The sequence below is a fragment of the Girardinichthys multiradiatus genome, chromosome 4 (assembly GCF_021462225.1).
Source record: "Girardinichthys multiradiatus isolate DD_20200921_A chromosome 4, DD_fGirMul_XY1, whole genome shotgun sequence".
Taxonomy (NCBI): Eukaryota; Metazoa; Chordata; class Actinopteri; order Cyprinodontiformes; family Goodeidae; genus Girardinichthys; species Girardinichthys multiradiatus.
This window is the reverse complement of record NC_061797.1, coordinates 40,847,495-40,991,673: the sequence shown is the minus strand read 5'-3', so window position 1 is coordinate 40,991,673 and position 144,179 is coordinate 40,847,495. Positions and strand designations below refer to the sequence as shown.

The 144,179-nt window shown below is 38.7% G+C and overlaps 1 protein-coding gene across 3 annotated transcripts; it reads right to left on the bottom strand.

Moving 5' to 3' along the window:
* Positions 1-38,048: 38,048 nt before the first annotated feature.
* Positions 38,049-100,850, bottom strand: irx6a (iroquois homeobox 6a). Of its 3 annotated transcripts, XM_047362609.1 has the most exons (9): positions 100,756-100,850; positions 43,635-43,727; positions 42,432-42,637; positions 41,160-41,423; positions 40,416-40,525; positions 39,924-40,219; positions 39,140-39,814; positions 38,873-38,984; positions 38,049-38,603 (listed from the first exon to the last, which is right to left on the bottom strand). In XM_047362609.1, exons 3-8 carry the CDS (start codon positions 42,495-42,497, stop codon positions 38,878-38,880), a joined length of 1,518 nt encoding a protein of 505 aa, XP_047218565.1. In that variant the 5' UTR covers positions 42,498-42,637; positions 43,635-43,727; positions 100,756-100,850; the 3' UTR covers positions 38,049-38,603; positions 38,873-38,877. The 3 variants fall into 3 exon arrangements, with proteins under 3 accessions (XP_047218565.1, XP_047218564.1, XP_047218566.1); XM_047362608.1 differs by lacking the exons at positions 43,635-43,727; positions 100,756-100,850 and having other exon boundaries at positions 42,432-43,588; XM_047362610.1 differs by lacking the exons at positions 41,160-41,423; positions 43,635-43,727; positions 100,756-100,850 and having other exon boundaries at positions 42,432-43,584.
* Between the last annotated feature and the right edge of the window lie 43,329 nt (positions 100,851-144,179).

Sequence of the window (144,179 nt, the reverse complement as noted above, 5' to 3'; positions counted from 1 at the left end):
TTATTGTTTTCTCTGTTTGCATTGTACTCTTATAAACGATTTAACCGGGTTGAATAGCTGGCTGACACAGACAGGAGTTCTGCAGCCTTTTCCAACAAAGACACTAAAAAGAGCTTGCATTGGTGACTGAAACTCAGAGTGGAGCACAATAAGAAAATGATAAGCAGCATTACAGAATAAATTACTATTTGTTCCAACTCAAGAGATTACACTGGCATGGAACAGTTTGACAAATTTTCAACCAATATCATGATTTCAATTAAAAATGCCTGTTAAGAAAGCTTTTAAACTTATAAATATCGGAGGCAAATTAGGTCTGTGTTAATTATTTTAATGTCTATAACTTGATAAGTCTCTTCATCTGTTAAAATCAATCTAAAGAGTGAATAGGTAGTCTTTTTATTGAGATATTTTTTGCATACTAAGTAAAGCGAGAGAAGATTCCTGTATATTGGCCAGAATTCAGAATTGATCTACACACTGCTTATTAATGAAAGTCACTGACACTCAAAACTACAACTATTTAAATGAACAAATTAGAAATATAAGCATTAACAGGAGATTATCGACTTTGATGGTGCATTTTTTTTAACCTAATTTTAATCTAAGAGGAAAAAGTGAGAAAAGAATGACCAATAAAAAAGTCTTGAGGCCACCATCAGTCAGCTTAATCAGAACCAGACCGCAGCTTTAGTAGAATGACATAAATGCGTTATCAGCCTGGTTTCTGTGGATATGCGGTTCTGACATCATCTCACAGTCTCAGTACAAGCAGCTGTCCAATCAGCCTGGAGGTCGCTCCAGCAGGTGATCAACTAGGGAGTTTTTAAACTCAGGGATGTCATCAATCGGATAAGGATTCACTTTCAATTAATCTATGACATATTAGTGTGACCTACAGACATAGATAGATAGATAGATAGATAGATAGATAGATAGATAGATAGATAGATAGATAGATAGATAGATAGATAGATAGATAGATAGATAGATAGATAGATAGATAGATAGATAGATAGATAGATAGATAGATAGATAGATAGATAGATAGATAGATAGATAGATAGATAGATAGATAGATAGATAGATAGATAGATAGATAGATAGATAGATAGATAGATAGATAGATAGATAGATAGATAGATAGATAGATAGATAGATAGATAGATAGATAGATAGATAGATAGATAGATAGATAGATAGATAGATAGATAGATAGATAGATAGATAGATAGATAGATAGATAGATAGATAGATAGATAGATAGATAGATAGATAGATAGATAGATAGATAGATAGATAGATAGATAGATAGATAGATAGATTCATTTATATTTTATCTGACAGTGCTTTGCATATGAAGTCCTTTTCTTCTGTAAAAGCAACAATGTCAGTGGTGTCATTTCAAATTTTATGCCATAAAATGATTGAGCTGCATAAACAACCTGCAGTGGAAGTTGGATTCACTGTCAGATCCAGATGCTTTAGTTTGAGAAACAAAGAGAGCGGAAAAAGGGATTGTGATCGCTGTTTCATGGCATATTGGAACAAAAGTCTGAGCTGAATGATTTATCTTTTTCCCCTTCTTTGAAGCTAAGAAACACTGTCTCCCCACTGCCTGCGTTTGAGCTGCGCTAGCAGAGTACCTGGGGAGGGCAGCGGCATGTAAGACAGTAGGCTATGAAGCTCGTGTCCCCATATTTAGGCTGCACAGAGAGAATGTGAATAGAAAAGGGAAAGCGAGTACAGCAGTTTTGGCCTGAGGCTATCTTGTGTAGGGCTCCCTGGGCTTGAACAAAGTGCGTCAGACATTTTTCGAAACACAGATGCATTTTGTTACAGTAGAAAAGAATAGTTGGGAGGAAATGGCAATTCATGAAAATTAAAAAAAAGAACGAAAGGCTCTGCAGCATACCATGTTTTACCAAGCTCCCTGGATGGTTACATTCCACTATGCTTGTTTTTGGTTTGCTAGTATTAAAACTGAAAGGCAGTGTTAAATAAGGCCATTTGATAAAAATCTTTCACTTGACACTCCCTCTGATACCCTACAATGCATGATGCTTTAGATGAGCTCTTCAACGCTTAGGTGTCATCTCTGTTAGACTTTTTATTAATTCATTTTATTTTGAATAAAAAACCTGATTTCCCTTATTTATTCTGGAGATGCCATATTCAGATGACATCTGTTATGTTATAAATTTCACATAAATCTTAAGCTTCTCCATGCTTAAAATGAAGCTTCATTCAAGCTGAATTAATGAAACATGATTGTAATTCCCTCACGTGGAAAAGTCTGTCATACAAAATTGAGGTGCTTAAAGTCACTGTGTAATCTCATTGTCTGCCAGGGGAGGGCAGCGAGAAATCCCAACGTAAAACAATATGTTGAGATCAGAAGCCTTTGCAGGATCTGGCAGGTTAAGAAGACAGGGAAAGTGTAAAAAAAAAAAAAATAGAAAAAAAGAATCACTTCTCCTCAGCAGAGAAAAGCTACAGATTTATGTTGTGTACATAATTAATGTAGTTTACATTAATTAGGAATCAAAATGACCATGTTTGCCAGGTTTTTGATGACAGTGTATGTGTCACAATGTGTGGCATTGTATAAACAACACAGCTGACAACATCACTAAATGTGGTTTAAGAATGAAGAATGAATAAAAAATCTGTAGCTTGTACTCACTTTTACAATTTGCTATTTGTATTGCCATGTCACATTAGCTGGTTTCCGTTTTGAAAGTGAAAATGACAGTCTCAGTGTTCCAAACTGAAAATCCATTGACCTAAAACAGACTTTTGACTCAGAGTACTTAACTCTGTTTAATAAGACTTGCAGCTAATTTTATTGCTGATTCAGTTACTCATATTTTTAATATGGAGGCACCAGACCCAACAATGCCGATGACATGAAGGTCAATATCAAAGCTACATGGGGCTTCCGTTGCATCTTAGCAGTTCCACAGGCTAATCGCCTCCATGCCACACCACATTAATGCACTAATTCATGGAAAAGGAGCCCAAACCAAAAAATATATATCTTTCAGAAGCATAACATTTAACTTTAAAATATCCTTTTTATTGACCTTATGTAACATTAAAATTTTCTGAAAACACTGAATTTTAGGTTTTAATTATTTGTAAGCCATAATCATCAAAATTAAGAGAAATAAAGGTTTGAAATATTTCACTCTACATAATGAATCTGTCTAATATATGAATTTTACTTTTTGAAATTGGTGGCAAAACATATTTTATTTTTTACTATATTCAATTTTATTTTAGATGTACCTGTATGTATAAGTCTAAGAGTTCAAGACTCATGTTGCTAAAGAGGCCAACTGCTATTCTAAAGCAAGACCTTGTATCTGTTTTATGGTTCTTATGTTTTCATTTGTTCATGTATTTTGAGCTTAAAATCAAACTTTCAGTTTGTCCCTAGTAACTTGTATAGGTGTGCCTTCTTGGTTAGGTCTCCGTTAAAAAAAGAGATCCTAATCTCAAAGGATTTCCTAGATCAATAAAGGTTAAATTGTATAAAATTAAGCATTTCAGTCATTGCAATGAAAGCTCCAGGTTCCATGGCTTGCCAGCCACTGCACACTGAAGGCTTTTGCTATATTCGGTAATTTATTTTTCTATACCTCCACAACAGTGTCATCCCATCACCTGGCTGGATTTGTTACACACCTGCCCTGTGACTGACAAGTCTCCAAAATAAAGTAATTTTGTAAAATCGTTTTGTTGTGCCAAAGCCACGCAGAGCTTTCGCTCTGAGGTATTGCTCAGTGACAAGCAATGAACTTCATCATCACATCAGTTTTGATTATTTGGGCTGCTGGAGTTTATCTGCAAAGCTCCATCCACCAGTGCTGCTCCAACCCAGCCTAATTATTTCTTCTTGCTGAGCATCACAAGAGGAGTGAATGACACAAAAACACAACTAAAAACTGGGATAGACCTCATCATTGCTGGCTGCGCCCATGACTTAATTAATATTCGCTTGGAGCCTGGCTCCTTTGTTCCCTCTGTATTGCAGCAATGTTCATCAGAAGTGAGCAAGAGTATAGATAATGGAGTGCAAACACTTCCTCTGGTGAAGCTTGCCCTTTCTCTAGAGGTTTACCCTACTTTACTTTTCAAACTGACAGAAATGGGTTCTATCAAGTCTGCCACAGCATCACTTCATTAGAAAGGAAGCCCGCTTTAAAAACAAACAAACAATGAACCCACCCCTCCTTAGTCCCACTCCCACCCTCGTAAAATCAGGCACACACACTTGCCACCCCACCCTATCAAAATGTGTCACATCCCAGGCAATCTGTAATTTTGGACTCCAGGGGTTAATTGCCTGCCATGGCATCAAAGGAAAGTTTTGATGTGCTTTTTGAGGGCTGTCTTTAACCAACCTAGGGAGTAAAAGAGAGATGGGAGTGAAAAGATATGGTGAGAGCAGAAGGAGAGGAGGGCACATGAGATTTGACTCGCGGCGTAGCAGCGCAGGCGTCTCCTCAGGTAATCCTGTCTCTCAAAGGCATTATTGAATTTTCTTGTTTTTCTTCTTCTCTTTGTCAAGGCAGTGAGGAGAGAGTGTGTGCACAGGGAGAAGAGGGTAAAGGGGGGGTTAAACAGAGTGAGCCTGACTTCTGAAGGGTCTGCAGCGGGTGCTTGATTCTCATTCACCTCTGCAGATCCACGTCAAAACACAGCCAGACCTTTTAAGGCGCCTGGCTTTGAAGTGAGAGGAGAGCCTCAAATCCATGCTCTCTGCCACATATGCCCAGTTTGAAAAATTAGCAGCCATGTGCGTCTCCCTGTTTCTTTGAAGTTCCGCGGACCTCTCGTCTATCCATGTTCTAACAGAGAAATCACAAGGTATGCAGCCTGACTCCAAGATTAAGGCTAATGATTGTGCTGAATTGTAGGGCAGGGAAAGTGCCTCATCTCTGGCTTTTTGTTCAGTCAGACCATGAAAAACATCTGCCTTGTTAACACTGTTTACCTAACTCTTCAGAAAATCTCTGTTCTGTTTTAAGGCTGAAACAACCACTTGAAGAACCAGGTGTGACAAAACCCTTCTGTGATCTGCCTGACATCAGTCTAAAAAGGGGCAAGTGGCTTGCACCAGCAGCTGTACAAGGCTAAGATGTTAACTTATTTTCCTCTTTTATTAATAAAATCTATCTTGAGCTGATCCTACCCAGTACCCAGATGTTGTTTATGATCAGCAAATAAGAAATTAGCTGTGTCTAACTTGTTGGAAATAAAGTTACTTCATATTTGTGGACCAAGGGCAGCATTAAAAGGCAGAGCAGTTGCCCTGAAGGACAGTTACATAAAAAGAGCAACATGAATTTAGGGTGTAAAGGGTCTCAAGAAATCTCCTGTAAGCTCTTAAGAAAAAGGATTTAATGAATTACTACTTACAGATCAAGAAGCATGTGGACAATGACTATAAAACAAGTGTAATTAATAATGATGATGATTCAGACCTTTTGTTACTGGAGTGGTAAATTTAGGGAGATCCTTAAAGAGAGTATTAACCAAACAATGTTCCGATTCTGCTTATCCTGTTGTAATCTGACCTGATTGGAAGGGTTTGATTAAAAGTGAAGGGGGCCACACGCCACCTAATCCCTGCAGAGCAACGCATTATGACCCCATCTAACCTCGTCAATTGCCATATGTATCCCTCCTGTCAAGATAGCGCACAGTACCAGACGGTTGTGCATGCTGTGAAGGAGTTCAGGGCCGCTAATCCCCAAGCTTGTCTAGTCCCCTTTCCCTCTTATCCTCATCAATGGGACTTTTTCTCCTCACAAGAAGATTTGGGAGATGACTGCTATTTTGGTGCTCAAAAGTGAAATAGCCCAGAGGGGCTGTGTAAACATTGTGGCTTAGCACTAACTGTCATAAGTGAGGCTTGGAGACAAGTCTCCTTACTTCTAAGGTAAGCAAATCCGCATGTTGTTACGAGGGAATCGACTGCGCTAAAGCCTTGCTTAGTGACACATCCTGTTGTCAGAGGGTTTGTCTAAACAGGTATCACAGCTGTAAGCTGTCGTATCACTGCACATCATCAACATCCTCTGAACTTACTGTCAGCACATCATCCACCCAGTTTATGAAGGAAACATTAGTATCCAGGTTTTTAGTGGAAGAAAAAAAATCATTTTAGTGTCAGTAACACAGGAATAACTTCAGGGATCCACTACACATAGGTGCCTTCAAATAAACATGCATTTAAGTAAACCCCCCATCCTCAAGAGCGTCTTTAAGTTGTTTCGTTTACTGAGAGCTTCAGAAGACAGCTGTAAAACCTGCCTAACTCCCTGCCATTTGGCATATGACTACAACAATCTACATCTTCAGGTAGAAATGTTTTTTTGTGCGTTTTTGGGGTGCGGTGACACTTGCTTGTCAAAGTGGCTCCCAAACAGTTTCATGTTTATGAGCAAAGTAGTGTATGTTTGTATGAGTTTGTACGGTATTTTTTACATGGCACATGGCACAGGTCCTATTGCAGGAACTCTGCAGGCGGCCTGCCACGTGTCTCTGTTCGGATGTCATTGAAGCCAGAGAGGAAGCTGTTGTGAGCAACTGGGTGCTGGGTGTGTCTGGTTCGGGTGTCAGAAAGAGAAGGGTAGAAAGATTAATGGCTTCCCTGAAATGAATGCCTCTTTCCAGATACTTTAACCCTGCCTATCAGGGAGGGGTCAGCTAACTAACCAGGGATTGCCTGGGACAGGTAGGGTGACTTTTTCAAAAGGCCTCTTTACTGATTGGTTTGTTGTGCCCTGTTGAGGGGTCAATGAGTGATGGAGTGGCAAGGACAGCTACCTTCTTTTAGCTGGCCTCTTGGAACAGATCCCTCATTCATAGCTGTGTCTCTAGTAAACCTCTGGAGGTTTGCTGCATATTGAAAGACCTGAATATATTGTCAATGGGTCCTAACATTCAGATACTCTTCTTATCTAAAAAGGATATGTAAGAAGGCTGAAACAGAAGCTTGAGAAGAGCCAAACTCAAATCTCTGGAAGGTGTTTTGGTTGCTAAGTTGAGTATTTTATAGACAATAATGACACATAACTCATGCCTTGAAGATTTAAAAAAAAAGCCTACATTCTTTAAAAAATATGTTTTCATTATATTCTATTGACCTTTTAGGAATTATTCTTTTGGTTGTATTTTAATGGTGGAGATTCAAGTGCTATTCAGATTTATTACACAAGATAAGGTCTAGGTCGTGTTTCAATATAAATGTTTATATGTCCAATCAAAACATAATTCAGAGATTCATTCCATTTGCTGCAATTTCTTATGTTAACACAGGTAAAAGTACACTAGATTACATTAACCTTCATTATTCGATTACTGTTATAACTAATCCAAATCAGTCGGAGTGATTACATTTTCTTTCCCAGGAGCTGGTTACATTACAGTAAAACAAAGCAGAAGGAAATTTCATTATTTTTCTCAATACCCAACAAATAATGTAAAAACTCATGAGAAAAAAAACAACAAAAAACCCCCCAAAAAACAACAAGAATCAGTTTTTGTACAAAAAAAACCGTCTCTACTCACTACTGATTCCTACTGGGAAACTGGGCAGGGGAAAACAAGGGTAGTTCTGACACTTGTCTCTCTGCTTGGATGATAGTCAAGTCTCAGCACAACAGCCAACCTGGGGTCACTGAAAGTATGGATGGCAGCAGTGTGGTTTTATCTGACACTGTGCATGAATGTATAATTGTCTCAACCTTGGGTCACAGCGGAACCACATTGCTAATAGGAACAGAAGTGCAACCTTTGTAAAATGATTGGGCTTAGTTGAGAACACCTTCAAAGTGTGTAGAGGAATATACAATCCAATACCAACTTCACACAAACTTTCCACCAAATGAAGAAAAAGTATAATGCTGAAAAACTGAACATTTAACATAGACATGTTCGGGGAAATGGGCAATGAACTCCTTCTCTAAGTCCGGTGAGAAATCTTTTTGACAAGCCGTGGTTTGAATTCACTGTCTCCAGAAGAGTGCACTTCCTGGGTAAACAGGGCAGGGAGGAATTTGTCAACGAAACAGACTCTATCTATGTATTGTTAAAATATTTCCTTAAGGGTTCAGTGAGACTTATCTAAGAAAAAAATTTATATATCAAACTTAACAATATGTTACTAAACCCATAAAATCTATGTCATCACAGACATTATTTTTGCATTCAATTCTCATCCTGTAGTCGTAAAAATTTAGTCGCTTCATTGAACCCTTTTGTTTTGCGGCACTAGTGGCCTTTATTTTTCCAGTATTATTTCACAGTAGATAGACAGGAAATGGGAATCAAGAGATAGGGGAAGACATGTGGCAAATGTTGCCAGATCCGGGACTCGAACCTGGGACAGCCACGTTGAGGACTAAGGCCTCCGTATGAGGTTCACACGCTTAACCCCCTACACCACCAGCACTGCACCCCACCATGTACACTTATGATGACTAAAATATCAACCCTTGGCCTTCTCTTAATGAACATCTAAGGACGTTCTTTCAAAACTCTTTGGAAAATCATTTCAGTTGACCACCTCATGAAGCTCCTCGAGACACTGCCAAGAGTGCAAAGCAGTAATCAAAGCAAAGGGGGGCTATTTTAAGAACTCTAAAGTATAAAAGATGTTAAGAGTTATTTCACACTTTTTTGTATTCATTCACAGTTTCGATGGCTTCACTAAGAATCTACAATGTAAATAGTCATGAAAATAAAGAAATACATAAAATTAGTGTATGTATCTAAATCATTTGACCAGAAAATATTTTGAGAAACTATTACAGATTTTCTAAAGCATTCTGGATTACTAAATTAAACAAAATTTATTAATCTCTCTGCTTAGTCTTATCTGAGAGAACCTTCCTCATGCACTGTTAGGAATTGAGAAAATCAAACAGGACATGGATAGGCTTTTGCTTTTCCTACATCTGTGGTCCTATAAGGCCATTTTAAGTGTGTTTTGTGCCACATTATTTTTACTTCTTTATACACTAAATGCCAAATTCTTTGATGGTTGGCAAACTTTGCATGTAATTTGTGAATGCCTTTGAAGAAAAAAAAAACTCTAGTAATAATAAATAGTGCAATTTTAAATTAAATTATTATGCTTTTTTCTGCCTGCCCATACCTTTGGGGTCTATAAAAGAGGATAAAAACTAAGCACTGCCAGCTTTGTGAATCGCTTATGAATTGCAAATTCATTGTGTGTTTTAGTGATGTTTAATTAGCAAAAGCAGCTCAGGGACACTTTCATTTTTATCATTCGTGGAGCCAGGCACATACTCAGGCCTTTGGTAGGATTTTTTAGGAGTCATACATATTGTTTTAGTGAGAAACTTCAGTCATCTCTCCTTACAAGCTCACACTAGGTCAAGCATTCAAGTGTTCTTTTGCATTGTTCAGTCCAAAAGGTTATTTGTCAAAACTCAACAAGATTATTTTTAAGTTAAATCTGAGTTGTAATATCCCTTTATTGACTGGCTCAGACAGTTTTTTTCGGTTTTGTTTGTTTTGCATGTGTTTTTTGTTTTGGTTTGGTGCCTCATCAGAAATATTTGGGGCCCTTATTAGATAAACATGTTGACAATTGGGGTATTGTGAACTTTGCTGCTGGTGACATTTATCTGTAACAAAGCAGTTACTTGAGCTGGACTCGCTGGACTTGCTTTCCATTCAGACTAGTGCTCAGTTGTCTTCACACAAGTTGCCCCTGGGCTGCCAGCCCACCCATGACGGGGGGCTCCATGAAGGAACTTGTTTGTAATTGCAACTGAGGAAAGGCTACCTAAAAGCATTTTTCGCTTTAATGAAGTTACTGGCACCGGTAGGTTGGTGAGAAGCCAAAAGGTTTTAGTATTCTTTAGTAGTGCTCTAATATGATTTGTCTTGGCAACCAACAAAAAAATTGTAATTGGCACAGAGAATAGCCATGAGCCCCTATGCCAAATTTGTCATCTATGTTTTTACTTTAAGCTGGGGTTGGAAGAAAAATGTAATTAAGGCCATTGTTGTAGTTCTCTGTGGGAGAGCATTTACTTAAGCTAAGCCTTGTAATTATGAATGATATCCTCTTTGGCCTGCTTTACTTTCTATCCCTGTAGCAAAAATTGGATTTGTTCCACACACCCCTGCAAGACGCAAGATAATCTTAGACCCGAATTGTCATCACCTGCATTTACTGTGTGGAACACTGCATATCCTATTCATTTAGCCTATTCACTTAAAAGCTTGCTGTTCCATATAAGGAACTGTGCTAACAAGATGATCACAACAATTTACCGCCCTGCCTGTCGAGAGGCTGAGTGATTCCATCAGCGTTAAGTTACCTGGCTGCCCTCCCTGCTCACTGTACCTGATGAGAAAGACATTAGTGCATTGGTATGGTAGGGCAAAAGAGAGGGGGGTTCACTAGGGAGGCTTTGGTTAAGGGTGTAAGGCTCCTCCAGGCTTGGGAGACTCTCTCTCACTGGGTGTTTTGCCTGACCTGGCAAGTTGGGCTGAACACAGACTAGGCTTTCATTCCAACTGGCCCATTGGCTTCGGCTACTAATAAAGCTACCATTTGATCCCCTCTAATTTCTAAATCGTTTTCTCTTTTGTTCCTTTACTACTCTGGTTGTTTTTCCAATTTGTTCTGAATGGGAGTACAGTTTCCATTCACATACATGCACTGCTTTGTTATTAATGTATAAGTGTAAGTCTGTTTAGCAGTTTATCAGCAAGAACCTAAATTCACTTATTTTCCCAGTTTTGTCCCTGGGAAGACATTGCCTAATTAATATTACTATTTGCTTTGTCATGAATGCTGTTTTCAGTTGTCTTCGTTTGTTTGAATGTGTAGAGGGCAAGAGAGAATAGGTTATTGTTCGTGTCAGAATTTAAGTTTTTTAATAATAAAGATCTTCATTTGTAATTTTCATTACTTTTGCACACAGTGTCATATGTGGAGCGTTTGATAATAGTTTTGTTCAATATTGCAGTTACTATTTTCACACAGTGCAGAAAGACATAATAGATTAGAAAGTACCTTATATCAAATACACGCAGAGCAATGGGTTTGCTTCAACAGTATATTGAGATTAAATTAAAAAAACAAAACTCAATAGATTTTGGTCATCAAAACATTATATGTTAACTTTAAAAACATCATTTTCTGCTGTAATATCTGAGCAGCACCTATAAAATGAGTTCATTGAGTAGACAAAGTTCACTGTTATGAGTGCACTGTGTTTGCTTCCCTCCACCTACCTTTAACTAGTTATACAAGTTAGTTCACTAGTAGGTGTCCTAGGGCTTCATTAACTCAACACCCTTGAAGAAAACCAGGGAAATTCCTATGTGTAAATTTTAAATTATTTTGATTTATTTCTTTAATACACAACTAAAAATAAAATACTTGCATCCACTGCTTTAAATAACAGCTTGTGCTCTCCGGTTCTAGACTTCTGAGTCAGAACAAGGTCAACGTGTTGCTTGTTTGTTCAGATAAGAAAACCGATGTACATCTGTTGTGTCAAACATACATGCTACATAGCTTTCATATTGCACATCTTTTGGTGCTGTCATATATGACATAAACAGCACGGTTTGGGTTAATCAGCTAAAGTTGTTTTGGCTCAAATATAAATCAAACCTGCCATTGGTTGATTTAGGATAGATTTGTTGGGTTATGGTTTTTTTTTCACCAAGCAAATGCAGGTTAGGTTTCAAAAATGGTTTAAATGACTATTTTCTAATGTTATGACTTGAAAAAAGGCGATTAAAAATAATAATCCACCACCTTGATTACTAAACAAGTAACATTTGGATTAAAATTAATGATTTGTATTAATTTTATTTTTTGTTTCATTTCCTATTAAAAGATGATCAGATAAAAATTCAACGTCTAATAAGACTTTAATTGACAATTCATTTTGGAATACAAAATTTATGTATGGCACTGCATAAAATGATGCCTTCCTCTATTGACTTTATGACCAAACTAGTCAGATTGTGAAGTTGAACATAGCTCATACTAGCTTGTGCTAGACTAATATTATCTTAAAGCACAAGTCCTACTTCTTAGTCCAATTTTCTTTCCACTACAGAGTCATCTGTTAAAAATAATTATGCTGCCTCTTGACTCCTCTCAAACACAACAAACTGGGTCACAATTTTTAACCAATGTTTGGGTACAACTATCCAGCTTCAGTCCAGACAGCATAAACCAAGGTCTTTGAATGAAGACATTTCCGTTTTTATGCATTTTTTCTTTGTATAATATCCCTCTCATCATACGTTATTCTTCTAGGTATAAAGACAGCTAGAACAGATGTAATGCATCCATGTCTTCTTTTTAAAATATATTTTGATGTTAAACATTGTAGTAACTTTGTTTTTTTATATAGCACTGCAATGTGTTAGGTGAATCATACAATATTGATTTTCAAGATTTTCCCTGATTATTTCAAGCATGATTATGATATTAGGTGGGAAATGGGACACAAACAGTTTATTTTATTTTTTTTTTATAATAAAATCTGACTAATAATGAAGTATATCTAGCACATGCAATGATCAAACAAAAATAAATGTCTGTTTTGACATTTAATTCTTCAAAGAAAAAGTGTCTCCCTTATTTTGGATTTCCTGTATAATCTGTCTTTTCTTTTTTCAATTGCCTGCAACTTTGCTATGCTGTCCAAATGTCAGGGAAGCATTAACTCTGGCTGTGCTCACTCAGATCACAAAGTATTTCCTGACATGTGTTGATGCCCTGGCCTGCACCAGTGCCTGGGTCTGTGAGTTTGCCCATGGCACCCACCAGAGGGGGAATGAAAGAGCTCTTATGTTTGTGCCAGTCACATATGCCCTGCACCACCTCCCACCCATTTTACCGCCTGCTCTGTCTGCATTCCCCTCCGACACTGTCCGGGCTGGGCCCAATGCAGACCTGCAGGTGGCCCCATTAGCAGGGAAAGTATGTCAGTGGAGCTGTGCAAGAAGTGTGAATGGAGCCGGCTGTTGCTAAATTATGGCTCTGCTGTGTCAAGATTTACAGAAAAAAGGTTTCAGGACGATTTATATTATTGCAGCAACAGACATGTGGCGTGTGGTGTTAAACAAAATGTCTTGTTGTACTTACAATGTGTTCTTTTTAGTTAAAGGTGACATTTTTTATTTTGGTGAAAAGAATGAAAATACAAGTTACATTAAATTTTCAAAGTCAGTAAATTCAAAACTATGCTGGGAAAAAAAACCCATAGGCAGAAAAAAGGAGGAGTCTGGAGTAAATTCAAGGGTCATGGTGATGAGTAAAGGTGAAGGGGGGCCCATGGGAATGAGGCTCCCATGTTTGCACTGTGCACTACAGGTTCCAGCCAGGACAGGGCCTGGTCCAGCCTCGAAGCTATCTGTTCCACAAGCTTAGATCAAAGCAGTGGCACTGGCAAATACACCCGGACTCCGGCAATGATTCTGGTCCAGCAGCTGCTGGGTAGGAACAGGCCCAGAATGCCATGCTGCAGTTGGGGTAAAGAGCTGAAAGATTCATGGGCTGGATGTATCATTAACTCACTGCATGATTGATGTACAGCTTCACTAATAATGCCACGACTCAATAGCAGACAAGAAAAATGCAAACATTGCAAACACATTTTTTGTTTGATTTTTTTCTATGCCAGACTGCCGGAAAGGAACTGCCTGTCTCCTCTTTGAGTTTTATCCAAAAGACCTTTCTGCTTCTTATATATGGAGGACCAATCCTGACAAAATTAAAAAGAAAAGCAGAAATATATATGTTTTGTTTTTCCTTTTCCTTAGACATGCGTTTTCATCATGACATGTTTATATTTTCTTTTTCCTTTTCCTTAGACATGCGTTTTCATCAAGAAATGTATATATTTTCTTTTTCCTTTTCCTTAGACATGCGTTTTCATCATGACATGTTTATATTTTCTTTTTCCTTTTCCTTAGACATGCGTTTTCATCAAGAAATGTATATATTTTCTTTTTCCTTTTCCTTAGACATGCGTTTTCATCAAGAAATGTATATATTTTCTTTTTCCTTTTCCTTAGACATGCCTTTGTTCTTTTTACATTTCCTCGTCTCTCTTTTTCCTTTACCGTATGCATTTCTGCTTCATTATGCAAAGGAGGAGGGCTGCCTTCTTCTTTCCAGCTCCTCTACTATTGGTCAATAAACAGGAAGGAGGAGGATCCGTGTGCAGGCCGAGGGTGTGTCCCAATTCAGGGACTGGATCCTTCCAAGTCCGTACTTGTGGGCCGATTACGTCACAGCGTGGCACAGAAGGTCTGTCAAATGCGGCCAACAAATGTGTCCTTCTTTTGCCCGACTTGAAGGATGGGTTGTGAGTATCCTTCACAGTCCATCTTTTCCCATGATTCATTGCGGGTCGAAGCAGTTTGGTCAAGCAGGGGCAGCCATGGCAGACCACAATGGCAATAGCTAGTGAAAAATTACACTTTCTGTGACATAAATGAAATTTTACAATGTTTTTAGTGCGGGAATATAACTGTGTAGACGTGAGAAATCTGCTCAATTTATCAAGACATCGCTTAATTTCAAACCTGCTCCGACGGATATTTATGTTTAAGTTTAAGTTATAAAGATAGGAGTTTTTGAACTGACTGCAAAGAATGTTGTTACTGTACCTCCAAGCCACGGTGGCTGAGTTTTTAGCTCCAGTAAAAAGGTGGTCATTCTCACCCCTGAACTTAATAAACTGGCGTGTGTGCTCCTTTGTCCCTAAACAACAACAAAAAAAAAAAACATCTTGCTTAATATCAGTGTAAAAAAAGCCTTTTTAAATTTTCCATTTGTCTTAATTTGCAGAATATATTAAAATATTTATATGCGAATGCCTAAAACAAGCTCTTTCAAACTTTTCACTTCTTTACTGAGATTTATTTGCATTTGAAAGTGTATTTCTCTTCAGCTGTACCTGGAATCACGAATTATAATGCTATCTGAATTATAAATATACTTTTAAAAACACATATAGCACATTTCTTCATCAAAAATGAATATTTAAAAGCGTATTTATTCTCAATCACACTCTCCAGGGATACGGTAAGATTACATAAAATTGTCCATTTATTCAGGTTAACTTTAATATCACCTGTAATGTCAAATCGACTTACATGAACAAAAGACACAATACATTAAGATAATACTAACACAAATTGTTAGAAATCACTTCTATTTAATGTTCACTGTGATGACTGCCAGCAGGAGCTCAGTGTCGACAGTCCAGTCAGATCTCTCTGGGGCCAGCTTCCTGGCGAGGCAAGCCAGCAGTTACTACGGCGGGATTGGAAAACTCCGAACACGTCGGAGCAGGTTTGAAATTAAGCGATGTCTTGATAAATTGAGCAGATTTCTCACGTCTACACAGTTATATTCCCGCACCAAAAACATTGTAAAATTTCATTTATGTCACAGAAAGTGTAATTTTTCACTAGCTATTGCCACTGTGGTCTGCCATGGCTGCCCCTGCTTGACCAAATTGCTTCGACCCGCAATGAATCATGGGAAAAGATGGACTGTGAAGGATACTCACAACCCATCCTTCAAGTCGGGCAAAAGAAGGACACATTTGTTGGCCGCATTTGACAGACCTTCTGTGCCACGCTGTGACGTAATCGGCCCACAAGTACGGACTTGGAAGGATCCAGTCCCTGAATTGGGACACACCCTCGGCCTGCACACGGATCCTCCTCCTTCCTGTTTATTGACCAATAGCAGAGGAGCTGGAGAGAAGAAGGCAGCCCTCCTCCTTTGCATAATGAAGCAGAAATGCATACGGTAAAGGAAAAAGAGAGATGAGGAAATGTAAAAAGAACAAAGGCAAGTCTAAGGAAAAGGAAAAAGAAAATATATACATTTCTTGATGAAAACGCATGTCTAAGGAAAAGGAATTTAATTTTGTCAGGATCTGTCCTACATACTTATGAAGTGAGAGAGGAAAATATTGATGTCATTTTTTTTTTCATCAAGGTGGCTATTTGGTTGGCTTTGCATCATCCATGGACTTGCATTTTCACTTACTCATCCAATCCTCTCTCAGCGCACAAAACAGCTGGAGTATCTCAAAGAGAAACCTACATTCTACCAGCTGTAGCTTAATATAATCTTTTCAGTATACATAGGTGAATCTCAATAAATCAGAATAAAATATAAAAGTTGGTAATTTTCAGTCATTCAGTTCGAAAACTAGATGTTATACATTATGTTAATTCATAAGGTGGCTACATCTGTTATGTTTGATGATTAAGGCTTACACTTCATGAAAACCTATAATTGACTATAATTACTAAAATAGGAATACAGCAAGAACAATATAAAAAGGGTTTTAATAGCAGAAATAGCATATTATGGCCATATTATGGGTCAGGACATCCTAGGAAAAACCAATGACTTGAAAGTTGTTCTGCAAATAGTTACTGATACCCTGCACAAGGAGGATAAGCCACTAAAGGTCATTGCTAAAAATTCTGGCTGTTTACAAAGTGCTGTATTCAAGCGTATTAATGGAAGGTAGAGTGGGAAGAGAAAGTGTGGTAGAAAAAGGTACACAACAGGGATAAGTGGATAGCTGTCAAAAGCCCTAAAAGCATCTATGGAGTATTGTCAAGAGAAAACAAATTAGCGACACAAGACCCAATTGGGCAGATGAAGGCTGCTATTAAAGTAACCTGGGCTTCCTTAACACCACAGGATGATTGCCATATAGTGTACATTGGATGGACACAATTTTTAATTGGCTGGCTTTTCCATTATAAACAGAAATATTTTATGTAATATTCTAATTCACTGAGAAATTAATTGTGGGTTTTCAAAAGCCACATGCCATAATTATGAAAATTAACAGAAATAAATATTGTCCTGTGTGTATTGAATCAACTTTTTGAACTGAGTCACTGAAGCTAATAAACTTTGATGATACTGTACTTTATTGAGATATGCATGCATGTAAAGAAAAAAACAAAACAAATTCAAATTATCTAGTTTTGTTTTACCCAATATTTTAATTTCTTGAAAAACAATACCTCAGCACTTATCTAAATTTTACAGCTAAGATGTAATCAGAAGTTTTTTTTTGTTTGTTTTTTTTTTCTACATTTGAAAGCATCTAATCATTATTCAGTCAAAATCGCTGCATGACACGTCTTGTTGTTAGCTTGTACAGTCTGTCCAGTTGATCTAATTTATTTCCCTTTTCAATAAAGGGCCTCCCGAGGCAAGGTAGTGCACAGAGACAGACATGCGAGCCCTTGACCGTCTGTGAGTGTCTACTCATTAATTAGGCCAGGGAATTCCACCGGCCCACGTTCCGAGGGGGAGCAAAAGGTACCAGATGGACTCTGGGAGGGGTGTTAAAATGAAAAAAACAAAATGAACAGAAAAACAGGAAACACCCAGGAAGAGACATTAACAACCACACAAAAAAAAAACCTTTCTTGAAAGATCAACTATTTAGATCTTACATTCCAATTGTTTTGCAAAAATAATACCTAAATTAGCAAATACATTTTAGAAACTGCTCCTAGCCTCAAAAGGAATTTGTATTCTTCTCTGGAAAAGATTCATAATCTGCCAGAAAGACAACTAGGCTGCACTTGACCCATTAATACCCTGTTTGCATTTTTCCGCAGTAAATCCTCCACCCTCTTTGAGTAAATGCCAAGTCAAAGGAGCTTAAGAAAAGATAGAGCAATGAATATGTCATTCATAAATACAGTGTTGTTTTTCATGTTTCATATGTGACTTGATTTTATTTTCTGTTATTGTTATTTCACTTCTTAATCTTTTTGGATTGGGACTCTACTGGGGTTAACCTTATTTAGTCAAGCTCTTTCAGACTTTGCTCTTAAGGCACATATGAAGATGTTTCCTGTTTTGATAAACAATGCAAAAATTGAACACTGAAGAAAATGTGAGATTGAAAGCAAAAAGATCCTTATTTTTATCCACAAACATCAGCATTCACAAAATAAGGATTATATTTTGATGTAATAAATCTTAAGCCTGAAAACCTGGGAGATTGACTTTTGTTCTTTTTCTACAACTGATTGTACCATTATATTTGAAATTTGCAATAAAATAGTGGCAAGAAAAACAAGAGATCCACTTTGATAGTGTTGACTGAATATAGAAAAACACATTTATTTTGGTAAATGTGATAAAGAAGGATAGTCTGAGGATGAGTTGGAAAGATTTATGAAAAGAAGCTGACCATAGATAACACATGGAGGATAGATGTGAAAGATAAATGGGACAGAGCGACTGAGAAAGAAAAAGCCTCTTGATTGCTGGTTTCAGGCTGTTTGACTGCCTGGTGACAGCATGCTCCTGCTCCGACCATACGGCCTGTCTCTTTAGCTAACAGCCCAGCTGCATGGGGAATGTCCCCAGACCTGACATTTTGACACAGGCGCCACGTTGACAAATAGCTGGAGTTTTCACCTCCTGCTACACTGTCTGCTTTACTTGCTGCATGAAGTGAGGGGGCTGAGGCTAACAGATATGCTGTCAGACAACGGGCGGAGGGGTGGGGTGGGTTGGGGGGATTGGTGCTGATCGAGGTCTCATAGGGTGGCAGGCTCCTACAAAGAGGGTGTACTGGTCAGAAATTCTTGACAGAATGCTTATTCTAGTTTTTGAGGCTTGATGCTCACTGGTGATTGGAGTTATCTAATGCTTCAGTATGCCCCCCAGTAGAATTTACTCCTACATGAGGAGGTGAAGTTATCTTTTTCTTAGCCCATCAGGGGTGCACACAACACACAGTAGCCATGGATAATAATGATAATATACTGTAAGCTGTCATCCTGCCCCATGACAAAGCAAGGTTAGTTTATTTCTAGATAATTAAAAGTGTTTTATAAGAAAATCAAGAAACAAAGGTAATCAAAGAAAATTAATTGAAAACAAGAAATACCTTAAGAACATATAAGCATCACTTTTAGTAGCTTGTGTTTTGATTTAACTGTGAACACTTATGACAATGTTTTTAAGTTGGTAGCATGCTGGTTTAGCAACAGATTTTACCTTGAGAAGTGCTCATCTCTGACATATTTTTGGGATCAGAAGCACTGACAGATTTGCCAGCCCATAAACCCCCCTGCCCCCTCTTGGGCGGCCCCCCAGCTCTCACCTTCAAATTGTCTGTCCCTTATTCAGTTCTTCCACCGATATCTGTGGCCAGCGCTGTGTGCCTCCTTCTCTCAACCTGAGTCTGTCTCTCTGCTCAGTGCTGGGCAGCCCCTCCTGCATCGCTTTTGTCTGCTCAGCTCTGACTTTCAGACTGCTGGTGGTGCTATGCCCCTCATGGAAAAGAGCCACAATTTTTGTATTCCAGTGGTAACATATCAAGTCCATAGAAATAACTTTAAAGCATCATATCTTACTATCAACCCTACAGTTACTTTTCCTTTTGCTTTCACCATGAGCTTCTGCTGACACGTTTAAAATGTATAATTTATGTATATTGATTCCCTGAGGCTCTTAAATGTTACTGTATATGCATTGTGCACATACTTTTACAGTCTTGAATGTAAAAATAGTTGTGTGAAATCTTCTGCCTGAATGTGTCTTTGAGATAGTGTCAGAGTTGGCCCAGTGACTGTTGCCATACCTTGATACTGGTGGGTCTTTAAGTGCTGGTGGTTGGCTGTTATTATGAGTCTGTATTGATTAATCCCTTTGCCTGTATAACCTCCAGCTAACTTTGAGGCGTCCCCAGCGTGCTTATGTTCTCAGCCGAGCACACGCTGTGATTAATGCCCATCTCTTGAGTCTAGCTGCCACTGAGCACCATGTCAGGCCAGATTTGTCAGCTCACAACTATAGATTTGTCTATGCCTCTTCTTCAACTTCGGAGCCACCAGTGCCCTGTTGTGTAAATCTGTCCCTTTCTCCTCTCACTTGGTTCTAGTCCCAAAGGTTGGAAGATAGTAGAGGCATTAAACAATTCACTTAATAGATAAGCTACAATATGCTTGACTGTCTTTTCTCACACCTCCCCTATATTTCCACACATCCTTCCTCCCTCTCATCTCTTGTATCTCCTGCTGCTGAAATAGAATTGGATCAAAGCGGGAAAGAAGGGGGTTGGAAAAGAGGGAGGGGTCCTCATTGGGTTTTGTTGAAATATTTATAGGTCAGGGTTGACTGGTTAAATTGAATATCTATGCTGATCTCACTTTCCTGTTTAACTTGTGCCTAGGCAAATATGTTTCCTTGGTGATAACCTTTTATGTACTAGTCTGACTTAATTGAAATGCATAAAGATAAAAATGTGTCACACATCACAGTCAAGCCAGGCAGCCTCAGATGCTCGATTATTCAAATGATAATTGACCCCACCTGTAGCTTGCTTATATTCAGTAGTCAATCACGCCATCCCCTGTTAAGATATGGGGAAAATAGGTTCTGTCATTTACATTACAAACCAGAACTGAATGTGGAGTACCCTAGGCGAGCTATTTGTGTGGAGAAGAATGGGAAAAGTATGTGGCCAATTATGATTTCCAATCTTTTTAATAATTTAACTGCTTTTGATATGTGAATTACTGGCAGCATGGCTCTCAGTTCTCCACCCTGTTTATTTCCAGTGGTATTATATTCTCTCTAACAAATGACTAGATGTTAATCTTCGTATATAATTTTCGTTTGTCTGAAATAATGACTTCTAGTGGCATGCTGTCACAGGCTGATAAATTGACAAGCAATATCATAGCACACAAGTCAACAAGGCAGAAATGTTTTTTAGCCAAGGCAAGAGCTTTTTTCTGTTTCAGGGCACTCATAGTAATGAATGAATGCATATTCATGTATGGACAAACACACATACACACGTGCATGTGAGCATATTTCACCATCTGATGCTACTGCTGAGCACTCTTTGATCCTCATTGTGCAGAACATCACACCTGCGTTGGGTAATTCCTTCAAACTACAAACCCCAACATGTTAGCTTCCTCTCAGCATCACCCTCTGTGTCTTTCTGATCTTTGCGAGCTCAAGCAACGTGTCCTAATGTTGTCAGTTTCATCTTAGAAAACACACAATATGGGTGCTATTTGCATAAATCTTCACACTGAAGGCGTGCAAAAGTGCTCTGCAACTGTGCCTGTTTGTTTAAAGTCAGCCAAAGCTCTATAATTAGCAGTGTTTAATTATGGAAATGGCTTCAGAGAAGAATTTCAAACGCGCCCCTTCCCTGGATCATTAGTCACAGGGGCAAAAAAATGAAATGCTTTCAGCAATGAAGGGTTCATATTTCAAGCTTATAGCTGCTAAAAGGGTGTACTCAGAAAATCAATTTTATGAAAGTCCGTTCAGCACTAAAGGGAGTTCCATGCAACTAAGCAATTTTGAAATAATGTCGGTGGGGACCTGATTCATGGATGCTAACAGGACTTTGCTCTTCTTGCCTGGGACATTATCCTCTAAGCTAGGGTCAGAGTTCAACCTCTGGTTTAAATCAACCTCTGTTTAGCATAACTCGATTCTTAAAGGGCTGCTGGCAACTCCACGCTGAATAGATAAGTAGTTGTCGGTGGGCAGAGAGCATGCAGTGTGGCAGATCAAAGTGTCTGAGTGCCGCCTGAAGACTTTAGGGGCCAAAGTTCAGGTAAACTATAGTGTGAAACCTAACCTTGACCCCAAGAGGTGCTACTAACTTTAAACCACAACAATAATGTCTTAATTTGAGCCACTACCTCACACACTGACAGTAAACATACAATTTGCAAATACCTCCCAGAGCACAGGCGCCCTCCAAGCTATAAATCCAGTCCCTGTTGCTTCTTTGATTGCCAGACCCCCACCCTTCTCCCCCACATCAAGCTGGGTGTCATTCTCTTGTAGGAAGGATATGGACGACACATGTGCAGGAGATGTTTGGAGACAAATGGGAATGTCAGGTCTCCCAGCCTCTGCTTCGGGAAACCACATCACCAGCACCCACAGGCTCTGTGGGAGGCTTTACGCTAATAGCTTTTTGTGGGGATTAGTGTCTTTTGGTGTGCGTCCTGGGTCTATAGTGGAGGCAGCAATGGTGGTGCTGGGGACACTTTGGTGCAGTGTTTAAGCTGGGAGGTCACATATAAAAACTACTACAGCTGCACTGGGATGGCTGGCCCACACTTTTCACAGGGGATTCCCATTAGGCAGATTGATTGTTTCCTCTCCTCCTTTGATTCATGCCTTCCATCTGAGTTTTAATGAGCCATCGGCCGTATGGCACCACTTAGGGCATCTGTGCATTGCCCTGCACTGTACTGTACACAGCTTATGGGAAGCACATCCTGCACTGTAAATGAACACACACAGGACTGGTCACTGTCACACCTGGATCATGTGTTGTCTGCAAACTATGTTTTCTGTTTGTTTGAAATGAACTGGCCTGTTTTGTTAGACCTAAAAAAGGCTTAGTGTATCAGAGTAAAACTATTTTATGTATTCTCCAGCAGTAAAGAGGGGACATATCTACAGTGGCTTGTAAAAAGTATTTATACTTTATAATTGAACATTTTCTCGTGTTGTTATGTTACAACTATAACTATAAATCTATCTCTTGGGAGAGTTTATGAAATAGACTGACACAAAGTGGTGCCTGATAGTACAATGAAAGAAAAAAGCTACATAGCATTCAAAATCTGAAAAGTGTGGAGTGCAAATATTTTCAGCCAATTTATGTCTGATAACCCAAAATAAAAATGCAACCAACCACTTGATACAATGTGTGGAGAGGAAACAATTGGGCTTTTAGGGGACAGTGGAAAAATATACATATTTGAAAGTAAACTACAAAAAGTCCCATTTAAAATCAAACAATGGACCCAGAAAACATGTGGAATTGTAACATTTTGGTCTATGCAAAACACTGTGTGGATGAAATCTAACACCACATATCAGGCTTAAGACATCAACCCCAAGGTTAAATATGGTGGTGTGGGGGGCTATTTCTTCAGCGGATACAGGGAAGCTGATACAAGTTAATGGGAACATACAGAGGTTGGACAATGAAACTGAAACACCTGGTTTTAGACCACAATAATTTATTAGTATGGTGTAGGGCCTCCTTTTGCAGCCAATGCAGCGTCAATTCGTCTTGGGAATGACATATACATATCCTGCACAATGGTCAGAGGGATTTTAAGCCATTCTTCTTGCAGGATAGTGGCCAGGTCACTACGTGATACTTGTGGAGGAAAACGTTTCCTGACACACTCCTCCAAAACACCCCAAAGTGGCTCAATAATATTTAGATGTGGTGACTGTGCAGGCCATGGGAGATATTCAACTTCACTTTCATGTTCATCAAACCAATCTTTCACCAGTCTTGCTGTGTGTAATGGTGCATTGTCATCCTGATACATGGCACCGCCTTCAAGATACAATGTTTGAACCATTGGATGCACATGGTCCTCAAGAATGGTTCGGTAGTCCTTGGCAGTGACGCGCCCATCTAGCACAAGTATTGGGCCATGGGAATGCCATGATATGGCAGCCCAAACCATCACTGACCCACGCCCATGCTTCACTCTGGGCATGCAACAGTCTGGGTGGTACGCTTCTTTGGGGCTTCTCCACACCATAACTCTCCCGGATGTGGGGAAAACAGTAAAGGTGGACTCAACAGAGAACAATACATGTTTCACATTGTCCACAGCCCAAGATTTGCGCTCCTTGCACCATTGAAACCGACGTTTGGCATTGGAATGAGTGACCAAAGGTTTGGCTATAGCAGCCCGGCCGTGTATATTGACCCTGTGGAGCTCCCGACGGACAGTTCTGGTGGAAACAGGAGAGTTGAGGTGCACATTTAATTCTGCCGTGATTTGGGCAGCCATAATTTTATGTTTTTTGGATCCAATCCGGGTTAGCACCCGAACATCCCTTTCAGACAGCTTCCTCTTGCGTCCACAGTTAATCCTGTTGGATGTGGTTCGTCCTTCTTGGTGGTATGCTGACATTACCCTGGATACCGTGGCTCTTGATACATCACAAAGACTTGCTGTCTTGGTCGCAGATGTGCCAGCAAGACGTGCACCAACAATTTGTCCTCTCTTGAACTCTGGTATGTCACCCATAATGTTGTGTGCATTTCAATATTTTGAGCAAAACTGTGCTCTTACCCTGCTAATTGAACCTTCACACTCTTACTGGTGCAATGTGCAATCAATGAAGACTGGCTACCAGGCTGGTCCAATTTAGCCATGGAATCTCCCACACTAAAATGACAGGTGTTTCAGTTTCATTGTCCAACCCCTGTAGATGAAGCTAAAAATGAATTAAGAAAACCTGTTAGAGACTGCAAAATATTACAGAATGGGGAAGCGGTTGATCTTCCAGCAGTAGATGCAGCTGGACCAAAGCTGAAAAAACCATAAGAGGCAAATATTTAATTTCTTACTTATAAAAGCCTAAAATACTTGCAGCTGTAGTTGCAGCAAAAGGTGGCTCTACATAGTACTACATTGTTCTACTCAGGAGGGCTGAATAAAGGTGCATGTCACATTTTTGTTACTGAAAAACCCTGAAAATCTTGTATATTCTTCTTACCAAATCACAATTAGTCAGTTAGCCTGTCACATAAAATTACAATACAATGCATGTTTGTTTGTTGTGGTACTGTGACGAAATCTGAAAAAAATCCAATAATTATGAATAGTATTGCTAGGCATTGTATATTGCTTTTATCAACTTCTTGGCTGATATACACAGAATGCTAATATTTCTGGCATAATAACTACCTTTATATATCCCTTAGTGCACTATTGATAATGAATCAACTCTGTTCTATAACAGTCTTTATGTTCCAAAGCAGGTCATAATCACAAGTAATCTCTCTCAAATGAAACTTAACAGACAACTGATATTGATTCAAGCCTACATTTGAGAACATTCTATTCTGAATAATTTTATACCTTGGGAATTTAAGAGTTTAAAGACTCCACAGCGAATCATTAAGCGTGTTTGGAGTCGCTGTAAAATCATTTTATGAAGCTGCAGCCCCCCTTCGTTCATGGTGCAGCTGAAGGACTCCCTTTCTTAGTGTGTGGCAGCTTTGCTCATCAAAATGCGTTGGAAATTTGTAGATCTCTGTCTGCCTCCTTCTAAAGAAAACACCATTTGCAAAGAGGAAGCATAAAATATTATTTGGCATCTATCCCCGCTGCCGGAGTCATGTCAAGAGATTTTACCTCACTGATTCAGACAGGCATATTTGTTCTGAAAATATGATATTAAATAACATTCCCACCCTCGATTTGTGAGGGAAAGATAAATGATAAACTAGTCAGTGACTGAAGCAGGCTAGAGGGTAGAGCTCCTTCAATGAACTGTAGATGAACTGAGTGAGTTAAGGCAGAGTCATAAACACATGCTCCTCTGTGTTATTGATTGGGGAGAATAAATGACTGTTTGCTAAACATATTAGAACAGAGAAGATGAGGCTCTCACACTGATCAGGGTGATCTGCAGGGTGGCCCTAGATCTTGTTTTTTTTTATTTGTTTAACTGTGAGAGTGCATGTGAACTCTAGTAAATACTGTGTATCATATGTGTGCATATTTGTTTGTCTGCATTATTTTGTGAGTGGAGCTTTTGGTGTCTTTTGGTGCGCACAGGTTGCATGTTCCGGTAAACCAGACTTTGCAAACTTGAGTTGTCTTCAGCCTCTAACGCCTTACGCAAATTTGACATAGACACACATGGACACACATTTAGACAAACACACACTTGCACAAACACAGTCTCACCTTGGCCAATTTGTGCTCACACAGCTTTGGCTGCTTCTACTCTGTATGTGGAGAAAACTGTCTCTAGAGGTCACTGCAGTTCCATGGGGGACAGACACAGCTAGGCCCAACAACAACATCCTGTTTGACAGAGCCACTCTTTGAACAGCCTCAAATTAAAAAGAGAAAAAAGCTGGAAAAACTGCAGAAAATCAAAGTTTGAGAGTGCCAAATAGCCACACGCAGACCAATGTGGTAAGACAAACCCTGTTCCCCGTTGGCAGTAAACACTCAAGTTTTTTTTTTTTTTTGTTAATCCTAAAGAAGCTGTTTTGAAATTGAATAGTGAATATTTCACACACACTGCTGGTAAACAAATATACATATCCTTCCACAGCTGTTTTTTTTTTTTTATAATTGCTGTAAACTACTAAAGTATGCACATAGTGAATTAAGTTACTGCATTTTGATATCCAGAACATAAGCTCTCTCTGGGGCAGAGATGTTAAATTGGTGAAATTAGATGCCAAACTTTTCTCTGCCACAAACAACTTATGAGAATAAATATAAAAAACAGGAGCCTAATCCTTTGTTTAGCTTTGGTTTTGCTTTTAAAACTATTATTTCAATCTGTAGGAGTCAAAAAAGGAAGAAACATGCTGGCAAGCACCTCTCCCTTTACCAAATTTATTACACTGGGTTATTTTTAAAGGTTCCTTTCCTAAACATTTACTGTCAGTAGTACACGAAGAGCTGCTGTTCCATATGCTTTGTTTGCACTGTGGTTGTGGTCGAAGTCAGGCTGAACCCGCTTGCTTCCAGCTTCATAGTCCACCATGCCAAGTTCAAAATTAGTAACAAATTTAATATGTGCTCCGCTGGCGTCCGCTGCTTTTTGCTGAGTGCAAAATGCTCTGATAGTTTGTTGCAGGGTCTCTCCCTCTGTGGAAGACCACAGCCAGGCCCAATATGGAAACTCCAGTTGGAGGAGATATAAAAAAGTAAAAGCAAAATCTAGAGCAGATGCTGACAACTTCTGCAGCTTTTAGGCAAAGAAAAGCTGAAGCACTAAAGCAAGACCACCAAGACAAACTCGGCTCTCACAGTGACTCTCTGTTGCTGGCAAATGCCATTGTGCATGGCCGCAACCTCAAACTATTAGCAGCACCTAAACGACAAAACCATGCTCCTGTTAATGTTATAATCACAGAGGGAAATGATTTATGGCTTTCATTTTTAGGTAACACTCTCCTCATAACTTCCAGTATGGGGAAAAAATATCTGCACCCATTCACACCACCTTATAGACTATTAAAGCCCAAGGACAATATTGCTGTTGTAAATTTTTGTTTCAAACTAAAAACCACGAAACTCGCTGCAGGATTTCAGAAGGTGACAACAGTGAGAAAATGTGATTTTGACTGGCTTGAATTTGATGGCAGAAACTTTGAAATAATTTCCAATAATGTACTTTTGTCAGTGTGCCTCTGCTAGGCTTCCTTTGTCATCCATTACAGCCTTTGGATACAGGAGACTTGCAATGCATTGTAAAAATGGATGGAACTCCTCTGCTGCCGAATATTTCATGTTCTCCAGATATTATAAGTGACATTTGTCCTTTATGTAACACTTTTGGAAGTTTTAATTTATTTAACAGAACAAAGAAAACAACAGTAATATTTTAGGAGGCTGATTGTTAACTGAATTGCTCTTTGTGTCCTCGATTTTTCTCCTGTGGCCATAAAAGCTGAGGGGCTGCTAATTCACTTTAATGTAGTTTGGCCTCTGACCAGTAGAGGGAGGTCACTGATTTATTTCTGCCATGTTCCAACATGAATCTGCCCTTGTCTCCTTGCTATTGGATTATTAGTGATTCTAAAGAAATATGTTAGTTATTATTTTTAGCAAACCACATCATGCATGCACAGTAGGCTCTTTCAAGGCTCATTTATTACAGAGGAGATAAGCATGTTGCAACAACCAGACTACTCTGGAGCAGGTCAGGAGTCCCCTGTTAAAAGTGACTCCACGTTAGGCCAGACATATTTTGTCAGGCCAACCTTTGAAAGGCAGATGAGCCATGCTTTCTCGGTTTTGCTGGATGAAAGTACAAATGGAAACATTTAGGGCTGGGAGCTGTATCAGGAATAAGATTGCCAATAAAAGGGGAGTAATTATTATGCTCCATAATTTGACACAGCTTGAGGGTTTGGGCTGTTTGCTTGTGTTCTGTAAGAGTGAGAAAGAGAAATCCCACCCGTGAATAATGGGATCTGTGCTATTTTACGATCCCACTGTGTATAAGAAAAAGAGAACTTTGAAAATTCGTGGTCTCGGTGTCATGTCTTTCTCTCGCTCACTTCCTCCACATCTTCTCCTTCAGTGCTTCAGCTGTTTACCTTTCTGCACTGGTAAAGTGTTGCAACACAAAACCCGTTTAAGCCTTTTCGTCCAATTCCACCACAATGTATGGTTTCAGCATTCATGCAGTTTAATAAGAGCTCTTTCTGCTTTTTGTGAAAAACAAAGACAAATTCTGCATTTCATTTAGTTTTTACAGCAAACTTAAAAGCTTAATTTTTTTTTCACACACAATAAGCTTGCATCCTTTGTCATACATCTCCTTTTGCTGTTTGATTTTCACGTTTTCAAAGTGACTCCCTGTAAATTATTTTAAGTCAGTATGCATAGGTTTTGAAGTCAGCAACATCACAGTAATGATACATTCTTTAATCGTGAGGATGGTGTTCCTGGAAATGCCTTTGTATTCCTTGGTGTGTCTGCTTGATATATGAGAGCCATGAGTAACAGTAATCTGAGCTGATGTAGACATCAGACAGGAGTGCAGACTCTGTAAGCGAGAAACCGTTTGACTTGCACAAAAGCTGTATTAACTGTCACCAGAACTCCATTCAGAGAGGTACAACGCAACTATAGTCCATCGGAGACCTTTTCTGTTGACGCCATGCCGTTACATTGTCATGATGTTAGTTTACTTGATAGCATTGGAAGTAATGTGGGAGGGGATACTTTGGTGTTCAGGTGGAAGAGGCAGTTCATTATACTACAGGTGCTGCTAGTCAGTGTGCTGCATGTCTGTAAGGAACAATAACTAAGACTGGGGTAGAAGCTACAAAATAGATGAGCTGCTGGTCTGACATGCTGATCTTCATGTGTCAGAGCCTCAGTGGTACTGGCAAAGACTGAATTCAGGATATCCGACATATAAATTGAAGAAAATGTATAGTTTTGCCACCAACAGAATGCTTTTTTGCTAAACATTGTTCTAGTCTGCTGTCCAAACGACAAACTTTGCAGCTTGCCACCTGCACAGCTCCATGTAAAAGAATGCATCATGACATGATGTTAAGTGTGATTTGTGTTCATGTCGTATGACGTGACAAGAGTGAGTATCTGTGAGTTCCTGGCAAATTTTCAGTTTGAGAATGTCTTCTTTAGGTTTATTGCATTTCAGACTCCTGAGGAAGAAAAGGTGCTGTGTGGGGTTACTAAACAGATGTGTTGTGTCACATGTCACAGTGATGATTATGTTTTTTTTCCTTTAATGCAATCATATTTTATTTAATTGTATTCTTATTGAAGTGCAGGTCATTCCTGCACCATGCAGAGCATGACAGGACTTAATTGTTGTTGGATATCAAGCCCACAGTAGTTGTAATATCTCCCAATGTATTAATGGTGTTTGAGCCATAGGTCGAGGAGCAGTCAGAGATGTTCAAGGTGTTGAACAGGTGTTGAAGACATAACCATGAGGTGCGCCAGCGTTGAGGATGACGTCGGATGAGGTGTAATTATCCAGCCTTGCATGCTGAAGTCTGTTGAAACGTTCATCCATGTGACTTCTCTGATTTGACATTGACAAATTAGACACATATATAGATACATTTTGGGGGGGATTGGTTAGTAATCTAAATGGAATTTCTTCAACTTAGTTTTATTTTAAACTGTTTAACCAAAATAATATACAAAATAATCCAAACAAATGAGTAAAAAAAGACCAAACAAAATATAATTACTAATGTCATGGAGTTTTGAAGCCTTAAGAAAAAATAAAGGCATTTTACACTATGCTGAAATGACATACGTTAACTACAGAATTTGTTGTCTGTCATGTCAATGTCATTATTTATTAAACAGAGATGAAGCGAAAATGTGAAGAACTTGTTAATGCAAACATCTCTTAGGAAACCAAGCTTATTTAAAGCATACATGTGTATGAGATTTACAGTGTACATTGACAACTTAAAATAAAAGTGAAGTGAGGTGCCCACTGGCCCAGATAAGACCAAAACCTGCCCATACCATGTAATTTCAACATAATTTACATTTGATTCATAAAACTTTCTGTGATGTATTTAAATAACATAACTTGCAACAAATGCTTAAGTTAACTTATTGGCTGTCACTTTTTTTTGTATTTAATATTTCATTCGTATAATCTATGTGTGTTCAAGTTATAGCACAACTAACCCTATTTCGGAGCTAAGCAAAGAATCAGCACCAAGCACCAAAGGCCACCAGATGCCCAACGTGAATGGGAAGAAAAACAGAAGGAGAGCCTGAGATTAAAAAATGAGATTCTGGGGATTATTAAAGGGCATTAAAATGGCACAGAAGATTATTCTGATGCTGGTGACGCTAACTTAAGGTCAATAAGCAAGAACTGCCATTGCACCAGACATAACTATAACTGGAACAAAAACACTCTTAACCGTTTTTTTTATTACAGATTTTATGATTAAATATTATTTCTGTTTGCTTCCGAGTAAGTTTAATGTATCCATGTACACAATTTTTTTGTTTGAGTTGCTCTGAATAGTAACAGATGTCATATAGTTAGTGTGTATTTAGCAGTGTAACTAGTGACAATGGAGAAAACAACTCAAGGCAATTTTCAGTGCCTCGCAAATATATTCATAACCTTTTAACTTTTCAAAATTTTTTCACAATAATAGACAGACAAAAATCAGTACATAACTATGAGTTTAATGAAGGACAAGACATGTCTTACAAATTGCTTTCCAAAAACAATTTGAATGTGGAGTCTGGACTTTTAATCAGCCCCCTCCTACTCTGATGCTACAAAATAAAATCAGGTCTAACACATCAACTTCAGAAGTCACATATTTAGTATCATGTATAACTTAATCTCAGTTTAAATACAGCTGTTCGATGAAGACCAAGACATGTGTCAGACTGGTCAGGGATCCTGTTGAGAAGATCAAAGCAGGGTTGGAACATGTCATGAAGCACTATCCACAATCCATTATCTGAGAAAGGAACAGTATGGCAAAACTGTAGGCCAACCAAGACGGAGATTCACCTTTAAGTAGGACAACAGCCCTAAACAAACACCCAGAGCTACAATAACATGGTTTACAGTAAATCAAAGCATATTCATGTATTCGAATGGCCCAGTCAAATCTGGGTCTAGCTCTGTTAACAGATGCTTTTCATTCAATCTGACTAAGCTTGAACTATTTTACAAAGAAGCTAGAATATAAATTTCAGTTTCTAGATGAGTAAACTGGATAGAGATATACCCCCAAAAGATTTGCAGTGGTAACTGTAAGTATTCAAGCAGGGAATGGAATACTATTCCATATATTTTTATTTATTAACATTTGAAAACCAAGTATTTTTCTTCCACTTCGTAATCATGCACTTCTTTGTGTAGAACTTTCACGCAACATCCTAATAAAATACATTGAAATCTGTGGTTGTAATAAGCCAATATGTGAAAAAGTTTTGAATGGCAACTTTAATCTTCATTCTGTGAAAACACTTAGGCAAGTCAAAGTGATCTAGCGAACTTTGATGGGAGCTGAAACAGAAACCTTTAGATCTCACCAAGATTTCACACAACACTTTATTCCTGCACTTGGCAGACAAGAGCAGACATCAGGCATAACTATAAGGAATAAGATCTACAAAAGAAGCAAGGCCCTGGGAAAATGGCAGCACTAACATTACTATGTGCCATGCTCTATATCTGGTACACTCAGAACATGCAGAGGGCACATATGAATTGATAAAAGGAGCAGGAGTCGATCACACTTCTCAAGCAGTGATGGAACTGAGGCCTGAATTTTTGAACAGAGAACAGAGGTCAAACCCAGGTTAGAGTTAGTAGTAGGGGTTACAGTGCAACACCCAGAGCACACAAAGGCAGCTTTTCATTCCCTCTCTGTCCATTCCACCAAGTCTGCAATTGTCTTTGACAAAACTCATTAGTGGAGACCTTGTAACAACATCGGCAATCAGAAATTCCATGGAAAGAGACATGCACAGAAACAATGTGACACACAAATTTCATTGCGCTTTTTGACAAAATGTAATGAACTGTGTATATTGTCCCCCTCATCTCAACTCCGAGCCATTGGTACAAAGACTTTGTTTTATGAGCCTGAGCTGCCCAGCGTGGGACACATTAAATGGCACCTCCATGCTGGCTCTTTTGTCAGACTAGAGGGCATATTATTGTTTGTGATGCTGTTGTTGTTATTATGTCTCCTATTTATACAAAGAGGCCATTGATATAGTGTCATAATAATTCATATTCTTTTACATCGCAGGCACATGCTCATTAAGTGGGAGCCTAAATGAAAAGTGCACATAAAGATGGATGTTCCTAATGCTGCTTTGTAAGAAGTTAACCTCTCATTGACCTTTAGCTTAGCATTCTACAACAAACTCAACATGAGACTGGTGTCAAGTCCTTCTTGAGCATAGTTCATCAAAAACAAAAAAATCATGAAATACACAAATGTTATTTACTTTTTTTTCTACTTTTCTGTACTATTTAACACATAACCTTGATATTATTAATAAATATTTTTGTATGTTAAAAATTCTAATTTAAAGTGTTCATTATCCATCTGTTTGCATTTTGGTGTTAAGTTATATAAAAAAATATATTGGTATCCAGAGCTTAAAATGTGTATCCATTTATCTTGTTCGATGAAATGCCAACTGTAAACGTTTGACATTCATGTAAAAAGTACTTTTTTAGTGCCTATCAAATATATTCATACCCAAACCTTTTCACATTTTTGTCATGTTACAAATACAAACTTTATTGGGTGGGTGATTTTATGTTATAGACCAACTAAAAGTAGCACTAATTGTGAAGTGGAAGGAAAAGGTTAGTTTTAGTAGCACCTGAACAACCTAGGTGAAACTCCTTGTTGCTCAGGTTGTATGATGTCCTGTTGGAAGTTTTAATTTCCTGCAGCCTTTGGCAGGTTTTCTTTTAGGATGCCCCTGTATTTAACTTCATTCATCTTCTCGTTCACTCTGATCAGCTTCTATGCTCCTGCGGAAGAAAAGCATCCCCTCAGCATTATGCTACCGCCTGCATGTTTTTCATGTTGGGGGTAGTGTGTTTAGTATGATGTGCAGTGTTAGTTATCCTCCACACAAAATGTTTTGCATGTAGATCACAAAGTTCAATTATGGTCTTGTCTGATGAGAGCACTTTCTTTCACATTTTTGTTGTGTCCCATACATGTGTTATGGCAAACTGTAAATTGGACTTTTTACAATGGCTGTCTTCTTGCCACTGTCACATAAAGGCCTGATTTGTGGAGTGCCGACCACTACTTGTCCTGCCAAAAGATGCTTCCGGCGGTGTTGTAGATCGCCGCGTCTCCTCCAGAGATTCACATTTTGTCTGCTTTTCTAAAAAATGCTCTTCTTGCCTAGCCTGTCAGTGTAGGTTGACAGTCTTGTCTTGGTATGTTTGCTGTTGTTCCAAACCTTTCCCATTTTCAGATAATGGATTGATAAGAAATCTATTAGATGTTTAAAACTTGTTTAACAACTTAACCCTACTTTAATCTTCTCCTTGACCTATCTGTTGTGTTTCTTTGTCTTTACGATGTTATTTGTTCAGAAATGTTCTCTATAAAACCTCTGGGGCCTTCGCAGAGTGACTGGAATGATACTGAGATTAAATTACACACAGGTGGGATCTATTAACTACTTAGGTGACTTCTTAAGGTGATTGGTTGCACTGGATGTTATTTAGGGATTTCAGAGTAAACACTGACTTAACAGACCACCTGTCACTTGTAACAGTCAGATGGCCTGTGGACTTGAAAAGAGCATTGGGTGCAAAGCAGCAACTTGGCCCAAAAAGGATCAATGATGTATGACAATATAAGAAGGGCAGTGGGGTGCCTTGAGGGGGCAACAGGGGATGTGTGTGTGGGTTTATGTATATGTGTGTGGTGGCAGTATACGTAATTTAGTATAAACATATGGAATATTTAAAGAATAAAATTATATTTGGGTATAGAGACGCCCTCTGATTTCATACAGGGGATGGTCACAGGTTAAAGTTGTCAAACCAATTTAAGCATTCCTGTTTACCAAAGCTTGTTTTCTTTCCTTCTTCTTTGCATATTTGTGCCTCATTCACAGATTATCTGAAATCTGTTTTGGATTATGCAAACACGCTTTCACAAGCACCCTCTAACCCCCCCACCACAAGATAAAAAATGTAATTTACCAAGAGGAAGGCGTGTATTAGGGAGATTTTGCTGTGCATATACTCTACCTAAAGAATTTATTTTTTTCTGTAATGCTGTAGTTTGCCACAGATTTCATGTCTCATCTCAGATTAAAAGATGTCAGACAAACAGAAAATCTTCTGCTTGCCCCCTCCTCTTGCTACCCATGACAGCAAAAATAGCTAAATGCCTATTTACTCATCCTTTTTGTCATTGTCAATTGATTTGATTTAGAAATAATTAAATGAATTACAATCTCTATGGTTTATATATGTAAAAAATAAATAAATAAATAAAGTTTCCGACTAAGCAGCATGGAGCTGTTCTAATATACTGTATTGGTTTAGACTTTTTAAATCGGTTCTATACTGTCTATAAAAGGATGCATATTGGACTTACTAATTGCTTCAGAAACACATCAGAGCCATCATCTAGCCAGTGCTGTCCCCCAGGTACATCACCATGGTAGTAATCCCATTGTACATGCACCATTACCTTCAGCAGCATAAGGCAGCTTTTCTTTACTGCCTGCTGTTTAATCAAAATTGGTGTTAAATATTTGATACATGCCAACCCAACAACTTAACGTGGATGCGTCATGGATGATTGTTGTTGAGGGGGACAGAAAGTGATCCCCATTAGCAGCATGTGATTACCACTCCCGCAGTAAACGTTATGACCCATCTAGCAGGAAATTTTATATCATTTTTGCCTCGAGATAATTATTTTTTTCTTTGCACATTTTCTTATCGCTTTGTTCCTAGGATATCTTGATTATACTTCAGTGCTACTGTATGTTAAGGCAAGTTCCCAGCACTTTGAATCCTGCTTTCTCTCACAGGTCTCTTTCTATACACATGTGCATCTCAGTAAATCAAAATATTATGAATTGTTCAGTTTATGTCATAATTTAATTTAAACATTGGAACTCCTATTATATACGTTCCTTGCACATGGAGTTGTCATTTCTGTTTTTTTGGGGGTTTTTTTATGATAGTGCTGTGAGTCACTATCATTATGACTATTATGATAGTGACTCACAGTTTGTGGCTCACAGTTTCTGTCAGTTTCTCAGAAAAGTATTTTCAATACAGATATGTCAGCCTACTGAAAAGTCTGCCATGAATTGTCGTTATGCACTCAATACTTCTCCTTTTGCATGAATTACTGCATGTGTTTCATAAACGACCAGCCTGTGTCTCTCTTGAAGTGCTGTATTAGCCTGTCTTGTTCCTCTTGACAATATGCCATAGATATCTATGGGGTTTAAGTCAAGCAAATTTTCAAGCCAGTCAAGCTCTTTGACACCATGGTCATAAACCAGGTATTGCTGCTTTTATCTATGTGAACAGCTGCCAAGTCCTGTTGGAAATTTAAATCGGCATCTCCATTAAGCTTGTCAACAGAGTCAACAATGACGTTTTCCAACATTTCCTGATAGAAGGCTCCACTGACTTTGGATTTGATAAATCACAGTGGACCAACACCAGCATGACACATTTCCCCTATACCATCACTGGCAATGGAAAATATCACACTGGACCTCAAGCAACCTGGAATCGGACCCTCTCAACTCCTACTCATCACTCTGGGACATTTAATTTCCAAGTTAAATGTGAAATGTACTTACAGCTAAAGAAAAAAAAAAGACTTTATGAGCAATGAGCAACAGTCCAGTGCCCTTAATCCTTAGTCCAAGTCAAGTCAAGTCAAGTCAAGTAAGAAGATTCTGATGTTGCCTCAAGCTCATGAGTATCTTAACCAAAGTAATGTGACAGTTGTATCCCATGTCTTGAATACATCTGTGTGTGGAAGCCCTGACTCCAGCATTACACCTTGTGAACATCCCCAAAATCACCTTTATGAACTTTGCTCCACAATCCTGTCAAGGCTGTGGTTACCCCTTTTTCTTATACATATTTTTCTATCACACTTCATCCTTCCACTTAACTTCCCATTAATATGCTTGGATTTGAGCACTCTGTAAATAGTCCACTTCTTTTACAATGGCCTTTAGTGGCTTACCCTCTCTGTGGAGGGTATCGGTGAGTTGCTGGACAAGAGCAGAGTGTTTATGGTCTTCCCCATGATTGTGTAGGTAACATTGCCAGTGTTCACAACATAACATTTCTCTATATTTTTTTTCTATGAATTGGTTTTATGTAATATTATAATTTGTGGAGAAACTGAATTTGTGTTTGTATAAACTGAATACCACAATCAGCAAATTTAATATAAAGTAATGAAATCTACAACTCTACATGTGGTGAATCTGTATGAACTTTTGAATTGAATTCCTGAAATAAATTCACCTTTTAATGATATTCTAACTTTGAATTGCACATGGCATCTAATTTATAGCTGTTAGGTGGCAAATCTTTATTTGTGTCATGTATTTTAGTTAAATGTAAATGGTATGTGATGGATACTTTTGAATCGTCTTGTTTGTAATTGAAATGGTGTGGAATGAATACATATTTGCCTTTTATCTTAGGAGGGTTTTTCCCCGGACAGAAAAAGTAATCTGAGTAGGCCTTTAGTTATTATTCCTGGCCGTTCTCTACCTCATTGTGCATCTTTTCACGGATTAATCTACGAGCAAGGACGCACAGATGACCACTGTTCTGCAGAATTGAGTCCGAATTGCCCTAATACGAAAAAAAAAAATAAAAACAGCACACACATTACAAGCATAATCCCGCTGAGACGATCAGAAATTATGTTTGGTGAGGCTTTCGAGTACATTTGCAGATACTGTTTTTGATCAATGTCCGGATTCAGATTTACTCATAGAATATAAATCTCTGTTCACTGGTGTAGTGGTAATTCAGAGGGAAAGATAGGAGTTCAAAATAGAACAGAGACCAGACTATTGGAAAAAAAAGAATGCAGCGTAATTACATTAAGACGTCTTAGTCATTAATCATGACATTGTTTTTTTTTTTTTCCTTTTTAGGGTCAAACCAATTAACTTATAGAAACCTGATGAGTGGCGTTATAACTAAGGATTGTTCATTTATTTATTTATGTTTTAAGATTTAAACCCAGATAAGTCCAATTAGTTAAATTGTAAACTCCCCTGGTGGATTGGCGCGTCACACAATCAGCATCCAACAGCAATTAGTAGCTACTTTGTTCAACATATTTTCGGAAGTATTTGATTTTTAAAGTTTAGTTTTTTTTTTCTCGACCGTCAACATGGATCACACACTACAGTGATCAGCTTATCACGTTTGTCTGTAGGAAAGAAACTAGTTGGTTTATAACGAGATGCTCCACGAGCAAACCAGTAGAATCAAAGGGGTTTTATGATGGACCATGTGAACCCCTCTGTCGGGTTTGATCCTACAAATGACCTTTTAAATTAACACAATATTAAGTTAAATCAGCGGTTCGCTACACAGGGGACAAAGCAGCATTCATCTTCCGCCTCTGCCTCGTCGCTCGGTCTGAGCAGCAACAAAGTGTTCGATGCCACTCATGATTAGATGCTGACAATACAGAGAGGATGTCCCCTTTCTTCTGCGACTTGTGGATTTTACTCACGTCTCTCCTCTGAATTATGACCTTCCATTAGCGCTGAGGCATCGGGCGTTACGTCAAGATTTAAATTAAAATGAAATAAACTTTGATCAAATGCGCATCTGCAAATGTTTTTTTTTGGTTTTTTTTTGAGGAATGAGTGCTCATCTTTGTAAATAATAACAGAAGACATGATCTGTTGGGAGAAAAAAAAAACATGTATTAGAAAATGTCCTGAATGACAAACAGAGAGCATACAGTTCAACACAGACAAAAAGATAAGATGCAAATTTACGCGTACAACAGCAGATCAAATCATTCATATTAATCTATAATTCCAAGATTTCCTCTTGTACATCAGACAAAAATAACACAAAACGCACAATAAAAAAGAAAATTAGACAATCTGATCAATAATCATAATACATTATGATGAGCAAAAACGTCGACATAACAAAGATGATAAATATACAGAAATAAGTTATGCTACACTACACGATTGCCATACACAAATTCAACCCGTTGCATTTTGGGCCATTGCTCGTACACTTGAATCTAGAAATATTTTTTGCATAAAGTCTTTTGTATCACCATAAAAACAATGTTGTGCAAAATGATAGTCGAGTCCACAGTTTGACAGCTGACACTGCAGCACAGCCAGGCAGCTCACACTGAGGCCGCCACTTGGTTAGTGTCTTTTAGTGCATAATAAATGTCCCGTTTAGCTGTTGCTGGACAAGCTCCAGTAATCTAAAAGAAAAAAAAGAGAGTAGAAAAAATAAATGAAAACCAATAAATATTTAATTCAGGAATAAAATTGACAGAAACACCACAATGTGCTTTGTTTAATTTGAATGTTTTTCAGCTTATTGTTCATATTCTGAAGGTTTTTTATCATTTTCTATGTGAGTTGAAAGATACTTCAAATCCAGCATATTTTGTGAGTTTTTCATCCCTCATGCTCCTGTGTTGGTTTTAACTTCACTGGTTTCTTCTAGTTTATTGCGGCACTCTCTCACCTGCTTCACCTCTTCATGACTGATCTGAACGCAGTGACTTTGTCGCTCTGCACAGTCCCACAGGCTTCCCCGAGGTCAGACGACTGAATGTCCACCTTGCCACCAGAGAATCCTGTGTGTCCAGGTAAAAGCACATCTCAAGAAAGTTACTTCAGGTTGGAAAAGTGTGTTTTTTCTCATAAAATCAAATGCATTTCAAATTTGAAAAATGAGGAAATAAATGCAAGGTGATTATAAGGAAGCAGAGAGCAATTTTTGCAGACATACCTTCTATTGCAGTGTACTGACAGGTATCTGGGAGAGCAGCATAGGATGAGCTGTGTAGTTGGAGGCCCTTGTGGCTGTAGCTGCTTGTGTCATAAACTTTTGAGTGCAAGGTTGAACCCTCAGGGAAAGAGCTCTCTGAATTTGTGACATTGTTAGATTCATGGAGGCCTCTTGTGGCCCCAAATTGTCCAGTGGTAGCCCCAGGAAGTCTGTTGTTCTGTAGCTGATAGTCCACAGTTAGGCTTCCTGTCCTCAGCTCTGAACTATGCTGCTGAGGGCTTAGTATGACCCCTGAAGCTGCAGTACGGGCCAAGGACCAAATCCGTGGCTTGTCTGGTGATTCAAAATGAGACATGGACACCATTCCAGCTGACGGGACGCTTCCAGGGGCTGCCTTGGACACAACTGGATCCATGAAATCCGATGGGTGAGGGGGGAGGTTGGGGACGCCCTTGATAGTGCAGGGGAATGTGTGGAAGCTGTTTAAGCTCAGGTGAAGCTCGGAGCTGCAGTCTCTTTTCGGAGAAGTTCCAGACGCAACCATGGATCTCTGGAGGTCCTCTTCATCTGCTGCCACCTTTTCACAGTCACTGTCCAGCTTGTCACAGTCGTCCTCATCCATGTCCTCCAGGTCACTCAGGTGTAACTCTTTATCTTCCTTGCATTCACTGGAATCTAAATGAGAAGAATAAATGTGTGGCGTACAACACTTCCTAAAGTGCTGGAATCTAAACTCTGCCTGTAGACTGTGTGTGTTGTAGAATCGAAGTAGGAAAATAATTACCTTTGGTGACACAGTCTTGGTCGTTCTTATTGAAGTCCTCCTTTCTGTCGTCATTGGCCTTATTCTTTGGTGACCAGGTCATCTTGTTCTCCTTCTTTAGCCTCCTCCTGGCGTTGGCGAACCAGGTGGACACCTGCGTGAGGGTCATCTTGGTGATTATGGCCAGCATGATCTTCTCTCCCTTAGTAGGGTAGGGATTCTTGCGGTGCTCATACAGCCATGTTTTTAGTGTGCTGGTGGTTTCACGTGTGGCGTTCTTTCTTCTAGCTGTGCCATTGAAGTCCACCGTCCCATATCTGCAAAATAACACGCACACACACACACATTTAATTGCTTTACTGCATCTTTAAAAAGTTATATTTTCACCGCTTAGAGCATCAGTATATGGAGTAACACTCTGACCTCTCGATCATAGCACAAAGTAAAAAATGGAAATTAGATTTTAATGATAATCTCTTGCTGCATATGGACAAATATATATGTAGAACTCACCTGTCATACTGATACTGTCCCAGTGAGTGATCATAAGGGTAGTAAGTAGCGGTTTGAGTAATGCCGGAGTGTAAAGTGCCTGTGCTGTCCTTAATGTCATACTGTGGATTCTGTCAAAGAAGGGGAGAGTTTGTAGTAGTGTAAATGTTTTTGAGATCTGATGTTAAGGCTTTTTAATGAAATGAAAGACTTTTTAAAAGTGAACAGATATTTATTCTATGCTCATATAAACACAAGCATGCACACCCTTTAACCAAATAGGAATTAGAGCTACAGTTCAGTGTGGGTTTCAAAAAAATACAGTTTACTGTTGTAACTGGGATTTTTACTGCAATGCATTTTTGCAAACATTAAAGGTAGTTTGAGTTAAACTGTTAATAAAACAGAGAACAGTTTAAACACGACTTTTGCTTCCCTTTTTGAAGTTAAATTTCCTAATAAATTCTTAACAAATTCTAACTTTATGCAATGATTTACACGTTAACACTAACATTTGTCTGTATGTTTGAAAGTAGAATGAGGTTTTAACTCTTGAGTAGTTTGTACTTCTGAACTTTCTCAATTCTTTTAATTAACACTATTTTCACTTTGATAATTTTAGAGAGATCCTAAAATGGCAGGTGAATTAAACTACTTTTCAATACCTAACTGTTTGGAATGTAAGATAAATTGATAAACCCTCCTGATCGATCAGTCTAAGCTCCCTCATCCCTCCCCCCGCTGTTGTGCGACTGTGAAGCCCACCAGCGGGGAGTAGATAGCGGATGGGTCGGTGCTATAGGGGAAGTAGCTGGCGTAGTTCTGGCTGGCTGCGGCAGCTGCCGCGTAGGGAGAGCTGTACATGCCCAGCGCGGCGTTCAGCTCGGTCCGGCTGCTCGCCAGGAGCCGGTTCTCGTAGGGCGGGCAGCAGAAGGAGGCGGCGGCGGTCTGGGAGCTGCCTGTCCCGTCAGAGACCGACCTGGAAATCGAATCGCAGCAAGTCGTACTGGGGTTTGCCGACACGAAAAACTGCATGAAGAGAATCGTGGATAGATAATGGTTATTGATGGATTCAGCTCTGAACGGGATGTTTGTGACAACTCTGGGGTGTTTGTGGACTTTGTGCTGCAAAAAGATACGTGGGTCCTGAGATGTTGAGCCGAAACTAAATGTAAAATGTTTTAATTTGCCCCCAGAAAACTGGGTTTATTGTCAGGTGTAATCTACCTTAGTTCAAGGTAAGTCATCTTTCGAAAATGTTTTAGAAAAAGAAAATAATAGCTATACTCTTATCTTGTGAAAATGTCAAAAAATAAATTAAATATTGCATAGTAAGTTAATTTCAATAATAACTGTTTTCTAATGATGTTGAAACAATAAAATGTTGTGCGTAATGCACGCGTTAAAAGTGACCTGTTCCATTTTTTTACGACTTTAAAGCCATGTGATCCAGATAAAACTAAATCACAGAATCAAGTTAAGGAGTATCCTGTCTTAAATTTAAATACATTTGAATTCCTAATTCTTTCCGATGAAAGCTAAAAACATAAAATAATTTTTTTTTAAATCGTCTGAAAGTTGCTCCATAAGTTTGTGAGGAGCGCGATATTTGTCCCATGATCGCCTACTTTTAACCTGTCATTCGGGACAGAAACAGCTTGTTAAAACGTTAAAGCGGCCTTTTTTTCTGTGTGGTAAAGTACCCTAATGGTACAAACTGAAATTCGCGAAGATGAAAAGCAAGCATAACAACTTAACGGGCATCAGTGTGTGCAATAAGTGACATCTGTATTGTCATCAGAAAAGCACGTGAGTTCATTCATAATTCAGTGTAATTGGACATGGGTGTGTGTATATTGATATTTGGTTTAACAACAAAAGCACATGGCGAAAATAGATGTCAGTATTGTCAGAGCAGGATGATTAATGATTCGTATCAAAATTAGATCTCAGACACGTGAAATCAAAGAACATATGCAAAACCCCTGAATTCCTTCTTATGTAAACTTAAGAGTAATAAAATAAGAGGTGACTTACCTGTGAAGTTGCATTGTAAGGGTATCCAAACTGCGAGAAAGACATAGCTGCTTCCTTTGTTACCATCAGGAATATTCTTCACCCTTGATCGATTGCAACCAATTCTACTTCAAATCCATCGTCTTGCACTCACTTTCCACGCACGGCCTTTCGCTCAATAATAGATGAATTCAGTCAAAAGGAGGGAGAGTTTGGAGTGGCAGCAGCTGCAGATTGTTTTATATGAATGAATAATCCCCTACAGAATCCGATAAGACATGAAATTAAGCGTCATTAAGTAGGAAAAAAATGTTGTGGTGGCTGAAGGAGGCTTAAAGGATAAGTAAGTCTTCCAAGTTATGGACTCTGGTTGTGCTATTATTTGTGGCTCTATAGTTCTTTAGCATTCACCCATTCAAGGGTATCAGCGTGACGTCACTGTAATCCCGGAACGGCAGGGGTACTAGGGATAGAATAATGTCTATGCCAATCACACCCAGCGCAGGGCTTTCTTAAGGTGCACTGTACTGTCCTGCTTTCCTTTTTTTTTCGCTGTTTTTTTTCCTTGTCATACTTTTTGAAAAAAAAACAAAAAAAACAACCAAAACACATTCATTCGTCTAACGCCAAACCTTATCCAAATTGACATTTGATAATTTTTGCCTCATACCAAAACATATTTTTACACTCCAGATGTTTAGAACTTTTACTTTATTTGCAATTAATTACTTATAAATGAATATAATATATAATGCTAAGCTTTATTATTATTTTTTAATCCCACCCTCTACTGGCTTCTGGCACTTTGGCCAGAGGTCCATCACGGAGTTAATGACAATGATGTTTCTATCTTTCTATATTAGAGAGAGCGGGCAGTCTCAGCGTGGGCTGTTAGAAGCGTTTTTGGCAGGTCAATAGACCGGTGATTGATGCGCGCCTGGAGACCTACGTGACCATTGCGCGTGATGCGTAATTGTATCAATTAACAAACTGATACATGCCCTTGTTTAACCAACGAGTAACAGAGTGAAAATATGCCTCAGAGGTGAAATCCTAAGAGCTGCACAGGAAAGAAAAAATAAAAAGATATTGAAAGCCGTGCTCCCCAGTCTAATTAAATATCCGTGCATGGGGTCGACGAGAATTGCATTTTAATTGAATGACGCTCACTTGAAAAATGGGTAAGGAAAGATGCTGGCTCACGGTGAATGAAACTAGAAATACCTTTAAGCCTTATTAGATCAGCAGCTCAACCGTCTCATGTGCTCTCACTATCTCCTGTAAACACCAACAAGCTGCATCTTCTCCTGAGTTGAGCTGCAGAAAGAAAAAAGACGAGGGGGTCTGATCATTTTCCCTACAGGCTATTTACTTGTACAGAAAATTACAGTTGGTCCGTTTCACTGAGTCACATGACCTGCCTATTTCACACTGTCTTCAGTGGAATAAGTTTTCTGTTTTCACGAATGATGCGCCGTGCCTGAATTTCCCACTGTCCTGACTTCTAATGAATTGTGCGCAGCCCCCTGGAGATCCATCTGCGAGTGCGGCCCATCTCTCAGAGGGGCGCTAAAGAGCTGCGTGCTAGATGGAGATATCCTGTTAGAGATTCTACGCACCGATAAAGTGCACAGTGTGACCATTTTTAAACACACACACCTATTTTTAAGCACAGCACACAATTGTTGCAATCGTGCCAGTCAGACAGGCAACTACACTCAAGCAGAAGACTTGTTGACCATTATTTGTCTTGATTATTTCCTGTTTCCAAACTGAATATAGCGTTATCTGCTTTTCTACTCAATTTTTAGTAAGTCACCGGCTTCGATATGGAGTGCTTTACATACCATAAGACAACCAAAGAGTTACACAGGAATAGAAAATACAAAAAGATAAACTCATAATATTAAAAGCAAGAAACAATAATAACATCATTAAAAACAATAACATAATGATAAAAGACCATGCAATGACTGGCCCACTGATCATGGTCCCTTGAGTTAAAAGCCAGTGAGAAAAGATTAGTTTTTATAAGAGATTTAAATTTATGAAGAGTTCTAGCAGACCTCACATTAAGAGGGAGACAGTTTCTAAATTTAGGAACTGCGGTTGGAAAGGCTCTGTCTGCCCTAGTCACAAGTTCTAGTCCTAGAAAAAACCAGGAGCATTTGATCTTCACTTCTCAGAGCTCTACGAAGTTGATAACTATGTAGAAGCTCATAAATATAAGGAGGTACCAGACCATTTAAACATTTTAAAACCAGGTGTAAAAGTTTAAAAACAATTCTAGAAGAAGCAAGCAACCATGAAGAGAATGCAAGCTAATGTGCTCACATCATCTAGTCCCTGTTAACAGGCAAGCAGCTGAATTGTAGGACAGCTGGAGACAGCGGAGGAGAGACTACTCAAAATCACTATAAAGAGAGGTGCAGTAGTCCAGTCTAGAAAAGATAAAAGCACAAATGACCCTTTCAGGGCATCATGAGGAAGATAAGGCTTGACTTTGCTGATTAGCCTTAGATGATAAAAACTAGACTGGACTACTGCACCGACCTGTCTGTCAAATTTGAAGTTACTATCAAATATAACCCCAAGATTCCTAATAAAAGGACAGTCTGATGAGTGACACAGCTGCATCGATAAAAACTGCATCCTGTCAGTAGGTCAGTTTTCCCAAACCCAATGACCACAATTTTATTTTCATTTAAACAAAGGAAGTTCAGTTGCATCCATGTTTTAACATCTTGTTAACACTTCCACTGATTCTCAATACAGTGGACTCCAACAGATTTTAAAGATAGATAAATCTGGATGTAATTTGCATAACAACAAAATTACACGTTATTATTTTTTGAATAAACCCCAGTGAAAGCAAAAATAGAGAAAATAAAACGGGCCTAAAATAGAGCCTTGAGGTATTCAATGTTTAAGTAGGGCTTAGTTGGACAGAGTTGGGGAGTAGTAGGACTCATAGCATTTAAGTGCTGTGCTTTTCACACCAGCAGTGTCATATATCCACTGTGTTGAAGGCAGCAGTGAGGTCAAGAATAATTAAAACAACAAAAGCTCCAGAATCGTGAGAAGCTGAGGCTTATTTGGAAAACAACAGCTATGAGTGTTCATGTGTTCATAAACACTCTTCCTTCAAAAAATTAGTGACAGTTATCCAGCTCTGTGTCAGGCTCTTAGAGAAGAGTATTCTGTTTACAGAGATGAAGCTGCTGCCACTATTAATGCTTTGACAGTTTTGCAAAAACAAGATGAACCTCCCCGAGAATATTTCCACAGTTCGAAGAATGCTTATTTTCAGGGATGTTATGCTCCAGGTCTCGAAGAAAACCACACTTTTAAGTCTTTGTTTCTTCACAACATCCACGTTAGCGGGCAGTATGAAGTGACCATGCATTGCATAACAGAAAATCTCTCCATGCAGGAGACTCGTAGATATGCTCAGTTTGTGTGGGAAGCACGTATCCGTTCAGACAGAGCAGGAAAAGGCAAAGCTAGAGTGTTAAACATTCAAACAGAGAACAGGCCTAAGAAGAAGCGCAAAGTAACTCCAAGTGATGCAACAGAACCAAAGGGGTGGTAACTGGCGTCAGCCTAAAGACAAGCCTCCAGTTAAAAGACAAACACCTTTTCACAGTGCAACATTGAACTGTAAGATTGGTGGTAAAGAGTGGAGCCACTCCAAAGATGTCATCACAAAGGAGGAGTTTGAGATGAACTGCAGGTGCGTTATAACTAACGGCATTCCTAAAAAACATGGCAAGCCGTTGCAGTCCAGAATCAACCCTGTAAAATCCATCAAACAAGGTATGAAGATGGTAAATAATTTCCAACACCCTATATTCTGTTATAATCGTTTTCTTTCTTATGGTTCTGAACTTGAGAAATTATTAAGGTTTTAAAAGCAGTATTATTATGGTGTGAAAATTATTACATGACTTTTGTTTTGTTTTATTTTTTTAAACATTTTATTACTGTTAGTCTCTGCCCAAACCTGCCTCACTCCTGTCCAAACACTAACCTCTGAACCAAAAATGAACTGTTTAACTTCGCCTACCTGCAGGAACCCAGTGATTCTTTTCACATGGCTGAGGACTGATGGTTAGCCACAAAGACTGTGAACTTCATCTCATTCTTTGGAACTAAAGGGGGGATGTTGGGACCACAGCTATGGATTGCAACATGAAAACTCCAGTAGACTTTTCAAAATAAATTGCATTTAACCGACTTCCAGCACAACTTCAGAAGGGGAAGGGGGTAACAGTGGACTTCCCATGATGCCACTGCCCGTATAAAACCCCTACCTTTCCAATGGTCCGATCTCTTCCACCCAGACTCCGTGCGAGGCTGGCCGGAGAGGCAGCGGGCTAATGTCTCTTTGCTGGCAAACAGACATAAACTCTTCAAACTGGATCCAAGGGTGTCATACGATCATCGATCATATGCACTGAGTTACGTACAGATGAATCACTGTTTGTGTACCCAGTATACATTCATATAAAAGGGAAATTAAGGTATAAGCATTGCTTGACTTTCTCTCTGAGGCCTGCAGAATCAAACGGTGTTCCAGCGAATTCCCTGGAACGAAGCCGAGTGGAGCGGTTTTCCCAGTCTGGAAAGAGGACAACAGAGACCGCATCACCGTGGGAACAGCTTCGGAGGTTAGCTGAAGCTAACCTTCGTTCATAGTGGATGTTTCCTCAAACTTTGTTGTCGCCCGGACAACTCCTCAGCATGGTTCATACCAGTTTTCCCAGTCTGAATGGAGGACAACAGGAGCCGCATCACTGTGGTTACGGTAACGTGCACTTTGGTGGCCCGACAGAACAGCCGCCACTCTCCGCAGCTAAGGAGGTTAGCTGGAAGCTAACCCTTTTGTTCACAGAGCTTTCTTCAAACTTTATCATCGCCCGGACAACTCCTCAGCACGGTTCATACGAGCTTAGGTGTTTGGGCAGAGTAATACAGAAAGATTTATGATCTGAACGTTTTTCATTTTATGGAGTTTGGTTTTGTTTGTGTTGAACTCAGCTATCTTAGTGCTAGCAGGCTATCTGCAGCACAGGTGCTCAGTTTTGTGTTGTATGTTTGTGTGTTTTTCAAGGTAAGACAAACTTTACTTGAAGGGTGATTTTAAACACAGGACAATGATCATAACGCGCCGTCCGCGCTTATGCATTTTTACCCTTTTTATTAATGGTATTTTAAAGGTGTGTGTTTGATTCTGGTGCCAAGCTATCAGCTTCTTTTGTTAGCTTTAACTGCTAACAGCTAATGAAACACCATTAAGCCCCATTTCTCCAGAAAGATTTGGCTCTTTTCCAAAATATTCCCTTAATAATATTTCTTTAAATATTATTTTAATAAATAAAGGGAGCTAATGAGACACCGTTGAGAATTAGTTATCCAGAAGGTTGGTCTTATTCAGCAGATAATTCTTTAAAACATTATTTTATTAAAATAATATTTTATCTGATCTTGCATTGTGAATGGTTGTCTAAAGGTGTGCTGATTATTGCCCAAGTTGGTTCCAAGACTAACTTAACTCCATTTCCAGATTCTTTAAGATAATCCTTGGTTCTCAAACATAAACATTACATGGTAATGTTGCATCACTCTTTTGGTCATGGTTTTAACCATCTTTAATCAACTTGTTTATATTGTACATAGCACATTAGTCTTTGTTACCCTTTAATTCTGCTTAGTAGTTTAGTTAGATTGTTTTAGGATAGTAAAGAGTTTGTTGATTGAAATATGTTTGACTTTGAGTTGACTTATTTTTGTTAATAAATTCTTGTATTTTAAGAAATTGTGTGAATTCATTCCATGTGTGTGCAGAGTTTTGCTTTTCAATAATGTCAGATCTTGGGTCACCTTTTTAATTTTGTCCTATTACCACTGCCCTACTGGGCTGGTATTCATAGGATAACCTTTAAGAGACCGAAATATTATTTGATAAAATATTAAATTATTAATATTAAATAATATTTTCAGATACATAGTCACAACAATGCAAATAATTGCACACCCTGAGAAGAGCTGTTTCAGTGCGGGACTGAACTACATGGCATTAGATGGTCCTGTAACCCTAGATAATATTTCTTAAATGTTATTTGATGTCTTTTTTAGTTTATTTTTTTTAATACAACTAGCTTCATATTGCAAACTCTTATGTGGATACAATACTGTTCATAGTTATTTAGTCTTTCCTTACACTTTGAAATATCTCCCAATAAGGTTATTGGGCAATTTCACTGGGGCACCGAAGATTATCAGTGAAAAAAAGTCTCACAAAACCTAGTCCCAGGCTAGGACAAAAAAAAATAATAATAATAATAAAAAAAAGAAATGAATAAAAAAGTCTTCACTTAATAAGGGATTAAAAAAAGCAAAGTTTGGTTTGAAAACCATATTATCTATGTGATGCAATATTAAGTGCTGAGTTCTTATTAGATGCTCATAAAAATCTGGAATCGAAGATATGCGTGACACCCTTTAAAACTCCCCAAAAGCCATTAGAGAAAAGTATAGCCACTTAACAGGAAAATCCACAAATTGAGCTAAAACGATTATTGCAGGCAAATGTGCACATGAATGAGGTTGAAACAAGTTAAATTGTAATTGCACAGCAGTGTTTAGTGCATTTCTACAAGGGCATGCATGATGGCCCAAGTGCATATGGACATGCTCATGCATAATGCATGTGCAGTAGTCAGTGCAGATCTCACAGAATAAGGCAGAAATGAACACTAATTGAAATAGTACACAAACTGCATTGCCCTTCCCTCTAAAATGTTTGACAAGCCAACATTGGGCAATTTCTTTTAAGAGCTGTTTGAGTCATAGTTTAACAAGGTTAAACTTTTTGCACCTGGCTGTCTGATCCAATGGATAATTTCTATTTCATGTGTTAGTACTTCAGGTGAGGAATTCCTTTCTCAATTTCCAGAGTCCTCAAAAACTTGCAGGGAACTCTTCCAAATTGTCAAGGTCAATGTTTGACCACATTTAGCTACAGTGCCTTGCAATAGTATTCATTCACCTTGAACTTTTCCAGTTTTTTCTTTCATGTTGCACACAACAAATATCACCGTATTTATTAGGATTTTATGAGACAGGCCAAAAAAACATTGTGCATAAATGTGAGGTGGACAAAAAATGACAGATGATTATAATAGTTTTATAAATAAAAATCTGAAAAAACACACTGTAATGCTTGTGTTTTCAGCTCAACTCACTTTGGAGAATCTGTTAACAGGGCAACATTTAGTTGGGCACTCTACAAATATGGAGAGGAAAAAAAACGCTGTTGGAAGAAAGCATAGGCTGTCCCTTTTGCAATGTGCCATACGTCACTTAGGGGACAGAGCAAACATGTGGGAAAAAGTGATCTGGTTAGATGATACAAAAATCTAACTTTTCACCAACATACAAAGCATTAAGTGTGGCAGAAAAATAATCCTGCACATCATCCCAAGCATGTCACCCCATGGTGACAGATGGTGGTGGCAGCATCATGCTGAGAAGATGCTTTTCTTCAGCAGAGAAAAGAAAACGGGTTTAGAGTTAATGGGAGGAAAGTCAGAGCTAAATACAGGGCAAATTAAATCTGTTAAAGGCTGGAGAAGACATGAGGCTGGGGCGGATATTCGTGTGTCAGCATGGTCCGGTTAAGTCCATAAACTGAAAATCTGTTGCCAGGTTTGAAAGTTAAATGGACTGAACTTATATAGTGCTTTTCCAGTCATACAGACCGCTCAAAGCGCTTTACACTAGAGCCACATTCACCCAATCGCACTCACACATTCATACATCGATACACAGATCAGTAGGCAACTTGAGGTTAAGTGCCTTGCCCAGGGGCACATCAATATATGGCAGGAGGAAGCTGGAATCAAACCCACAACCTTCTGATTGCAAGACAACTATTCTCCCTACTGAGCCACAGTCGCCTCACATTTGTTTTCCATGACGTAGCTTGAGCTATTTTGTGAAGTAGAATAGGCAAAAATGTCTGTTTCTAGATGTGCTGGTAAAAGATGGCCCAAAAGTTGTGCAACTGTAATTACTGTGAAAGGTATTTCTACAGTGTATTGACTTATGGTGGCTGAATATAAATACTTGACATACTATAGATTTTTATTTGTACAAAAATAAAGTTAAAACCATTTATCCTTTTCCTACCACTTCACTATTATTATTATTATTATTATCACTATTATTATTATTATTAATACATAAAATATGTCATTATAACATGATAAAATAAGAAAAGTTTAAGAGTTTAAGTTTGCAAGGCACTGTACTATTTTCATACATTCCTTAATGTATTTAAGAAAATAAAGAATATGTCTTGTCCTGAATTATCCACCTAATTGGTAATGAGGCTCAGCAATGTAAGCATTCTCTATTAGATGCCTTGCTGCATGAAAAAGAAAGGAGGAGAATTGAAAGGTTATGTCAACACTCAATAGCTCCCAGCCATATTCTCCTACTTAATACATTTCCTATGCTGACTTAATGAACCACACAAAGCCTCTCTGGTTTTTCATCAGATGGGGGTAGCTGCAGTGTTGGTGGAGGTAGAGAGAGGGTGTATGAAATGGTAATAAGGGGAGGCAGATGAAGAGATGGAGGGAGAACCCAGAGTTGAACAGGGGACGAAGCAGCATCTACCTAAAGGTGTGTGTGATCTCATTAAAGCCAAATTGGTATGTGCCAATAAATCTAATGTCCTCCTGATCTGGAGATATTGCAAACATATGTGCACACAAAAACACACACTTGCACCATGCATCCAAAATAATGAAAAAAAAAACACCCTTCAAAATGATTAACATTTGTTCAGCTAAATTATTAGTAATGAAGCAGAAAGTATGTGATGGCTATGTAGTTGTATGATGTAGATAGTGCCACTGTCTTGTGGCAGGACTTTATTGACATGTGGCCTTTAGAAGACAGTATTTCTAATACAGCATAAACACACATTTTTCTGTGGTTTCTGTTTAGTTTAAACATGGAAATGTCCATGAATGGACAGGCACAATTGATATTTCATTTGTTTCTTTGTCACTGATTACTTGTCATCAGATGTTTAACTCAAACAAACCCTAACTATTTCTGTTGGGAGCTGCCTCTCCCAGAGGCCCCTGGGGCTCCTGAGATAAGGAGAAAGTGATTTAGACGGAGAGAAGAAAAAGACAGAAAACCGTGCATGTGTTGTTTGCATGTGCTGGCTGGTAGACTCCATTAGAGGCTCAACTGTAAAGCTATCATCAGTGGTGGTGTCAGGGATTTGTAGCTTGTCACTGACAGAGAGGGAGTTCTAGCAGTAACTCTGGGAAATAACGGCTCTCAGAGAGAGAGCCCGACTTCCACAGCTTGTGTAAATGAAGGTGCGTGTTAGAGAGAGATGGAGAATGAGTGGGAGGAATTTGTGTTTATTTTCTCCCCGAGGTGTCTTGCGATGTATCTGGGTGTACAGGTAGGCTGTGGCTATGTTGTGTGATGTGTAAATCCATGTGCTGTCTTTAATATGGAGGCCTTAGGCTTTTTGTCTACGGGTTTTCTTGTCAGCAAGTGATGCATGTACATGTCTGTTCTGGGTGTATCAGAAAGGCATTGCATGAATCTATGTTTTATGTACATTAGTTCTCACATTTGGATGAGTATTCTCAGTCCACTCAGTTAGACATTTTTACTACCATCAATATGTTTGCTTTTGTGTCGTCTTTATTGAGAAGGTTGCTGACTTCAAACTTTCTTTAAAGCTGAGGGCCTGTAGGAGGAAAATGTTGCTGTCACGTAAGTACTTGTCTCTGCAAAGATATAAATAAAAAATAAAATCCCCTGGTATCATGAATGGATGACTAATTTTCTCATTGACAGCCATGTGTTTCTGAAATTGCATACTCGCAGTTGTCGAGGTTACAAGAGCCCAAGGGGTCATGAAATCCAATCAACACATAAATGATCATGGTAGTGTTCAAAAAGAGTGGAAGAATAGGAAAACTGGGAAAATTGGACTTTCGGTACATGGTTTCCCTGTGTCTACCTCTGCTAAATCTACAACGGCACTGTGATGCATCTCTAGGGCCCACAGAGTCAGAAAGGCAGTTCCTATTACTGTCAGCCCAATTACTGACCGCAGCACAGCCACTGCTGTCAGCACCAGGCAAAACATGTTATGTATTGGCATCTCTTCTCATCAGTTTGGTCCAAACTTTTGGGCAGGGGATCTTATATGTTGTGCAGCATAGCTGTAAACTGAAAATAAGTGATAATAAAGATTTACTGCAGTATTGTATTGTGAATTTCCCATTGTGTTAGTTCAAAAGCTGAGCACATTTAGACCTGAACATGCAATATGGATGTTTTAGATGCCTACAGCAAAATATACAATCACCGGCCACTTTATTAAAGGCAACTTGTTAGTACAGAGTTGTATGCTGTTTTGCCTTGAAGACTGACACACATTGAACAAGGAGTTGGAAACATTGATGCACTGATGCATTCGCTGTTTGTTGGCTGCACATCCATTATGTCAATCTCCTGTTTCACCACATCACAAAGTTGCTCTATTAGATTGAAATCTGGTGACTTTGGAGACTACTGATGTGAAGTGAACGTATTGTCATTGTTAAGAAACCAGTCTTATATAATTTGTGCTGTCAGATACAGTGTATTATCCCACTAAAAGTATTCATCGAACTGATCAGATTGTACATTTAGTTCTGATATGTGGTATTCTGCATATCTTGGTTTAAAAGAGTGGTTATGTGAAGTACTGTTCCCCTTCTATCATATCAAACCAGTCTGCCCATTCTCCTCTGGCCTCTGGCATCAACAAGGCATTATCATTTACCCATCTCCTGCTCACTGAATATTTTATCTTTTTAGACTATTCTCTCTGAACCAGAGGGAGGATTGTGCATGCAAATTCCAGGAGATAGGCATTTTCTGAAATACTTTGACCAGCCCATCTTCCACCAAGAATCATTCCACAATCAAACTAAATTAAATCCTGTTTCTTTGGTTGATCTTTGGCAAACTGTCTTCATCAGATGCTAGAAATGTTGACATTACCAAATTCTCATTGATACACAGGTGTACAAATGTGTGATGCAATTGCATGCAGAATCTGTGAAAACATGCTTTTTTTAAGGATCAAGTCTAAATGTATCAGTTTTCAGTTCCTTGCATCAACACAATTTGATCTAATAAATATCTTTTAAAGGTTAATTGTTTTATTGAGTTAATTTTCTTAGTAGGATAGTTTAATTTATTTGCTTTGCCTTGTTGCATCAAAACTATGAACTATCACATGAAAGTCATTCATATCAACTCACACTTTGTTTACCTTAAAGTATTTGAGTGGAACAACATCTTGATAAGATGGGTGGATCTTATTGTGTCATATATTTTTAAAATCTATTATCTAAAATATATCCAACCTTTGACAGCGTATTGAGATGTGTCACAGACCAGAAATGCACAACCCTCCTAGATGACTAAATGCTTTCAGATGCTGCCAGGTGATTGGCTGATTTGCTACTTGCGATTAGCATTTAAACACGTCTACCTAATAAAGCAGTGACAGTATATAGAATATAGCCACATTTAAAAAGCAGATGCATAATAGGTACATAATATTATTATGACTCAACACAGTAAACAGTTATGTTTCTTCAAAGTTTTGTCTGTGCCTGTAATAATTACATTCATTACCATACAAACCTAAAAGTGGGGAAAGTGATGGGAAGGGGTTTAAATGTGGAAACCTTGATAACAATGTGCTGTGTTGAGTGTGTCTGCCTCTAAAGTTGTAACACATGGAGATGGGAAAGGCCTTGTATCATCTGGTTTGGTTTCAGTCTGGTCTACTGTGAATTGGTGCCAATACAAATAGCTATTCTTGATGTTTGTTTGCATAAATTGTTTTGAAAGGCTTCACCAAGCTTTTTGGGTGGATTATGTTGGGGAAGTTAGGGAGTCAATAAGTAAATAATCCTTAGTGAGCTGACTGTCAGATTTGTTCAGATTTGATTGTTTTGGATTTTTTTTTTTCCTTTATGTTCCTGGCAGGGAATTTGCTTAGTGAATTTTTCAGATACTTTTTATGTTGGTTTGTGGAACCCATACAGATAATACAGACCTGCTCTTTTTTTTTTTTTCTTTCTGTCATAGCAGTGTCAGTAACATCAATGTCACATTTAACACATGGCAAAAATTCAGCTAAAAACTCAGGGCCCAGTGCAATGTCTTACCTACTGAAACTCTTACATTTCCATTCTGGTTCAACTCCTATCGCAAAATCATTCAGGCAAAAGATCTCAGCTTGAAATAATAGTACAGAATGTACAGGGTTTGTTTTGATTAGTCATCTTAATCCTGACAAAGACATGACACAGGTGAAATTGTCACCGCGGTCAGTAGCTTACAAACATATTTCTACCCTTCAAACGTTTTAGCAATACAGCCTCAAACCTTAACATATTTTGTTGACACTTTGTACAACCTCCTTTTGCTGCAATTAAAGCTGCAAATCTGTTGAGGTATGTCTCTACTGGCATCTAATGACTACAGAGTGACATTGCTGCTCATTCTGCTCATGCTCAGTCAGAATAGGAGGTGTGTCCACCTATCTTAGCACTCTGCATGTAGGCCAAAATGATAAAGCATAGTCTCATTTGAACAGAGCATTTTCTTTCACATGTTTGCTGTACAAGGACTGTGAGAAACTGCACTGCAGATGGAACTTTTTGGGCTTTCTTTCAACAATAGCTGTCTTCTTTTCACTCTTATATCAAGGCCAAATTTATGGAGTGCATTTCTCATTTATAGTTTTAATGTAGAATCTTAAATAGAACAAAATTAAGTAGGCTAAAATATATGAAAAAATTAACAATGCATACTCAATCAGATGAAATTTCAAAAGCAATTCAAAAACCAATGGAAAACAGATATTTACCACAAAAACTCAAAATATGACTACTTATGCATATCACTGTAGTTCTCACTTTCCTGCAGATATACAAACTGTTCTCTGTTTGTTTTTATATCCAGATAAATCCGCTGGATGCAGGATGTATCTTTAAAAAAACTGTATATAGTCTTGGACAGGTCATTGAATTACACATACATTGCAAAATAAAAACTCAATAAAAGCAAAATGATTATGGCCACCCTGTTTCTCATTTGGTTCTCAGGATCCACTTTCAATGAGATCCCGATGCAGCAAAGAAAACTAACCTTACCATTCTTCCTCATTTTCAGCACTTTTGTAGTCACATTCAATTCATTTCAGTTTTATTTATATAGCGCTAATTCACAGCACGTTGTCTCAAGGCACTTTACAAAGTCGGTTCAATTGAATCATACAGATTTCAAGTCAGGTACTTACATTCCAATTTTTCCTAACTATCAAACAGTGCAGACAGATTCAATTCATTATTCAAATTGGTTAAAAAGTTTTTCTATCTAAGGAAACCCAAAGGATTGCATTGAGTCAGTGACTTGCAGCATTCACTCCTCCTGAATGAGCATGTAGAGACAGTGGACAGTTGCTTGGATTGATTTTCCAGCAATCCCTCATACTGAGCATGCATGTACTGACAGTGGAAAGGAAACCTCCAGCAGAACCAGGCTCAGTGTGAGCGGCCATCTGCCACAACCAACTGGGGGTTTGAGAGAACAGAGCTCTTCTGTTTTTTTCAATGCAAATTTAGTTTTTTGTTTTTTTGTTTTTAAGAATGATAAGTGAAACATCTCTAAGAGACAGTTGGTGTTCTTGTGAAAAAATAAACTGACACAGGCAGCATCTAACCTGGTTCATAAAGAAGATTTTTCATTGTCATTGCTGTGACTGCCACATGGAATTCAAGTTGCAGTGTCACCTTAAGGTGCAGTGAGTAACACCCTAAGGCGTTGATCTCTGAGCGTAACCTTTATGCAGTCAACCTAGCCATTTTTAAACGGTGTCTTAAAACTTAACTAACTTCATATTGTAGTTTGCTTTTGTGTGTTTGATTGTTTCTGTTATTTCTGTGGGTTTGTTTTAGTTGAAATATGGCAGACAGTGTAGTTGCAGTAAATGCTTGACCGAAAAGGAGTGGAAGTGCAGAGGTAAGGTCGATATGTTGTCCTATAATCTTCACAGTTAACCCCAGCTTTAGAGCTCACTTCACTCAGCTTTATCTAAAGCTCCCATATCAAAATCTGTTGGCAGCACACATGCACAGAGAATACAGTGGATGTTGTATTCACGAAAATATTAGAAGTCATTGTTGTCTCTAATATAATGTAGACATTATTGTCACATTTGGTTGCAACCCTAATTATGGTTAGTAATCGTGTAGTTTTTTTTTTTTTCTTTTGTTTTCTCTCTATTTTGTTTTGCTTTTAAGAACCCCATGGCTCATCTCAAATAGACTTATATTATTTTTGTCAAACTGAAGTCAGTGCACATGCAACAAAGTTTATCTCATTAAAATTCATCTCTCTCTCCTCAGTCAGCTCTCGCTGCTTACTTGATCTTAGCCTTTACAAATAGTGGTAATAAAAATAAAACAGGCTATGCAAGTGATGTGTGTTTTATATAGCTGAGACAAGCATCCTTTTTGACTCACAAATAAAGTTATGTTTCTGATATTCAATACACTGCCTTTACACAACTGTGTCAGTATTATTAGCCAGGAGCATAGTTAGGTATTGTCAAGCTACAGTCACTCACACTTCGACAAATACAGTATATATCCATGGGTATCACCATAGGCCATTCTATCTTATCAACTCCTGAACATACCGTCTAACAGTGGAGATGGTGTGTTCAGGATCATGTGCACTGTAGTTTTTCACCAGTATCACACAGTATTTTGCATGTAGATCATAGTTTTCATTTTTGGTTTTCTTTTGACATGTTTACTGTGTCCTCTAAAGGGCTAGTGAAAAACTAAAATAAAACATCTTATTTTTTTTCTTTCAACAGTGCCTTTCTTCAGGCCACTTTTCCATAAATACAAGACTGGTATAGTTGACTTGTTGACAGAATATCCCACCTGAGCTGTTGATCTGTACAACTTCTACAGATATACCATGGGCCTATTGACTGCTTTTTTGATCAATGCTCTACTTGCCCTACGTTTCATTTCAGACAGCTGTGTCTTGGTGGGTTTGCCAATATGTTGTTTCTATTTTCAAAGAATGACTTAAACAGTTCTCCTAAGCTTAAGGCCTGTCTGGTGTGTTCTTCATAATGATTAATGATAAATGTAAAGTCATGTTTAACTAATTAGAATATTATTTAAAAGTTTAATTATTTTAGTAACTCAATTCCCTAAGTGAAAGACATATAGATCAATTACACACAGACCTTTCAAGCCTTTCTGTTAATTATGATGATTTTCCACTTACAGCTAATGACAACTACATTTAAGATTAGAAAGACTAATAAAATCAGACCAATAAAAAATTATTTTAATAAACAAATGGGGCCTTAATGAAACAAATGTTTATTACCTGCTTAACCAATTGTTATTTTCAGAAAGTATTTTTAATCTGCCAAATAAGCGTCATTGGAAAACATATTCTAATTTATTTAACATGACTGTATACAGTTTTACTAACTTTGTTTTACTTGAAATTATTTAGTACCTTTTAAAAATGTAAATAATTCAACTCAGTTTATTTTTATGGCACTAATTTACAACAAATGGCATCTGAAGATATTTTACAAGTGATATATATCCAATTTCTTACACATAAAACTTTTTAAAATTTAAACACCATCATTTTCATGAGTAAAGTGTGTAATATTTGTTACTCTCATTTCATGTGCATGTACTGCCTCCAACCTTGTTGGTGGGTTTGCTTTGATGGGTCATGTGAGTCAGTTAGAGAACCTTCCACATCCTGTGGTGGTCTTAAACATGGTCTGTCACATGTTGTCATATTCTATCTGTGCTGCTCATCCTTCTCTCATCTGTTTTCCTCCAGTCCTTCCTTTGCTCCCACTTTCTGCCCAGAGTACATCATAGGGCAATGCTGGAAGTAAGCATTTCCTTGAGGATGGAGGTTCCCATGTTCCGAACACAGCCTGATATAGGGAGTCTGATAACCTCTGCAACAAGTACTACAGTCCTAGCTGACATGAAGCAGATGTCCCCCTTTACCACTTTTTTCGTCAGGAAGAAACCTGGAAATCCTGAAAACAATACCCAAAAAAAATACTGTGTTCTCCTTTTTAATTACTTCCATTTCACAAGCAGAAATGGAATATGAAAGTTCAATGTCCAGAGCCAGATCTCTGTTTTTTAACAAAAAAGGAATGATAAGTAAAGCTAAAAAAAAAACATCCACTCATGATTACACTTATAAGTAGACTTGCATGTGTTATCCAGAGTCGAGGTAGATAAATCTATCAGTCCTGACATGTCACCTTTCAGGAAAATGCATATTACATGTTCTCAAGTCTAGGTTTTCTTCCACATAGGTATGCAAACAGGCTGGTCAAGCTTTACAGGAGGAAGTTGGAAATGAGCTTACACATAGCCTTATAGTTCTTTGACCTCATTTTAATTCAAAAGCAATGGTGAGAAGGCGCGCACTGCCGCATTCCCAGTTCTGCATGTCCCCAGTGCTTGTAAATGATGTGCACATAGAGTGTGTGTGGGATGAGGAGCAGCTCAACCCCTTCCCTGCTGCTACATATGCACACACACACTGATTTCCTCTTGGGAGATAGAGAGTTTCTGCTTTCTGTCAGGGTGTCCCCAGCCGAACACCCCTGGGCCTATCACTTGGTGGGAATCCCATTCTCATCTCATTCCATAACTCCACATTCAGTGAGAAGGGAAACAAGACATGAGGAAGTCACACAGCCCCTCCTCTGATATCTGCCTTATTTTTTTTTTCTATCTCAATCTTTTCTTTCCATCTCCTCTCTTTTCTATCTTCTGACTTGATGGTCAATGCCATTAATTGGCTCTCTGAGTCACGAGAACAGTGATTGTGGTGACTAATAAAAGAGTTATTGATTGGCACTTTGTTAAACACTAACCCATACATTTAAAGCTGCCCTCTAACACTATGTTGACAACACCTTTTTCCTGTTTGCCGGTCTCTTAATGTTGTGCATTTTGTTTGTCATTAACAGAAATTATTGTGCTTGCGTGATTTTTATCCCATCTGTTTATAAACCATTTTCAGCTGCTGAAAAAGGAGAATCTTTGCCTTATGCTTTGGTTTGTGGTACAAAATCAATTCAATTCTTTTATTATAAGGATTTCTGCTCACAGATAATCTCTGCTGCTTGTTTACTTGCTTCTTGTCACACTTACAGTAAATGTCACACTGAAAGATCATCAAAAATGTAGATCTGACAAAGAGTAAATACATAAGGCAGTTTTTATATAAATATTATTTTTATTAAGAGGAAAGCAATTCATAGTAACCTGGTCCAACATGAACTATTTTTGCCACCCAAATGCCATCCAGGCTTTGTGATTACTGACTTTCAGCTGATTTTCAGCAGTATAATATGCTTACTAATGTAATTGTGCATTTACTCCACATTAAATTAGTGACACTAATATGAATCTTGTGGATTTTCAGAAATATTCAGAAAATATGGTTAATTGAATAACAAGTGTACCTTCTATAAACAATGTACCTACATGTAGAGGTTGACCGATACAGGTTTTTCTATGGCAGATAGAGATATTTAAATTCAGGATCACTGATATTTTTGGCTAATGCAATTTTTTGTTATTATTTTGCCTGTAAGATATTTTGTCATTTTAATTTTTTTGTCCTGTTATGAGAACTTTGCCAAAGATATGACTGTTAAATAGCAACGTTTGTATCATCATAAGTAGTGTGTGATCGTTTTAATGCCAAAATAGATTTTCCTATTAATTATTGTAAGCCCTCTGAATACATTTCAGGAGATAACCTTGCTAGACAGGTATTTTTGAGTTTTAGCACAGCCTTTACAAAGTAAGTAAAGTCAGAAACATGGCGATTGTCACATCAGTAGATACGCTACGGTCTTTATAACATGATGTAGAAAATACATTTAATCAAAAATTACAGTCACCACATTTGCTGTATTATTCTTTGGATAACACAGGGGCATTGTCCTAACTTACGTGAATATTTATTGGATAGCCCTTTTTACATTGCAGGAAAGTATATCCTGTAGAGGACAAGGAAGTTGAAAAAATTGGCTTGCTCAACAGTCTCGACATGAACTCAGCATCTAGTTTTATTACAGGTGACTGCAAGCCATCCTTTATAGAGCTGTCATTGAGCTTCGATGAGTCAAAGGCTGTCTCCTGAGTAAGATTGTGAAAACTGGAAATGGGGTGTAAGTACCTCCATGTGAGATTTAATTAGTGCTATTAAATATTCAATGATCAATAGAATTTGTTTTAGCCGATCAATAGATGGTCAAGTCTGAGAAGGACAATGTGCATGAGCTACTTATTTGCATTTCAAAGCAGGTTGTGTCACGTGGCCTTCATTGGAAATCCATACCATTTTGTTAGGCTGTATTTCATATTTAGCTGCTTTATCCCCTTATCACTGACTGCTATTGATTCCCTTTCCTTTATTTACTGCCTGAAAACTGCTTAAGGTTTAAAGTGTCAAAATGTTTTTTTTTAGGGAAACCGATATACCACCATCTGCCTTACCATGTAGGTCTTCATTTCTCTCCTAGTCTCTCTCACTCACTTTAATTCCCATGTCTGTTCCTCCTTTTTCCCCCCTTCACTCAATGCTCTTCACTCGAGTTGGAAATTAAACTCTGTCATCTTCCCACCCCCTGTACAGATCTCTGCTCACTCGGGTGTGAATCTGCACATTATTCAAATAAATATCTCCGGGTTGTCTGGGGAATACTCTGAGCCACTTCAAAGATGTCCTCCCACCCCCCTCAATGCCTCAATATTGCTTGTTCCCACTGGAGTCCTATTTTGTTTACCTGAACTGGCTCTAGTGGCATGTTTTTTCCTAGCATCTATCAGATGTTCAGGAGCACAATTTAACCAAGTTGAAGTTCATGCATGGGTGGGTCTCACTTAAATGGTAAATTGACAGAATTTAGATAGTGCTTTTCTAGCCATACTGACCACTCAAAGCACTTCACACTATAGCCAAATTCACCCAACTGCACTCACATTCATATACCGATACGCAGATCGGCAGGCAACTTGCGGTTAAATGCCTTCCCAAGGGGCACATCGACATGTGGCTGGGAAACCCACTGAGTCATAGAGTCACCACACTGTGATGTCATTTAGTTTGGTCCAAAATTATTCTTTCTCAGTTCCAGTTCAGTGTTTCTTCCATTTCATGTTTCATTCCTCCTTTGGGTCTGTCTTCCCTGAATTTCACCTTTGTTAAATCACCCAGCTAGTTTTCCAAGCTGGGATACCCAGGGAATCTGCCAATTGGGCAGTGAACAAAACAGAAGCAGGCCATAACCTGGCGTATATATTTCCGAATGATACAATAAAGCCACTCTGAATTTTAAATGCATTTGAATTGTGTATTTATCTTAGGTATAGTTCATATAAATATGTGACTGGATCAACAAAACTGCTTTTACATATAAATCAGCACTTGCATCCTTTAAAGTTTGGTTTTAGGGATAGTCACTGTGCAGATTGCTTTGTTTTCAAAATCTATGAAACAGTCACACAATTATGGAAATTATTTTCAAAATATACCGCAATTATCTATAGTTATTTTTACCAAACCCATAACATATTTATTCTTTGAAATTTCTGATTAAATTGGAATGGTAAATGGACTGAACTTATGTAGCGCTTTTCCAGTCATACAGACCACTCAAAGCGCTTTACACTAGAGCCACATTCACCCAATCGCACTCACTAACACTCACACATTCATACGCCGATACGCAGATCGGTAGGCAACTTGAGGTTAAGTGCCTTGCCCTGGGGAACATCAACATATGGCAGGAGGAAGCTGGAATCGAACCCACAACCTGATTGCAAGACGACTACTCTTCCTACTGAGCCACAGTCGCCTCTAGTCAACCAGTCGCCTCTGATTAAGCTCAGATATGTGAAAAAAATACATGGGAATGACAATTAATCCCATGCAATCTATCATTCTGTAGTAAATGTTACCCTGGATTTTATGGCACTTTACTTTGTTATGAGCTTTATATGGTCTGAACTCTTTAAACAAACACCAAGAAGGCTTGCCTGACCACCCTAATTTTTTGGCTAAACTTTACTGGATGTCTAAATATTGTGCTCCTTTTATTTTAAATTTATAGCAAGGTGAAATAAAGTGTGGCCCCAGCATGCAGCCTCTCCATCTACCTGAGAGCTGCAGTCTCCATCTATCATAAGCCTGTGCATTGACCCCACTGAGGTGAGGAAGTTAACCTTCAGAGACCTGAGGTCTGCATGAAGCACCATCAATGCCATCAGGATACATGGCCTTAGCTTTGCTTCACAGCTGGGGGAAGGAAAGTCTGGATGATCTGAATGAGTGTGTATGTGTGAAAGGATCAGGTTGCACATCTGTATGGGCTTGTGCGAATCTGTCTTCATGCTGTAAATATGAGGGTTATGTGATACATTTATAGCCATGACTGATGCTTTAGAAGTTGCTTGCAATAAACTTAAGACATAAGGAGATACTGTGTTTGAGTTGAAGCAAGCCATTTACTGAACTATACCTATAACTTTTCATTTGACTCTTAGGTTATAAAAAAGCCTAACCCTGTGGGAATCATTTTAATAAATCTTTAATATAATAAACAACATAGGATATATCATGTTGAAGGTAATATAATGAAGTAGATTGATTACTATAATCAACAAGACCTTTTTAAACTTTTCATCATTGGTCCGTCCTTGTATTATGTATGTATTTTATGTATGTATTTTGTATTATGTGTTAAACATATTACAGCTAGACAGGATCAACCTGAGTTGTAAGCAAACTTTGCAACTGATTTGGGCTTTCTGCTGGCCTAAGAAAAAAATTGCATTGCATAATTGTTATTTTTTCACATAATTTTAGATGGTTGGGGAGCCTAACTGGAAATGGGCTGGGTCCCCAAATTCAATTTATGCTAGAGGCTCACAAAATATTAAGCAGGCTAGGTTCATACTGATCAGTCCTAGGATGTTGCTTTGTTTAATTTTTTTATTTATTTGTTTATTTCAGAGCGTATTCTCATTGTTATTCATAATGTTGCTGTCTTGGAAAAAGTAACTGTTTAAATGTCCCAGAGTCAGATATTTGCTGGTCCTAAAATGCAATGTGATGTATCTTGCTGAAAGACATCAGTCATGAATGGCAGTGGTGACCTCAGTTTGTACTAATTATTGTTGATCAAAACCTAAGATAGAGGTACTTAAAATAGTATAACTGAAATACCTTACAATACAAGTACTGGTAATAGTCATTATTAATTAAATGTAAACTCTCATAAACAGCAAACTTGATTTATAAAAGCTTATTTTTGTCAATTAGACAACAAAAGTTAGACTCAGTCAGCCTTTTCAAATGGGTAAATTTAAAATGTTTATGCCATTTAAAATTATTAAATGAAAACATGTAATTGCACAGGCAGCTACATTAACTTAGATTATTACTTGATTTAGAAAACCATGAATATATTATTAAAATGTACACACCTGGACAAAATTGTTGGTACCGCTCGGTTAATGAAAGAAAATCCCACTATGGTCACAGAAATAACTGGAATCTGACAAAGGTAATAATGGATAAAAATTCTATGAAAATGAACAAATGAAAGACAGACGTTGCTTTTCAAACATGCTTCAACAGAATGTTTCAAAAAAATAAACTCATGAAACAGGCCTGGACAAAAATGATGGTACTCGTGAAAATGATGTGACCAAAGGGACATGTTAATTCAAGGTGTGTCCATTAATTAGCATCACAGGTGTCTACATTCTTTTAATCAGTCAGAGGGCCTATATATAGGGATACAGGTAGTCACTGTGCTGTTTAATGACATGGTGTGTACCATACTCAACATGGACCAGAGGAAGCGAATGAAAGAGTTGTCTCAGGAGATTAGAAAGAAAATTATAGACAAACGTGTTAAAGGTAAAAATTATAAGAGCATTTCCAAGCAGCTTCATGTTCCTGTGACTACAGTTGCACATGTTGTTCAAAGATCCATGGAACTGTCTGGGCGTGGTCGCAGGAGGAAAATTGACGAAAAAACAAAGAGACGGATAATACGAACAGTAACAAAAGAGCCCAGAAAAACTTCTAAAGAGATTAAAGGTGAACTTCAAGCTCAAGGAACTTCAGTGTCAGATCGCACCATCCGACATTGTTTGAGGCAAGGTGGACTTAATGGGAGACGACCAAGGAGAACACCATTGTTAAAAACAAATCATAAAAAAGCCAGACTGGAATTTCCCAAACAATGTGTTGACAAGCCACAAAGCTTCTGGGAGACTGTCCTATGGACAGATGAGACAAAAATAAAACATGGAGGAGGCCCTGTTATGTTCTGGGGCTGATTTGTTGCACCTGCCACAGAGTGTCTTGAATCTGTGCAGAGTATAATGAAATCTCAAGACTATCAAGGGATTCTAGAGATAAATGTGCTGCCCAGTGTCAGAAAGCTTGGTCTCAGTCATAGGTCATGAGTCAACAACTACCCATTGTAAACATGCTCATACATGAAACAAAGTTAACAATAATAAAAAAACCAAGACGTGTAGTGAACACCAAAACTTTTACATTGGAAAGACATTGGAAACTGCTTATGGAAAACAGGAACAATCCATGCCTCTTTTATATGCACTGAGATAAACTATTTGGCCTGTCTAGCGAGAAATAGGTTAACCATACCTAAATTCTCCTAATAATTAAGAAATGCTAACAAAGTCTATATACACTATACAATGTCTCTATACTATATGTTTCTCTCCTCATACTTTTACATTTCCTTTGACAGCCTATAGGCTCTAGAGACACATTTCATACTTGACTACAACTTAAAAGCCTATGATCTGCCAGGCACACAGCTACAATGTAGTGGACTGAATGGAAGAAAATTATTGGTTTTAAGGACTCCTGGTGCTCTGGGACCCAGAGTTAGTGGCTGGTGCCTTTAGCCCTGAGACATGGCCATGAACAGGTTATATGAAAGCAATCATTACTTATTTAGACTGTTAAGTATTTAAAGTGAAAATGGTCTTGTGGGACAGACAGTGGTTGACAAAAAATACTTTCCATGTACATTTGGTAAATCCTTACAAGAGATACAAAGTATAGCAAAGTGATAATATTGTAAATGCAAAGTCAGATCTCATTAAAACCAAGTAAGCGCTTCTGCGCTTACATGAAACCATAGACCTGTCTACATCATAACACTCAGTATTATGTCCTATATGTTATATTTTGGGTTATTCTAGTGGTGAATGAGATATATCAAAGCAAACTAAGAACGTTAGCCTTGTACACTCAAATATTTGTAGTATTAACGACAGATTTGTGAGAGACAGCATGTCTCTGGTCATGTGTGGCTATGTTTCTGTGTCCATCTCAGATTTTTTTCAATATTTTTTTTCTTCATCTACATGGAATTAGAAAACCAGTGGAAACTGATCTGTTTTTTATTGTGGTCATTGTCAAACTATTTAAGTAATGTTAATGGGGTAAAACAGTCAACCACTTACATGGGTTGGACAATGAAACTGATACACCTGGTTTTAGACCACAATAATTTATTAGTATGGTGTAGGGCCTCCTTTTGCGGCCAATACAGCGTCAATTTGTCTTGGGAATGACATATACAAATCCTGCACAGTAGTCAGAGGGATTTTAAGCCATTCTTCTTGAAGGATAGTGACCATGTCACTACGTGATACTGGTGGAGGAAAACGTTTCCTGACTCGCTCCTCCAAAACACCCCAAAGTGGCTCAATAATATTTAGATCTGGTGACTGTGCAGGCCATGGGAGATGTTCAACTTCACTTTCATGTTCATCAAACCAATCTTTCACCAGTCTTGCTGTGTGTATTGGTGCATTGTCATCCTGATACACAGCACCACCTTCAGGATACAATGTTTGAACCATTGGATGCACATGGTCCTCAAGAATGGTTCAGTAGTCCATGGCAGTGACACGCCCATCTAGCACAAGAATTGGGCCAAGGGAATGCCATGATACGGCACCCCAAACCATCACTGATCCACCCCCATGCTTCACTCTGGGCATGCAACAGTCTGGGTGGTACGTTTCTTTGGGGCTTCTCCACACTGTAACTCTCCCGGATGTGGGGAAAACAGTAAAGGTGGACTCATCAGAGAACAATACATGTTTCACATTGTCCACAGCCCAAGATTTGCAATCTTTGCACCATTGAAACCGACATTTGGCATTGGCATGAGTGACCAAAGGTTTGGCTACAGCATCCCAGTCGTGTATATTGACCCTGTGGAGCTTCCGACGGACAGTTCTGGTGGAAACAGGAGAGTTGAGGTGCACATTTAATTCCGCCATGATTTAGGCAGCCGTGGTTTTATGTTTTTTGGGTCACAGATGCGCCAGCAAGACGTGCACCAACAATTTGTCCTCTTTTGAACTCTGGTATGTCACCCATAATGTGTGCATTTCAATATTTTGAGCAAAACTGTGCTCTTACTGGTGCAATGTGCAATCAATGAAGACTGGTTACCAGGCTGGTCCAATTTAGCCATGAAACCTCCCACACTAAAATGACAGGTGTTTCAGTTTCATGTGAAGGTGGTGGAACGAGGTCTTTGATGCATTCTTTATTTGGTCATCAAAGGTGAGTTGTTGGTCAAACCTGACACCTAGGTTAGTTACTGAGGGGAAGAGAGCAATGACCTGGCTGTCAAAGGAGAGTTGGGATATTGAGGAGTTGGTGATCTGGTGAGTTGTGCCAACAAGTAGTCCCTCAGTCTTACTACTGTTGAGCTGAAGAAAGCTGCTGTTCATCCAGTCCTTAATCTCCTCAAGACAGGCAGAAACACGTGACAGGGCTACGGAAGGGTGGGGAGCAGTTCTAATGTATAATTGTGTGTCATCAGCATAGCAATGGAATGACAAATTGTGTCTGCTGATGACACGACCAAGTGGAAGCATGTGGGTGACAAAAAGCAGGAGGCCCAAGACTGATCCTTGGGGGACACCACACGTAACAGGGAGGGGTCTGGACTTACATGATTCCAACAAAACATATTCGGTTCTGTCAGAGAGGTATGAAATGAACCACGCTAAGGTGCTGCCTGACAGTCCAGCAGTTTCACGGAGGCGGTCCAGGACAATAGCATGGTCCATTGTGTCAAAAGCAGGTGACAGATGGAAGAGAATGAGGAGTGATGGTGACCCAACATCAGCTGCCATCAGCAAGTCATTTGCCACCCTAAGCAAAGCTGTTTCTGTGCTATGTCCCGAACGAAAACTCGACTGGAATCTTTGAAATAAATTGTTGTTCTTTAGATGGAGTTGGAGCTGGGAGTTGTTTGTTATACATAACATATTTATGCTAAGGGTTACAATATTTAGTCTATTTATTGAAGCAAAGTGGCATATATACAGGGGTTGGACAACATCTCCAAGATCTGCCCACTTCTTTCCCGGTCTGATGCAGAAAAACGTATTCAATGCCTTTGTTTCCTCCAGACTAGATTACTGCAATGGACTTTTTACGGGGATTTCCTCCAAAAACATTGAAAAGTTCCAGTATATTCAGAACAGTGCCACAAGAGTCCTCATGCAAGTACGCAACTATGAGCATATCACACCCATCCTTTACTCCCTCCACTGGCTCCCAGTCTCTTTTTGCATCCAATATAGAATTCTCCTATTCACCCATAGATGCATCAACTGTGATAGTCCATCTTATCTACAGGAAGTAATTCCGCTCCAAACCTCCACCCACACCTTCAGGTCGTCCAGCAGCCGGCTCTTCCAGGTCCCCTCTACCAGGCTCAGAACCATGGGGGGCAGAGTCTTTTGCTCTGCTGCAACCCGGCTCCGGAATATCCTCCCTTCAGCGCTGAGAGAAGTGCAGAGTCTGGATTCTTTTAAAGTTGGACTTAAGACCTTCTTGTTTAGGAAAGCTTTTAAGTGCTAAATACTTATTTCACTCTAATGTTGTTTTTAGTCTTGTGTTTTGATTGTAGCACTCTGAGATTCCTTGGAATGAAAAGTGCATTATAAATAAAATGTATTATTATTATTTTTATTATTATTATTAAAAACAAAAGAACAGAGGCTATAGTCCTTGATGTGGCTTTCCCAGGTTCGAGTCCAAGACCCGGAGAACTTTGTCGAATGTCTCCCCCTCTCTTTGCCCTCTTTCCTGTCTACCTACTGTCGGAAAAATAAAAAAATAAAAGGCCTCTACTGCCACAAAAATAAAATAAAAAAAGAAGATCTCAAATGCTACCTATCAGATTTTGTACACACAAGGGTAAGGAAAGAAAGAACAGTGCAAAGGGTGTGGCTGAGCAACTGAACAGATTGAATGTCTAATGGAAAGGGTTCCTTCAGGCCTGAATAAATTCTTTGGTCTGGTGATCCTCCAGGATGCTGGCCTCCCTGGGAGATTAATGACCACTGGGCTGTAGGATAATAAAGTAGTTTGCCTTGGCAATGTGCTTATGAATTCATCACAGTGTCCACAAGTGGGCTGCCCAAGTACAACATCTATATAAATCCTCCTCACTCTTTTGTCCCGCTGTTACTGATTTATGATTCTGCTACCCCCAAGTGGTTTGGCCTCACTCACCAGATTTCATATTGGCTGACCAGCACGATCTCACCAAAATCCAGGTCACCGCACAAATTGGAAAGAAATAGGAGGTTAATTAGATAATGGGAAGGGAAAGTGCACAAGCGAGTTCCTTTGCCTATTTTAGAACTGACGTGTTATCTTACTCTTTTAGATGTGGTGGTGTTTTCTTACTTTGCCTTAGTTTTGTCGTCATACTGGCAATACATTCAACTCAAGAATTCATTTTCATTTTGAGGAAATCACTTACAAACAAGCAAATATGAAAGTATCCAAGTGTAAGTAGAACAAACTAAAAAACGCTAACAAAGGGGAAATGTTATTTATTTTGGGTTTGCTAAATTCTAAACTGATGTTTCTGCTTAAACATTTCTTCAGTTCTGTAAACTGTTTGGATGTACAGCTAATACATCAATACAGTAGTCCAGAATACTAGTGCGAATAGGTGTTTACACATCAAGATGATTAGATGACAAGAAAGTAGTTAGAAAGTAATTTGTAAATTAAAATAGTGATGTTTTACTACTAAGGTATATCCACACTGAAATTCTGCAGACAGATAATTGCTCTCCAATCTTTGTTTTTTTCAAGAAAACTGTTTTTGGGATTTTAACAACTGATTATTATTGTAATTTTATTTAAATATAAATCATACAATGAAACAAATACACTTTTGTTTCTCTTTTCTAGAAGATATTGAGGAAGAAGTGTCTTCCTTCAGATGTAGGAGGTAAAAAAAGACTTGACGGTGTAGCAGCTGTCACATTTCCTGATGCATGCCAAGCCAGGGAGTTGCCAAAGAAATCAGTGTGTGCGTTTGGCCAGCAATGTGTTTCCCACAAACTGATTTCAATTTTTTGAATAACAAACTATTATATTGGCCAGTTGACTGTAGTAGCTTCCACTTCTTCCATTTATGCTTTGGGTTTCAAGTCAGATATGCACCAAAGTATCAGAATATGGGTTTCACAGCGACTGTGGCTCAGTGAGAAGAGTGGTCATCTTGCAATCAGAGTGTTGTGGGTTTGATTCCAGCTTCCTCCTGCCACATGTTGATGTGCCCGTGGGCAAGGCACTTAACCTCAAATTGCTTACTGATCTGCGCATCGGTGTATGAATGTGTACGTGTTAGCGAGTGCGTCTTGGTGAATGTGGCTCTAGTGTAAAGCGCTTTGAGTGGTCAGTATGACTAGAAAGGCGCTATACAAGTTCAGTCCATTTACCATTTACAGCAGAACCAATGTTTTTGTCACCCGGACAGATGGATGTTAGCCACCAACATTGCAAGTACATTTAGTTCTATTCAGAAACACTGCGATGGAGTTGTTCAAAGCAAAAAGATGTACATACAGCCACGGATGTTGCACCTGTGGGTTTGCAACTTTTATGCAGCTTTAAACCAACACCTTACTGCTGTCAAAATTTTTTTCTGGTCCCGCTGTGTCTGTGCCGAGGCTGCTTGCCTCCCCTCTCCCTCCCACTCCTGTCGTTCTTTGAAACACTAAACCAGTGCTTTGAGATGTTAGTTAATGTTAATGTTTTTTTAATGAATTGGAGCTAAATGAATAAATTAAATTGACCTGAATTGATTTATGAACAGTGACTAGCAAGAAGAGATACAGGGGTTGGACAATGAAACTGAAACACCTGGTTTTAGACCACAATAATTTCTTAGTATGGTGAAGGGCCTCCTTTGGCAGCCAATACAGCGTCAATTCGTCTTGGGAATGACATGTACAAGTCCTGCACAGTGGTCAGAGGGATTTTAAGCCATTCTTCTTGCAGGATAGTGGCCAGGTCACTACGTGATGCTGGTGGAGAAAAACGCTTCCTTACTCGCTCCTCCAAAACACCCCAAAGTGGCTTAATAATATTTAGATCTGGTGACTGTGCAGGCCATGGGAGATGTTCAACTTCACTTTCATGTTCATCAAACCAATCTTTCACCAGTCTTGCTGTGTGTATTGGTGCATTGTCATCCTGATACACAGCACCACCTTCAGGATACAATGTTTGAACCATTGGATGCACATGGTCCTCAAGAATGGTTCGGTAGTCCTTGGCAGTGACGCGCCCATCTAGCACAAGTATTGGGCCAAGGGAATGCCATGATATGGCAGCCCAAACCATCACTGATTCACTCCCATGCTTCACTCTGGGCATGCAACAGTCTGGGTGGTACGTTTCTTTGGGGCTTCTCCACACCGTAACTCTCCCGGATGTGGGGAAAACAGTAAAGGTGGACTCATCAGAGAACAATACATGTTTCACATTGTCCACATCCCAAGATTTGCGCTCCTTGCACCATTGAAACCGACGTTTGGCATTGGCATGAGTGACCAAAGGTTTGGCTATAGTAGCCCGGCCATGTATATTGACCATGTGGAGCTCCCGACGGACAATTCTGGTGGAAACAGGAGAGTTGAGGTGCACATTTAATTCTGCCGTGATTTGGGCTGCCGGGGTTTTATGTTTTTTGGATACAATCCGGGTTAGCACCCGAACATCCCTTTCAGAAAGCTTCCTCTTGATTCCACAGTTAATCCTGTTGGATGTGGTTCGTCCTTCTTGGTGGTATGCTGACATTACCCTGGCTCTTGATACATCACAAAGACTTGCTGTCTCGGTCACAGATGCGCCAGCAAGACGTGCACCAACAATTTGTCCTCTTTTGAACTCTGGTATGTCACCCATAATGTGTGCATTTCAATATTTTGAGCAAAACTAGGCTTTTACCCTGCTAATTGAACCTTCACACTCTGCTCTTACTGGTGCAATTTGCAATCAATGAAGACTGGCTACCAGGCTGGTCCAATTTAGCCATGAAACCTTCCACACTAAAATAACAGGTGTTTCAGTTTCATTGTCCAACCCCTGTAGACTTCAACAAAACTTCATACAATAAAACATCATTGCAGCCTATATGAGTTTAAAACCTCCAGTTAGTATCAGAGTTGTTCAGATATTTAAATCAAAGGCAGAGCATTTTGACACTTTCAGGCTCATAAAGCCTGTGAATTCGATTACAGGTGCTCCATATTGAATACTAGCAAGGCAATTAAAGGAGAGCAATGAAGTAAATTGAGAGGTATTTAGATTAAAATGCATTTAAATGCTTTCAATATTTGCATATAAACAGTTGCGATGTGTTCCTATGCAGTCAGCTGTTGTGTGGCTGATGTTTAACTGATGTTAAATGATGCTGCTGTCACAGAGTTTGCAGCATAACCTGCAAAATGTTATTGATGACTGCAATAAATCAAAATTGGATTATAAGTACTTATGAAGAAGAGTATGTTAGAGTCAAGTCCTCTGAGTATTTAGTGTGATTACCTAGAGCAATCTTCAGCCTGCATCCTTTGCATTAGTTACTGTAAGAGTATGTAAAACTTTTACTCACTCTCATTAAACTCACTTTTAATCTAAACTGTTTTGTAATTATTATTATATATGATCACAGCTCCACAATTGTGTTAGAAAAAAATAAAACAAATCTAAGGAGCATTTTGGACCAAGGGCATTTTTAACAGTCTTCAGTCAGTTTGCACAATTTTGCCTTTTTGCATAAAGTATAAATAACATTTAATATATACACTGAAAAAAAAACCAAAAAAACATTTTTATCCCCAAGACAAACAAAAGCAGATGATATGTGCTTCTACTACATGAAAGCTAGTTTATGAAACCAGACGAAATAACAGGAAATAAAATCAATGTGTGTGTGCTAGAAGATAGAACAGCAAGGGACAGAATATGCTTGCAGTTGACATATTAAAGGCAAATAAACAATGGCTAGTAATTTTGGTTTTCAGATCCACCCGCTTGGTTCCCATGGGCAGTTTGCAAAAGTTTCAGGTTACCATTGATACAATGGTAGCAGCGGGTTGTGGAAATATAGTATCTTAAGCCATTAGGTCATACACAGTTTCTTAGGCTTTGCAATCACCACAGTTAAATACTCCACTAGGAATTTCAAAACCACACTAAACATTTAAATAAATGTCACTTGGCATTTAATTAATCACTACCTTGTGGAGTTGAACATTTAAGTACTTGAAGAAACTTTGTTCAGTTCTGTTTTGCCTTTTCTTTTGCATGAACTTATGGCCATCAAGAGTGATCCCTTGCAGTTTTGTTTTTTTAGAGATTGTGGCTGAAGGGCACTATTTAGTTCAAGTTGGATAAAGAATATTACAACAATTTTAATTTTAAAGTTAAATTAGTAGCAGTCAAATTCTGCCATAAAGTACATAGCTTGCTCTGTTAGAGTCTTCTGACTAGGTAAAGTGGTTTGTTTATGTCTGTGTTTCTGATGGGATTGCTTTTTCTGTATAAAACAAGAGAAGAGAAACCTGCACTAGGTTTTACAACCCTCGTTCATTTTTGGTGTTTGCTGAAGCACGGACTTAGAATCAAGGTACATACTGCGATATGATAATTATGCGATATGGCATAACATTATGGCTTCCGGTCTAGTAGTGCGTTGGACTCCTTTGGCTGCCAAAACAGCCCTATTGACATTTGGACTCCACTAGAATGAGGGCTGTGGTATCCAGCACACCCTTAATTTCCTGGAAGCTATGAGGTGGGGCCTCCATGGATCAAATTTGTTTGTCCTGAACATGCTCAATTGGATTGAGATCTAGAGAGTTTGGTGACCAAAGCAGTACCTCAGACTCATTGGTGTGCTCCTCAAACGGTTCCAAAACTGATCTTGCTTCCTTGCAGGGTGCATTCTTCTTCTGAAAAAGTTTACAACACAAAATCACCAAACAATGAAAGGGTTTACATAGCCTAAAGCAATGCTTAGGTTGGTGATATCTGTTCAGTAACATGAACATGAACAGCAGGATCCAAATTTTCTCAGCAGAGTACAGGTTCTTCTCAAAATATTAGCATATTGTGATAAAGTTTATTATTTTCCATAATGTCATGATGAAAATGTAACATTCGTATATTTTAGATTCATTGCACACTAACTGAAATATTTCAGGTCTTTTATTGTCTTAATACGGATGATTTTGGCATACAGCTCATGAAAACCCAAAATTCCTATCTCACAAAATTAGCATATCATTAAAAGGGTCTCTAAACGAGCTAAGAACCTAATCATCTGAATCAACGAGTTAACTCCAAACACCTGCAAAAGATTCCTGAGGCCTTTAAAACTCCCAGCCTGGTTCATCACTCAAAACCCCAATCATGGGTAAGACTGCCGACCTGACTGCTGTCCAGAAGGCCACTATTGACACCCTCAAGCAAGAGGGTAAGACACAGAAAGAAATTTCTGAACGAATAGGCTGTTCCCAGAGTGCTGTATCAAGGCACCTCAGTGGGAAGTCTGTGGGAAGGAAAAAGTGTGGCAGAAAACGCTGCACAACGAGAAGAGGTGACCGGACCCTGAGGAAGATTGTGGAGAAGGGCCGATTCCAGACCTTGGGGGACCTGCGGAAGCAGTGGACTGAGTCTGGAGTAGAAACATCCAGAGCCACCGTGCACAGGTGTGTGCAGGAAATGAGCTACAGGTGCCGCATTCCCCAGGTCAAGCCCCTTTTGAACCAGAAACAGCGGCAGAAGCGCCTGACCTGGGCTACAGAGAAGCAGCACTGGACTGTTGCTCAGTGGTCCAAAGTACTTTTTTCAGATGAAAGCAAATTCTGTATGTCATTCGGAAATCAAGGTGCCAGAGTCTGGAGGAAGACTGGGGAGAAGGAAATGCCAAAATGCTAGAAGTCCAGTGTCAAGTACCCACAGTCAGTGATGGTCTGGGTTGCTGTGTCAGCTGCTGGTGTTGGTCCACTGTGTTTTATCAAGGGCAGGGTCAATGCAGCTAGCTATCAGGAGATTTTGGAGCACTTCATGCTTCCATCTGCTGAAAAGCTTAATGGAGATGAAGATTTCATTTTTCAGCACGACCTGGCACCTGCTCACAGTGCCAAAACCATTGGTAAATGGTTTACTGACCATGGTATCACTGTGCTCAATTGGCCTGCCAACTCTCCTGACCTGAACCCCATAGAGAATCTGTGGGATATTGTGAAGAGAACGTTGAGAGACTCAAGACCCAACACTCTGGATGAGCTAAAGGCCGCTATCGAAGAATCCTGGGCCTCCATAAGACCTCAGCAGTGCCACAGGCTGATTGCCTCCATGCCACGCCGCATTGAAGCAGTCATTTCTGCAAAAGGATTCCTGACCAAGTATTGAGTGCATAACTGTACATGATTATTTGAAGGTTGACGTTTTTTGTATTGAAAACACTTTTCTTTTATTGGTCGGATGAAATATGCTAATTTTGGGAGATAGGAATTTTGGGTTTTCATGAGCTGTATGCCAAAATCATCCATATTAAGACAATAAAAGACCTGAAATATTTCAGTTAGTGTGCAATGAATCTAAAATATATGAATGTTAAATTTTCATCATGACATTATGGAAAATAATGAACTTCATCACAATATGCTAATATTTTGAGAAGGACCTGTATTTGCCTGTAGCATCACACTGCCTCCACCTTCTGCCCATGATGCATACTGACCCGAGAGTTCTCCAGGTAAGCAACAAACATCAGCCTGCCCATCCATGTGATGTAAAAGAAAATGTGATTTATCAAAGGGACACTTTCTTCCAGTTGCTCTGGAGTCATCTTTTGTTGCTCATTGTTAGTTTTGTGTGGGGGCAGGTAATGGTCTCAATTGGTATCATCACTGGTCTGCAGTTATGCAGCCCCATATGCTGCAAACTGACATTCACTGTGTATTTTAACATCTTTCCATTGGACCAACAATAACATCTTCAGCAATTTGAACTACAGAAGCTTGTCAATTTGGTCAGATCAGAAGGTCCAGCGTTTGCTTTCCATGATTCTTAAAAAGCCTTGCCAGTTTAATAATCCTAATACTGTCATAATGGGATGTGGAACGGAACCGGAATGCAGAAAAATGCTTGGAATCAGCATGGTAAATTTAAGAATCTCTCTTCTTTAGTAGCAAAAATGGTAGAACTTACACGAGTCTCCGAAAACACAAATAACGACATGGAGCAGGAAACAGCAGGGAAGTTAACAGGAGGACCGATCGAAGAACAATGAAAATAACCTAACATATATACTGAGGGAGAAAGGAGCGTGAACCAATGAAAATGGGTGACATGTAATCAGATGAAATATGAAACAGGTGTTGAACAGGGTTATAGAGGAGCTGAGGGGAATAGACTAATGACACATAGGTGAGGTTGACAACAGGGAAGGTAAACAAGAAACTAGACTAATAAACAGAATCTGGGGAAATACTAATCTAAAGGAAAACCAAACACATGAACCCAAAAAATGTAAAAAAAAAAAAAAAAGTAATAAACACACCACTTAACAAAGAAAAGGTAAACAAAACATAACTCCAAAAAAAGCAGAGCATGACATTATCCCACCCCCGAGAAACAAAAAACACAAAGCAGCGAGACCAGTGCGGCCAGAGAGGACCCAGGAAAGAAGGCAAAAAACGAAAAACCAAAAATACCTCACCAGGGCCGGCACAAAAGTTCAGGTGGGTAACTAATTAAAAGTTCATAATGTCCATGATAAGGGAACTGCCGGTCAGGATGCTGGCGACGCATGGGCTGGCGATCAGGAAGCCTGCGATGCAGGAGCCGGCGATTAGGAGGTCTGCGACAAAGGAGTTGACTATCCAGTGGCCTGCGACGAAGGATCTGTCGATCAGGTGGCCTGCGATGAAGGAGTTGCCGATCAGGTGGACTGCAATGAAGGAGCTGGAGTCTGGGTGGCCTGCGACAACTGAGCACAGAGTCCAGCAGTCTACTGCGGATGGTAGAAAACCCTCGGGAAGGACAATCTGGAGGTCAGCCTCGGAGCATGAAGAACCCTCGGGGCCGGCGATCTGGAGGTTGGCCTCGGAGCATGGATGACCCTCGGGACCAGTGATCTGGAGGTCGCCCTCGGAGTGAAGAGGACACTCGAGGTCGTGATCTCGAGGCCTTAACGCCGGCTGGAACTCTGGAATCCCGGGATCCAGCAGGAACTCTGGAAGCCCAGGACCCGGCTGGAACTCCAGAAGTCTAAAGTCAACTTTTAGGTCTAGTCTAAAGCCGACGTTAAGTCAGAAAGCTTGAGGTCTGGTCGAACGTCAAAGTCATTGTCTGTAAGCCTGTAGTCAAGTCGAATGTCTGGCTTGGCGTCAGGCTGGAAGTCAATATTTTTGTAGTTAGGCATGGAATCTTGTGCCACTGATTTATTTGGAGAAAGTGTTTGAGTGGAAACATTTTCATTGGCATTGCAGTGATTAAACCCTGCTGCGATTACAGCGATTAAATTTCTGACCAGCTTGGTGCATGTTTTCATTGGTATTTGGCAATATTTCTTTGGTGATGAGTTCCAGGTCTTCGAGGTTTTGAGGCCTCCTTGCCACCACCCTAACCTTTAGTGCCATCCATAGATTTTCTATGATATTAAAGTCCAGATTCTGGCTAGGTAACTCTAAAACCCACAGAGTACTTCCAGTAATAAGAAGCATGTTGATAATATTAAGAGATTACTTCAAACCTAAATCTACCAGGGGTATGGATACATTTGGTCTTAGCTCTACAGGAGAATGTATGCAAGTTGTTGAAGTGGAAAACCTGACTGAACTGCCATCTAAAGGTTAACCTCTATTTTCTCTTTTTCGTTTGGAGAATATGACCTTGCTGTGAAAAAGGTAAGTGTTGAGTTTGTTAGTATGTATTCATACCTGTGTGTCTAGTAGAAGATCAGTGAACAAAAAATGGCACACTTACCTTGATTGTTTTACAATATAAAAAATAAAAATAATGGGGTGTGACATGTCTTTGCAAGTGTTTGTGTGCCTAGGATTTGAAATGTCATTTATTTTGGGAGGGGTTATGACCCGACACACTCATTCTCCATCCGGCCCCTCTGCCCTGCATCAGACAGCTCTGTGCGGCCCCTTGGGGATTCTGATGCGGCAGAGTGGCTTTTTTTTGTCTCTATTTGTTTGACTTGTTGTTTGACTTGGTGCTTTGTGTGTGCTAACCTGGACATGTGTGCATCTGCGTTGGTATTGATCCCCCCCCCCTTCTGTTCTTACAATGAAGTGGAACTACAGCTCCATTATGAACCGCTTTGCTATTGGTTGGAGGTAATATGAAATTAGCCAGCATGCTGTGAGACTGTCAGTATTGATTTAACCACCCAGATTACTTGTTACAAAAGAATAGAGCTGTCTGTGGCATAATTGAACATGTTAACTCCTTGTCTTATAAAATGTACGTCTGTATTGATTGTTACAGAGGTGGGCTTTGTGATATTCCGTAAGAAAGTAAGTTGTTAACTGTGAAGAGATGCTGATGTTTTAGGTTGTTTTTTTGGGGGGTTTTTCTGAATGTGTCGGCAAATGAGCCGTGTTCCATCAGGTCAATACAGTCTTCTCATATTTTCCTCGATTTGTCATTTCTCTATTTATTTGTTCCTACATTCGCTTTCAACTCATTACAAAGAGAAAAAGTGTCAGGCTTTGGCACTGTCACAGCAGATTTACTGTTATTCATTCAATGATATATTTGTGACCAAGCAGGTGTTTCCAAGGAATGATGATAATCGTTTCAAGATGCCCCTTTGGTCTTATGTATTTTGCTTTAGGAATGATTGGAACATACAAGCCTTGTATAATTGTACTTGCCAGATAGGTGCCAGGGAGAGTAAGACCAAAGGTAACACATGCCTCTGTCCATTAGTTAAGCCTTTTAATAAATAAATAAAAAAAGATAATCCGTTGAATAATTTACATGATCTAAAAGCAGCTAGAACATTCTGTCAATAAAGAGAAACTTATAAGAATACCATGTGTTTATTAGCACAGTACATGGTAAAGTAGAAAGCACAGGCATGTGTGCAGATCCATGTAAAAATCAGATATGCCACGCTCCTCTCCAGATGCAGTTGGCCTTTTATTCTGTGAACCCTAGGCAGCTAATTCACACTGTGTGCGTTTTAAAGGTACCATTAAGGGCACAGACTACATACTTATCATTGGGTAATTAGAAAATAAGACCTAGTCAACAGTAAAAATTGATAGTTTTATGGAGACATATTTCCTGTAATTGTTTATTCAAGAGTTGATCTCAGTGGGAAGTCTTTTATCAGGCATTGTCCAAAGCAGGGTGTGATAAATTGTTTGATGAGCAAATTATGCTGTTGTTCCTAAAACAGACATGCTAGGTATAGTGTTACCCACTCCAACAGGGCGAGAGGTTAATGAAATGCTCTTCCACATGCTGATTTCTTGCACTCCACTCCTGAGTGATAAGTAGCTAACCAACGAAGCCTGTAATTACAATCCTAAAGAAACCAGTCTGATCTGTATATAAATCTCACCATCCAATTACAAGATGTAATAATTCTGCACTCAGGCTGGTAATGAGGTCTAATACCAGTGCATGTGATAATCCCCTCTGGATGTGGGCTTGATCAGATGTTGGCTTTGTAATTAGACTGGCAGAAAATCATTATTTCGTGTTCGTAAAAAAATGAGGTTGCTGGGAAGTTAATTTTCTCTCGATTCTCTTAAACATAGACAAGAATTTAATGATTTAATCACAATTTTTAGCAATTTTGCAATCGATTTGTAATGACTGTCACAACAGAGGCTTTTAGGAAGAGAAGTCTGTAAAAACTGAAGGTGTCATTGATATGGCCTTTCTGTTATCTATATAGTGTAATTCAGAAAATTTTGAAGAATGGATATACAGTTTATGCATTTGAAAATTGTTTTTATTTTTTATTTTTTCCCTTCTCTGTTTTGTAATATATTTTCCAAATATTAAAGTGAGTGGCAAATGAACAGCTTGAACAAGCCCATTGCTTATATTAAAATGTATTTTTTGTCATCACCAAGAACAAACATTTTATTTTAAACTTATAGAAATCAAGATATAGAGTTCCATTAAACAATCTATCACTTGAGAAAATGGCATTCCTGAACTTACTCAGTTTCCTAAAAATAAAAATAAAAAATGGATAACGCATGGCAGTAGAATGTTAGCTTGATGGCTAGCACTTTTGCCTCACTACAACAGGGTCCTGTACTCAAATAGCAGCAAAGGCATTCTTTGTAAAGTTTGCATGTTTTGACTGTGCAATTGCCTGTTATTTCCCACAGTCATTTCCCACAGTTATTTCCCACAGTCAAAACATGTATGCCAGGTTGATTTGTAATTTTGCATGGTTGTCTGTTGTGTGTGTCTTTGTGTAGGCCTTGTGCTGGACTGACAACTTCTCTGGGCTGCCCCCTTCCACATGCCCACTAACTTTGGCACTGGTTCCCACATTATATCACATTATTTCAGAGAAACCAAATTTTATCTGACCACCTGTTTTATGCTGCAATTCTGTTGGCGGATTAGTAGACATAGTTTGTAGTAGCTGTCACACTGTGAGATAGTCATTCTAGATATCTGACCCCATCAGATATTTATCATAGGGTATCTCTGGTCACAAGAGGCTCACAACGGCCATTCATGAACCTGTCTCACAGTGTGACGTAGATTTAAAGCTACAAGCAAAGATTTTACCACACTTTCTTACAGTCCTCGTTTTGACGACCTAAAATTGCACAATGTATACTAGACATGAGATAATAATTCTTTTTAGATGTGTGGTAGGGCATTTAGATCAGCTGAGCAGTTATGGTGGGGCTAAGCTGGTTGGTGTATCTCCCTGGGCTATTGTTGCAGTGGTGGTGATGTGGTGTGTTTGTGTGGTTGTGGGGGCATGGTGGGGGCTTTCTGACCTGGGTGCGTGCAGCCGGCCGGGGACTGCTTGCTGGGTGAGTTTGTTCTGTCTCGGTGTGGGGCCGGGGGCTCCATTTTGAGTTTGGTACTTGGTGGTGTCTGCTCTGTTGTACTTGTGGCCAGAGGCTGAGGTGGCGTCGCGCGGGGTCCTTGCCATGCACTGTATGGTGGAGGGCGGGATGTGGTGGGGGTGTATGAAGCGGGACTGTGTGCGGAGCATGTACTGTGTGGATGTCCCTTCATCGGTTTTTTTCAGCGCAGTAGTCCTGCTGGGGTTCCCATGCTCTCGTGGGCCTTTCGATGTCTGTGACTCAGATCTTCTCTGTGTCTGTCTCAGGTCCTATGGGGCAGGTCTGTGGCTCCTCACACCCGCTACTGCATATTTTTTATGTATAAACCTTATATACACAATTTATTTTTTATATTAAGCTGCAGTTGCCACTAAATACATCTTGTATTTGTTAGCACTGTGGAATTTTCGGTAGCATTTCTGTTGTTATATATGTGCAGGTGTAGAAGCAGTCTTAGGGTGCTCCATCCTTCCTTCTTTCCTCTATTGTTTTCTCCTTTTCTCCCTTTTTCCTTTTTGCCCCACCTCTCTCTTTCTTGCTTCTTTTTTTTCCCTTTTGTTTCCGTCTCCATGTCCATTGCAATTGAAATAATCCCAAAGCAGTTTCTAAAAATTTTTATTTTAATATATATATAAAGCGGAGGTATTAATGTGCCTTCTCAGAACATTGTGGTCCTCTGCAAAGTTTCAAATCTTCATGTAATATCAGTCCTGTGTTGAACACAGAGAGGTCAGCAAGACAATTATCTGCTTCCTTCTGAGCATAATAAAGTTGGTACTTTCAAAAAACAATTTAGCTTGTTCATGTTCAAAATATTTCTGTTTGCTGACGGACTGAAAAAAAACAGTTTACATGCAAAACTACTATGTTAAAACTATTATATTACCCTTTTTTTTCCTCAATCTATTTCATTATTTTCCTCAATTATCATTTTATTCGTGATCTAGTTAGGTCTCTTTTTTAAATAGTATCACTGCTGAGACATTATTTTGGGTTAATAAAACCCACACAAGTCTCTGTTTCCCAAACAAAAACACTTCTGCAAAACACCAAAATGTCTGATTTCAGTTTCTTATCATCTTGGGGTTGGTTTGGAAGCAATCATCTTACACCTACTTCAACAAATTCACTATTGTCTGGACAAAGCAAGCAGCTTCTGAGGATCTTGTTTTTTTCATTTCTCTAGTGCATTTAACATGATTCAATCTAACTCACTATGTAAGAAAATCCAAAGCACAGGTGGATGTCTACACAACTGTCTCGCAAAATAATTACCTGACAAACAGATTGCTTTTTGTGAGGATGAAGGATTGTGTGTCTGACCAAGTGGTCAGTGCTCAGGGACAGGACAGGGGTTTAACTCTAACCATTTGTTTTTGCTCTGTACACCTCAGACTTTCAGTACAAGTCAGATCTTGTCATCTGCCAAACAAATGCTCATGTAAATCTGAGTTTTGGGGAGTTCCACAGGTGTAAGGATTATGATTTTTGATTAATTAATATTTATAAAAAATTATAATTAAAAATCGTAATTCAGGAAAATTATTTCTTAACCAAAAATCATTACTTACGAATAGAAGTCAAAGATGTCCTGGTGTTGTGATTATGGTCTCAAAGCTCTTCATAATTACAATTAGCTATTCTTCATTAATAACTGATAAATTATTAACCAGAACCACAAAATGTCACTGTTTATTCATCCGCTTCACTGAAGGTGGGGGAACTTCTACCTTTTTGTTTTTTGTTTTGACGGATAACTCACTCTTGCACGAAATAAACACGAACGCTTCTCTTAATTATAAATATGAAGATTTATTGAAGCCATATAAATCTGATATACCATTAGTGTTGTTGTAATTATGAATATGAATATATTACTTAATATTTAATGTTAATATGTTAATATTCATTAAAAAATATTTTGGTCTGTTAAGGGTTGTCCTGCGAATACCAGCCTAATAAGGCGGTGGCATTAGGACAACATTGAAAGGGATGAGTCAATCTCTGACATTATTGAACAGCAAAACTCTGCACAAATCTGGAATGAATTCACACAATTTCTTAAAATACAAGAATTTATTAAGAAAAACAAGTCAACTCAAAGTCAAACATATTTCAATCAACAAACTCTTTACCGTGCTAAAACAATCCAACTAAACTACCAAGCAGAGTTAAAGAATAAAGAAGACTAATGGCTATGTATAATATAAACAAGTTGATCAAAGATGGTTGAAAACCATGTCTGAAAGAGTGATGCAACATTACCATGCAATGGTATTTATGTTTTAGAAACAAGGATTATCTTGAAGAATCTGGAAGTGAAGTGAAGTTAGTCTTGGAACTAACTTAGGTAATAATTGGCATACCTTTAAACATCCATTCACAATGCAAGATCAGATAAAATATTTTTTTAATAAAATAATATTTTAAGAATGATTTGCTGAATAAAACCAACCTTCTGGATGACCAATCCTCAACAGTGTTTAATTAGCTGAAATATTATTTTGAATAAGAACCAAATCTTTCTGGAGAAATGGGCTTAATGGTGTTTACTTAGTTTTCAAGTTTGGTAAAATAATATTTAGGGAAATATTATTTTAGTGGATTGAAAACCAACAACCTTTTTGGGTAAATGATGTTTAGCAGGCAAGCACGTGTTCTTAGCTGTTAGCAGTTAAAGCTAACAAAAGAGGCTTATAGCTTATCATCAGAATCACACATTTACCTTTAAAATACATCTAATAAACAGATTTTTTCTTAATTCCAAATTCCTCAAGATAAACCTAATTTTCTTCTATAAATAACACTTAATGGTAATACTGCATAATTTTATTGGTTATGGTTTTCAACCATTTTTTAATTATGCCCTTTTTCATTCATTTGCATATAGTTCATTAGTTTTCTTTATTCCTTCATGTTGCCTGGTAGATTAGTAAAGAGTTTAAGTGAAACATGTTAAACTTGGATTTGAATTGTTTTTCTTAATAAATTCTTATATTTTAAGAAGTTGCTGTAAATTTATTACACATTTGTGCAGAGTTTGCTGTCCAATAATGCCAGTGCTCGAATCAGTCTTTCATCCATTGTCCCAATACCACCGCTATATTGGGCTGGTATTCCCAGGACAATACCAGACAGACTGAATGGTTATTTAATTAAATATGAACTAATATAAGCATCCTGGTTGCACAACACACACCATTTCCATCATAAGAGAAGTGGAGGCATTGGATGAGTACAAATATATGGTTGCTCACTTACACAACAGACTGAAACAGTAGTTCTGTCAAGGGGAAATGCAGAGTCGTTGACCTAAACAGCTAAATGAACTGATCAAAAGGCTGGCTTTGTTTCAGGGATTGTTTTGACAGCTCTAATGCTCATTGTGAAAAGAGGGATGCTTGATAAACTGGATATAATTGACAACCCCGAACATCCTTCCCACAACACAATAATTTAACAACTCACTTTCTTCAGTCAGGAGATTCTTGATCTATGCAACACAAACCACTACAGGGTATCCTTTCTGCCCACAGCTTTAGCAATCTATGACGAATCTATGAAGAAATTTGAAATAACAAGACAACTAGTTTCTCTTTGGCATTAAAAAAAATAATTAGAACATTTATTATAAGGGAAAAACATCATTGCTAACCGTTCTTTCTGTGAAAATAGTGAAATATTATTGCAGCTGCTAACCTGCAGATTTTACAAGTTACTATCCTGACACAAATTGCTACAATATCTATTCTTTGTGTTATGATCCTTGGCTGTTAGGTCATGGTATTCATTTGTGTTTGTATTCTCACCATTTTCCTTTGCTCATTTATACCTACTGTTCTTGCCATATTCAGTGTTCAAGCTGTTCTGCTCCACTCATGTTAATTAGTCTCCTTCCCTCAGCTTCTCTGCTTTTTTTGTCCTAGCTGCATCTTATTTCTGCTTATTAGCCCATCTGGTTTCTTTGTCATCTTTGCTCCTTACCTCAGTATTTAAGCCCATGACTTCTTTATGTTCAATGCTGGATTCTTCCATTTGACTTCCTGGATAATTGTCACTTCATCAGTCTGCCTTTTCCATGTTCATGCTCCAAGTCCTGTTTTTCTTGAGCAATACATTCTGAAAAGTTTCTATTTAATTTTTTCTTTTTTTTTGTTGAAAGTTCATATATGGGTCCTTCCTTAAGACTACCATGACACTTTGTCTCTCCATGTGTCTCCATTTGTACCTACTTTTTCTGTTTTCTGTGCTTTGAGTACAGTATTGCATTTTTGCAGGACTGCCGATAGTTGAAGATGAAGTGCACCATAACTAGAAAACTGTGGGAAAATTACCTATATCTCTTTTGTATACTACCACATCTCACTTTACTGTTGTCAGTCAAGGCTTGAAAAACATCTCTAAAATGTTTCCACTGTAAACACACCTTCTGTTGCTGCAGTCTCATCCTGTGAGATACCATCTATTCAATCATTTGAAGTTATATAGTTTATTGGAGCATTCACTATGCATTAGATTAAGAGATTCCTCTGGCCATATTCTTGGCTCATCTCTCCTTTATTCCCCTGGCCATTGGTGCTGAATACTTCATCGATAGGGATTTGACTGTACTCAGCTAAGCCAATTTCTATAACTGATACTGTCTGAAGTCTCCCCCAAAATGCCAGGCATTCAAAAACTGCCTACTGTTTTCATCAATTATGTTAAAGTAAAAAACAAAAACAAAATCATGGTTGCATCAGTAGTTTCTTGCTAATCCTACCTGGATTAAAGAGCTGTATACAGTTTCTGTGGAGGAATAAGCGCCATAAAACACTGCAGATAAAACATTGGCAACTTTGCCGTCACCCGAAATTCTAAATCTAAGTATGTGCTCTCAAAAGAGTTAAGTATTTAGGTGTGGTACAATATTATACATAACGCTTAACTACCATACTGTATAAATAAAATTTTATGTAGCATGAGACACCCCAGATGAAAGAGAAAAAAATCATCACTCATTTTACAGAGAATGTTATTGATAGATATTTCGTAATTTTGTTAAACGTAACTAAGATAAGGTCTTGGTTATATCTCCTAAAATATGTATTATTGTGCAAAGTTTTCAAAGTAGGGGTAGATTTTAGTCTGGCTTTATGGCTAGCTTTCATTGAAGTTACCTAGTCGTATGCCTTCAGTTTCCCCTCCTTCTCTTTAAGATGCTTGACTCCAGCTTTGGACCAATGGGCCTTTGGACCTCTGAGTCTTCCACTTCTGTGCAGTGGATAGAAAAAGAGGGAGCTGCTTTACCCACGCCTACCCACTCTCGACCTCAGTCTTCCTCTACACATACACCCACCTGCTCAACACCACAGAAAGGCTTTCAAGTGCTCTTTGAATGGAAAAAAAAGCAGAAAGAGAAGAAATCAGAGACTGTGTTCAGCGAGATGCTCAATAGAATGGCAGAAGCCTCTTGTTCCCATGACACCAATCGCCTAGACTCTACCCTGTGTTTGAGTTTTTTTACTTTATTTCACTTTTTCCCCCTGTTTCTTCTTATTGCTTATTCCTTTTCTGTTTGGCTGCATATTCAATATTGTTTTTCTTTAAGAATATGACTAAATAAATGTTTAATAGCAGTAACTGGATAGGCGTCAACACTTTGGTTTATGCTTTATATCATGAATGTATTACCTTATTTCTGTATATAATAGGAAAATCCTAGCTGCCACATTTACCTCCTCAAATGCAAAATAATAATCATCTTTATTGGTCATTGCACCTGTGCATTACAATGAAATTTGTCCTCTGCATTTAACCCATCCCTTACAGGGAGCAGTGGGCTGCCATTGTGCGGCGCCCGGCGATAATTTGCCACAGATGTCCCTGAAGGCTGGTTTGCCACATTGCTGGCACTTGTCCAGGCTTTGACTTGAGGAGAGGCAGGTACATCCCAATTGCCCAATAGCAAAGAAACACATGAGGGCATCATACACTCTTACTATCAATTTAGGAATTTACAGACGTGCATGTTTTTGAAGTGTGGGTGCATCCCACGTTACTGCACAGGGACAAACACACAGTCTCCACAATTTGGAATATATGTAATTGACTTGGAATCTGTCTGTAGAATTGGTTTGAAATGACTATTTTTTTAAGTGCCTTGAGATGACATGTTCTGAGTTGGTACTATATAAATAAAATAAATTGAACTGAATTAAATCGGAAAGGTTTGACAGGCACTTTAGTAATGCCTAGCTTATTGCTTCGACGTGGCAGTATTAAACACCTCATCTCTTCTGTTGCTCTTGTCATTTTTGTCTTGCACAGTCAGGTATGAGTTGAAGGTTACATTATCTTAAATAAAGTCCACTGAAAAAATCTTATAAGACTTACAAACATAGCAAAAACAAAAAGCTTCAAATCGTTCTGTTTTTTTATTTTTTTTCCGTCTTTTTTTACTGAAAAGAAGATGATTAATAAAAAATAAATTTTTAGCCCAGTCTCACCTAAAAGACACTTTTACATGTGAGGTCAAGCATTCAGATAAACAAACTAGACATTACCAACCTAGCAAGATTGGAGACTCCTTGTGTTTTAAGATTTCAGGCTGCCACTGGAATGGGCAAGAGTTTGTGTTGACTAAATCTGTGGTGTAAAGATCCTATATGAAGTGACTTAAAAAGAAAATTCTACAGGTTACGTTTGCTTTATTAAATATACATATGAAAAAGGGTGATATTCAGTTTACAAGTTGCAAGCTCTTATTTTCAGTAAGCATTTCTTTTTTTGTTTTTTGCATCGCACAGACTCATGTTATGTCACAGTTGATGTACTTGAGTATGGATGACATTTTGTAAGACCATGTGAGAAAGTTCACTGTCAGGTCTTATTTCTGTCCTTTCATTGTTGAGACTCATAGACTGTATTTGGGAACTCTATGATTTGAAAACATAAGCCTTAGGCTTCTATTCCACACAGTCTCTGAACTCCCCACATACTCTGTGATACAGAGACACAATAAAGCTCTTCCCTGTAGCTCTCCTCTTATCTTTGACTGCTTTAAACTATCTTAGAGAAAGAGAACAGGGTTGGGTTTGAATTAATCTTTTTCTTTTGTTCATTTATGAAACATATGCTTACTGAAACTAATTAAAGACTTGTACATGGAAGATAATAGCGTTGCACCAATTCCTTTGTACCCAGCACTGAGGCTGCGTTTCTACAGTGTAAATGTACTGTAAGGATTGTTTTAGCCAACATTAGAACTCCATTACAAACCCGTAAAGTCTGGTAATGATGGCCCATGCCCATAGAAAGGAAGGGACACTAGGGCATAAGATAAAACAAATTAAAAATAAAAATCGTACAGAAATTTCAAGAGAAAGTAACAACTAATTGCATTTTTCTGTTTCCTGAAAGGGTTACATTCTGTTTTTTGTATAGACAATGCAGCTCCTAACTGTAAATGTATGTCCCAGCTAAAGTCTGGTGCACGGCCTATAACTTGCTTTTGCTGTTTAGACCAGATCTGCAGTGGGTGAGGAATGATAAATTGAGGTATACCTTTGTGTTTAATTTCCATTCAACTCAGATGACTGAATGAATGAATGAAATGAATATTTACTTTATCCAGCTATAATCAGCATTGATGTTAACACAATAATTGCAAGCACTTGCTTTTTTACATTGTAATATACAACTAATAAGCAAAACCTTCTGGCCTCTAAAATTGACTTCAACAAGTTGCAAACAAAAGGAGATAAAATCTGGCAAATGAATGTTTTGTGATTAAAGTTGGTTAAAGCGTAGCTTTGTGTTGTTAAGATATCAGAAGAACTCGTTCTACTCAGTGAAAATATTACTGCTCCCAGATGAGCTCAGAGTTCCCTAAGTAATTTTTTTCTCTGAATTGTAGAGGTCTGTCAGAGACAAGAAACCCTTCTGTTTTACAGTTTTTTTCTTTCTTCCGAGTTCTTATGTATGATGTCTGTAGTCTTTCATCTGCAAAGCCATTTGGTGGAAAAAGTAGGAGCCACTCAGCAGCAGGTCTGTCATATATGCACAGACATAAAGATATGCTTACAGTACAGAAAATCATTTCTCTATTATTGGTCCTCGGTTTACCATGGGGGATATGCCAGAGATTGGGTGGCATATGCTGTAGCCCCTGGCATCTTCGTGACAGAGCACTTACCATAGAAACAGCCGGCCAAGGGTTGGTTAGAGGCCAGCCAGAGGCTGTGTCCTGAGGCAATGCTGGTGGGTTGAGATGGACAGCAGGATGGCGATTGCCTCTCTAACTTAGCTAATGTTCCTTTATTGACCTAAAAGCATTTTAGACAGCACAGGCAAAACATCATTAGGGACGTATGCCTTTCTGTGTTCATGCTGCAGAACTTTAGGTTGTTACTTATTTATATATTTTGACGTTACATAAAATTGCAAAGGGTGCAAAAGTGGATTGAAAATAAAAATAATTAACTTGCAAACTTGTTTAAACATAGGTTTATTATTGTTGACCCGAGCGACAGATGGTGCATGGATGACACGGATGACAGGTATTTTAATTTATTGTTTGTTTGCCCAGGAATCTTTACCAAATTTATAAACATGTATGTAAAAACACTGACTACTGTTTTTGTGGTTATCTGTGCACAACTTTAATTATGCTTGATGTTTAGTCAATAAATATTTAAATTAGTGCAGAATGGTGGATGGTGGATACTGTTCCACAGTTGCAAAGCTTAGCAGCAGTATGCTGCTCTGTACCATGTTCACTCCAAAGACAGTGAACCAAAACTGGTGTTAGCTGCCTTGGACTTAGAGATGGATCTTACTTTGTTCTTGTTAGTGACATTGAGTGGGCAACATTCCACAGCAAGGAAGAAAGATAATAAGTGTGTCTGATTTTTGGCTGGGCAGTTTCAAGACATGTAGGTGTGAGGCTGTCTTCATTAGGGCCTAGTTAGACCTTGTTTTACCTTTCTGACTGACAGGGACTGCTTGTGAGGGGCTCCATTAGACTGCAGCAGTCTCTATGGCTGGCCTGTTTACTGAAGGACCCTCTTTCTGTTTGCACAACTCTGTCTCTCTTTCTTCCACTTATCATGTCTGACCAGGAAAGCCCCAGGAGCCTCCTTAACCCTCCATGCTTGAAAGCCCAGTCACTGACATAGTGATGCTAAACTTCCCAACAACGAATATCCTTCTTTAATCATCACCGCTTACTTGTGGTTCATTTTTAATCAGTTCACTTTATTTTAAGTCTGTCGGTGAAAATTGCTCTTATTTTTCTTCAAAGTTCTAGTACACTCCCTGTGCATATTCAGAAATTTCTAGAAAGAATAATTGTTTTTATATTAATGTACTGAAAAAGCATATTAACCCAGTAAAGGAGAGAAAGCGGGAGTGAAAAGTAGTATCTGACATGCCAGTTTCAAAAGTGGCATGCCAGTAATAAAAGTGGTGTACCAGTTTTAAAAGTGGCAGGCCAGTTTCATCAAATGCCCTACATAAGCGCTAAATGTCGTATTTTGGATTTATTGAAAATATATTATATGCAGTTATGAAAATGAATACATGTATGTGGTTGTAACATAGTTCGCATGTCTGTTACAGAGAAAACAGTAAACATTCATATCACCAAATCTTTGCCGTGGTTGTGTTTTCTTTGACTGTGACTGAGTGTTCTGAAAGCAGCAGCATGTTATCAATATTACAGTAAGCAGTTGTTAGTGGGTGATCTGCCAAGCATTAGCCTAGCCACATCTAGTCTGACTTAATCTAATGCAGAGCTCTCCTTCTTCTTCTTTGGTTGAAAACAACAGATGCTACCGCCACCTATTGTACATGTCAGTGAAACTATAATTTTCATACATTTAAAGTGGTGGTTTTCTGTCTTTAACGACAATGGCTTTTTTAATGTATTGCTTGTTTTTGGTTCAAATTTGATTTCAAATGTATGAAAAAATGATAAAAAAATTAAAAGCCACTTTTGAAACTGGTATGCCACTTTTAAAAGTGGCAAATGCCACTTTTAAAAGTGGCATGCCAGATATCACTTTTTGCTCCAAGTGCTGCTGGAGAAAAGAGAGCCATAATACATTTCTCTGGTACTGTAAGATTTTGCTATCAGTTTGGGTTTAGTTTGTTGATTGGAAAACTGTTACTCTAATGCAGAGGTGTCAAACTTCAGTACATACAGGCCAGTGCCGTGCAGGTTTTAGATGCGTCTTGGCTCCAACATAGTTGGTTCAAATAGCTAAATAACATCCTCACCATAACACCTAGGTTTGCAGATGCCTTTTAATGAAGAATTAGTTTTATTCAGGTTTGTTGAACATCAGTGTAACATCTAAATCATCCTGGCCCTTGAGAACTGACTTTGGAAACCACCGCTCTAGTGTGATACTTTTGACACAGCTACAGCCTGTTGTTAATTAGACTCACCTGTTTAACATCCCTTAAACATTGCCCCAGTAAACAGGCAAATGGTTTTCATTCACTCCTCGTCAGTTTCTTCTTTTACACTTATAACTTTACTCAGGAATCCCAGTATTTCGTCCCTGGCCCATCATCAATTTTGGTTCTTTTGTCTCCAGGGCCCGTTTTAGAAAGCAGGGTTGGTGAGAAGTCAGAGTAAATTAGGGGAAGTATGTGCATACCCAGAGTTTTTGATTTCAAAATGACAGGTAGCCGTTGCCCTGAGTCAAGTTACCCCTGCAACTTACTCTGTGAACCGACCTGCTCGCTCGCAGGGTTTATTGAACCAACCTTGGGTTTGGTCTACTTTTTAGCTGAGACCTGGCACAAGGAAAGTGTCACAAACAGTGTGATCTTTTCTGGAGGAGCCTGCAGAAGTTGTAATGCAAATTCTCCTCAGAAATCTCTGTAAGGAGGGGATGATTATGCCCCAATTAGACATCTTATTATTTTCTGCGGGTGACTTGGACCTTTTATAAGTAGCTTTGCAATCTGAAAAACTGTGGGCATCCCTGCTGTACAGTTTTGTGGTGTTCCCAAGTCACACCCCACATGACTAATAAAGAAAAAATGTAATCAGGGAAATCAATAATTTTGTCATTATTGCATTTTGATAGTCATGCTTTATCTATTCATATATTTCTTGGTTTCCAGACATCATTGGCTGCATACGTGACAGTTACATTCACTGCTCCTTCACTAAATAAAGGAGATTATGTTTTATTTTATTTATTTTTTTGTTTTATATTATATTACGTTAACATCCCTGAGGACTTATCCTGGACAGTAAATGCAGACACTGTGGTCACAAAAGCTCGACGGAGGCTCTACGTCCTGAGAAGGCTGAGGAAGTTTGATATGAACATCAGCATCCTCACAAACGTCTACAGCTGCACTATTGAGAGCCTGCTGACGGGCTGTATCACAGTGTGTATGGGAACTGCACCCATCAGAGACAGAAAACACTACAGAGGGTGGTGTGAACAGCAGAGGTTATCACTGGCAGCAGCCCCCCCCATCCAGGACATTTACCACAGCAGACTACTAAACTCTGGTCAATAATACTGCACCAAACCCACACCAAACCATTTTTGTGACACTTTATGAGCTATTGCTGCTGCACCATGTGTTCTTTTTTTTCATTGCACACCATTAGTACTTTTGTTTTTATAGTGAGTTGAACAGTTCTTCTTATCACAAGAATTTCATGGAATTGTTGACTGTGTGTTAACCTGGATATGACAATTAAACCAATACAATATTGCACAGTTTTTGATGCTGTCACCAATATCACCTGACTATGCTACACTTCTAATTTAATTAATCCGAGTATGCCTTTTGATGACCACAGAGTATGTTCAAAAATAAAATCAATATATATATATAATTATACTGGGTTTTATTCTGCATGCTTCCATTGCCTTTTGCTTTGTTGCTGATACACCCAAATTTCCCCACAATGAAAGATTTTATTTTTTATTCTGTATAAAATACACTTAATCAACAAAAATGTATTTGGCATAACAGCTAATTGTGGTTTTGTACAAACTACCACTTGGTCTGGGTCTGTCGGTCTTTCTGTCTGTCTAAAGGCAGACAAATATATGTTAATTTCAGTTGCATGTCTACTCTCTTCATATTAAGTCATAAGCCAACCTTTAACTTCTTACACATCATGAATTGCATATCTTGAATATAGCCAGTCAATGCTGTTTAACTGAGTTGGTAAAGGTTAAACATAACAATAGCTTATAACTGGACCGGACCTGGCCTGATTTAACTGGATGTTTATATTTTATATTGATTTGTTACCACATCCTTTTTGTGCCTGCTGGGTTGCACCTAGACACACATTTATTGCGCACATTCATACACAGTCTATGTTTTATGTTTGTTTCTTTTATGTTGAATAAGTGTGGAATTGAGGATACAATTCTCGTTCAATTCACACCCACGCATTGATGTGTCTCTTCCATGCCAACTTTTGCTATTTTGCAGCAGCAACATTTACTTATTTATTATTTTTTAAATATGTGCTGATTTTCTCCATATGCTGTCATTAATATTTCTAATTAGCGAGAAATGCGCACTTCAAACTTCTTATTTTCTGCCATTACCAAGGTGAACCAGGTTTTCTGCCATTCATTGATTAGGGCTTCTTATTTACTCATGCACATGTTTAACTCTGGGTGACTTTAACTCAGAGTTGAGAAACCCAAGTGTTACCCTGTGAAACCCTGAGTATGATAGTGTGGAGTAGGTCTACTCAGGGTATGTGCTTTCTACTCGGAGCTTGTTATCTCCGCTTCCTGAAACGGAGCCCAGATGGACTTAACATCTTAGTTATTACTGTAAATGGCACTGCACACCCAAAACAGGCTTCCAGTCTGTCAGAAACAGTGCCCAGACACAAAAGGCAGGGAACCATACATGCACACTCTCACGCCTAAGAGGAATCGCCACCGGCAAACCTTGAGTTACTGGTCCTGGTATCCTTATTGTGACATTATTCAGATAAAATATTTAAGGTAATCCACGAAACGTTGCTTCCAATGGTGAGGGGGAGTGTGTAGGAAGCTATGGATAAAAGTAGTGCTGTAGTCTAAAAATCTAAGACAGTAAAGTTTTTGATTAAACTTGGCCTTTTAATTTAGCAATGACTGATTCTTTATGCTGTGGTGTCAGTCACTAAGTGTCCATCAAACCAAATGAATCAATAAGTACCACATTAGTCGTTCTCATTGTTTGCCAGAGAGATGTGTCCTTTGGAATAAACCAAAACCATACATTCCCTTTTTTGTCTTTACCTGTCAAGTAACATAGAGGCAACAGGGAGTCAGCTTCTCCCTATCGTACTCAACAGCTCAGCCAGCCAGCAGGAGTCACACTGACAGCTTTTTCCACTTAAAAGGTTTATGATTAATCATGTTGATGCGATTACAAACACTCTGAGTAGTTTGTTGTGTGTTGTGGTGTCTCTTTAATAGAGTTACTAATTTTTTTCCAGTTTTCCAATCGCTGTACTTTGCAAAGCAAACCTTTTACAAATGAGAACACTATTACACTATTGCATATATGAAAGACTCTTGTCTGAAACAGTTAGTGCCTTATTTATTTTTTCAAATAAAAATTTAGAATAGCTTGATTTATTACCTAGAAGTAATATTATTGTTTTATAATCAATAATCGTGGTAAAATAATGCGTTACAAAGTCAAGAGTTAGAGATCAAATAATCTAGTGATTGTCACATTCTGCGGCTGAAGTGGACCAAAGTGCAGACAAGAGCTGGGCAGCAGCATGTTATAGGAAGACTTCATCTTTATTCAAAAGATTATCCAAAAACGTAGCAAAAAGCGTAGCATAAGTTACTGCAGGAATTGACATGAGTTGAGCCCAAAACTTACATGATTTTCTTGAGCAGGAGCATAGCACAAACTGAACATAATCAGGTTAGCGAACGAGAGGAACCAGCGAAGAACAATGAAACTAGAACAATTAATATACAGAGGGTAACAAAGGGCAGGTAATCAAACGAACTAGGAATAGGTGTGACATGGAAGCAGGGAGGCTAAAGGAACAAGTGAAACTAATACAAAGACTAAAGCATGGGAGAAGGGACTAATAAACAATACAGAGAGCAGAGCTAAGCAAAAGTATAGACAAAGATAAATAACCAAATGAAGCATAAGAATCAGGAATAACCATGAACTAAAGGAAACTGAGAAACTGGAGGTAACAGAAGAAAAACAACCTAAGATCTAAGAAACTGGCAAAATATGAATTAACAAAAGTACCCATAAAGAAACCCTAACCACAAAAGTAAACAAACCTAAACCAACACTAACAGAACAAACTGGGAAAGAAGCAGAGAAGGCAAGGACTAGAATAAATGTAAACATAAACAATAACTAAAGCTAACCTATAAGGAGGAACTGGAACAATACCGAGGGACTGAACTAAGAAAGAACTACAAATAAAACGAGAAACGAATACCGAGCAAACAACCACAGAAGGGGAACCAAAAGACAAGAGGAACAGGAAAAATAAAATAATAAACTAGAAGAGTGCAAAGAGAACAAATACCTAACCATAAATAAAACAGAGATACTAAACAGGAAACTAAACTAGAGAACCCAAGGAAGCCAAAGAACTATAATAATAATAATAATCATCATAAGAAAACCATACAAAGTAATAAGAAAGCAACCACAAAAGAAACTAAGAGAGAGGGGAGAGAAAACAAACACTAGTGTTGGAATAATTGAATATAGATTTATCTTATATATTTTCCTTTTCTCTAACTTGACTATTTGATCTTTATAACCTTTCAAGGATGTGATGAGTTTGTCTGCAGGCAAGGATCAAAGGTGGAGCTGGAGAGGAAGCAGTCACAGTTGAGGAGGGCATAAAGATGAAGGCTGATTGCACTGAACAGATGACAACTAATTTTAAGGATGGGGGAGACTGTGGAAGTGTGTTGTTACAAGATAATGGTGTTTATGACCCGTTTACGATGCAGCTGAGAGCAACATTCATTGTAAATAGGGAACCCCTAAAGATAATAAAAAGCGAGGAGCGGACAGATGGTTTTCAGAGCGGTAGGAGATTTGTAACTGAAAACACATCTCTGTCTGTTGTCCTCGCTGCAAGTGAAATAACTAATTCTTTGTCTTTCTCTTCTTTTTGTGAAGTTATAAGTATTTTAGGTTGTTTAAACCTGACATTAATTTGGTCCTTCGAGCCAGATTCCAATTACGCCTGAGGATTCCAGCGGGTTGGTGGACTCCAGTAAAGACCGTGCGCACGGCAGGCTTCATCAGGGAGACTCACAGACCCTTTCCGGGACTGGATCTCGGCCCGCCCGCTGGGGTCTGACGGCTGACGGAACTCTGAGAGAGAGGGGAAGGCAAAGTGGTGAGTTGAGTTGGGATTAAAAAAGTGTGACGAATGACTGAGTCGGTCGTTGCGTGAAATAATACCCTGTGAATCCTAGGCCCTAACAGGTAAAAGTAGGATGGCGGAGTCCTGAAAAAGCATTAAGAAGTAATACAAAAAATTCCGTGTTTAGGGGACGGCGGAGTCCTCTTAAGTATTAAGAAGTAATACTGAAATTCCGTGTTTTCAGGACGGCGGAGTCCGTGTTTAAGTATTTAAACAAAAATATTAAGAACATTCCGCGTTTAAAAATGTGTGCATGTGAGAAATGAATGGAGGATTTAAACCACTAGGTTTTGCCTCATACCAAAGCAGTAGGATTGAAAGTGACTAACTTTTGTGGATGCAAAGGCAAGAATTCTCTACTCGAAAGAGTTGAAGTGAGAATTGCCACAAAAGGAGATTTTTCTGTCACCCTACTGAGCAGAATAATCCAGCATTTAGAATACCCTAGGTTTTTATATACTGGACCAAGTTTAAAAAAAAAAAAAAAAAATGGGAAAAGGGGTGAAAATGAATTACAATGCAAAGATTGGAAATTTATAGAAGCACAGGATCAAAATTAAAATATTAAAATTAAAATATTTAGATAAATGGATAACCACATATCATTATGATGATTGTTTAAACTCTAAAAAATTTGTTAATCTACAGGATGCAATAATTAAAAGTACATTAAAAGTACACGTGATTTCAGAAAAATAGACAAAGAAGGTTATGAGGATGTAGATTATTGGTTAAAAGTAACTAAAAAGAGAGAGATGTGATGCAGGAGATAAGAATGGATGTTTTTGTGGAAAGCAGAAAAGGTCAGAGGGCTAAGAAGTAATTTTTGATGGACTTGCAAAGTAGAACAGCAGGACAAAAGAAAGGGAGTAAAAAGAGTAGGTGGAAAGTTTTTGTTTTTGTACAAAAGATCTGATGAGGTTTGACAGGATTGGATGGGCTAAAATGAGTCCCTTTGGTAAATAAATCCATCCCCACCATGGCTGTACCTCATGTATGTTTTATTTGTGTTTATTTTTTTATTATTGTTTTGAGACACTGAAGGCTGTTGATACAGCTTGTCACGGAGGTTCATGGCATGACACGGTTGTTTCTGTGTAACCTTAGAAAATATTTTACTCTTTTTAACAGCAGAACAAACAGAGTGAGGGGATTAATCGATAGGCTTACAGTTAGATACAGATGCAGAGCTGACTACGCAGAAATAGCCAGAGTGAAACAAAAAGAGGAAGAACCTTTTGAATAATATAGGATTAGACTGATAAAAGTGTTTAAAATACATAGTGGTCTACAAGAAGGTGAAAACAAACAAGGAGCTTATCGACAGCAGTTAAAAAAAGAAAATGCACTACATGCTGGTTCCAGGGATGCAATTAATACCTGGGTAAGGAGACATTTTATAGGGTTCCCCACGGCAAATCTAGAAGACTATGTTAATCATGCCCTCCATGCAGAAAAAGTAATGAAGGATAAAAAATAAGAAAACTGAAAAAGATAGCCAGCACCTTTTTCAGCAAGAAGAAGAACATATTTATTATTAAAACAACAGAGGAAGAGGAGGATTTAGAGGCAGAGGACAAAATTGCAGGGTGTTGGTGTTGTGGGAAAGAAGGACATCTGATCAGAGACTGTCCTGAGAGGAGAAATAATGATTCAGCATGACTAGGACAGAAAACAAGTGAAATTGTTCCTAGTACCTCAGATGCTGATAAAAACAAAAACAAAACAAAAAACACAGGGGGAGGATGTCCTCCTAAATTTGTAGGACCTTCTCTCCATAGATAGCATTAAACCTGAAGTTACCTTACTGTTGAATGGAAAATCAATTACTTTTCTTTGTGATACCGAAGCATGCAGGACCACCTGTAGAGAAACAATCCCAAATTCCAGACTTAGTGATCAGCAAATAACAGTAAGGTCAGCTAGTGGGAAATTGACACGAGTCTGTGAGTCTGAACCAGTTTGGATAAGAGATCCCAATGGACAGTCATGTCAGCTATCTATAATTCTATCTGCCATGTTTATTCCTTCATGTGTGTATGTGATGTTTGGGGCCTCTAGCACCTTACTCAGCCTCTGTTGTCTCAATGGTGAGAGTGTGAAAGCCTGAGAGTTCACAAAGGCCACCACACCATGTGATGTCAATATGTTAAGAGGATGTCCCATCACTACATGAGCTGTTTTTTGAATTATTTTAGCCATCCCTGCTGCGTGTCGGGTGCACTCATGGTGTCTTTGTTCCAGCATTACACTTATGTACATGAGGACTGTCCTAACCCCCCCTTTTTTCGGGAACAGCACACCATTTGCTGTGTGTGCTGTTACAGAAACATCCAGCTGAAATGGCAAAGTGTAATCTGGGTGCAGCTTGCGAGAGGCTGGTTTTTAAGTTAATGAACGCTTCTTCGGCTTCTCTGGTATTCTGTACTGTAATAGGTGGTGCCTGCATAGCAGCGTCATAATAAGTTACCGCAGTCAGTGGTTCTTGTTTTACCCATTTCTCTGACACTGACATATTAACTGAGCCCTCAGTTACATCTGGTTTCAGAGGTGTGACCAATTCCATATCGCTAGGTGAATGGGAAATATACGGGGTGGAACACTTTATTGAGCCAGAAGCTGGCTGCAATTTGTCCCGTAATACCCAGTCAGCAAATGGGTCAGTTAGTGGAGCCTGTGAAATGAATGAACCTCCAAAGGACAGCGCAGACTCAGCAGTGGAATGTGAGCAGAGAGAGGCGGGGGCTGAGGGGGAGGGGGCAGGCAGTGATGGGGCAGGAGGAGACTGTCCATTTACTGGTGGCAGATCACACACGCTCACATGTCCCCCAGTAACTTGCAACGTGGGGTATAAGCCGGTGAGGGGAGAAGTGTGGGGAGTGGGAAGTGTACAAGGTGGCGGCATTTCAACTGTACTGCTATCCTTAATCTGACTGCTTTTCCTGTCTCTTTTCTCAGTCATAGCATGGTCACTACTTTGCCACAGCAAACCAATCTGTGACCAAAATTTTTCATCTTTTTCTGCTTTGTCTGTAAGTTCCTTCCACTTTCCTCTTCCCAACCACCTGCTGTCTCTACACTGTTTGTCAGCCAACTCTTTCTCCTGTTTTGACTTTTTCATCTTCAACCAGAACCACTTGCCAACATTCTCTCTATCTGTCTTGCTTTTTCCATCTTTTGACAATTCTTCATTTATTTTAGAATCCATCCGTTTAACCAACTTCTGCTCCTCTTTATGTTCATGTGATTTTTTAATAGCAGCTTTCATTACTAGCAGCTGGTTCTCTATGCTCTTCCATGGACTATTCTGTTCTTCTCCAGTATTATCTATGTCTCTATAAAATTCACCTTCCATCTTATGACAACTATTATCCTTTTTTCTAAAAGATATATTTAATGCGTTATCTCAGTCACTCACTCATTCAGTTCTGGCTGACCGGGACGTATGGCACGCTATGCCCCGAGTTCCTGGTCCAACTGAAGATTCTCTAATCGACCCTCCAGAAACCAGAACACATCCACCCCCCAGGAGCCTGTTTTCAGTGGCCAGTCCTTGTTATCACCGTCAGGTTACCAGACCGAACACTTATCCAGTCCCCCGGGCCTTTCACACCGTTTTTTTTTTTAACCCGCAATGGGAGCCGCTCGCTGCTTGGCGTTCTTCCCCACTCACCAGCTTTCATTCACTCGTGTTTTCCTAATTAGTCTGTTCTTGCCGGGTTGTGTGTCCAGCTCACAGCTCATTCATTTAACTTTTATTTCTGTCTGGTCTTGTTGGTTGTGTCCAACTCACAGCTCATGGCCGGTCTTACAGTTGTAATAACTTCTGTTCACGGCTCTTAAGAAAAACGTGTCGAACTCACAGGTCTTCCTAGTCTTACATTTATAATGTTTTATGTGCTTTAGTACTTATCAACGTCTGTAATCTGATTTTCACAGAGAAATATCTCCGTTACTCATCAGCATTCATACACAGTGTATTTGCCTGGTCTTGTTCTCAGTTATATGTAGAATTCGAGGTTTCTCACTCCCCCGGGCCTCCAACCCAACTTAATCATACTCCCCCATCGAGGACATATGCTGAACCGTCACGTTCGAGAAACTACTATATTTTTCCACACAACACCACCACTAGTCAACCTTTATGACACTCTTTTTCTTAAGTTCTAGCAGACTCAGACTTACTAAGACATCGGACACAATATTAATTTAGCCTATCAAAAATCCAAAAGCAGAGTTTGATAAAACAGGTTGTGCTTACCTTTTCTGTAGTTTTGGCTAGCCTGTGTCCAGTGTCTGTTGGTCCTTGTCAGTGATCCCAATTTTCACCTGTTTTCCCAAATCCCGGACGACGCCCCCAAGTTGTCGAAGCCGTCTCTGCTTCCCCAGGTCCGTTGATTTGGGCACAGGTTTCAAAAGAGTGAAATAAACACAAAATACAATCAGCATAAGTTTGACTCTGCGCAAAGTGAGAGAGATGCTCCAGCCAACGCCTGCGAGCCCAACTCTGCTCTCTCTCTGGTTCCAGCTCGTTTTATTAAGTTTTAAGGGTGTGTTCACATTTCCTTCTTTACATATATCATATCACTCAGTTGTATAACATAACAGTTCCTTATGTCCAAATAAGGAGTGCTTCTTGTTATTACTTCCAGCAGACTCATCTTATCTTGTCTCCGGCCCTCCCTGTCCTTCACCAATTTATGACCTTGCACTCTTTATCCTCTACTCCCTGTCCTCTATCTGCACATTCTAGTTACACACATAGATAGTTTATATTCTACAAAAGTCATGGTAACTTATGTTTATGCAGATGGGAAGAGTATGTCTGTTGCTGAAGTAGTGTTAGCGGAAGACACTAAGAAGCTCTGCAAAATGTGGACACCTCCACACATATCTTTATTCAAGGATAAAGAACTCAAGTGGCAGGACATGGGAAGAATAGTGCAGAGGGGAAAAGATGCCACAGACTGGTTTGCAACAACAATGAATACAGAAATCAGTGCATCCACAGGATTAACTAGGAAGCCCTTATTCTGGACAGTGACAGTGGAGGAAGGGATATATTTGCATACAAAGCAACAATGAGAAATATTCCTTACTGAACAGGAGGAACAGTTTTTGAATGAAGTCCCTGATAAGTTATGGTCAAAAGACCCTACTGACGTCAGTTTAGTAAAAGGAGCGATACCTGTCCAAATCAGGGCAAAAACAGAATACAGTCCCAGTGTAAAACAATACCCTTTGAAATATGATGCACGTGAAGGAATAAAACCAGTAATAAAGGATTAAGTAACTGCAGGGGTGATAATATAATGTGAGGACTCACCATGTAACACCCCTATTTTTCCAGTTAAAAAACAAGCTCCATCAACAGGATGGCGCATGGTACAAGACTTACAGGCAGTTAATAATGCAGTTGTTCAGAGAGCACCGTGTGTTCCTGATCCTTATACATTATTAAATTCCCTAAGACCAGATGCTAGAATATTTACTGTAGTTGATATAAGCAATGCATTTTTCTCTGTACCTATAGATAAAAATAGTCAGTTCTGGTTTGCATTCACTACCTCAAGGCTACTGTGAAAGTCCAACTATATACTCTCAGGTAATGAGTGCAAGTATGGCCAAGTTTGACCTTCCAGGAGGTAGTCAGGTTTTACTATATGTTGATGATGTGCTATTAGCCTCTCCTGATGAGGAGACCTGTAAAAATGACACAATAGCTTTATTAAAACATTTAACAGAAGAGGGACACAAAGTCAGTAAAAATAAACTTAATTTGTGTAAAAATGAGGTTAAATACCTAGGCCACAATCTTAGTGCAGGGGGACGCACAATTGTAGAAGAAAAAAAGACTGCAATATTATAAGTTCCAAAATCAGTAACAAAAAAGCAAATGATGTGCTTCCTTGGACTAATTAATTATTGTAGAAACTGGGTGCCAAATTATGCAGAAATAGTAGCTCCATTAAACAAACTAATGTATGAGGAAGACCTGAAAATGACGTCTGAACTGAAATGGAGTGTAGAAGCTGAAGAAGCATTTACCAACACAAAGCAAGTCAGATGGTAGATTGTAAGGGACATTTTATGACTTCAGTTCTGGTTCAACAACGTGGAGATAAAATGAAACCAATAGCCTATTTCTTTTCAAAACTAGACAGTGTTGCGTGTGCGCAACCATATTGTGTGAGAGCTGTAATTGCAGCCTCAATGGCGGTTGAAGTCAGTGCTACAATTGTGTTGTTTCTCCTTTTAACTTTAAGAGTTCCCCATGCAGTTTCAGCATTATTACTGCAAACAAATATGACCTTTCTATCACCTGCTAGACATTTGTCCTGCATGTCAACTTTACTGTCACAACCACACTTAACTATAGAAAGGTGCACCGCCTTAAACTCAGCAACATTATTACCCATGCCTGAAGATGGAATTCAACATGATTGTCAAGAATTAGCAGAAAAAGAAGCAAAAACTAGAAATGATTTGCAGGATCAACCTCTGGCACAGAGCAAAATAGTTTTATGTGAATGGTTTCTCCAGAAAAGATGAGAAAGGGAAGACACAAACAGGATATGCATTGGTGACAAAAGATACAGTGTTAAGAGAAATGCAACAACAAAGCCCACCACAGGAGATAGTAATGTGGAAAAAACATGGAGCTGCATTAAAAGATGAAATCTATATTTGACCAGATAATAAACCTGTCCTACCAAAGAACCTATATAAATGAGCGGCAATATTGAGCCATCGTGTTTCACAAAGTCTCAACAGGGAGGAATGGTAGGACAGATACATAAATATTATAGAACATATGGATTTAATTCTTATTCAATAAAACATTTTTTATAAAACATGTTTAACATGTGCAAACCATAATCCACAAGGGAATTTAAGACCACGAAGGGAACAATTTCCAAAACCAAGATACCCCTTTCAAACAATTCATCTGAATTTTATTGAGTTAAACCACAGTGAAGGGAAAATGTTCTGTTTAGTCATTATAGATGCATTTTCTAAATGAATAGAACTATTTCCAACTAAACATTACAAGCACCTCAGGGCTAACACCCTATGAAACGTTATTTGGAAGACCATACAGATTACCACAGTTCAAAAATAAGTGGGAGTTAGATGAAAAAGCTAACCTAGCTGATTATATGAGGAGTATGTTAGAAAAGCAACAGAACCAAAATCAAACTAATGAGGAATGTTCTATTTCCCAGCAGGAAAACCAACTAGTGGAACCAGAAGACTGGGTGTTAATAAGGAATGTAGAAAATAAACATTGGTATTTCACCTAAGTGGGAGGACCCATATTAGGTATTACTAACCACTCCTACAGCAGTAAAAATAGCTGAGAGATCAACCTGGATTCACCTTATACATTGTAAAAAGGTCATTTTGGCTGAAAGCTCCGCCAGGGGAAGTGATTTACAGAATGATAATAGGGTGGACCCAGACATTTAGAGGCTGGAGAGACCCGAAAGTCAGTGAAGAAAAATAAGACACTGGAACCCCTTAGAGGAGTCAAAATTTCAGCCAAAATGACTCTTAGATGGATTAGCAATGCATTCCGTCGCTGGGCATTTATATTTTTTCTCATATTGATTTTTTTTATTTTTCTGGTATTTCTGGGAACCAGTCAAGATAAATAAGAATGTAATAACACCTGCTATGAGTCATATGAAACAAGTAGCGCTAAATCAAGGAAGGCAAGATAACCTAACTATGTGCACTAAACAAACTTCTTATAGTTATGGCATTCAATTATGCATGAAATCTAAAACCATAGCTGTGGTGCTGATCCTACTCATTAGCTTGACCAAATGAGGAAGGAAAGGGCAGGATTATAGAAGTTATAAATGGTACTTAATTAATGACAGAAGAGACACCTCATGGTCCACGATGGTAGCTGATGAAGGAAACAATTGGACACCAGAGTGGGGCACCACTGCTTATGCTAGTCATCAAAATAAGTTGTTTAAGCTTCATAAAGCTGATAATGCAATCCAGGCATAACTCTCTATTTCCTTCCGACTACGTTACATCAGGAGGAAAATGTTGGGGTTTTCTCCTGTGGGTCTGGGTTTCAGGGTCAGACCAAAACTTTGACCTTTTTTTTTGTGAAGTAAAAAACTTACACGACTCTCTATTCTAAGGCTACAGCGAAGAGAGTAAAAACTATGTTAGGAAACTTAACCACAGATGACTAGTTCCAGGTTATTACTGGAGTATCAGGAACAAATAATAACTGGTTATTGATGGTAGAGCAAGCGGCTAACATGACTAAAAGAGATTGTGTTGTGTGTATGGGTCCCAGGCTTTTGTTACAAATAATTCCAGCTGTGATACCACAACCTTGTGTGATGGAAGTAATGAATCAAACTAATCCTAATGAAATGTGTCGGCACTGGGATTCTGTTTTTCCTGTAATTAGAGCAGATGAGGATAAATCAGTATTCCATAAACGGGTCACCACTGGAAACTACACATGTATAAATATGACAGAGAGAGGCAATAAATTGGGAAATCTCACTGCAGTATGGTGTACTACAATTGTACAAGTAAATAAGTATTTTAAACCAATCTCTAGAGGAGACATTTGGTGGTCGTGTGGTGACAACAGATTGTTTGATCGATTGCCTTCAAATGTAAAAGGACTCTGTGCTCTAGTTACTTTATTGTTACCAGCTTCAGTATATTCTATGTTAGTAGATGAAGTAACAGATGGACTATCTAGTGTAAACCCACATGACTGGCGTAATAGAAAGTGCAGAGCAGTAGCTTGGCAGACTGAGGGATGCTATAGATGAAGATAAATTAACTGATCAAGTAGCCGCAAGATTTGAATCAAGTATCTGTAAGTGGTGTACAATGAACAAAAACGTAGACGGGATCAACTATATTCACTACAATGTTCAAAAACTAAGAAATTGGACACAAAGCGGGTTTTAAGCTCTCCACGACTAATTGGCTTCAACTTCCCTGATGGCATTCCAGAACAGAATTGCTTTGGACATGTTGTTAGCTGAAAAAGGAGGAGTTTGTGTCATTTTTGGATAAAAATGCTACACATTCATACTTAACAACACTGCTGCTGATGGCAGCCTAACTAAAGCCATAGAAGGTTTGAGATCTCTAAATGGCAAAATGAAGGAGCATTCTGGAGTAGACACCTCGATGTGGGACTCCTGGCTGGATGTGTTTGGGAAGTATAAAATTATTTCCTTTGCAGTGTTTGCTGCAATTTTGACATTGTGTGGATGTTGTTGTATTCCCTGCCTTCGTTCTCTGCTTAACCGTCTCATCACCACAGCTTTTTCTCCTATGGAAGACAGAGTTACCCAACTCTATCCGTTACTTAAACAGCAGGATGATGAAGATGATGAGGATGCGACTGACCACTTTTCTGACCTGTACCCAGATCCATCTCTATATGAATCTTATTTAAATGTCAGTAAGTGCCTCTGAGTATAATTGTCTTTATACTCATGAAAATAATCTTATAGTTAAAAAATCCGAAAGAAGTTGCTGTTCAGTGATATGAGAATATGAGCAAATATAAGATAAACAGGGAGGAAATGTTGGAATAATTGAATATAGATTTATCTTATATATTTTCCTTTTCTCTAACTTGACTATTTGATCTTTATAACCTTTCAAGGATGTGATGAGTTTGTCTGCAGGCAAGGATCAAAGGTGGAGCTGGAGAGGAAGCAGTCACAGTTGAGGAGGGCATAAAGATGATGGCTGATTGTGCTGAACAGATGACAACTGATTTTAAGGATGGGGGAGACTGTGGAAGTGTGTTGTTACAAGATAATGGTGTTTATGACCTGTTTACGATGCAGCTGTTTTTCCCATCCTTAGAGAGCAACATTCATTGTAAATAGGGAACCCCTAAAGATAATAAAAAGCGAGGAGCGGACAGATGGTTTTCAGAGCGGTAGGAGATTTGTAACTGAAAGCACATCTCTGTCCGTTCTCCTCGCAGCGAGTGAAATAACTAATTCTTTGTCTTTCTCTTCTTTTTGTGATGTTATAAGTATTTTAGGTTGTTTAAACCTGATGACTAGCAGGTAGGAGAGAGAATAAAGCTATCAGGGGGGCAAAAGGAAATAAACAAACAAACATGACTACAAAACCCAAACTATAGATAGCCCATCCACCTCAAGGTTCGACGTGTTGTGCATTCAGAGATGCTCTTATGCATGCCTTGGTTGTAATGAGTAGTTATTTGAGTTACTGTTGCCTTTCTATCAGCTCAAACCAGTCTGGCCATTCTTCTCTGAGCTCTGGTATCAACAAGTCATTTGCGCCCACAGAACTGCCACTCACTGGATATTTTCTCTTTTTCTGACCATTCTCTGTAAACCCTAGAGATGGTAGTGCGTGAAAATCCCAGTAGATCAGCATATATATATATATATATATATATATATATATATATATATATATATATATATATATATATATATATATATATATATATATGTATGTATATATATGTATGTATGTATGTATGTATGCCCATACATATATGTATTGTTGGGGTTCGTTAGCTCCCCGAAGGAGCTAATGACCCCCAACAAAAAGGAGCCAACAGGAAGCGTGCACAGCAACGATCAAGAGTGCTGGCCCACTACAGAAAATAGAGCAGACCAGCCGGCCCACTGCAACCAGAATTTGCCACACAAAGGAGGACGGAGGACACATGAACAACATGCCCAACGACCCCTGTACCCATGGGGCACAGCATAGCCACCCAGAAGTAACAAACACTGATTGAGTTTGCTTGGGGTATAACTTTATTTTTTAACCATTCACGTATTGTTGGTGTACATACATATAAACCATAAACTATAAATAAAAAGCTAATATATAATAATCTGTTCCTCAAAGTGGACATAATGTGTAATTGAATATATTGTACCAGAGGTTTTCACCATTACTCTTGCAACTGTATATTGTTCTTGAAAATACTTGAAAACCAATAAATGTTTCTCCAGTTAAAACATAAAATATATGTTTTTGTTACTGAGACATTTTTAATTAGATAGTTTTAGTATCAATACAGTCTTTTTCCTACAATCTTCAGTTGTGAGATGCAGTTGGTGTCTTTTGAAGGCTGACATACCAGGAAGTCAGAAGGAAGAATCCAGCAATGAACAGAAAGAAGTTATGGGCTTAAATACTGAGGTAGGGACGGTAGATGACAAAGAAACCAAATAGACTAATCAGACAAAATAATGTTAGTTGGAAAAGCAAAGAAGCTAAGGAGAGGAGACTAATTAACATGAATGTAGCAAAACCCAAGACATAAATTTGAAAGCTAAGCACAAACTAATGAATGGAAAATAAACAACAACAAAAAAACAATTATATATATATATATATATACATATATACAGTACAGACCAAAAGTTTGGACACACCTTCTCATTCAAAGAGTTTTCTTTATTTTCATGACTATGAATATTATAGCTTCACACTGAAGGCATCAAAACTATGAATTAACACATGTGGAATTATATACTGGACAAAAAAGTGTGAAACAACTGAAAATATGTCTTATATTCTAGGTTCTTGAAAGTAGCCACCTTTTGCTTTGATTACTGCTCCGCACACTCTTGGCATTCTGTTGATGAGCTTCAAGAGGTAGTCACCTGAAATGGTTTTCCAACAGTCTTGAAGAAGTTTCCAGAGATGCTTAGCACTTGTTGGCCCTTTTGCCTTCACTCTGCAGTCCAGCTCACCCCAAACCATCTCGATTGGGTTCAGGTACGGAGACTGTGGAGGCCATGTCATCTGGCGCAGCACCCCATCACTTTCCTTCTTGGTCAAATAGCCCTTACACAGCCTGGAGGTGTGTTTGGGGTCATTGTCCTGTTGAAAAAGACATGATGGTCCAACTAAAGGCAAACTGGATTGTATAGCATTCCGCTGCAAGATGCTGTACTAGCCATGCTGGTTCAGTATGCCTTAAATTTTGAATAAATCCCCAACAGTGTCACCAGCAAAGCACACCTCATCATCATCACACCTCCTCCTCCATGCTTCAAGGTGGGAACCAGGCATGCAGAGTCCATCCGTTCACCTCTTCTGCACCGCACAAAGACACGGTGGTTGGAACCAAAGATCTCAAACTTGGACTCATCAGACCAAAGCATAGATTTCCACTGGTCTAATGTCCATTCCTTGTGTTCTTTAGCCCAAACAAGTCTCTTATGCTTGTTGCCTGTCCTTAGCAGTGGTTTCCTAGCAGCTATTTCACCATGAAGGCCTGATTCATACAGTCTCCTCTTAACAGTTGTTCTAGAGATGTGTCTGCTGCTGGAATTCTGTGTGGCATTGACCTGTTCTCTAATCTGAGCTGCTGTTAACCTGGGATTTCTGAGGCTGGTGACTCGGATGAACTTATTGTCCGCAGCAGAGGTGATTCTTGGTCTTCTTTTCCTGGGGCGGTCCTTATGTGAGCCAGTTTCTTTGTAGCGCTTGATGGTTTTTGCGACTGCGCTTGGAGACACTTTCAAAGTTTTCCTAATTGTTCGGACTGACTGACCTTCATTTCTTAAAGTAATGATGGCCACTTGTTTTTCTTTACTTAGCTGCTTTTTTCTTGCCATAATACAAATTCTAACAGTCTATTCAGTAGGACTATCAGCTGTGTACTGTATCCACCTCCTGCACAAAACAACTGATGGTCCCAACCCCATTTATAAGGCTTGAAATCCCACTTATTAAACCTGACAGGGCACACCTGTGACGTGAAAACCATTTCAGGTGACTACCTCTTGAAGCTCATCGACAGAATGCCAAGAGTGTGCGGAGCAGTAATCAAAGCAAAAAGTGGCTACTTTGAAGAACCTAGAATATAAGACATATTTTCAGTTGTTTCACACTTTTTTGTTCAGTATGTAATTCCACATGTGTTAATTCATAGTTTTGATGCATTCAGTGTGAGGCCACAATATTCATAGTCATGAAAATAAAGAAAACTCTTTGAATGAGAAGGTGTGTCCAAACTTTTGGTCTGTACTGTATATTAAATAATAATGAACATAATATGACAAGAACAGAAGATTTAAATAAGCAACAAGAAAATGGTGAGGATACAAACACAAATGAAAACCATAACCAAGGATCAAGACACTATTATATAAAATATAATTTAAAAAAGTCTTCCTTACTTATCAGTGCTACTTTTCCAGTCATTTGATAGCTCTTTATTACCATTCCAAGCTTTTCTAGACTCATTCCTAAGACTTGTTAAACAGTTTTCAAAGTTTAGCTTCCACCATTTCTTTCTTGACACTATCTTTACTTACTTCTTTTGATTATCAGTCATCCCAAGCTATCCCTGACACCATTGTCTTTCTCTTTCCTTTATTTCTTTCAGACTCCATCATCTGTATTTAATTGTACCATCTCTTAAATGTCAACTTATGTTTCTCCTACTTCCTAAAATAGGTATTCACCTCAGCTATTTGCATATTTTTCGCCAAATCCTCTAACCATCTATTACATTTTTCTCCTTGACACCTTAAATGGCCAAGACCTTTTTATTACATCTGTTCCCTTCACCCCCCATATGCCTATTCAAGTTAAGTCCAGTTGCTGTCTCTTCTCCAGAAACACCACCTACCACTTTGTCCAACTTTATCTGGAATATTTCTGTCTCTTCTAACCATCACCCAGCTCCATGTTCATTGACAACATTCAGTATCAGTAGCCTCAAACCCATGTTTCTGTCTCACTCTATCCTCTACAGAATGGTAGAATAGTTTACACAAACCTTCTGTGCCCTTAGTCTCCCCTTCCTCCTACATTGTCTTCTACAAATTTTTGGTTTTATTTTTAAAAAAATTCCATTTGATACATTTCATGGCATAAAGAATAATCATTTGAAGTTTTTCTTACTTTTTATTTTGTGAAAAAAACTGATTTTTAAAACAACAAAAAGTTATACATTTAGAACTTTCTTTTATAACCCCAGTCATTTAAAGAACACATGGGGCAACAGAGGCAGCCTCATGAGAAAAGGTCAGAAATAGCAATAACATGTTTTAGTAGTTATTCCTCAAGGATGCCAATAAAGAACTAAAATAGTATTGCACATGCAATACTCAGGTAAGATAATTAATAAATAAACCATTAAGTGAGCAAGTAGGTCATAAAGGTGTAAGTAAATGGTTAAGGTCCATGAGCTTTTTGGTAGGTTTTGAAGTACAGTCTCAAACTTCATGTACAGTCTCAAACATGTGTCACATTGTTATCATTTTTATTTGTTTAGAATTTCCTGAGGATAGGTTTTAATGAGTGTTTTCTGCTAAATATACTCTTATTCCTAAATAAAATTTAAATGAAAATATTCTTCAATACCAAAATTATTTAAGGCCTTAAGGGCACGAAAGGCAAGTTGATCATGCACTCATAATCGTACTCGTACTTGTTGTCTTCCACTTATCCAGGACTGAGTTGAGGAGGCAACTGTCTAAGCAGAGATGCCCAGACTTCCCTCTCCCAAGACACCTTCTCCAGGTCCTCTGGGGGAAGCCCAAGGTCTTCCCAGGCCAGCCAAGATACATAGTCCCTCCAGCGTTTCCTGGGCCATTCCCTAGGCTTCCTCCCGATGGGATGTGCTGGGTTCACCTCCCAAGAGAAGGTGTCCAGGGGGCAACCAAAACAGATGTCTAAGCTACCTCAGCTGACTCCTCTCAATGTGGAGTAGCAGTGGCTCTACTCCAACTCCTCCCAGATGGCGGAGCTCCCATTTTTAAGGGAGTGCCCATTCACCATGCGAAAGAAGCCTATTTCAGCCACTTGTATCCAGGATCTCATTCTTTCGGCCATGACCCAAAGTTCATGCCGTTACTGGTGAAGTAACGTAGACTGACCATTAAATCAGACCAGCCCGTCTGGCATCAACAACCATGCCATGTTCAACGTCACTTAAATCACCATTAAATTAGATCTTCGCCTATTGGCTCAGTTCTCTCTTCACCACAACGGACCGCCACATTACTGCTGCAGCCACACCAATGCGTTTGTCGTTCTCCCACTCCATTCTCACCTCACTCGTGAACTAGACCCTTAGATACTTGAACTGCTCCACTTGAGACAGGAATTCCCCTCCAACCTAAAGAGTTCAAGCCACCCTTCACCGGGCGAGAACCACGGCCTCATACTTGGAGGAGCTGATCCTAACAGTTTGAGGCAGGTTGATCTTTAATTTTTATTTATCTTCCATGTTTGCTTTTGTTGCTATTGCCAGGTTTGTCAGAGTGAATTATCTATGAATTGGTCCTTTCAATATGTTGATTTACTAAATTACAGATAATTTATAGTCATTGCCAATTGTCAGAGCAATTAATATGTTGTAGTTTAGTGTGTCAGAGGTTAAGTGGTACAATCAGCTCTTTGCAGCAGGAGATCTAAGCAAGCATCCTGTTGGCCATTTAGTACCATACCTCCATCTCATTCCACATTAGCATGTAGGTCCTCTATTTCAACCCTGTCTCATTCCCTTCACCCATGGATTTTTTTTATACTTTGGTGGTATGATAGTCACTTAATTATTCATATTTTGAGAGTATACTCATGCAATGAAAGATTCTGATTCATCCTCCTAAGTAGCCCACCCTCTTGCATTTTTTAAGCCTCCATCCGCATTGTGTTCGTATACACTCAGAATCAGTGGTGCTTTTTGAAAATACTAAACTTTTGAGAGCAATAGAGAAGTTTGGGAATTGTATTAGTGAAAATAAGTTTTTGTTTCTCACTAAATGAACAAGAATCCAGGACCCTTTTGAGGCAGCTTGCAATAATTTCTGGGCACTAGGTGTAGTGTTAGTGTGACTGTTTATTTACTGTTAACATTACTTTACCAATACTGCTACTCAGCCTTAGGGATGAACCAATCCAATACTGATTAAAGTCATTGAAGCATAGGCAGCAGCTACTACAGACTCCCACTCACCGGTGAAGTCCAGGATGCTGTAGTCTCTCTTGTTTTTCTCTCTTTTCTTCACAGTAGCAAATATTTTCTTCTAACCAGGGTTTAAGCAGGTTAGCCTTAATATTTTTCGCTAACATGAGTTATCCCTCTTAAGAAAGCTACTGTAATGTTTTGACATTGTATCACTGAAAATTTGCAAAGCTTTATTAATTGTTTCTAAACATATAGCTGACTAGACACAAACGGCTACAGTCTTCAGTAAACTAATAATGTTGTTGTGCTGACAATATTATCTCCCAGACCTTTCTGTTGCGCTGGAAAGGTAATGTCAGTATATATACTTTGTGTTGATATGATTTATTGATTATTTGGCATGTAACATAGTAGTTCTATGTAAATCATAAGAAAACTAAACTTACAGGAAAATTTGTTTTGAAGCTCTAAAAATTTGCTCTTGGTTTTGAGTGGTTTAAAACGTAAAGAGCTAATGACTGAGCTACTCACTTTGCTGCTCTATCTGAATGCACCAGGCACAGTTGCCAACTCCTTAGCAAGAAAAGTAGCTACTGACTCTTTTAAAAGTCATAGGGAGTCAGTATCTAACATTACTTAATTTGCATAAATGGACATGTGCATTGTAATTCTTGCTGTAGGAGAAAGGAATAACATTGTGGTAGAGATAAAAAGTGAGTAAAAAACCAAGACTTCACAAATCCATAATTTCTTCTATATTTGAGACTGGGACTGGAACCAAAATGAACCAAAAGTGTCACTGTAAAGGGGCAAGTATCTCCTGCTCTAACTGGGGGACTGCTGCACGTGGACCACCGGTGAGTGTTTTCGGAATCTGACTGCACTGTTCGATAGTTAGGATTAATTGGAATGTATGTACCTGACTTGAAATCTGTATGATTCGATTGAATTGACTTTGTGAAGTGCCTTGAGACAAAAGGTGTTGTGAATTGGCACTATAAAAATAAAACTGGATTGAATGAATTAAATCAGTAGCTTAGATATTAATGATTCTTTGTGGTTTAATCTGTTATATTTATTAGCTAGTTAGAGTTGACTCATTTCAAATGCCATTTAAGCTATGGAACATTTTTGCTTAACCAGTGCAGAGTGGGTATTATTTAACTAATCCTATGTCCTATGCTGCAAGTTTTGTCTCATTCTTTTAACAAACACATCTTACATTGCCTGATAATGCAATTTCCTATCTAGCTAGTAACTAAAGAGGATTCATAAATATGACAAGGGATTCACCTTAGCTTTTTAGGTTCCAAAGCAAACATTCTGATGGATTTTTCATTTCTGCAGTGTGTGCTGAAAGGTATGACACATCTGGACAGCTTACGAGTTCTTTACAGAGGCAACACTGACAAACTATCATGACCAGAAACAGAGAACCCAAATTCAGCCAAACACAAAGTGATAAGTTAAAAGGTTTATTCAGAAACTCAGGATCAGAGAGCAGGAGAACAGCAGTCAGATTCCAGGAACCACAGAGAACAGAGAGACTAGTTAGTGGCTGAATAAAATTCAGGATTTGCAAGGAGTTAGATAAAGCCACTAACCTTCTCAGTCTGGGGATGAGGCACAAAATCCAGAGGAGGAAGTGATCCAGACAGTTAATGAGGAAGCGTCCAACAGACTGAAGTCGGATTGCCGACTGATCCAAATCCTCCGAGGAATCAGCTGAAGCTGTGACAGGAACACAGAACTGTGATTGTCCTCTTGACGATAATTCTAGGCGGACTGGAGAGCCAGGCGGGCTCAGGCTGAATAAACCAGTGGTTAGGCTGAGGTGTAAATCCAGGGACTGAAACAGGGTTGAATTCCAGGGCTAGAGGCATCAGACAAGAAGCAGGAAGAGGCATAAAACCAGAGGCAGAAAACAGAGTCGAAATCCAGATATCCAATCCGCCAGACAAGGGGCAGGCAAGAAGGCAAAATCCGTGAGCCAAGGCAAGGTCAGAGAACAAGATCAGTCAGGAAGGAACACTGGATAACTACTCACAAATGTTTTTGAAAATCTGGTACCCTCTGCCTGTCAAATGGCTCTATATAACTGCAGCTCCACAGGTGGGTGGCATGACGGTGATTGCGCAGCAGCAGACAGGTGAAGCAGATGAGTTGATTGCATGAGTGAGAGCAGAGCAGGCAGACAGGCCAGAACCATAACACAAACAGAACACAAAGACATATTAATGCATACCCTCAAACTTAGGGTCAATTTAGAATGGTCTAAAATTCATATCTTTGACTGTGAAGAACCTAACATATGCTGAGAAAAACATGTACAAGTGGCAGAGAAAGTACTTGTGATTTGTTTCTATTGTATGCTACGTTTTTATGCACATGTACAGACTAGAACCTGCCTTAGAATAGTAACAGGCTAAATCTCACTTCTAAACCTTAGTTTTCAACTCACTGACATCACAAAATAATTGTTTTTAATCATGATTCCTTAATGCTCTACTGTTTGAATAACTAAAGTGTCTCCTTGCAGCCATGATTGCATCTGCACACTGAAGGTTTACGGCACGACTGAACTTCTCAGGCTTTTCTCTTATAGCATTAATTTCTTCTTAAGGCTTGCTTGTCAGAATGGAGGGGATAAATATAGCTCTAGACAAACCAAAATAACTGGGTTTGTTTAGAAATGCAGTGAACTACAAGCCACAGCAGAAGATTTAGTATACTCTGGTTACATTCCCACAACCTGTCTTTGCCTTGAAAATAAATGCTTGTATGGGAAAAGAAATTAAACTTGATGACACACACTGTTAAAATGCTGTCAAATCTCTGAATCCTCTCATATTACAAAACAACCTAAGATTGAATGTAGTTTAAACAGCCGTTAATCCTTTTTTTTTCATTTTAGTAGACCAACATTTGCAAGTGTTAATGAGCTAGAAATGATTGATGACATCAATGAAGGAACGAATGATTTGGGACACAGGTGCCCAATGGATATATTGCCTTGAAAAAAATGTGTCAAATAACATTGATGGAATTACAAATCTCAAAGGTTTTGTTGGGTGTTGCAGACTGATAATTGTTTTTCAGTATAGGAAATCCTGGAATGAAAAAAACAGAGTATTTTTTTTTATATACCTTTTGGGACAGGGTACCGCACCATGCAAAATGATTTAGCCCCCTTGAACATTTTTACTTTTTGTCATGTAGGAAAATTACACATGTTTATCATAGTTTTTCACTGCTAAAAATATGAAGAGTATGGTGTTCATATGTAATCCACGCCCCTTATACAATACTTTGTATATCTACCTTTTAGGTCACTCACGGGAGCTCAGCAGAATTTAGAATGAAACTCTAATGAGATGCCACGTGTACAATAAGAACTGTAGGGAAATTTCCTCACCACTAAATATTTCACAGTCAGCAATTAAGGGTATTATAACAAAGATATGCAATCACAGAGCAGGTTCAATGCATGCTAAGTTGTGCAGCATGCTGTGGTCACCATCATTTTACAGAGTCAATAGCTACAGACCTCCAAACTTCATGTGGCTCAGGAACAGTGCTACAGAGAGTCATAGAATGGATTTCCGTGGCCAAGCAGCTGCAGTAGCCTTACATTACCAAGTGTAACCCAAAGTGTTGGATGCAGTTATGTGAAGCACACTGACACTGGACTGTAGAGCAGTAGAGATGTGTTATCTGGAGTGATGAATCAGGTTTCTCTCTCTGGCATTTAAATTAATGACTGAGTTTGGCAGCTGCCAGCTGAACAGATCTTGCCTCACTTCATTGTTGGAAGTGTAAAGTTTGGTAACTATGGTGTGGGGTTGTGCTTCTGTATGCATGTTTGGCTCCTTAGTTCCAGTTAAACTCCAAATTCTGCAGCATGTTGAGACATTTTTGACAATTTCAGGCAACATTTTGAGGGTAGGCCCTTCCTAATACAACATGGCTGTACACTGGTGCACAAAGTAAGGTCCATGGGCCATCCAAGCTATGGATGAACGATTCTAGTGCAGAAGAACTTGAATAATATGCAGAGAGTCCTAAGCTCAACTCAACAGAATACCTTTGAGATTAATTACAGCAAATATTGGAATTCAGGACTCGTCATTTAACATCACTGTCTGACCTTTGTGTTTCTGGAAAGATGACCAAATGTTCCCATAAACACATTCCTAAACGTCGCAGAAAGCCTTCCCAGAAGAGTTCATGCTGTTATAGCTGGAAAGAGTGTCCTGACCTCATAATAAATCCTACAGCTTACGAAGGGGATCTCTTTCCAAGTTTATATATGTGTGAAGGTAGACAAGCAAATAGCTTTGTCCTTGTAGTGCTCAGGTTCAGTCAGACTGCGTGCAGAGCATCTGTGAATGGTGATTTTGCAGCCCTGCCCAAAATTCTACATTGGATTTAGGTCTGGACTTTGACTGGGCCTCTTTAACACAAGAATGTACTTAAAAACATTAAATTGTAGCTCTGGTTACATACATGTTTAGAGTTGTTGTCTTGGAGGAGTAGCTTTGTTCCTATTTTCCAAGTTTGCTGAGACCACCACATGGCCTATGGCAAACTGCTGATGGGAGTTCTTATGAGATTCTTTTTAAAATTAGTTTCTCACTGCCACTGTTCATAAAGGTCAGATTTGTAGAAGGCATGATTATTAGTTGTCCAGTCTCCCGCTCCTACCGCTCTTACAGCGGTGTACCACTATAGCTCCTCCACTGTCTGAATAATATTCTCCTTACCCAGGCTGTTGGTATAAGTCGGCAGCCATGTCTTTGTAAGTCTGCAGTTGGGTTGTACTTTTTCTATTTTTAGATGTTGGGTTAAGCAGTCCTTTGTGAGATGCCCAAAGCTTGGTACTCTCTAACAAGCATCTAAGTCCTTCTTCTTCTTGTTGGTTTTATTGGCGGTTGGCAACAAACATTTAGTAGCATTACCGCCACTTACTGGTATGGAGTGTGGTTCGTGTCGGTCTATATATTTATATATATATATTTAATTCTACAAATTAAATAAATAAATATATCTTACCTATATGTATATATACAAATAGACATACTTACACATTACATTGTACCACATCTAAGTCCTTCATAGAACAATTGGTTTTATATTGAGTCTAAATTGTAGACAGGTGGATCCTGTTTGGTAATTAGGAAAATTCTGAAGGCATGTGATTGCACTGCACTTTTTGGACAGTTTCAAATTAAAAGGAACTGAATACATATGGATGGCACACACTTCAGAAGTTTTTTTTCTATAAATCATTGAAAACCTTATCTTTGCTGTGACCTACCAAGGGAGGTTTTCAGGGCGGTGTACTAAGTGAAATAACATGGAATAGACTCAAAGATTGCTTTGAGTTCTTTAGAGTTAGAAACTGTTTTTCAACATAAACAACTTAAATTGACTATTTTTTATAAAAGTAGTGCCGTTTAATTAAAAATGTCTCAAACTTACAGGAAGAGTTGGCTATATTTTTTCCTGCATCTTTTTTATGATTATTGCAGTGTCAACTTTTGGATATTATAACTGCATATTTAAGGGTTGCAAAATACAATGAATTGATTTCAATATCCTCCTCAATGCTTCTGACATAAACCCTCATTCTACTTGATCTGCAAGGCATTATTTGCTAAAGGGAGTTCATGTATCATCAAACATATGTACTCAGATTCTGATTGTATTGTTGCCTTTAGATGTACTCATATTTTTACTTCTACTTTTTTGTAGTTTTTCTTTTGGTCTGACACTAAATATAAATCCTGTTAACAAAACTATGACAGTTTTACAAAATAACTGTAGTATATGCAGCTATGTAAGTGTACATGTATATATAGTACATGCTTCCAGTGTTAGAAATTAGTCTTCATATGTGCAGATATCTTCCACAATTGTGACTGCTCCATGTAACAGCAGACAGACTGTAGAAAGAGGGGGAGTAAGAAGAGGAGAGGTTGAGAGGTCTCCCAGGAGAGTACTGCCCGGAGGAAGCGCGATTAGGAGGTGAAGCAGTCAAACGCTTGCACCAAATGTGCTGGCACGTCTTGATAACCCCAGGCTGTTTCAGAGTAAGGGGACTGACAGGCAGAGACTCCTTATGGCTGACTTCAGCTGGATTATTTATCATCTCCTATAGCCAAGCTTCTGATGGACCCTCCTCCTGCTCATTTGAAGCTTGCACGCCTGCACAAGCTTGTGTTTTAAAAACAAAGTATGCTGTAAAATTGCCATTTGTAAGGAAGAAATGTAAAACAATAAATAGATAATATTATAAAAAGAAGTAAAACAACTTAACCGATTTACCACATTTGTTTTTAGTGCCTAGTTGAAGCTTTTATGTAAGAATTTGTCCTTGTATATCAGTTTTATGGAATGTTATAGCTTAAGCTGAGAAAATAAGTTAATAATGAGTTTTTCTCTAAGAATAAATAGAACTGACTTCTATGAAGGCATACATTCTATGTCAGTACACTCTGAAGTCTATAAACTTACATGGATATATTATATCTCTGGACTCTAAACAAAAATTCAAAGTTAAATCTGCGAAACATAGATCAAAAGGATTTGCTCCACTGTTTTAGATTGTGTGTCCTTCTCAGCACATGATCGTACATACAGTACACTTAAAATTATACATGCTCCTCTTAAAATGCAAGGTCATAGTAATGACCAATTTTTGTTTAAAATTATCTTAATTTTACAAACAAGTTTCTTTTAACTGGAAGTGATGTCAATTTTTGTAGTGGCCAAACCGGTATCCTGACTTAAATTTAATAAACAACATTTGGAGGGAGCGACAAATTAGGGGGATGGCAAGGAAGCCTTCAACTGCAATGATATATTGTCAAAATACCTGTGAAAACATGGTAAAAGCTGGTCAGCAGTTATAAAAAGTATTTGATTGCCAATTGCCATTAAGAGTTTTTCCACAGATTATTGAGATGGATGCAAATCCCTTTTTTTCCAAAATAATAATCATCTTCCATTGTTTTGCTTTTTTCAAAATAAAGATATACATCACTAGAGAAAATGTTAAAATGTTCAAAAATTTAAAAATCATATAATTGGCAGGTAAATGAATGAGGACCCTGAGCAAGAGGCTTTTTTTTTTTCAGTAGCCGCTGTCGGAGAGTATTTGATGGCTAGTAATTAAAAACACATTTATTATCCTAGGTCCAGCTGGAGAGTGACAGGCATGATGAGGCCTCAATTAGAACCATTAACAGGATGATTGTGCTTACCTTTCTGGCAAGTGTTAATAAAAAAAAAATAGCTTTTTCTTCCTTGTCATCCCGCTTCCAAAGCACAACAGTTCAGAAGCCATCTCAAAAAATAATTTTATGTTTTGACAAAAAGGATGACGACAGCTTGATTTGACAGTTGTCATGGACACACAAAACAATTATTTTAAGCGCTGAGGAAAAATGCCAGGTTGTGTGAAACAGCCAGGAGGAAAAGGAACCTATTCTTTGAGGTCATTGGTGAAGAACCAGTTACTTAACACAGAGTTATCTTCACTCTTGTCTTCGGGGCAAAATGTGAGCAGTCATGGGAGGCATGCTGAGGTATCAGAGGCAGTGGCGAACTTATAGCTTGTTTAAGGATTAAAGGAGGGTTTTGACCGTAGAGGCCTGTGTAGCAGCTGATAGGTTTGAGTGTGTCTAACCCTGTGATCTGTGTGCTAACATTGGCCTAGTGGGATAAGATCGGTTCTTCCATTCTTTGCCTTTGTCCCTTGTGTTGAGAGGCTTACCCGAGGACCCCTGTTTACTCTTCCCTGTACAATGACTAACTTTAAACTCTTTTTGTCGGGTGGATTTAGACCAGATTTACTTCAATTTGATCTAGGAGGACCCCTTTTCAACAGCCTGCAGGGCTAATGCCCTTAACTGGCTTAACCTGCATGGCTCCCCCAAGAGCCAAGCCCCCTCATGCCCACAATCTCTCATCTCTACACTTCTACTTATCTAGTTCCCCACCCTATCCATCTGTTTCACCTTCAAGTCCCATGAGAATATTTAGTTTTACTATGTTTTGACTGTTATAACACAGGCAAGGACATGATTTGGGACTTGTGAGACCAGATTTAACATGTTATAAACCTGTCAGCAATCAACATGAAACCTACATGTAACATACCATGCCTTGTAAAAGTATATATACAACTTTTAAATTTTTTTTCAGGTAACAAACACAAACTGCAAGGTATTTTATTAAGGTTTTATGTAGTAGTTCAACCCAAAGTAGTTCATAATTGAGTGTTGGGTGCATTTGTATTTAGCCCTCCAAAGTGAAAAAGTGTTTTGACGTTCTTATTCTCTAAAAACTTTAAACAAATATTTGCTTATTCTTCTTTGCAAAATAGCTCAAGGTCAGTCAGATTGGTTGGAGATCACTGTGACCACCAGTTTTAAGTCTTGTCACATATTTCCAACTGGATCAAGGTGTGGACTTTGACTGAGCCACTCTAACAAGTTAATGTTGTATGATCTAAACTATTCTCTTGCAGTTCAGGCTGCATGTTTAGGGTTATTGTTCTGTTCACAAGTGAACATCTGTCCCAGCCTCAAGCCTTCTCTAGCCTCTAATAGGCTAGATTAGCCTTTATTTAGCTCAATCCAACTTCACATCAGCTCTGCTGAAGAAAAGTATTCCCTCAGCATGCTACTATCACTGCCATGTTTCAAGGTGAGGATTATCTGTTCAGGGTGATGTGCAATTAACTTTCCACCCCACATGGCAGTTGACATTAATTCAAAAGATTCAACTTTGGTTTGATCTGACCAAAGCACAGTTTGTCCATATGTTTGCTGTGTCCGCTTCACAGAGGCAACCGTGAACCATGATATCTGATGACTTTCTCTTCATTTGCTTTCAGAATACAGTTAGTGGATGAAATGTGTACTTCAGTACAACGTATAACACAAATACAGAGGTTCACAATTAATTATTTAAAGGAAGAAAAACTATAGGTAGTTGATACTTTAGCACTTACATTTTTTTCTACAATCTATCATTTCAGATTTGTAATCAAAAGAGTGTCATTTAAAATACCTTCAAGTGACATATAATTCAACATGGGCTTCCTCATTAAAAAAAATACACACTGAATCTGTCAAAAAGTACATGATCATTTTATTGGCATATGCCAGACATGCTGCTAGCTCATGTTCTTATATTTTGTCTCAACCAGTAGTAGACTAAATACAAAATGGTCTCCTGTTGTTGCTATGTGCAGCTTAAACCCTGCCTACCAAATTTTGTATTCATGAGAGGAAAAAATATTCTTTTCAAAAAGTTGTTTTGAATTGCAAATGATCCCAAATCAGCACCTAGCAGAGCACAGTGGTGGAGGGCAAATGCAGGGACTATATGGTGCTTATCCCTACCCCAGTAAGCTTCCCGGCACTGATATGTTGGCTGCCAGGCTGTACTCTGACATATGTGCCCAAATTGTCATGGATAAATTATGTAACCCAGACCATCCAGATTATTCAAATAAAGTCTGAACATGTCATCTTTAGTGCCAGTGAGGCTCTTGAGACCTGTCACCTACTGAATTTGAAATGGTTACATTTTAGGATGGGTCTCTCTCTTGTTCCACATGCTCTTCTCTGTCTTTCCCCCCTCGAGCTTGGCCTAATCCAGCAGCACAGCGTCACTGCAGCATCAGTGTTACCTTTGATGGACCCGGATTAAAGCAAATCTCCATTCCTTTGGTGGATTTCAAACGCCGCCTCAACAATGATGCCAGCCAGGGTTGAGGTAATGAGGCCTGAAGTGGACTGGCAATGAGTGACTTTAAAATCAGCCTGATTAGAGACAGTGATTTTTATCTCAGCCCCTCCCTCCTCATTTTGCTCCCTCGCTCAGTGCTTTTTTCACTCCCTCTCTATTTTTCCAATTTTTGTTACATCTTTCCTTTTCAATTTCCAAGTATCCTACTTTTTTTTTTTTTACCCTTTTTCCAAAACTGTTTGATTTTCTCTACCCTCATTTTCTGTCTTCTCTCCACACCTACACCCTGGAGAGTGAGGCCTGACTTAATTAGTGGGCTGGAGTGTGAATGTGCCTTTCACAAGGTGTTAATGAAAAGCTTTGCACTCTCCTTTTCAGTGTATAAGTGGCTGACTTTGCCCCCCCCATGCCCCTTTTGCATGCCTCCTGTCCTCCTCCTTCTTCTCCTCCCCACACACATCTCCTCAGCCTTTCTGACCAGAGGGAGGTGTTATTACAGGGGCTGTTGACTCTGCGGCTTTAGGTTTTGGTCTCTGTTGTACTGAGCTGATAGCTTAATTAAACATGCAAATCAGATCTATCGAACATGACTTAACATCCATTCTCTATGTAGCGGCATTGTCGTCAGATGGTCTTTCTTTTTGTTTGATTTGTTTTTTTTTTTAACCAAATCTCATTTAAAAAGGGCAGTCTGTGTGAACACAATATTGGTTCTCAAGGTGAATTAATTTCACAACATACTTGAGTGATTTTGTTAAAGCCCAGTGCACAAAAGTGTTGATAAAAAATAAGAAAGCACAAAGCACAAATATTAAAATGATTTATTCATAGTTTTAATTAGATTATTGTTATCTGCAGGTGTTCTCCCCTCTGCTGTTGACTAACAACTAGTTACTTTATTAGGTACACCTTGACAATACTGCAAGGTGTTATTGCCTTCAGAAATGCCTTTTTATGTTGTAGATTCAACAAGGTGTTGGACACATTCCTGAGAAATTTTGGTCGATTTTAAAATAGAAAAATGTTGTTGCTGTACATTCATGATGTGAATCTCCCTTTGGGTGGAGGCCATTGGTGTACAGTGAATACAGTCATGTTCTAGAAACCAGTTTGAGAAGTTTTTTGATTGTTTTATACCAGTCAGCCCCATTTCTTGTTACATCTTACATTAACAAGGCATTTTGTCCACACAACTGCTGCTCTCTGAATATTTTCTGTTTTCAGGCCATTGTCTGTAAATCAGGGACACCACAGCCTGCCTGGCACCAATAATAATGGCACATTCAAAGCCACTTAGTTTCCCTGTCTTTTCCTGGTGAGTAGAATAGCATTAAATAGGTAACAAATATACCTATTTAATGAAATTGAGACATTTTGTGTAACGTAAATAAAAATGGAATTCAATGATTTGTAAATCAACTTATATGCGAAGGGATACATTACAAAGACAAGGTATTTAATGTTCAAACCAATAAACTATATTGTTTTCTTTGCAAATATTTACTCATTTTGAATTTGATGCTGGCAACACTTTCCAGTGCAATGCCACTGTTACATCACATTTCCTTTTAACAACACTCAATAAGTGTTTGGGAACTGAGGGCATTAATTGTTGAGGCTTTGTAGGTAGAATTCTTTCTCATTCTTGCTGGATGTACAACTTCAGTTGCTCATCAGTCCGGGGTCTCCATTATCGTATGTTGAGCTTTATAATGTGCCACAAATGTTTAAAGGAAGACTGGTGTGGACTGCTGATAGGCCAGTCTAACACCCACACTCATACTGTGAAGCCCAGAGAACAGGATGTCCATGAGTTCCGAATACAATTTGAAATGTGGACTTGTCAAACCAAAGCACACTTTTCCACTTTGTGTCAGTCCATCTCAAACAAGATTGTTGAATGGTGTTAAGAATTTCATTTTATTTTTGAAATTATGTGGTTCAAAAAGCAAAATGACATACTTTCGGACCCTGTGCTGGCCGCCGACCTGGAAGGGGTTAAACTTGCAGTATAAAGCAGTTGCTTTCATCTGTAACTTCTTTCTCCATCCATCCATCCATCCATCCATCGTTTGCAGCTTGTCAGCTCCTGGGATTTTCAAACATTCCTTGCACTGTAACAGTACCTTAATTATATTGATGATTTGAACATGCAGCCATTTTGGGTGGTTTACAGTAGGGCATTAGATTTTTGTCCATGTTGTCAGCTGCCAGTCAGTCATTGATGTTTGATGAAGCTGTCTCTCCCACTGACTGATGGCAGCTCCCGACCAGGGAGTAACTTAATCCTGTGTTGCAGGGATGTATAATGATATCCCAGGGCGATATAGGATGTTCTTCTCCGTATGGTGCCAACTTCCTGGACCGCCGGCACTACTCTTTATGGGCTCTGGCTTAGGCCCAGCAACCAAATGCCAGTCACAGCCTGGAGGCGAGGGGTAGGTTTTTGTAAGGCTTTGTCTTGTCACTTCTGACCAAGAAAAACACAAAGAAATGACACAAACCACAATTTCTTGGCCATTGCTTGTCATTGAGCTAATTGACGACTGAGCGTGTGTTTGGAGTCTAGGGGTGGCAAACACGTACATGTGGCAGAGGGCATATCTTTGATTGGCAGTGGCCATGTGGGAGAAAGCGCACTTCTGTGTGTTTGAGTGGGAGTCCATTTCCATGTGTGTGTGTGTGTCTGGGTCTGTGTTTGGGATAATCCTGGAGAATCTCTCTCTTTGAAGGAGAACAGATGTAGATTTACATATGTGGAGGGTCCCAAGCCTGTGATGAGATTAGCTGGTTTGGATCCTTCTTTACAACAACTGAAAGGTGCATATTTAATAAATGCCTGAAGCTAGGCTGGGGTGTTCAGGGCTTGGCCCTCAGAGAGCCACAGGACAAAGGCAAACGAGGCCCATGGCAGGCTGGCCCATATGGGAACAGGGCTGCTTACAGATTGCAGTGGCCTTTCATTGGGTGTGGGACAAGGCTTTAAGGGTTTATGTACAGAGAGGGGAGCACTTGGTGGGCCACTCCAACCTCCTCTCCACAACAAGAGCTAATAAAAGGATTTTAAGCTTGTAAGGCATCGTCTCTGTCCTTGTTTGCTTGTTTGCTGCTTGTGTGTGTGAGAAAGAGCCTTTTTTTGTGCAGCCATGTTTCTATAGAATGTGAATAAATGCTCGCATGTAAGTGTATTTGTATAAAATTATATTGGAGTCATGCAGATGTACAGCTTTCATATTTTCAAAGCTAGAATTTAAAACAGAGAAATGCAATGCACGATATAAGAACATTTAAGGGGCATATATCATTATTTTGTTTCATCTGAGGTCAGCCGTGTCAGATGTAAAGACGTAGAGCATGTTTAAAACAAAGAGGGAGAGAGAATAAGGTAGCCATTTATACTCCTAACAAACTAGGATATTATGCAATTCCTTTAACTAGAAAAGCCCAGATATATGCTGCAGAGTTCCACTGCCAGTTTTTTATTTGAATCTATTGAATCTTTTATTGAACATGTTAAAACATGAGTGGGCATTTCCACAACTGTTGTCTTTTTTGTTTGTAGTTACGTTTGTTTCACATGCTGTATCTGTTTGCATATAAAACTTTATGTAAGGGGTTTACAGTGGTTGAGAAATGAAGAGCTCACATTTGGAACACGACTATGCCCACAATGGAAACCTTTTTGTTGCCAGAAACCAAAAGCTGTTGAAAATTGTTGGAAAAGTTGCACATTGAAATTATGTTTAGATCATGAACACTTTAATTAACTTCTGATTTTAGCTAAGCAAAAGGACATCTGACAAAACTAATTGCACACAACAGGTAGGTCCTTTAGGGAAGTTTGGATGTTCACTACTGCCTTTGCTGTCTCTCTGCAAAAAGGGGCTACATATTTATCAGACACATTCTGAGCAAGAAAACAGTCAGTTTTTTGGTATCAAAAGGTGCTTTAAAAATTGTGTCATCTTGTTTCAAAAACATGGTAAAGGTCAATTAAGATTTATGTTTCATACTAAAAATTTTAGGTTTTGTGAAAAAATTAATTATATTTGCACTTTAGGTATCACTAGATAAAATGACTGATAATTTCCCATTTGACTACTAGAAGCTATTTGAGGAACAAAAAGAAAAACAAATCACAGCTGCTTTTACAGCATATATATACATTGGTGTGAATGCTGACCTTTTAGTGGAGAAACTGTTCTGTGATTTCAGTGTAATGTTTTTTAAACAATGGTTGTTCAAAAGTTTTCACAGACAGAAGCTGAAGTTTTAATCCTGAAACAAAGTCAAAAGTGTTGCACTTTTCCTAACAAATGATAAGACATCTGTGAAAACTTTACTTCATCTAACCTCATTGTTATCTGTCTTTTTATCCTCATGTAGCTCTATTGATTTTTTTCCCTTTCAATAAGAGCATAACAAAGATAAAACATATCCCAGAAATCCTCAACCATGTTTTCAGGCTATCCCAGTGTGTTATCCCCTATTCATGGGGGAAGCTGTGCTTCATTGTTTGAGATTGTGGAAGAAAGGAGGTTTTTTTTTTGTTTTTTTTTTGCAAAGTGTGTTATTTCCATCTTTCTCTGTTACTCTCTCTAGGATTATGCCTTACAGTTTGTGAAGGGACTGTGTCCAGTCATTGCAGTTTGATTGTTTTTTTTTTTCTTTCTCACAGGAATAATGGGGAAGTAAGCCTTAGTAAAGAGATGAGAGAGTATAAAAGACAGAAAAAACGAAGCTGGACTCTCCCTGTGGCACAGGCCTTTTTAAGCGCCCCAGCATAATTCAGATATTTCTATAAATACAATGTGTTCTTACCTTTAAAAAACAGCCACCAAGGGTAATGTGTAACATCACACCCCAGATCTTAGATCTCTGAATTGTTTATCCGAAAATCTTGTATTGAAAGGAATTAGGAGACAAGTTGTTTTTCTAAGGAGCCGCTCCTGTCCTTATTTTGCGTTAAAGACAATCAATATGCATACAATGATGGTTGGGTTAGGGGTAGGCAAATAGAACCTTTGACTATAGAGTAAACTAATGCAAGAATTATGAGAAAATACTTAGCAAAGATGGCAAAACTGAGGTTTTCAGATAATTTGAGTGAATCACAGAGAGAATAAAAACAATGGATGATAATGATAGAAAGAATGATGAAGGAGGAGGAGAAAGACAGAATACATGGGAGGCCTTGATTTGAAAGGGGCATAGTTGGGGGGTGGCCTACCCACCATTCTCAGTGGATATGGCAGCCCTCTGTGGACCTCCTTACACAGACACCTCAGCTAATGAATCAGACCTGGTTTCTATCAGTCAGAAGAACTCCATTTCAATGTCTCTGTGCTCTCCAGAACAAAGCACACCTCCATTAATATTTTAAAGTTCTTTTTTATCTCAATGCTAACACTGCTGAACATAATATTTGTTAGGGAGAGGGTGAAAGAGAAATATTGGGAAAGACCATAAGGGAGAATGTGAAAAGACAGACAGAAAGGAAAAAAGGTGGACAAAAAATTGAAAATCTTTTTTTTTTTTCAGATTTCTGCTTGTCTGGTGTAATTGTCCCTATTGGTAGAAGACCTTAAAAATGTAAAATAAAAATCGTCTTGTTTTAAACATCTCTAGTACATAAACAAAAATTCTGATATTTCCCAGGTTTTTCTTGCTGTTGTAATCCTCAACTGTGAACATGAGAGAGATTTCTGCTTCTATTGTTTGAAGGCATCCCAATGCTAAAAAGCAGTGAAATGCCCTAAATGTTTCATATTGCTCTAACTGCTTTTACAGAATCTCAGTTTAGTATCATTAACTTCTTCTGGTTGTGAACACAAAAAATACTTCCTTTGTAACTTCAAAATAAGAGTCCTGAACATTAAGGCACTGATCATTATACCTAGGGCTTATAAAAGACACACACCCTTTGTACTGTTTTAATATATCTCGATCCCTAGTTAAACCCCTACAATTTATACAGCAAATAATGTTGTTCACTTGCCTTTATAACTCTTTTTGTGTTTTTGTGTAGAGGCAGGAGAGATAAAATATCTGACATGAATTCCTCAACAGTCAGAATATAACAGTACTCTCATTTGGTTTTCATGTAACCCCAACAAAGTACTGAAAGGTGGTTATAAAAATTATTGGAAATGGCAAAACAGTTTCCAGGACCATTTTTTCTACCGTATAGGTATCACAAACATGTACACACAGACAACAGAAAAAGTCAGTCATTACAATTCCCAACATGAATTCCACACATGATTGTAATTACTGGGCAACAATGGAGCCTGGCTTTGTGAGTTAGCTTGACAGGGAAAGATCCACAAACAATGGGAAGGCCTTCCTAGACACCTTGTCTCAGACACATAGATTAATTGCTTCTTTGTACCCAGAAATGGAAGCAGTGCCTTCACTTGTCGATTCCTCAAGGGGCGGACGACCCAGGGGAAGTGTGCAAGAGAGGAGGACCCCTGGTGATTGTATGTTTCTTTTTTTTTGTGGAAAGGGGAAACATCAGTAGGATTTGGTGGCCTGTTTTGGTGTATTGCATGGACCCTCAGGTAGAATAGGTATACTAGGGATGATAGTGAGGGAGGGGTAAAAGGTGCTGCCAAGAGATCCCAGGGCAAGCTGCCGTGAGCATTCGGCTGTGAAAAGTCATTCAGAGGGAAAATGTCGGGCATCCTTTATTTATTTGTGCCTGAAATATTTATCTGTCACGTGGGCCGTTTTATAATGGCCTGTCAGTCTCCTCTGCCCACTCAAGGGTGCGGTGATGTTGCCCAGAGCATCCACTGTGGATCTCACGTGAATAATTGCTGGAATTTCACTTTTGGGAATGTTGCACTCTGACCCTGGAGGTTGTTGTTTTTTCTGCATCAAGAGGAAGGTAGAATGGTTTTAAGTATTTACTTTGGCTTGGCTTTTTCATCCATCACAAGCGCATGTATATGAAAACACACATGCAAGCACTCTTTTGCGTCCTCTCTCACACACACTTAGTCTAGTTGGAAAATAAATAATTCATCCCTTTACTCCAGGATGAAAATCTAATCAAGCTGAAAATACCCGTCTTGCAGCACCTCTGAGCCTCCTCTGCTCCAGGTTAATGCAATGCTTACTGTTCTAATGTGCCACTGCTTCGAGGCCTCTACTAAAGTGATGTGTGCTCGCTAACTTTCATGTGATCTTTAATATGGTGAGATCTTCTAAACAAAACTTTGCTTGCGTGTTTCCCACTGATCCATATTGCTAAGTGAACACTGAGCACCACTGTCTTTCAAATTGTTTCATCACTCTTGTCTCTTCAAGGAAAGACTTGAAGCGAAGAAAGAGACAAAACAAACAACATTATATGGAAGTAAAATAGTCTCATTTGAATCAGATATTTTTTAGACATTGAATTTATAAAACTGAATTTTTGTCCTGTGCATTTATGTGTGTGAATGTTTTTTTTTTTTTACTTAAAATTTGCCTGCAGAAATTCACCTGCAGAAATTCACCTGCAAAAATTAACCTGCAGAAATTCACCTGCAATAATTTGCCTGCAAATGTGTTGACCTTCTGGTGACTCAAGCCAAAGCAATCAGCACTCGATCATGTCGAACGTCTTTTAGGTTATACTTATATGATCACGTGACACACCATTGCCTTGGGCAGAGGCCAGTCTCTTCACAGTTTGCTGGTTAGTGGCTTAATGAAGATCACCGATGAGATTTTTCTGCCAAAAATATATTATTACAAAATGCCAGGTAATTAACACCCATTTGAATCTCATCACTGATCTTCATTAAGCCACTATCCAGCAAACTGTGAAGAGACTGGCCTCTGCCTAAGGCAATGGTGTGTCACGTGATCAGATAAGCGTAATCTGATTGGCTAAAAGACGCTTGACTCGATCGAGTGCTGATTGCTTTGGCTTGAGTCACCAGAAGATCAACATATTTGCAGGCAAATTTTTTCAGGCGAATCTGCAGGTGAATTTCTGCAGGTGAATTTTTGCAGGCAAATTTCTGCAGGTAAATTTCTGCAGGTAAATTTCTGCAGGTGAATTTTTGCAGACGAATTTTTTCAGGCAAATTCTTGCACGTGAATTTCTGCTGGCAAATTTTAAGTACAAAAAAAATTCACATACATAATTGCACAGGATAAAAATTCAGTGTTATAAATTCAATGTCTAAAATATGTCTGATTCTAATGAGACTATTTGACTTCCATAACATTACACATATGTTTTGTGGAGCTCTTGCAGCAGAGAGGGACCCTGAACAACAGGTTAGATATGACTGATTTATAGCAAAAAGCATCTGTTCACACAAATTCAGGTTAGGTAATGCAGACTATCTGGTTATTTTTTACATGAAGCATTCTATTGTGTTGCTTGTTGAATAGTATTTTTATCTTTCTGGATGTATCTGCACTTTCGGACCAACAAATTCATATTAGTAGTGCACAGTGAAGTTTTATGTCTTTGCACGCCGACTTATTACTCAACAATTTAAAGCTATAAAGAATTTCCTTAATCTATGGACTAACACATATGCATATGTTTTACATATAAATACTCACAATTTGGAAAATACACGCAAAGCATTTTCACAGATACACATGCACACAGGAGCACAACGAATTGCAATGCCTGTAGTCTCAGCATGCATAATTAAGATGTACCTTGTTTGGAGAAAGTGCATGTCGCCTCTCAGTGTGCACACCACATCCCAAGAAAGATGCTTTGAATAATGAAAAGTGTCACCTATGCAAAATGCAGGAGATGAGCATGCCTGCCTGTGAATGTGCTTTGTGTATGATTTCAGGGTCCATACTTGTGTGTATATACATGTTTGGTTGTGTAGTTGTATAAGGCCTACCTGAAGACGTGTGTTGGTTTGTGTGTGGATGTGTGTGCCAATCTGCTGACAGAAACTTTTGAAAAGATGTGTTACTTTGAAAATACAGAAGGAAGGCTCTTTGTCATTTAATGCGGCACTGCTAGGACACTGAACCATATGTGAATACACAGGCCTGACAGCTGAGGCCCAGAGTTCCCTTGCCCAACCTCTCATAACCTTGTCCCCAACCCCCTCATCATCCATCCTATCCTCTCCACTTCTTCCTTTTGACTGGTAGCTCTTGTCCTGTGAAACAAAGACAGGGTCCGGAATGTTTTTTGGTGGCCATTTTTTCCTCTTTCTAGTGATGACAAACTCTGGATGGCACAGGGCCAAGTGGGGAGAAAGCAATACCACTCATGTTTTGACATCGCCTTTTTGTCCCTACTTACTGCAATGTCAGATGAAATTTTTGAAGTAAAATTTCAGTGGTGTGCCAGCCATCAATTAAAAGTAAAAACATAATCTTTCTACAGTATAGGGGATGTTTGCAGTAGTTAACACTATTAAATGAGTAGAGAACTACATTCAGTACCTTCCTATGAAATGCATTAACTGTACTTTGAAGTATGTTACTCAGACAATATGTGCAATAACACATTCTGTATTCTAACATGTGATGCGGTTATTAGGATGTTCTTTTGTTTAAACTAAATTTAAAAGTATTGGGCTACTTTCCCCTGATTCATGTAGAAGTTGGATTCAAAATATTGTTATGGCTCGAAAAGACTGGGAATCAGAAACATAACTAAACACTAACTGCTGTCAAGGTTATACATATTTTATGAAGTTGTTTCAAAGTTCAGGAGTTTTGTTTTTGTCATATCTTTTCTACTACAACTATTTAGAACCTCAAAGACAAGATAAACAATCAACAAGGCATATCAAAACAGTCAATATGAGAGCAAACCTCGCCTAGCATCTCAACAAATGTGTGCAAACATCTCCCTGTGCAAATATTGATAGTATAGTAAAATACCCTTTAGCTAAAGTCTTTCTGTAGCAATATCTGTCGAGTCAGATAGTCGTTTTAATATAATTCATAATTGACTGTGTAATTTGATACTTCTTATGGTTATGGAATTTCTTCACTTTGTAAAATGTTGATTTCCAAAAATTAGAAAGGGAATTCTGGTAAATATAGAATGGAAATTAAATAGAAAAACAAAATTAGCCTCAATTAAGGCAGATAGTGGTATTTTTTACATTTGGTTACAATGTAATTCAACTGTCTCTGAATAACAAGTAACAAAGCATTGCTCCTCCTCAAGCTTTTGCTGTACACTGTTGGTCACCTGGCTAAAACTATACTTTCCTCTTGGGTTCAAAGAAGACAAAGTTGATTGTTAAGACATATTTTGACCCTAAAAAATACTTCAAGTCATGTTGAGGAGACTACATAAGGAGGGCAACCAATCACTGTTGTTAATACTATGCATTTTTAGAACTACGGTAACAAGCCTGTTGAGCCCCCAGCTGCATTCACTACCTGTATATTATGTGCAATAAGCATAAAACCATTAAAACATTTAGGTGTTTTTACAATTTTCTTGCTTAGGTATTTGTTCACAAAATCAGACTAACCCTAAATAACAATTAGAAATACATCCTTTTAACTTTAATATTCAGGGTGCTACAATAGTTTAGCAGTGGTATGAGTAATTGGTGTCTTTTAAACAAAAGCAATCATATCATGCTTTAAAAGTTTCTGTAATTATACTGCGAAACTGGATACTTTTTTTTGTTCAAGGTGATTATACTGTACAAATCTCATGCCACTTACTTGTATGAAATGGTCTTAATTGTTACAAAAGTAATAAATTACTGCTTGCAAGTCAATCCATTTGCCAGCTTAGTTTTGATTTTTTGGAATACCATATTTTCCTTCAGTAAAAGAGAGGAAGTCGCAGAAAAGGTGAAAGAAACACCACAATTTGAATGAAAACTGATTATAAATGTTTATCTTCCTTAAATTAATTACATGGTTGTTCATTTAAGTTGTCTCATATGTCTTTTGGCCAAATGAGATAGATAAAACCAGTCTTTTCATGGAAACAATAATCAGGGTACTTTCCTGGAAACTCCAACAGTTTTAAAATATTTGTTTGAAGACTAAGACTTGATTATAGCGATTGGGATTTTGCACAAATTGTGACAGTTATATCTTCATTGAACAAAAACTGTTTCCACATTATATTGTGCATCCCCTCTCTCAAGAACTACCGTAAAACCTCACCTCACAGGCATGGACAAGACATAATATCTAATTAAGTTTCCAAGCTGCATTTTCATTAGTTAATCACTTAAGTGCTTCGAGGATAACCTGATATCCAAAGGTCTGGTCCCAGTAGCCCAAAATGTCAAAATGCAATTATATGCATGATTAGCCTGACCTGTTTCTATAGCACCCTCCCTTTCTGCCTCTCGCTGCTGGAGAAGCTGACAACTGCTGGCATGTTTATTTTGATGAGATTAGGTGTGGAGGTGGCTCCAACTGTGTGCAGTAGGCATGGCACCCCCATCTGGTCACTGACAGAACTAACAACGATCACTGGTAGTAAGAGAAGGAGGGGTGAAGTGCTTTGAGGCAGAAAGAGAGTGAGTGAGTGGAGGGGCGAGGTGGTTAAGGTGGGTACGATAATCTTTCAATCTCCGCTTAGCCTTAGGAGGAGAAGAAAATAAAATGCAGTAACAAATGGAAAATAAATAAATAGAAATAAAACAATTTCTACCTCTTAACGGATAATATGATGGCAAATTATTAATCAAATCATCTTGATCCGAGAGGTGGAGTGCTCTACTTTGTGTTGCTTCACAGAACAGCAATCCCCCCTAATCTGATTGTGTAGAGATGAGGCAGCTTTAGCCTTGCCATTGTGCTACACTGATTAAAAGGGGCAGGAGACAGTAATTTGGTCACGGAGAAAAGCACATAAACTCAAAAAGTGCACACTAATACAGTTAAAATGTGCATGCATGTCACAATAAATGCACATAAAATATGGATGCAGTTAGATAAACATCCACACAGCTGAAACTTAAAGCAGTTATCTATGTTGCTGTTGGCCTCTTGGCAGTCTTCCCGACCAGTTTTCTTCTCATCTTTTCATTAATTTCAGAAAGACATTCCGGTTTTGGTAATTTCATCGTTGCTCCATATTTTCTTCACTTGATGATGACTATCTTTACTGTTTCAATGTATATCCAGTGCCTTGGGAATTCTTTTTACCCTTCCTGTGACTGATACATATACTAATACTAATACTAATACTTGCATCCCCAGAAGCAACTGTGGGTGAGCGTTCTCTTCAACCACATTATTTTATCTTTTAATTTTGATATTTCAACTGAGTTGTGCAGGTTTAGGTCACATTAATAGTAAAAAAAAAAGAAAAAAGCTTTGAAAGAATCTTTCTTGGTGTAATTTTTGTGCATTACGAGCACCTGCCATTTTAATAGAAGTGTGTAGACATTTTACATCATCTGTGTTTCATACAGTTCCCTGAAGCTGGTCTGCTCAGCCTAATTAGGTGTGAGTCTGAGTTTGGAGTTAATAGATTTGAAAAGGAATATCTGAGGAAGCCTCTATTTTGACAAAGGCTGTAGGCTTGGGATGTATAGTGCCCATGTGTCTCTGGAGGGAGGCGTGAGGTCCCAGGGTAGCCCATTAGAGTGCAAACCCACCCCAAACCCCCACTTCCAAAAACACAGCTCCCCATATTGAGGGAGACTGCAGAAGCCAAACCCAAAGCAGAATATTCATATTACACAACCACGTGCATGCCATGCTTCGGTCAGCTTAGGCAGACACAGAAATGTACAGGAGCCTGCACACACAAATAGATGCGACCCATCCCCTTAAATGACTGATGATGCATATGCACACACACAATCATGAAAATTGTTGCACATTCCTGATGAATGTTTGACATTAAGAAAAACGGAGAACAAGCTCAGAGATTTTAAACATCAAAAATAACAATCCAGTGAAGTTTGGGATTTTGTTGCATCACCTATTTGAAAAAGTTCTGTGAGTGGTGAAACACAGAGGAAATCATTTGGATTTGTCTTCAGAATAATTTCATGCTGGCAGGGTTGGGTAGTGGAGTACAAAACCAGTATGTAAACGAAAGAATCGTTCAAACAGAAAAGGCTTTCAAAATCAACTCAACATTATTTACAGTCCTACACCTCAGACAAGAAAACAAATATTCACATTTGACCTTAGTTATTTTCACCTTGGCGTAGACCACCTGGAATAGCAATTTAGTTAATGTAACCACCATTTATTCAGCTCTCCCACCTGTTAGCTTAAAAGCAATTCTGCTGCCACTCAAGTCTCAAAAAGGGGCCAGTGTTTGCATTGATTAGAAGATGACCTGCAAAAAGGTACATTGTTTAATTCTATGAGTAGATCATTCAAAAATACTTTGAATCACAGTTGTGGGTTGTTTGATTTACTAAAAATCACACCTCAGTCTAGCTTAAGAAAAATCCCAAAGAAAACAGATTAAATCAGTTGAATAATGTATGAAACAACTTTCTACTTTTAGTGTACATGACCAATTTTATTGATTCATCAAAGCTCCCTTTTTGTTCCAGGTACTGTTTTCTCTACATCGGGCATAGTGTAGCATATGTTGACTGATGATGTCAATTCAGTGACTGCTGCGAATGCCAGAAGATGGAGGTGCTCTGGGCTGTGATGCTTTGAGTGTGACCTCATGTTCCATTCTGTCTCTGTGCTGCTGTGCCTCAGCTTTTCGTCCTCCTGGGCTGACACTTCTCTGTAGCTCCAACAACTGTGGTGGGACACTGAACATCTGTAAGCCACAGCTCCACTGACTCTGGTGCCTCTGCATTGGGCACATTCCCTTTGTGCAACTGCCACTGCTGTCTATGTGTTTCTCTTGCCGGGAATAAGAGATTGCCTGCAGCACACTTTGATGCTGGTCATGCTCAGTACAACTTGTCTACAGCATGTGCATATGCGTGCCATGTCACCGCAACAGGGACTTCTTGTGTGTCCAATCACTGAGAGAGTAAACAAATTAACAATCTAGTATGCCAGCTACAAAGAAAGAGGGAAAAATAAGCCCAAAGGGTTGCTAAAACAAATTCATATCAATATGCCAGGATTTATGACGTGAGAAAATGAGTACTGTGCAAACATTTTAGGCAGGTGTGAAAAAATGCTGTAAACAAAGAATGCTTTCAAAAATGGAAGTGTTAATAATTTATTTTCATAAATTAACAAAAAGCAGTGAATGAACCAAAGAGAAATCTAAATCAAATCAATATTTGGTGTGATCACCCTTTGCCTTCAAAACAGCATAAATTCTTCTAGGTGCACTTGCACACAGTTTTTGAAGAAACTCGGTTGTTTCAAACATCTTGGAGAACTAACCACAGATCTTCCATGGATGTAGGCTTTTTCACATCCTTCTGTCTCTTCATGTAATCCCAGACACACTCCATGATGTTGAGATCAGGGCTCTCTGGGGGCCATACCATCACTTCCAGTAATTATTATTCTTCTTTACACTGAAGATACAGGGGTTGGACAATGAAACTGAAACACCTGTCATTTAATGTGGGAGGTTTCATGGCTAAATTGGACCAGCCTGGTAGCCAGTCTTCATTGATTGCACATTTCACCAGTAAGAGCAGATTGTGAAGGTTCAATTAGCAGGGTAAGAGCACAGTTTTGCTCAAAATATTGAAATGCACACGACATTATGGGTGACATACCAGAGGTCAAAAGAGGACAAATTGTTGGTGCACGTCTTGCTGGCGCATCTGTGACCGAGACAGCAAGTCTTTTTGATGTATCAAGAGCCAGGGTAATGTCAGCATACCACCAAGAAGGACGAACCACATCCAACAGGATTAAATGTGGACGCAAGAGGAAGCTGTCTGAAAGGGATGTTCGGGTGCTAACCCGGATTGTATCCAAAAAACATAAAACCACGGCTGCCCAAATCACGGCAGAATTAAATGTGCACCTCAACTCTCCTGTTTCCACCAGAACTGTCCATCGGGAGCTCCACAGGGTCAATATACACGGCCGGGCTGCTATAGCCAAACCTTTGGACACTCATGCCAATGCCAAACGTCAGTTTCAATGGTGCAAGGAGCGCAGATCTTGGGCTGTGGACAATGTGAAACATATATTGTTCTCTGATGAGTCCACCTTTCCTGTTTTCCCAACATCCCATCCGGGAGAGTTACGGTGTGGAGAAGCCCCAAAGAAGCGTACCACCCAGACTGTTGCATGCCCAGAGTGAAGCATGGGGGTGGATCAGTGATGGTTTGGGCTGCCATATCATGGCCCAATACTTGTGCTAGATGGGCGCGTCACTGCCAAGGACTACCGAACCATTCTTGAGGACCATGTGCATCCTATGGTTCAAACATTGTATCCTGAAGGCGGTGCCGTGTACCAGGATGACAATGCACCAATACACACAGCAAGACTGGTGAAAGATTGGTTTGATGAACATGAAAGTGAAGTTGAACATCTCCCATGGCCTGCACAGTCACCAGATCTAAATATTATTGAGCCACTTTGGGGTGTTTTGGAGGAGCGAGTCAGGAAACGTTTTCCTCCACCAGTATCACGTAGTGACCTGGCCACTATCCTGCAAGAAGAATGGCTTAAAATCCCTCTGACCACTGCGCAGGACTTGTATATGTCATTCCCAAGACGAATTGACGCTGTATTGGCCATAAAAGGAGGCCCTACACCGTACTAATAAATTATTGTGGTCTAAAACCAGGTGTTTCAGTTTCATTGTCCAACCCCTGTACATACACATACATATACATATACATATATACACACATATACATACATACACATGCATACACATACACATACATACATACAGACATATTCATCCACATATATACACATAATTGCACACATGCATACCTACACACACAAACACACCACACGTCAGGTCTAAATCCACATTCACACTCATGTATATCGGCACTCAGAGACCCCCCACCCACACCCCCAATCTTCAATCCAACACCACAGCTCCACCACCAGCTCCCCCCACCAATCCCAACCCCACAACACAAGGAGGCGGACAAGATCCCCGGGACCCAACTGAACTACCAAGCCGTCCACAAGTGTCCCCTGAACCCCGATCAGCCCCCCACCACCACGAGGCACAGAGCGAGGAGCAGCGAGAGAAGCCAGGCTTCAACAACTGCAGCGTCAGTCTGCAGCCACAGAGGACCAGAAACAGAGGGCCCAGCACCCCTCTCATCCCAGTACATGTTGAAAAACATCAGTTTTAGCCTTTTTTTAAACAGACTCATGCTTGGACATTGCTTCAGCTCTTTCTGGAGTTTATTCCAGACCTTCACACCACTGACTGAAATGCATATTCTTTTCATGGTGGTTCAAACCCTCAAGGTTCTGAAATTGAGATTTTCCCTGTAGTCATAACTCCCCACTCTATCAGTGAACAGCTTTTGAATATTTTCTGGTAGTTGTTTATTTCTAGCTTTATAAATCAGCTGAGCTGTTTGAAATTCTACCAGATCTGGGAGTTTGAGGAGGCAGGACTCTATAAATAGTATGTTACTATGGTCGTGGAATCCTGCCTTATGAATCATTCTGATGGCCCTTTTTTGTAATGTGCATAACGGTCAAAGTGAGGTTTTGTAGGTGTTGCCCCATATTTCCACACAATAACTCAAGTAAGGTAATATAAGTGAACAATAAAGAATATGAAGAGCAGCATGATTTAGAAAATATTTAGCTTTGCTGAGAACAGCAATACTTCTGGATAGTTTTGTTTGAATGTATTTTATATGAGGTCTCCAGGAAATCTTATTGTCTATCATTACTCCCAAAAACTTTATTTTCTTAACTCTCTCTACTGTCATATTATCTGTTAGGATCTGAAAATGTGTTCTTCTTCCACAGTTTCCAAACAACATAAACTTGGTTTTATCTAAATCTAATGATAATTTGTTAATATCAAACCATATCTTGAGTTGACATAACTCTAAGTTGATTTCAGCCATAAGCTGATCCAAATTATCACCTGTACAAAAGATATTAGTATCATCTGCAAACAAAACAAATTTAAGTATTTTAGAAACTTTACACATTAATGTAAAGAATAAACAATTTTGGCCCCAGTACTGACCCCTGGGGGACACCACAAACAATGTCCAAACATGGTGACTGGCAGTCACCCATTTGCACAAATTGTTGCCTGTTGCTTAGATAACTTTCCATCCAGTGCAGGACTACTCCCCGGATGCCATAGCACTCCAATTTCTTAATTAATATTTCATGATTTATTGTGTCAAAAGTTTTTTTGAGATCAATAAATACACCAACTGCAGATTTCTTATTATCTAAGGCGCCGGTGACTTCCTCTATCAATTCCATGACTGCCATTGCTGTAGATCTTTGTGATCTCAATCCATACTGACTTTCAGAAAGCAGATTATGTTTATTAATGAATGTATCTAATCTACTCACAAATAATTTCTCCAAAATTTTGGAAAACTGTGAAAGTAGAGAAACAGGCCTATAATTTGTGAAATGGTGTCTGTCCCCAGGTTTATAAAGTGGAATAACTTTGGCAATTTTCATCTTTTCTGGAAATTTACCCGATTGAAGTGACAGATTACAAGTCATAAACTGGATAATTTCCTCAATTACCTTCTTGATTATTGTCATATCAATACCATCACAATCAGTTGACCTTTTGCTTTTACATTTATTGACAATATCTATAATTTATTTTCCTCCCACTGCAGTGAGAAACATAGAATAGATTTCTACTGATTAATGTTTCATTCAGAGCCCCAGTTGTTGTAGGATCAGGGATTGTTTCTGCCAGTTTGGATCCCACACTCACAAAACAATTATTGAAATTATGAACAACATCATTGCTGTCCTCCAAATTGCCATCGTTATTTATAAAAAACTGCGGAAAATTGTTTTCCCGGGTTTTTCTTGGTAATATTATTTAATACATTCCAAATCCCTTTGATGCTTATCTTATTTCTATCTAATAATTTTCTGTAGTAATCCTGTTTAGATATTCGTAGAATAGCAGTTAATTTATTCTTATATTTCTTATATTTATTCTCCACCTCCAAGGATCTATACTTTATGAAATCTCTGTAAAGTTAATTTTTTTTGCAGGCATTTTGCAAACCCTTTGTGATCCATGGAGCTTCTGAGTATTTGTTTTTGTGAGAGTACATTATTAATGGACAGTTTTTATCATATAATACTTTAAAGGTACTTAGAAAATTTTCATATGCTATATCAACATTATATTCTCTCAAAACAGACTCCCAGTTGTGTTTCAGTAAATCATATTTGAAAGATATGAGTGATTCCTCTGTTCTTACTCTTTTAAAGTGTGGGTCACTTTTATCCTTATTTTTTAGACAGAAATTGTCACTAACAACAAAAACTGGAAGATGATCACTAATATGCTGAATAATTAATCCACTTATTGTATTATTATCTAAGATATTAGTAAATATATCTATCAATGTGGCACTGTTCAGTGTGATCCTGCTGGGTGTAGTGATTTTGGGAAAAAAGGCTCAAACTGTACATGGTGTTAATGAACTCTTCAGTAGGTTTATGATTATTTGAGTTAAGTAGATCAATATTAAAGTCCCCACACATGAAAAAGACCTTCTGAGATGTAGCAGTGTATGTTTGCTCAAACCAGTCTCTATATATTTCCATATTGGAACCGGGAGCTCAGTAAACACAACTGACAATGACATTTTTTGACTTTTCCATATATATTTCAACGGTTATACACTCAAATACATCTTTAGTCACTCTGGTCATGTTTTCTACTATTTTATACTTTAGGTTTTTATCAACATACACAGCTACTCCTCCTCCAGGTTTCCCTTCTCTGCTGATATAATTGAACTCATAACCTTCCAGCTCAAAGTCAGGCCCCTTCTCATGACTGATCCAGGTTTCAGAGATGGCTATGATGCTGAATGGCTGTTTAAACTGGCTCAGACAGTCTTTGATGCTGTTAAAGTTTGCATATAAACATCCGCTATTGAAATATATGATTGAAAGCTTATTATCTACTTGAACTTCCATGTTGTATTGATCCGTTGTGTAGTAGTAGCAGTTATAAACCATATCATTAAAGAAGTTGTTATCTGGATCCACATCCTCTTCTATGTCCTGACATTTATAATCCGTATAGCTGAATGTCTTCAGCTCCAGGTTATCGGCACTAACAGTTGTAGGTGTTAATGTTGTGTTCATAAGTGAAGAAGAAGGAGTTCATGTAACTTGTGACATGGTGAAGTGAGTCGTGCGTGATATCACCTGTGCTCAAACAATCCTCAGATAGTTCAGTCATATTTATCCAACTCCGTGATGTCCTGAAAGACCAGACCCTTCGCATCCTCCGGTGTTCCGATCAGCTTAATGAAGACATTACAGTTTGTGGTCCACGTGGACTGGATCTTCTTCTGCCTCCTCAGGAATCGGGCCTTCCTTGCGATGTCGACGTTTTTCTTGGTCAGGTGCTCATTAATGAAAACGTCTGACCCCTTCAGCAATCTGCCCTGTTTCAGCAGAGCAGATTTGTGTTTCCGGTTGCTGAACCTCGTGATGATTGCCGGTCTGTTGTTGTTACCTCGTCTTGGGAGAGGGTGGCACGCTTCCACTGAGTCACAGTCCAGCTTTATCCCCTTGGACAAGAGGAAAGAGGCCACCTGTTCCTCCGTGGACTCTGTAACTCCGGGTGACGGCTCACCAGCCAGACAGGGCCCTGCCACCGTGCCGGCGTAAGAGCAGGGCCTGACGCGCAGTCCGGTGATGATCACATCGTTCATCCTGGTGTACTGTTCCAAATCTGCCACGCGGTTCTCCAGAACGGTGATCCGCTTATCCTTTTCTTCATTAAGAAGTCGCAAAGCTTTCACCTCTTCAACCAAGTCCAGGAAGTTATTTTGCTGGAGTCGGATGGCCGAGGTTTCTCCAGAAAAAAAATCCAACGCTTTCCTTATCTCCTCAAAATCCTCCAAGGCTGGATTCTTCTTTGGGCCCATGGTTCATGAAGATACAGCACATTCAGGAACATGACGACTTACAACAGCAACTCGCTGATTTAGCATTTTGTAAATTGATAAAAATAAATTATATTTCTGAAAGCATTCTGAAAGCATTTTTTCTTTACAGCATTTTTCACACCTGCCTAAAACTTCTGCGCAGCACTGCATGTCATGTAAAAACTTTTTCTACCATGAACAAGACATATAAGTTGTACAGTTGAAAAGAAAAATAAACAAATCTCTTAGAGAGAAAAGTGTAGAAAATAAAAGAGTTTGGAATAATCTGGTTGCACGTGTTCGCTTTGTAGCATTCAGTGGCAGGGTTCTGTTATCAAGTAGCACTGGGTCTTTGTACATTACTACTTACATACATATTACACTTCACCTTGCAAAGGTTCTATAAATCTATCTGAATGTGAGCACATCCACTGTAAACGTTATGATGACCTCCACAGATTTCCTGTTGGAATCAGTTCCGGACTCTGTCTAGGCCATTGCAAAACTTTAATTTTCTTTTAATGACGCTGTTTCATACTCAGTTTGTTTTGCTGAAGCCCAAATGTTTGTAGTCATAACTGATTGTATCCACCTTGGCAAAAACCTTAGGGTAATCTGCTGCCACCACTGTTTTCACTGTGGGCGTAGTGTTCTTTTGGTAACTAAAGTCATAGTTTGCAGAAAGATTTCAAAGTTTGTATTAAGGCAAATTTTATAAAAATTCTACTTGGACAGTTAAACTTTATTTCAGGTTAATCAGATTTACTATAATGGTGTAAGGTGTGAACTAAAGATGGATGAATTGTAGTGACCTGACATTGCCTCAGTACCATCAGGGCAGACTTACTCTAATAGAAAGACTGGGTTGCACCATTGCTTCTCAGTTATGTCACTCAACAGTTATTTTTGTTTCGTCTTGAACTAAAAAGTGAAAAATCTTTGTAGGGAATACAACAGAAAAAAATGTTTTATTAAACGCCTTATGTTTATTGACTTCTCTTTCATGTTAGTTCTTTTGTTCTTCCTTTGTAGTGGCAAAAGATTTCTGTGCATCATCATTTGTGAACGATCTGAAATGTCAGCGGTGTCCTTTTGATGTGATGCAGACCTCATATGAGGCAGCAACATGTGCATCTGCCACTGCGTGCCTGTGTATGTTTTAGTGCTCTTACATTATTATTAACTATTATTTCACCTGGAAAATTAAATTGACATTAAGAATCTATTTTACAAGAGAATCCTGGAGATATTAAATGACGTTGCAAATGTGTGACTAACTATAAGTCGACATAGTTTAGGAACAACATCTATATATTACATAGGTGTATAATCAACTACTTTAGTAAGTTTGAAAAAATGGGCAATGCAACTTCTTTTTTGTTTATTTTTTAGTGGCTGTCATATAGTATTTAACAAAAGTGAGTTCATCCCTCACATTTTTATAAATACTTGTAAATTGTCTAAATTACTGGCAACAAACGTGGGTACAACTCTAAGTAAAAAATTTCCAAATTGTGCCCTAAGGGTGAACATTTTGTGCGGCCATCATTATTTTCCAACCTAAACTCTCTAATCTAACAAAATAATGCATAGAGAGTACTCTGACTGCGATAGTCTATGTAATTCTGCTCAGAAAAAAATTCTAACGAAGTCCGTTTTATGACATAAGAAAGACTTCTTGATAAACGATATACAGCATATTATGTACTATTGAAGTTCTGGTGAAGAAAGTGGAGAACCTATGTGTCATTAACCCAAGGCAAGTTTTGACATACACACACCAGTATTGTGAAGTGAGGTTATTCTCTGGGGATGAGGCACAAAATAAAACAAACTCATAGACCGAGCAGTCAGTGATATTAGAACATCTTTTAGTCCTTTTCCACATGGGAGCATCACCTCATGGGACAAGAGATAGGAATTTGTGTATCAACCAGGATACACAAGGTTTCTCCATATACTGTATGCAATGTGTGAAAAATAAGTTTTGCTCATCAAATGAGTTTTATTTTT

Coding starts and splice junctions, on each gene's coding strand:
- irx6a (XM_047362609.1), bottom strand. CDS start 42,497: ATGGTAACAAAGGAAGCAGCTATGTCTTTCTCGCAGTTTGGATACCCT. Junction 40,220..40,415: donor GGACAGTATCAGTATGACAG/GTGAGTTCTACA, acceptor GTTATTTTGCAG/ATATGGGACGGTGGACTTCA. Junction 39,815..39,923: donor CCAAGACTGTGTCACCAAAG/GTAATTATTTTC, acceptor CTTCTCATTTAG/ATTCCAGTGAATGCAAGGAA.